Consider the following 144179-nt stretch of genomic DNA (forward strand, 5'->3'; position numbering starts at 1 on the left):
ATGAAAAATGAGGATAACATTTTTTCAAAAATTCAAAAAACGATGGGCTATAACCCATGTTTTTTGAAATTTTGAATTTTCTTCAAATCCTCAAAATTGATGAAAAACGGCGTGCTATAGTATGCCGTACGGTAGGGGCTATAGCCCATGTTCAAAAATGATGAAAAATGAGGATAACATTTTTTTCAAAAAATCAAAAAACGATGGGCTATAACCCATGTTTTTTGAAATTTTGAATTTTCTTCAAATCCTCAAAAATGATGAAAAACGGCGTGCTATAGTATGCCGTACGGTAGGGGCTATAGCCCATGTTCAAAAATGATGAAAAATGAGGATAACATTTTTTTCAAAAATTCAAAAAACGATGGGCTATAACCCATGTTTTTTGAAATTTTGAATTTTCTTCAAATCCTCAAAAATGATGAAAAACGGCGTGCTATAGTATGCCGTACGGTAGGGGCTATAGCCCATGTTCAAAAATGATGAAAAATGAGGATAACATTTTTTCAAAAATTCAAAAAACGATGGGCTATAACCCATGTTTTTTGAAATTTTGAATTTTCTTCAAATCCTCAAAATTGATGCAAAACGGCGTGCTATAGTATGCCGTACGGTAGGGGCTATAGCCCATGTTCAAAAATGATGAAAAATGAGGATAACATTTTTTTCAAAAATTCAAAAAACGATGGGCTATAACCCATGTTTTTTGAAATTTTGAATTTTCTTCAAATCCTCAAAAATGATGAAAAACGGCGTGCTATAGTATGCCGTACGGTAGGGGCTATAGCCCATGTTCAAAAATGATGAAAAATGAGGATAACATTTTTTTCAAAAATTCAAAAAACGATGGGCTATAACCCATGTTTTTTGAAATTTTGAATTTTCTTCAAATCCTCAAAAATGATGAAAAACGGCGTGCTATAGTATGCCGTACGGTAGGGGCTATAGCCCATGTTCAAAAATGATGAAAAATGAGGATAACATTTTTTTCAAAAATTCAAAAAACAATGGGCTATAACCCATGTTTTTTGAAATTTTGAATTTTCTTCAAATCCTCAAAAATGATGAAAAACGGCGTGCTATAGTATGCCGTACGGTAGGGGCTATAGCCCATGTTCAAAAATGATGAAAAATGAGGGTAACATTTTTTTCAAAAAATCAAAAAACGATGGGCTATAACCCATGTTTTTTGAAATTTTGAATTTTCTTCAAATCCTCAAAAATGATGAAAAACGGCGTGCTATAGTATGCCGTACGGTAGGAGCTATAGCCCATGTTCAAAAATGATGAAAAATGAGGATAACATTTTTTTCAAAAATTCAAAAAACGATGGGCTATAACCCATGTTTTTTGAAATTTTGAATTTTCTTCAAATCCTCAAAAATGATGAAAAACGGCGTGCTATAGTATGCCGTACGGTAGGGGCTATAGCCCATGTTCAAAAATGATGAAAAATGAGGATAACATTTTTTTCAAAAATTCAAAAAACGATGGGCTATAACCCATATTTTTTTAAATTTTAAATTTTCTTCAAATCCTCAAAAATGATGAAAAACTGCGTGCTATAGTATGCCGTACGGTAGGGGCTATAGCCCATGTTCAAAAATGATGAAAAATGAGGATAACATTTTTTTCAAAAATTCAAAAAACGATGGGCTATAACCCATGTTTTTTGAAATTTTGAATTTTCTTCAAATCCTCAAAAATGATGAAAAACGGCGTGCTATAGTATGCCGTACGGTAGGGGCTATAGCCCATGTTCAAAAATGATGAAAAATGAGGATAACATTTTTTCAAAAATTCAAAAAACGATGGGCTATAACCCATGTTTTTTGAAATTTTGAATTTTCTTCAAATCCTCAAAATTGATGAAAAACGGCGTGCTATAGTATGCCGTACGGTAGGGGCTATAGCCCATGTTCAAAAATGATGAAAAATGAGGATAACATTTTTTTCAAAAATTCAAAAAACGATGGGCTATAACCCATGTTTTTTGAAATTTTGAATTTTCTTCAAATCCTCAAAAATGATGAAAAACGGCGTGCTATAGTATGCCGTACGGTAGGGGCTATAGCCCATGTTCAAAAATGATGAAAAATGAGGGTAACATTTTTTTCAAAAAATCAAAAAACGATGGGCTATAACCCATGTTTTTTGAAATTTTGAATTTTCTTCAAATCCTCAAAAATGATGAAAAACGGCGTGCTATAGTATGCCGTACGGTAGGAGCTATAGCCCATGTTCAAAAATGATGAAAAATGAGGATAACATTTTTTTCAAAAATTCAAAAAACGATGGGCTATAACCCATGTTTTTTGAAATTTTGAATTTTCTTCAAATCCTCAAAAATGATGAAAAACGGCGTGCTATAGTATGCCGTACGGTAGGGGCTATAGCCCATGTTCAAAAATGATGAAAAATGAGGATAACATTTTTTTCAAAAATTCAAAAAACGATGGGCTATAACCCATGTTTTTTGAAATTTTGAATTTTCTTCAAATCCTCAAAAATGATGAAAAACGGCGTGCTATAGTATGCCGTACGGTAGGGGCTATAGCCCATGTTCAAAAATGATGAAAAATGAGGATAACATTTTTTTCAAAAATTCAAAAAACGATGGGCTATAACCCATGTTTTTTGAAATTTTGAATTTTCTTCAAATACTCAAAAATGATGAAAAACGGCGTGCTATGGTATGCCGTACGGTAGGGGCTATAGCCCATGTTCAAAAATGATGAAAAATGAGGATAACATTTTTTTCAAAAATTCAAAAAACAATGGGCTATAACCCATGTTTTTTGAAATTTTGAATTTTCTTCAAATCCTCAAAAATGATGAAAAACGGCGTGCTATAGTATGCCGTACGGTAGGGGCTATAGCCCATGTTCAAAAATGATGAAAAATGAGGATAACATTTTTTTCAAAAATTCAAAAAACGATGGGCTATAACCCATGTTTTTTGAAATTTTGAATTTTCTTCAAATCCTCAAAAATGATGAAAAACGGCGTGCTATAGTATGCCGTACGGTAGGGGCTATAGCCCATGTTCAAAAATGATGAAAAATTAGGATAATTTTTTTTTCAAAAATTCAAAAAACGATGGGCTATAACCCATGTTTTTTGAAATTTTGAATTTTCTTCAAATCCTCAAAAATGATGAAAAACGGCGTGCTATAGTATGCCGTACGGTAGGGGCTATAGCCCATGTTCAAAAATGATGAAAAATGAGGATAACATTTTTTTCAAAAATTCAAAAAACGATGGGCTATAACCCATGTTTTTTGAAATTTTGAATTTTCTTCAAATCCTCAAAAATGATGAAAAACGGCGTGCTATAGTATGCCGTACGGTAGGGGCTATAGCCCATGTTCAAAAATGATGAAAAATGAGGATAACATTTTTTTCAAAAATTCAAAAAATGATGGGCTATAACCCATGTTTTTTGAAATTTTGAATTTTCTTCAAATCCTCAAAAATGATGAAAAACGGCGTGCTATAGTATGCCGTACGGTAGGGGCTATAGCCCATGTTCAAAAATGATGAAAAATGAGGATAACATTTTTTCAAAAATTCAAAAAACGATGGGCTATAACCCATGTTTTTGAAATTTTGAATTTTCTTCAAATCCTCAAAAATGATGAAAAACGGCGTGCTATAGTATGCCGTACGGTAGGGGCTATAGCCCATGTTCAAAAATGATGAAAAATGAGGATAACATTTTTTTCAAAAATTCAAAAAACGATGGGCTATAACCCATGTTTTTTGAAATTTTGAATTTTCTTCAAATCCTCAAAAATGATGAAAAACGGCGTGCTATAGTATGCCGTACGGTAGGGGCTATAGCCCATGTTCAAAAATGATGAAAAATGAGGATAACATTTTTTTCAAAAAATCAAAAAACGATGGGCTATAACCCATGTTTTTTGAAATTTTGAATTTTCTTCAAATCCTCAAAAATGATGAAAAACGGCGTGCTATAGTATGCCGTACGGTAGGAGCTATAGCCCATGTTCAAAAATGATGAAAAATGAGGATAACATTTTTTTCAAAAAATCAAAAAACGATGGGCTATAACCCATGTTTTTTGAAATTTTGAATTTTCTTCAAATCCTCAAAAATGATGAAAAACGGTGTGCTATAGTATGCCGTACGGTAGGGGCTATAGCCCATGTTCAAAAATGATGAAAAATGAGGATAACATTTTTTCAAAAATTCAAAAAACGATGGGCTATAACCCATGTTTTTTGAAATTTTGAATTTTCTTCAAATCCTCAAAAATGATGAAAAACGGCGTGCTATAGTATGCCGTACGGTAGGGGCTATAGCCCATGTTCAAAAATGATGAAAAATGAGGGTAACATTTTTTTCAAAAAATCAAAAAACGATGGGCTATAACCCATGTTTTTTGAAATTTTGAATTTTCTTCAAATCCTCAAAAATGATGAAAAACGGCGTGCTATAGTATGCCGTACGGTAGGGGCTATAGCCCATGTTCAATAATGATGAAAAATGAGGATAACATTTTTTTCAAAAATTCAAAAAACGATGGGCTATAACCCATGTTTTTTGAAATTTTGAATTTTCTTCAAATCCTCAAAAATGATGAAAAACGGCGTGCTATAGTATGCCGTACGGTAGGGGCTATAGCCCATGTTCAAAAATGATGAAAAATGAGGATAACATTTTTTTCAAAAATTCAAAAAACGATGGGCTATAACCCATGTTTTTTGAAATTTTGAATTTTCTTCAAATCCTCAAAAATGATGAAAAACGGCGTGCTATAGTATGCCGTACGGTAGGGGCTATAGCCCATGTTCAAAAATGATGAAAAATGAGGATAACATTTTTTTCAAAAATTCAAAAAACGATGGGCTATAACCCATGTTTTTTGAAATTTTGAATTTTCTTCAAATCCTCAAAAATGATGAAAAACGGCGTGCTATAGTATGCCGTACGGTAGGGGCTATAGCCCATGTTCAAAAATGATGAAAAATGAGGATAACATTTTTTCAAAAATTCAAAAAACGATGGGCTATAACCCATGTTTTTTGAAATTTTGAATTTTCTTCAAATCCTCAAAATTGATGAAAAACGGCGTGCTATAGTATGCCGTACGGTAGGGGCTATAGCCCATGTTCAAAAATGATGAAAAATGAGGATAACATTTTTTTCAAAAATTCAAAAAACGATGGGCTATAACCCATGTTTTTGAAATTTTGAATTTTCTTCAAATCCTCAAAAATGATGAAAAACGGCGTGCTATAGTATGCCGTACGGTAGGGGCTATAGCCCATGTTCAAAAATGATGAAAAATGAGGATAACATTTTTTTCAAAAATTCAAAAAACGATGGGCTATAACCCATGTTTTTTGAAATTTTGAATTTTCTTCAAATCCTCAAAAATGATGAAAAACGGCGTGCTATAGTATGCCGTACGGTAGGGGCTATAGCCCATGTTCAAAAATGATGAAAAATGAGGATAACATTTTTTTCAAAAAATCAAAAAACGATGGGCTATAACCCATGTTTTTTGAAATTTTGAATTTTCTTCAAATCCTCAAAAATGATGAAAAACGGCGTGCTATAGTATGCCGTACGGTAGGAGCTATAGCCCATGTTCAAAAATGATGAAAAATGAGGATAACATTTTTTTCAAAAATTCAAAAAACGATGGGCTATAACCCATGTTTTTTGAAATTTTGAATTTTCTTCAAATCCTCAAAAATGATGAAAAACGGCGTGCTATAGTATGCCGTACGGTAGGGGCTATAGCCCATGTTCAAAAATGATGAAAAATGAGGATAACATTTTTTTCAAAAATTCAAAAAACGATGGGCTATAACCCATGTTTTTTGAAATTTTGAATTTTCTTCAAATCCTCAAAAATGATGAAAAACGGCGTGCTATAGTATGCCGTACGGTAGGTGCTATAGCCCATGTTCAAAAATGAAAAATGAGGATAACATTTTTTTCAAAAATTCAAAAAACAATGGGCTATAACCCATGTTTTTTGAAATTTTGAATTTTCTTCAAATCCTCAAAAATGATGAAAAACGGCGTGCTATAGTATGCCGTACGGTAGGGGCTATAGCCCATGTTCAAAAATGATGAAAAATGAGGATAACATTTTTTTCAAAAATTCAAAAAACGATGGGCTATAACCCATGTTTTTTGAAATTTTGAATTTTCTTCAAATCCTCAAAAATGATGAAAAACGGCGTGCTATAGTATGCCGTACGGTAGGGGCTATAGCCCATGTTCAAAAATGATGAAAAATGAGGATAACATTTTTTTCAAAAATTCAAAAAACGATGGGCTATAACCCATGTTTTTTGAAATTTTGAATTTTCTTCAAATCCTCAAAAATGATGAAAAACGGCGTGCTATAGTATGCCGTACGGTAGGGGCTATAGCCCATGTTCAAAAATGATGAAAAATGAGGATAACATTTTTTCAAAAATTCAAAAAACGATGGGCTATAACCCATGTTTTTTGAAATTTTGAATTTTCTTCAAATCCTCAAAATTGATGAAAAACGGCGTGCTATAGTATGCCGTACGGTAGGGGCTATAGCCCATGTTCAAAAATGATGAAAAATGAGGATAACATTTTTTTCAAAAATTCAAAAAACGATGGGCTATAACCCATGTTTTTGAAATTTTGAATTTTCTTCAAATCCTCAAAAATGATGAAAAACGGCGTGCTATAGTATGCCGTACGGTAGGGGCTATAGCCCATGTTCAAAAATGATGAAAAATGAGGATAACATTTTTTTCAAAAATTCAAAAAACGATGGGCTATAACCCATGTTTTTTGAAATTTTGAATTTTCTTCAAATCCTCAAAAATGATGAAAAACGGTGTGCTATAGTATGCCGTACGGTAGGGGCTATAGCCCATGTTCAAAAATGATGAAAAATGAGGATAACATTTTTTCAAAAATTCAAAAAACGATGGGCTATAACCCATGTTTTTTGAAATTTTGAATTTTCTTCAAATCCTCAAAAATGATGAAAAACGGCGTGCTATAGTATAACGTACGGTAGGGGCTATAGCCCATGTTCAAAAATGATGAAAAATGAGGATAACATTTTTTTCAAAAATTCAAAAAACAATGGGCTATAACCCATGTTTTTTGAAATTTTGAATTTTCTTCAAATCCTCAAAAATGATGAAAAACGGCGTGCTATAGTATGCCGTACGGTAGGGGCTATAGCCCATGTTCAAAAATGATGAAAAATGAGGGTAACATTTTTTTCAAAAAATCAAAAAACGATGGGCTATAACCCATGTTTTTTGAAATTTTGAATTTTCTTCAAATCCTCAAAAATGATGAAAAACGGCGTGCTATAGTATGCCGTACGGTAGGGGCTATAGCCCATGTTCAAAAATGATGAAAAATGAGGATAACATTTTTTTCAAAAATTCAAAAAACGATGGGCTATAACCCATGTTTTTGAAATTTTGAATTTTCTTCAAATCCTCAAAAATGATGAAAAACGGCGTGCTATAGTATGCCGTACGGTAGGGGCTATAGCCCATGTTCAAAAATGATGAAAAATGAGGATAACATTTTTTTCAAAAATTCAAAAAACGATGGGCTATAACCCATGTTTTTTGAAATTTTGAATTTTCTTCAAATCCTCAAAAATGATGAAAAACGGCGTGCTATAGTATGCCGTACGGTAGGGGCTATAGCCCATGTTCAAAAATGATGAAAAATGAGGATAACATTTTTTTCAAAAAATCAAAAAACGATGGGATATAACCCATGTTTTTTGAAATTTTGAATTTTCTTCAAATCCTCAAAAATGATGAAAAACGGCGTGCTATAGTATAACGTACGGTAGGGGCTATAGCCCATGTTCAAAAATGATGAAAAATGAGGGTAACATTTTTTTCAAAAAATCAAAAAACGATGGGCTATAACCCATGTTTTTTGAAATTTTGAATTTTCTTCAAATCCTCAAAAATGATGAAAAACGGCGTGCTATAGTATGCCGTACGGTAGGGGCTATAGCCCATGTTCAAAAATGATGAAAAATGAGGATAACATTTTTTTCAAAAATTCAAAAAACGATGGGCTATAACCCATGTTTTTGAAATTTTGAATTTTCTTCAAATCCTCAAAAATGATGAAAAACGGCGTGCTATAGTATGCCGTACGGTAGGGGCTATAGCCCATGTTCAAAAATGATGAAAAATGAGGATAACATTTTTTTCAAAAATTCAAAAAACGATGGGCTATAACCCATGTTTTTTGAAATTTTGAATTTTCTTCAAATCCTCAAAAATGATGAAAAACGGCGTGCTATAGTATGCCGTACGGTAGGGGCTATAGCCCATGTTCAAAAATGATGAAAAATGAGGATAACATTTTTTTCAAAAATTCAAAAAACGATGGGCTATAACCCATGTTTTTTGAAATTTTGAATTTTCTTCAAATCCTCAAAAATGATGAAAAACGGCGTGCTATAGTATGCCGTACGGTAGGGGCTATAGCCCATGTTCAAAAATGATGAAAAATGAGGATAACATTTTTTTCAAAAATTCAAAAAACGATGGGCTATAACCCATGTTTTTTGAAATTTTGAATTTTCTTCAAATCCTCAAAAATGATGAAAAACGGTGTGCTATAGTATGCCGTACGGTAGGGGCTATAGCCCATGTTCAAAAATGATGAAAAATGAGGATAACATTTTTTCAAAAATTCAAAAAACGATGGGCTATAACCCATGTTTTTTGAAATTTTGAATTTTCTTCAAATCCTCAAAATTGATGAAAAACGGCGTGCTATAGTATGCCGTACGGTAGGGGCTATAGCCCATGTTCAAAAATGATGAAAAATGAGGATAACATTTTTTTCAAAAATTAAAAAAACGATGGGCTATAACCCATGTTTTTTGAAATTTTGAATTTTCTTCAAATCCTCAAAAATGATGAAAAACGGCGTGCTATAGTATGGCATGAATTGAACAAAGGGCATTGTTCAATTCATCAAAACATTTAGAGACAAACAAATAGACACTTATATGTAGTTAAAGCAACGGAGTTAAGCAACAGAAACAAACAACAATGGATTCTACAGTGTAAAGACACCAATTTAATTATAAATGTCAATAAAGTTGAATATCTAATAATATCAATTTAAAATGTATTATCCAATACAAATTTCCTTACCATTTTTAATGTTTTAGTTTTGTATTGCTATTTTTATTTGCTAATTGTAGATTGACCTACTTTTTGTTTCTGGCATTCCGCTGCTTGTTATTTTTTATTTTATTTTCATGTGAAGTACTTTGAGTTGCATTTTATGTATGACATGTGCTATATAAATAAAGTTTAATATGTGAAGTACTTTAGTTGTCAAGGATGCAGACAGAGTTGAACCCAGGAGCAAAGTCACAACAAACTAGAGTATAATAATAAAGTATTTAATAAAGAATTACGAGATATCTTACACAGGGGAATGCAGGTAGGAATCAGGCATGAATCAGAATGACATCAAAGTCAACACATGAACAGGCAGGACATCTGTGACACAGGTTATGAACTGACAATGAGTGTTTGTACTGAGTCCAGTTTTATAGTGAGCAGGTTGATTGGAGAAGTGTTCACTGCTGGGCTGATTAGGTAGTTGACAGGTGTGTAAATGGAACTGGGTGTGCTGGAATGGGATATGGGAGGCCAGTGTGGAGACTGAGGGAGAGACAGAATGTGACAGAGTTGCATTTTATGTATGAAATGTGCTATATAAATAAAGTTTACACCACTGACTGTCCCTCCATATAAAATAAAGGCGAAAGTCACAAAAGAAAATTGATCAGTTACAATTCCAGACTATGAAGAATCATTTAATAAAGGAATACTTCCAGATTCAGTTAAAGGTCCGCTGACATGCCCCGAAATTAATATGGGTGGTACAGCACATCACGTGGTCTGACTGAAAACAGTTTGAAACAGTTTGAAACGGGGCTACGGCGCTAGCAACAAGTGGCTATAGGTCAGGCTAGCGTTTTTGACGGTACATTTAGCGTCATATTGGCTATAAATGTAATTGAAAAAAATTATTTTTTCGCCAGAAATGCTTAGTTTGAATGCAATTGAGGTTGGCGTGGGGTTTTTTAGGGGAACTGCAGCACAAGCGCAAATTTTGGACTGGAGTCCCATGTTCCCCCGGTCGCCAACACCCCTGTCTGCCCGCTCTGAGACCTCTCAGCCCCGCAGCGCGACAGTCGCGACTACGGACGGTCTGCTGTTGTCTGGCCGCTGTGAGAGCAGCGCGACTACTGTTCTTTTCCCCTCTCAGCCGCAGGCTGACATGTACACCCTCGCTCTCACTCTGTAATACCGTAGTTAGTTACCACAACATTGTTCAAGTGAACTATAGTGTGTTTATGTTTGTATTCATTGTAATAATAAATATCGCTATGCCGAGGCATAGTCTTGCGGACGAGATCATGAGCCTCTACGGGGGACTGGGCATGTGTGTACACACAGCATAGCAACTTATGCTACTATTTTGGTGTCACATTTAGCTTGAATACTGGGTGAAAGTCTCATTCAAAAAATTAATTTTTCGCAACATTGTTCAGGTGAACTGTGTGTTTATGCTTGTTCATTGTAATAATCAATATCGCTATGATTATTTTATTTATCGCCGCGTCGCTCCGCATGACAACATACAGTCTAGCCCGTCTACGCACACACACACACACACACACACACACACACACGCAATGGCACGGAATCTGCCTCGGGCGTCTGTAGCTCTCTTCCCCGCTGTCATGCACTATAGCCGTTTGTGTGTGCGTACACACATGCCCAGTTCAATGCGGGGACCTGACCAGAGACTATACGTCCGTCCGTCCGTGTGTGTGCAGCCTGCATCTGAGACGGGCTAGACTGTATGTTGTCATGCGGAGCGACGCGGCGATAAATAAAATAATCATAGCGATATTGATTATTACAATGAACAAGCATAAACACACAGTTCACCTGAACAATGTTGCGAAAAATTAATTTTTTGAATGAGACTTTCACCCAGTATTCAAGCTAAATGTGACACCAAAATAGTAGCATAAGTTGCTATGCTACCACGGCCACCAAGCCCGGCGAGCCCGCATAGAAGTCGTTGGGGAAAGCTTTCGCCAGTCTGACGTCAGAATCATGATAGCATAGTTTGATAGCAGTTATTAGCTCCCGAGGGGCGTGTCACTTCTCCTTTAAAGATTAGCTACAATAATTGTGATATTAAAAGTTAAATGCTCGTCATATGACATAACAGAGAGGAATGGGCCGGACCCTGCGCGCCAGGCAAAGTCTCCTGGTAATTTTGAAGTGATCTTTTGTTCGTTAGCCTTCAGTTAGTAAAGTTTAAACAACACAGCATCATATTAATCAGATCTTTCTTAGCGCTGTTGAGGTCTTCTTTTGTATGATAGTGTAACAGCCGGGAATCGAACCCTGGTCTCCCACGTGGAAAGCCAACATCTTAACCACTACGACAATTAGAGTTATCCTCGTTTCTCATCATTAAAGACATAAAACATTGTGTCATTAAACACAATTTGCCTGAAAATAGATTACCCAGCTATGACCTTTTTCATGAAAAAAAATGAGTAATGATATGGCTGACTGAGTAAAATAAAACAATCTACCTGAAAATAGATAGCTATAAGTGAAGAGCAATTTCCGCAATTTCCATTTCTGCAATTTCCGCAATTTCCACCATTTCCGCATTTTCCACCATTTCCGCAATTTCCATTTCCGCAATTTCCACAATTTCCATTTCCGCAATTTCCGCAATTTCCGCAATTACAATTTCCGCAATTTCCATTTCCGCAATTTCCGCAATTTCCATTTCCGCAATTTCCACCATTTCCGCAATTTCCATTTCCACCATTTCCGCAATTACAATTTCCGCAATTTCCATTTCCAACTATTAATGGCAGCTGGGTTTCATCATTCAAATAAAATAGAATTCTGTCCGTTTAGCTATAAAATTATTTCAGGGAATAGGGATACACAGTATATGTCTTTCATTTGCATTGCATCTCCCCCCCCCCCCCCCCAAGCTTTTATTTTCGTTCGAGTAATAGTACAACTCTAATAGTATATTACTTATAATAATGTAATTAAATATAACTTCATTCAGATTTATTTATTTTTATTTCATTTTCCAGATTTTTTTTCTTCTTTTTTTTAGATTTTCATTGGTGGGCCAGTCATAATGGTCCCGCGGGCCTGATGTGGCCCGCGAGCCTGAGGTTGAGTATCACTGCCATAGAGAATGCATTGGGCGTTTAAGTTAAATAACTCAGAAACTACAAAACATTTCGAAGTAAAACGTTCCAGCATGTGTCTCCACAGTAAGCTGAATAATAAAAAGTGTGAATGGACTTTCTAGGTGAAAGTGATTTTTTGACGTGCCATTGAGCCCCATATTGAAACCGCAAACCTCCAGATATATTCTTCTCCAAATAACCATTAAACACTACGTTGGGACATTTGTTTTATTCTCATATTCACAACAAACACAGCAATGTACACTTTGTCATATAGTGAATAAAGTATGGCAACTTTACTGAGAAATAATATATCATCAAATGATTGGCTTAGGAATGCGACAAAAAGAAAAGGAAAATCTCCAGGTCTTCATGGGGTGTGTAATTGAAAATAAGTCATCATTTGGGTGAACTTTGTGTGTATGTGTGTGTGTGTGTGTGCGCGTGCGTGCGTGCGTGCATGCTAGCATGTGTTTGCTGTACTGAACCAGTAGCATGTGGACATGTGTTTGCTGTATTGCTGCACCAGAGGCACTCGGGTGCGTGCGTGTGTGCGTGCTAGCATGTGGACATGCGTTTGCGGTACTGCTGCACCAGAGGCACCAGGCAGTCGGGTGAGGCTGCCTGCAGGAGGAAGGGATGCTGGAGCAAAGACACTGCACTGGAGCGTCCCCTGGTGTCCCTCATCAACATGCACGACAGGAAGTCCTTTAGTACCGGAGATATCTGGCCACACAGACAGGCAGGCAGACAAGACAGACAGACAGACAGACAGACAGACAGACAGACAGACAGGCAGGCAGACAGACAGACAGACAGACAGACAGACAGACAGACAGACAGACAGACAGACAGACAGACAGACAGACAGACAGACAGGTGTTAGATTCACTCATTTGATATTCTTGGCTCACAGTCTGAAAGCTCACGACGCGCCGTAGCGAGACATTTTTCGCCATAGTTTTGGTCGAGGAAAAATCTACACTGGACTGTGCATGTCGAGTATACCTTGTTTGGGATCCGTACAGTAAGGGGTGGGCTCATGCCGTATATGGGTTCTGACAGTAGGGGGCGGGGCTCATGCCGGCTCATACCTTATATTTGTTCTGACAGTAGGGGGCGGGGCTCATACCTTATATTTGTTCTGACAGTAGGGGGCGGGGCTCATACCTTATATTTGTTCTGACAGTAGGGGGCGGGGCTCATGCCTTATATGGGTTCTGACAGTAGGGGGCGGGGCTCATACCTTATATTTGTTCTGACAGTAGGGGGCGGGGCTCATACCTTATATGGTTTCCTGACAGTAGGCAAGGAAGCTCTGAGAAGGAAATTAAGTGGTCACGTGACTGGGCTGCGCCATGACACTTTCATGGACACTTTCATGGGAGCCAAACTACCCGGAATTTTGGCAGAATGCACTGGAGTCAATGAGAGCTCAGTGACCAGCTAATGAACAAACATTATTGATGAACAATTGAGACCTTTTGTAAAGTAATCACTTCTGGAAAAGACATTATTGTCTGCTGTGTTGTTATTCGATGTACACTGTGTAATTTTTACAGAGGTATGGTATCTCTATAAAAATAGAGATACCAAAAAGTACAAAGTACATTTCTGAACGTACCAAGTATCGCAAGACTTCCCACCGTTTCCTGTCTGGCAGCCAAATATCACGATACTTCCGGAGCCAGAAACGATATACCTGCTGCTGTTTAGATCCTCAGATAAAATTATATACTGTGTGCACTCTGTGCACATCGAAAAGTATAAGTGATTAGAAAACAACCTGTGATATGTCTTCTGTTATTTCTCCAGAAGTGATTACTTTACAAAAGGTCTCAATTGTTCATGAATAATGTTTGTTATGAGCTGTTCCTGCCGGCTCCATTCACTGCCGTGTATTCATTGCACTTCCGGTGTGAGTTTGGCTCCCATGAAAGTGTCCATGAAAGTGTCATGGCGCAGCCCAGTCACGTGACCACTTCCCTTCCTTCTCAGAGCTTCCTTGACAGTAGGGGCGTGGTCATACCTTATGTGGGTTCCTGACGGTAGGGGCGGGCTCGTCTCTCAGTCTCTTCATGGCCGCCACGGGAGTCTCGCTGAAGTACGGAGGTTCTCCGTCCACCATCTCTACCACCATGATGCCCAGAGACCACACGTCCACCTGCCAAAACATGAACTCATTCAATGCCAGGCAAATGGAAATTTAAATCGCCCAGTGCCAGGGTCTTGTCAGAGTTCCCATGCAGTGGGTCAGGGGACCTGTTTGTGGGTCGCGGACACATTGTTATGGGTTCCTTCATTTTTTTTGTTTCCTACATTTTGTTTTGAATTATAATTTCAAAACATTTTCAAAAAACATTCCCGAAAAAAGCAAAAAGTTTTCCATTCATTCAAATCAAAATCAATGATTTTCTTTTCAGTAATTTCATGGAGAAACACTATCTAAGATCTAAGAAATTAGAAAACAAATAATAAGGAGTGGTGAAAATGGCCGAGCTTGTAGATCGGCTATTTTTTTCACTAGTTTGTGCACCAGTTTTGCCATGTTTGGGCAAACGGCTAATCTCTCTTTTGGCTCTCGGCTTGAAAAGTCTGGGAACCACTGGGTCCTCTAGAGTCCTATAGACAGTCTGTCTGCGTGGTTACCTCGGTTCCGTACGGCGTCTTGGCGATGACCTCGGGAGCCATCCAGTAGGGCGTTCCGACCAGAGACTTCCTCTTGGACACCTCGGCACTGATCTGAGCACAGAAGCCAAAGTCTGACAGCTTGATCTGAGGAGTTAGTTATAGTGAAGGAGCAGGAAGAGTGAAGGAAGATGATTTTTGTTGTTATTATTTGTGCCAAGGTGCACCTTTATATGATCTTCAAATAACTGTTCAGAATCTAACAGCTTGGTATAGAGCGTTGCATAGTCCCGCGCCCGACGACAGGCCTGGAAGAGAATTCCCCATTCATTTTTTCCCCATAGACGTTTCAAAAAGTATGTATTTATTTAAAGACCTTTTTTTGTGTGTGCGTGTGTTGGGCATTACCCTGCCGTCCAGTGTCAGCAGAATGGAGTCACTCTTGATGTCTCTATGGATCACTCCCTGAGAGTGAAGATACGCCAGCGCTTGAAGGACAGCCTCGCACACCGTGGCTATCTGCTCCTCGTCCAACCTAACACACACACACACACGCACGCACACACACACACGTGCGCGCACACACAGTGACAGAAGTACGTATATTTTTATTAAATGTTTAACTCAAAGGACATCATCGCCCATTGTCAACCTTAATTTCAAATAATTGGTCCTCACTAATGCTCATTATAACATGTCTATTCACTGTGTTTCAGAGGGAGGGCTGTGGACAGTACCGAAATCTGCCTACCAGTGACATCACATCGGTGGGCATTGTTCATTGATTCATTCACCCGATTTCTGGAAGAGCGCTTATAGTCCGGAAGCCAGGGGTTTATATGTGACCATACATTAACAACCTATATAAGGCAATTATGCTTTAAGTAGCATGTCCAACTAGGGGATTCTGAATACATGTGATTAAAGAAAAAACAGCAATGACAATTACCATGACAACATAACATAAACAAACTACGTCACCATGACAACATAAACAAACTACACCACGTCACTATGGCAACACAAGCATAAACAAACCACGAATCAGCTCCATATATGGGCATTCCCAAATATGGGCACATACTGATGACATCAGGGAGCTCCATATATGGACAAAAAAGGGACAAGGACTGACAGATACAGCTGATCTCCATATATGGATGGATATAGGAGGGATGCAGGTACAGACAATTTGTTTGGCTCTGATGTCATAATGACACAGTTAGTTTAGTTTATAGGGTGATGGCTGTGTCACAGTGACATCAGCGGGATGACATGGGCCACAGTATAACGGCACACACAACCACTACATTTCTGTGAAGTCACACTAGCACAGCGGCCGGCTGTCTTTAGACATTGAAGAAAGGCAGAACAAAAAACGTCTTACGAAGAAATGGCTACCATGGAGCATACGTTCAAGCTGAGCGACGCTCTGGAGGACTCGAAGATGTTTCTCTCGCACCTCCAGGAGAAGATGGAAGAGATCCAGCCGAGGCTATAGAGCGACTGGACAAGAGGAGCTATCGGCGGAAGACGGTTCATTCCCTTCAGTCCTCCGCGTGGAACTACGAGAAAATGGTCCGCTCCCTGCGTTCCTCTCTGGGGAATTACCGGACGATCGTCGACTCCGTCCGGTCGTCGGTGAGGAGCTATACCGAGGCACGGCGGAGTCCCTGCGGTCCTCCCTGGAGGCGGAGGCCAGGAGGGCGAAGGAGACGATGGAGGGCGACCTCCACGAGACGGGGATCCAGCTGAGCCGAGCCGAGCGGCAGGCGGTCGACGCCCAGAAGCAGCTGAGGGGCCTCCGGGCGCTCCTGAGCGTTCCGTCGTTGTCGGACGACACCGACGACGAGGACCTGAAGGAGAACGCGGTGGCTCTGCTGGAACGTCGCTTCGACTCGCTCCAGGCGGAGCTGGAGCTGCTGAGGGCGGCGCTGGAGCGGACGGAGCTCGGCAGGAAGCAGGCGGAGCGGGAGCTGACCGCTGCGGCCGCAGAACGCACGCAGGACACCGGCAGCCTCGTCGAGCAGAAGAAGAAGAAGAAGAAGCACGAGGACGACCTGCGCCACCTGCAGGCCGAGGTGGAGAAGGCCATGCGGGAGAACCGCAAGGCCCAGGAGCAGGCCGAGCATGCCATCGCTCACAGTGCCACCGTTGTGCTTCGGATCCTTCTAGAACGGTCTTCTTAAACCAGAAAACAGTTTTCTGAAAAAACTATATTTTCTATTTTGTGGTTCTTAAACTATTTCATGTCAAGGACTCCAAAAATTATATGTATTCGGGCCGCCAACACCCATCTGAAAATATGTTGTTACCTCGGAGGACCCCCCCAGAAGCAAAGATAAGAGTTAAACATGTTTGCTGTGAAAAGATATATATTTAAAGATTTGCATACATTTTCACGATTTTTCAAAAACAGCAGATCTACAAGCTCGTAGGGTGGTGCTCGGTGCCGCACTTGTAGATCTGCCGTCTTTCAATAGAATAATGGTTCAAGTGGTTGGAAGCTAAAGCGACACAGATGTGTCCCAGGTCTTAATGGATTAATGAAATTCATACTATGGAACTTTTTCAATGAAACAAATGTTATTTTTGTTATGATCTTTAACTTGTATATTGTCACCTCTGTTTTTGTAAACACAAAAGTATTTAACGATGATGTAAAGCACCAAGATAAATTACATTAACTATATTCATAGTGTAAATGTGTTTTTTGACAAGGGGTTGAAAAACCGATGCCCAGGTGAAGTTTACTTTCAGGTTGCCCGACGGGCAAGTGTGTTTGAGTGTGGGGAAAACTGCCCACCGACATACAGTACCATTTGCCGATATGCTCAGACACATACAGTATGACGTAAATTCTCCATTCATTGTCAATGGTTTTTAATGTTTTTGTTCAGACAGAATCTACACTAATTATAGGAGGGGCTAGCACCACTCAAAAATAAATATTCATGAATGCAATTCTCCATGTGATTTTGGGGGTGAACTATCCCTTTAAGAGAGGACAGGCGGGTGGGCGGACCACGTCGTCACTGCTCATGTCACATGACTCAGCCAGAACCATATAATGAGTTCCTAATGCAGCTACGCCCAAATATGGACGAATGTGAATGTGTCGTCATGGCATCAGCCGCAAACAAATCAGTCTTATATGATTTGTATAGGCTATTATATGGGAACATACCCATATAAGGGCATATACTGATGACACATAAACATAAACAAACTACGTCACCATGACAACATAAACAAACTACGGTCACATCACTATGACAACACAACCATAAACAAACCACGAATCAGCTCCATATATGGGCAAATTGGGCATGCCCAAATATGGGCACATACTGATGACATCAGGGATCTCCATATGGACATTAAAGGGACAAGGACTGAAAGATACAGACTGGAGGTCATGGCTCTAACCTGGTTACTGGTGACTGGAGGTCATGGCTCTAACGTGGTTACTGGTGACTGGAGGTCATGGCTCTATAACCTGGTTACTGGTGACTGGAGGTCATGGCTCTATAACCTGGTTACTGGTGACTGGAGGTCATGGCTCTATAACCTGGTTACTGGTGACTGGAGGTCATGGCTCTATAACCTGGTTACTGGTGACTGGAGGTCATGGCTCTATAACCTGGTTACTGGTGACTGGAGGTCATGGCTCTATAACCTGGTTACTGGTGACTGGAGGTCATGGCTCTATAACCTGGTTACTGGTGACTGGAGGTCATGGCTCTATAACCTGGTTACTGGTGACTGGAGGTCATGGCTCTATAACCTGGTTACTGGTGACTGGAGGTCATGGCTCTATAACCTGGTTACTGGTGACTGGAGGTCATGGCTCTATAACCTGGTTACTGGTGACTGGAGGTCATGGCTCTATAACCTGGTTACTGGTGACTGGATCGGTCATGGCTCTATAACCTGGTTACTGGTGACTGGAGGTCATGGCTCTATAACCTGGTTACTGGTGACTGGAGGTCATGGCTCTATAACCTGGTTACTGGTGACTGGATCGGTCATGGCTCTAACCTGGTTTCGTTGACGATGTTGGTGAGCGCCCCGCCCTGCAGATACTCCATGATTACCCAGAGTTCCTCTCCGACCAGAGCACTGCGGAACATCTGCACCACGTTGACGTGTCTGTAGTCCCGCATGATTACCACCTGGAAGGAACACACAACATTTGTATTAGTGTGTAGGCCTACTTCACACACCCTTTAAGACTAAACCACACCCATCAGAGGTGTGACTTCCATAGGTACCCAGGTACTTTTAAAAACTTTGAGAAACCTCTGGGTGTCAGGCCGGTATAAAGGAACGGGACACCACTGTACCTGCCAACATCAGACCGTCAGATACATGTATCACTCAGCCAAACCGATCGGCTCTACAGAAATACAGTAGGCCCTACTGTACAGTACTGTATGCTGTAGGCTACCACCAGCTGCTGTCACACTCTTCATTTCTAAACCTACAGAAATGTACAGAACGTTTGAATGGATATGTTATGTGTAAATATGTTTTTATTTATTTTGTTGTCTTTCTACTTGCTAGCTAGGCCTTCAGCTATAGGGCTATATATATATATATGTGTGTGTGTGTGTGTGTGTGTGTGTGTGTGTGTGTGTGTGTGTGTGTGTAAATGTATGTGTGTGTGTGTGTGTGTGTGTGTGTGTGTGTGTGTGCATGTGTGTGCCATTTTAATAGGGTGTGTAGTAAATCTGCTTCGCCACCAGAGGGGGTGATTGACTAACCTCCATAGTATGTCCAGAGTGAAAGCTTTAGCAGATAGGGGTGGGACACTTTGATGATGGAGAGGGCCACTATATTTCCACACTTACTCCAGAGGGCCACTATATTTCTACACTCACTCCAGAGGGCCACTATATTTCCACACTCACTCCAGAGGGCCACTATATTTCCACACTCACTCCAGAGGGCCACTATATTTCCACACTCACTCCAGTGGGCCACTATATTTCCACACTCACTCCAGAGGGCCACTATATTTCCACACTCACTCCAGAGGGCCACTATATTTCCACACTCACTCCAGAGGGCCACTATATTTCCACACTCACTCCAGAGGGCCACTATATTTCCACACTCACTCCAGAGGGCCACTATATTTCCACACTCACTCCAGTGGACCACTATATTTCCACACTCACTCCAGTGGGCCACTATATTTCCACACTCACTCCAGTGGGCCACTATATTTCCACACTCACTCCAGAGGGCCACTATATTTCCACACTCACTCCAGAGGGCCACTATATTTCCACACTCACTCCAGAGGGCCACTATATTTCCACACTCACTCCAGTGGGCCACTATATTTCCACACTCACTCCAGAGGGCCACTATATTTACACACTCACTCCAGAGGGCCACTATATTTACACACTCACTCCAGAGGGCCACTATATTTCCACACTCACTCCAGAGGGCCACTATATTTCCACACTCACTCCAGAGGGCCACTATATTTCCACACTCACTCCAGTGGGCCACTATATTTCCACACTCACTCCAGAGGGCCACTATATTTCCACACTCACTCCAGAGGGCCACTATATTTCCACACTCACTCCAGAGGGCCACTATATTTCCACACTCACTCCAGAGGGCCACTATATTTCCCCACTCACTCCAGAGGGCCACTATATTTCCACACTCACTCCAGTGGGCCACTATATTTCCACACTCACTCCAGAGGGCCACTATATTTACACACTCACTCCAGAGGGCCACTATATTTACACACTCACTCCAGAGGGCCACTATATTTCCACACTCACTCCAGAGGGCCACTATATTTCCACACTCACTCCAGAGGGCCACTATATTTCCACACTCACTCCAGTGGGCCACTATATTTCCACACTCACTCCAGTGGGCCACTATATTTACACACTCACTCCAGTGGGCCACTATATTTCCACACTCACTCCAGTGGGCCACTATATTTCCACACTCACTCCAGAGGGCCACTATATTTCCACACTCACTCCAGAGGGCCACTATATTTCCACACTCACTCCAGAGGGCCACTATATTTCCACACTCACTCCAGTGGGCCACTATATTGCACACTCACTCCAGTGGGCCACTATATTTCCACACTCACTCCAGAGGGCCACTATATTTCCACACTCACTCCAGTGGGCCACTACAGTTCCACACTCACTCCAGAGGGCCAGATTGGATATTACTGTCGTAGCAAAAAATAAATCTACAAGCTCAAAATCTTGTAGATCTGCAATTCTTTTTGCTATATTTTGAATTGGAATCCTGAATTATTGTTTGCTATTTTTGAAATGGAATCCTGAAAATTAGCATTTTTATTTAATTTCAAATGCCTTTAATTATAGTTCTGTTAACTTTATGAACTAAATACAAATAGGCTACATTGGACATAAAAGCTACTAATATAGAGAGTTTAAGTAATTAAAGCGGGTCATGTTTGCGTTAACTCAATCAGTGCCAGAATGAGGCTACACTACAGCTGTGCAGGGCTACACTTCCCGGTTGGTCACAAGGACTGTCTAAAGAGGACGGGACGCGAAGACCGTAAGGGTTGCCGCCATGTTGCTCACATGGTGCTCCATGGAAGGAAAGAAACATGCGCAATGGGCTTTATGCAGCCAACACTTCCTCGTTCAGCTTCCTTGGTCTCAACTGCGCATGTTCCTTTCCTTCCATGGAGCACCATGTGAGCAACATGGCGGCGCCCTTGCGGTCTTCGCGTCCCGTCCTCTTTAGACAGTCCGTGGTTGGTCACCAAGGAAGCTCTGAGAAGGAAGAGAAGTGGTTTCCATGACACTTTCATGGGAACCAAACTCACACTGGAAGTGTGATGAATACATGGCAGTGAATGGAGCCGGCTGGACCACCTTATAACAAGCATTATTTATGAACAATTGAGACCTTTGGGTCTCAATTTGAGTACCTTGGTACGTTCAGAAAGGTACTTAGATACCATACCTCTTTAAAAATTACACAGTGTACACATCGAAAAGCAACACAGCAGACAATACTGTGTTACATGTCTTCTGTTATTTCCCAGAAGTGATTACTTTACAAAAGCTCTCAGTCATTCATAAATAATGTTTGTTCATGAGCTGGTCACTGAGCTCTCATTGACTCCAGTGCATTCTGCCAACCGGGTTGTTTGGCTCCCATGAAAGTGTCATGGCGCAGCCCAGTCACGTGACCACTTCTCTTCCTTCTCAAAGCTTCCTTGGTTGGTCTTCATCTTCTTTCGCGCATTTCTCTGGCACTGGCGCCACAATCTCCCCTAGACTCCCCCTTCCCTCGTTAAAGAGCAGCTCCCCTCCCTGTCTATCCTCGTTAAAGAGCAGCTCCCCTCCCTGTCTATCCTCGTTAAAGAGCAGCTCCCCTCCCTGTCTAACCTCGTTAAAGAGCAGCTCCCCTCCCTGTCTAACCTCCTTAAAGAGCAGCTCCCCTCCCTGTCTAACCTCGTTAAAGAGCAGCTCCCCTCCCTGTCTAACCTCCTTAAAGAGCAGCTCCCCTCCCTGTCTAACCTCGTTAAAGAGCAGCTCCCCTCCCTGTCTAACCTCGTTAAAGAGCAGCTCCCCTCCCTGTCTAACCTCGTTAAAGAGCAGCTCCCCCTGTCTGTCTAACCTCCTTAAAGAGCAGCTCCCCTCCCTGTCTAACCTCGTTAAAGAGCAGCTCCCCTCCCTGTCTAACCTCGTTAAAGAGCAGCTCCCCTCCCTGTCTAACCTCGTTAAAGAGCAGCTACCCCTCCCTGTCTAACCTTGTTAAAGAGCAGCTCCCCTCCCTGTCTAACCTCCTTAAAGAGCAGCTCCCCTCCCTGTCTAACCTCGTTAAAGAGCAGCTCCCCTCCCTGTCTAACCTCGTTAAAGAGCAGCTCCCCTCCCTGTCTAACCTCGTTAAAGAGCAGCTCCCCTCCCTGTCTAACCTCCTTAAAGAGCAGCTCCCCTCCCTGTCTATCCTCGTTAAAGAGCAGCCGCCCCTCCCTGTCTAACCTCCTTAAAGAGCAGCTCCCCTCCCTGTCTAACCTCCTTAAAGAGCAGCTCCCCTCCCTGTCTAACCTCGTTAAAGAGCAGCTCCCCTCCCTGTCTAACCTCCTTAAAGAGCAGCTCCCCTCCCTGTCTAACCTCGTTAAAGAGCAGCTCCCCTCCCTGTCTAACCTCCTTAAAGAGCAGCTCCCCTCCCTGTCTATCCTCGTTAAAGAGCAGCCGCCCCTCCCTGTCTAACCTCGTTAAAGAGCAGCTCCCCTCCCTGTCTAACCTCGTTAAAGAGCAGCTCCCCTCCCTGTCTAACCTCGTTAAAGAGCAGCTCCCCTCCCTGTCTTACCTCGTTAAAGAGCAGCTCCCCTCCCTGTCTAACCTCCTTAAAGAGCAGCTCCCCTCCCTGTCTTACCTCGTTAAAGAGCAGCTCCCCTCCCTGTCTAACCTCGTTAAAGAGCAGCTCCCCTCCCTGTCTAACCTCCTTAAAGAGCAGCTCCCCTCCCTGTCTAACCTCGTTAAAGAGCAGCTCCCCTCCCTGTCTAACCTCCTTAAAGAGCAGCTCCCCTCCCTGTCTATCCTCGTTAAAGAGCAGCTCCCCTCCCTGTCTAACCTTGTTAAAGAGCAGCTCCCCTCCCTGTCTAACCTCCTTAAAGAGCAGCTCCCCTCCCTGTCTAACCTCGTTAAAGAGCAGCTCCCCTCCCTGTCTAACCTCGTTAAAGAGCAGCTCCCCTCCCTGTCTAACCTCGTTAAAGAGCAGCTCCCCTCCCTGTCTAACCTCGTTAAAGAGCAGCTCCCCTCCCTGTCTATCCTCGTTAAAGAGCAGCTCCCCTCCCTGTCTAACCTCGTTAAAGAGCAGCTCCCCTCCCTGTCTATCCTCGTTAAAGAGCAGCTCCCCTCCCTGTCCAACCTCGTTAAAGAGCAGCTCCCCTCCCTGTCTAACCTCGTTAAAGAGCAGCTCCCCTCCCTGTCTAACCTCGTTAAAGAGCAGCTCCCCTCCCTGTCTAACCTCGTTAAAGAGCAGCTACCCCTCCCTGTCTAACCTCGTTAAAGAGCAGCTCCCCTCCCTGTCTAACCTCGTTAAAGAGCAGCTCCCCTCCCTGTCTAACCTCGTTAAAGAGCAGCTCCCCTCCCTGTCTAACCTCGTTAAAGAGCAGCTCCCCTCCCTGTCTAACCTCGTTAAAGAGCAGCTCTCCTCCCTGTCTAACCTCGTTAAAGAGCAGCTCCCCTCCCTGTCTAACCTCGTTAAAGAGCAGCTCCCCTCCCTGTCCAACCTCGTTAAAGAGCAGCTCCCCTCCCTGTCTAACCTCGTTAAAGAGCAGCTCCCCTCCCTGTCTAACCTCGTTAAAGAGCAGCTCCCCGCCTCCCTGTCTAACCTCGTTAAAGAGCAGCTCCCCTCCCTGTCTAACCTTGTTAAAGAGCAGCTCCCCTCCCTGTCTAACCTCGTTAAAGAGCAGCTCCCCTCCCTGTCTAACCTCGTTAAAGAGCAGCTCCCCTCCCTGTCTAACCTCGTTAAAGAGCAGCTCCCCTCCCTGTCTAACCTCGTTAAAGAGCAGCTCCCCTCCCTGTCTAACCTTGTTAAAGAGCAGCTCCCCTCCCTGTCTAACCTCGTTAAAGAGCAGCTCCCCTCCCTGTCTAACCTCGTTAAAGAGCAGCTCCCCTCCCTGTCTAACCTTGTTAAAGAGCAGCTCCCCTCCCTGTCTAACCTCCTTAAAGAGCAGCTCCCCTCCCTGTCTAACCTCGTTAAAGAGCAGCTCCCCTCCCTGTCTAACCTCGTTAAAGAGCAGCTCCCCTCCCTGTCCAACCTCGTTTAAGAGCAGCTCCCCTCCCTGTCTAACCTCCTTAAAGAGCAGCTCCCCTCCCTGTCTAACCTCGTTAAAGAGCAGCTCCCCTCCCTGTCTAACCTCGTTAAAGAGCAGCTCCCCTCCCTGTCCAACCTCGTTAAAGAGCAGCTCCCCTCCCTGTCTAACCTCCTTAAAGAGCAGCTCCCCTCCCTGTCTAACCTCGTTAAAGAGCAGCCTCCCTCCCTGTCTAACCTCGTTAAAGAGCAGCCTCCCTCCCTGTCTAACCTCCTTAAAGAGCAGCACCTCCCTGTCTAACCTCCTTAAAGAGCAGCCTCCCTCCCTGTCTAACCTCCTTAAAGAGCAGCTCCCCTCCCTGTCTAACCTCGTTAAAGAGCAGCTCCCCTCCCTGTCTAACCTCGTTATAGAGCAGCTCCCCTCCCTGTCTAACCTCGTTAAAGAGCAGCTCCCGCCGCTGCTGTTTCTTCAGGTCCATCATCTTCACGGCCACCTGGCGGCCGCTCTGCTTCTCCCGGGCGATGCAGACCACCCCCGTGGACCCCTCGCCGATCTTCACAAAGTTCTCCAGGCTCGTCCGGGGGTCCCCTTTGTCCACCACCATCTGCAGCGCCGCCTTGAACTGCTCGTGGGTCACCTTGACGGGGGGGTCCGCCGCGGCGGGGGTCTTCTCCGGGGGAGGCCTGGAGGTCTGCTCTGGAGGTCTGGAGGTGTCGTCCGGAGGTCTGGCCGCGTGGTCTGGAAGTCTGGGGATGTGGTCTGGAGGAGCAGGGTGACATCAGTTAAGGGGTTTGTAACTTTAAGCCTGATCTGCTGTTTTCACAACGTTTCTGGGATTTTTGAACCTCACATCGCTGACTGACTATCCACTCAAACCAAATGTAATTCAAACTAAATATTTTCACAACATAGAAAAACGGAAACAAATCTAGCAAACCCACTTCGAAACTAAACTTTAAATTAAAATCAAAAAGTCTAAATAAAGTTATGGGGGGGAAGAAATGCAAAACATATGATAACCTTGGTCTGGAAGTCTGGAGATCTGGTCTGTAGGTCTGGATGTGTGGTCTGTGGGTCTGGAGAGCGGATCTGTAGGTCTGGATGTGTGGTCTGTGGTTCTGGATGTGTGGTCTGTGGGTCTGGGGATCTGATCTGTAGGTCTGGATGTGTGGTCTGTGGTTCTGGATGTGTGGTCTGTGGGTCTGGGGATCTGATCTGTAGGTCTGGATGTGTGGTCTGTGGGTCTGGATGTGTGGTCTGTGGGTCTGGATGTGTGGTCTGTGGTTCTGGGGGTCTGGTCTGACAGTCTAGAGAGCTGGTCGGAGGTTCTGGGGGTCTGGGTGGATCTGGCCGCCATCGACGCAGAAGAGCAGGTTGAGGATGAGCCGGTGGGGGAAGGGCGCAACGTGGGGGAGGGGCTGGGCGGTTTGTTTTCGTTGGGGGCGGAGCTGTGAGGCTGGGGGGCGGGGCACGTCAGGATGGGAGAGATTCCGCCGGCGAAGGTGGAGGAGGAGGAGCGCGGCGGAGGTCGCCCTACGATGGGACTGCTGGTGCCGTTGGGGAGAGGAAGACCACCGGGCGTCATGGAGGACATCTGAGGGGACAGAGACATTATAAGGACGTCTGACACAGACAGAGACGTTATGGAGACATCTGAGAGACAGAGACAGGGACGTTATGAATAGGGACAATATAATCGGGAGCATATCGGAAACAGCCATAATTGGCCATGAAATGCCATATCGGTATCGGATTGGTCTCAAAATAATACAGATTATTCTGCGATATATATTTTTTTATATATATATTTTTTATCCCACGATTTTGTAACCCATTTTTCACCCCTGTGTCAATCATCTAATGTGATCCTGGGCTCTACACACCCTCCGCCAACCTGGGGAGAGCAACGGACTTGAACTCATGCTTCCTTCATGCCCGAGTGTTGAAGTTGCTCCTTTTACACCTGACAGGGGGGAGTTTCCCTGGTTGGACGTATAGCGCGTGGAAGGAACACGTTATTCCAACCAGTTCCTTTCCCCTCCATCAGGCGGCCCGGCTAATTATTTATTATTCTGCGATATTGATGACACAATAATAATGTGACCGTAATCCTGTAATCCTGGTCTCTAAACTGCCTCCCCCTGGCCAGCCGGGGCGCCTGATGGAGGGGAAAGGAACTGGTTGGACTAACGTGTTCCTTCCACGCGCTACGTCCAACCAGGGAAACTCCCCCCTGTCAGGTGGAAAGGAGCAACTTGGACACTCAGGCATGAAGGAAGTGTGAGTTCAAGTCCGTTGCTCTCCCCTTGTGCCCCATATATGGGGACTAGGTTGGTGGAGGGTGTGTATAGAGCCCAGGATCACATTAGATGATTGACACAGGGGTGAAAAATGGGTTACAAAATCGTGGGATAAAAAAAATATTAAAAAAATAAATAATAATAATAATGTGACCGTCAATGGACAGTCAATTGAATACTTTATTAACAGGCTTTGGGCCAACAAGCCCCTATATAGGGCCTTGGCTTGTTTCCATTGTGGTCCTCTGTATAATATCGGCATCGGTCAGAATCGGTATCGGCAGACATGACCCCGCAAATAACCGGAAGATCGGATATCGGTCATAATTTCATAACGCGCACCCCTTAGTTATGAAGACATCCACAGAGAGATGAAATTGAAGACATGCGAGGGACAGAGACTTGATGGAAGCAGACCATCTGAGGGACAGAGACGTTATGGAAGAACATAACGATCTGCATTATTCCTCACCTTCAGGTCGTACGTGGAGTGCGGCCTCCTGCCGCCGCCGCCGCCGCCACCGCCACCGGTGGCGGCGTTCCGGGACGCAGAGGTCAAGAGATCGGGCAGTTGATTGACAGGTGGCCTGACGGCCCTGGCGGCGTTGAGCCGCTGGGCGTTGGTCTCCAGAGTCTGCAGGTTGTTGTAGTAACAGGAGGCGGGCCGCTGCTGCTGCTGTTGTTGTTGTTGTTGTTGTTGTTGTTGTTGTTGCTGTTGTTGTTGTTGTTGTTGTTGTTGTTGTTGTTGCTGCTGCTGCTGCTGCCGGGACATTCTGTCTGTCACGCTGACGCTACCGCTCATCCCGCCGTGGGCGTGGCCTGTCACGACGACGACATTTTACGTGACGATTAATGGCAGTGGTGGAAAAAGTAGTCTCGTAGTATTTTTGTAGTCCTAGGGGGGGGGGGGGGGGGGGTTCTTAGGGCTCCATTTTTCGTCACCGCTAAAACCCCTTATCCCTAAACTTATTTGCCTATTCTTTTTTTTTATATTTTGAAAAACATTTTTGAATAGTTCAACTATAGCCAATCTACATTGGAACGTTGTGAGCTTGTAAGACTGGCCATTTTAACGATTGTTATGTTTTGCAAAATAGTAAAGAAAAAGGCAAAGACGTTTAGGGATAAGGGGTTTAGCGGTGACGAAAATGGAGCCCTTATAGTCTTCATTTGAACAGCACATTCTGACACAAAGGGCTGTATTTTGCGTGTCTTAAGTACCAGGTCTTATTCCCTAACTTGAGTAAACTAAAGACCTGGAGGCGTGATCAATGCTCTTTGGCCAAATGGCATTGACCACGCCTCCAGGTCTTTAGTTTACTCAAGTTAGGGAATAAGACCTGGTACGTAACAAGACACGCAAAATACAGCCCAAAGGGTCTAGATGGGACGAAACGTCGTTTTAAGGTGACCTTAAAACCGTTTTGTCCCAAGGAGTCCCTATACCGTTGGGCTTTAGTCTTGTCTTTTGAATGCACCATTTAATTTTAGTCTTATTTTTAGTCATCTGAAATTGTTTAGTCTTAGTCTAGTCTTAGTCGACTAAATATCAAACACCTTTGCCTTTTAGTCTTAATTAGTCAACAAAGTTAACACTGCTCAAAAAAACTTTGCGATGCAACACATTGTGAGCTTGTAGAGACGAACCTTGTATACATAACATAATGAACGGAGAAGCAAATTGTGCAAAAAAATAACTGCCGATTATCAAATTGTTGTGATTTAGGTCGATTATGAAATAATGTTGACAGGCCTACTGTGGGTGTGTTGTCCGGTGCTCTGTGGGCCCCTAGGGGCCCCCGGCGACGTCCTCATCTCATAGGTGGAGGTGGCCCTCGTAAGAGCTCTGCTGTCCGGGACCAGGGCGGTCCTCGGGGCCAGTTTAGGGCTCCCACTCTCGCTGCGTACCTGTTAAGAGGTGAAAACTGGTTAATCAGACTAATCAAATGAATTGATGATAAAATAAAGAAAGGAAAAAAAAATGTTTTGATTTTAACGAAAATTATTCATTTTATTTCTGGACGGAACTATATAATATCAGACTAATTAATTTAGTGTATTATACAAAAGATGTATATCTAAAATAAAATCATGCATCAAGTAAAAGTATTGTTTTTAACCAAAAATATCCCTTATCCTACCATTAATATTTTTTCTTTTTATGTTTGTTTGTTTTTGTCATTCAACATTGGGACAAAACAAAAAAACATTTGTGAATATTGTAATATTTAAGAACTTAAATATACAAATAAATAACCGACAATGTCTGGTGCCCATATCTATAAATGTACCAAGTCCGTGTGTATACGTTTGAAATCTACGTAACTCGAGAACTGTTTGCCCCACCGACTTCAAATTGGACCCACGCGCTGCCGGGCCTTGAGTCGGTGGGACACACCGTTGTCCAGAACCGCCACAAAAAAGGCCCCTGCCCAGGCTCTGGACAGGGCCCAAATTAGCCAATTGATCACACCTGATCACCCCTAGATCCCCATATATGGAGCTGGCCTGTTCTGACATCACAATGATGTACTGACACCTGCATATAGACTCCATATTTGAGTATGGCTGACAAAGAACTCCATACGGACAATTAAAGGGACACAGACATAATGCATTTCCAAGTAGACCAGTGCACAACGGGCACCGCTCTAGTTCTAAATAAACCAGGACAGGCCACGGATTTAAATATGCAACACTTCCCGAAATGTCTTACCAAAATAAGCAGAAAACCGATCGGCTATGGGACAAAAAAACTATTCATTTTTGGCCGAATCATTCGTTCATATAGCCGATATATATTTCCCCTATTTTTCGTAGCGATTGTTCTATATTGTTTAACAATAGAACAATCGCTATGAAAAATAGTATCAATAAATAATCGCATTCCCCTACTAGTAATACCTGTCGTACCCTGTCCTGTCAGTAGGTGGCGCCCTCGCTCCTCTCGCGGTGGCAATGAATAATCGCATTACCCTAGTAATACCCGTCGTATCCTGTCCAGCCAGTAGGTGGCGCCCTCGCTCCTCTCGCGGTGGCAATGAATGATCGCATTACCCTAGTAATACCTGTCGTATCCTGTCCTGCCAGTAGGTGCCGCCCTCGCTCCTCTTGCGGTGGCGGCTGTGGTGGTGGTGGTGGTGTTGGTCGCTGAGCTCCATGTACTGGTACTCTGCCCCGCCCCCCTCCACCATGTCGGCCAGGCGGCCCATGGACTGGGCGCGGCGGCGCGCCGACGGGCTGCTCCGCCGCAGGGTGTTGGAGCCGCTGACCGACACGCGCGTCATCTCCGCGATGACGTGCGAGATGTAGTCGCCGTGTCCGATGACGCTGCCCCGCACGATGCTCTGGAAGGGAAAGGAAAGGACGGGACACGATTCAGGGTCAGAGGTTGAGACCCGAGGCCCGGAGTCTATACAAAATGTCTTTCTAAAATCATGACATTTCTGGGGGGGAAAAAAACGTTATGTTTCTATTTCTATATATCAGTGGTTCTCAAACTATTTCATGTCGAAGACATGAATTGTATGTGTAATTGGCCGCCGACCCCCGTCTGAAAATATGTTGTTCTATATAGGGAGCAAATATATGAGTTAAAAATGTTTTGCTGCGAAATAATATATACTCTTAAGATTTGCACACGTTTTCACGATTTTTCAAAAATAGCAGATAAAGCTCGGCTATAGTCAATAGCTATAACGTTTAAAATAATGGTTAAAGTGGTTAAACGCTAAGGTGACACAGATGAGTGTCATCTTTTATTATTCTGAATTCTGAATACCCATAGACTTGTTTAAGGCGTTAAGGTTGAGGCATTCAGACAATTTATGTCGGATCGTGACAAATCATGACAATAATTACAATGTTTTGGCCCGATCAAATAATTAGTAAGAAGAAAAACAAAACAAATAGTGTTGTATCCTGCCTTTACTTTCTTCTTTCAAATTATTTGATCGGCACAACATATTGTGTTGTCATGACTTGTCACGATCCAAGTTGGCTTTGTCCGCGGCGTAACCGTCTTTATATAAATACTTTTTGAAAAGCCTATGAAGAAAATAAATGGAGAATCATTTCCTGGGCCACTCGTCGTTCTGAAAGGGGGCGGGACTGCGACGCTCTATTGACCCATGACGTGACGTCCCGTGGCCTTCCGATTGGTCCCTGACTGACTAACCAGCAGGCTCTTTCTGCCTTGTTCCGCCCCTGGTTCCGCCTTGTTTACGTTGAATTTGCTAGAACATCTTTTTTGGAAAGAAATTTAAACAAACATGATATGCCCGGTCACCATGCTCCACCTGTGATGTTCCTTTTTACTGACACCACGTTTAAAATAAGAATTGAACGCACAGAATACCAATACGAAGCAACTGAAAAAAACATGTTATTTCAATGGTAGTGGATGGATTTTTGTCCAACCACGAAACGGCAACCAATGGGTGCGAAGAGGGGCAGAACCACGGGCGGGACTTGACAAAGGGTGAATTGTGTGAGAAGCCCATGCAGCGTTAGGAGACATGGAAGCAGGTTGGAGTCCATACCATTCCAATGGAAGAGTGAACATGAAGCAGGTTGGAGTCCATACCATTCCAATGGAAGAGTGAACATGAAGCAGGTTGGAGTCCATACCATTCCAATGGAAGAGTGAACATGAAGCAGGTTGGAGTCCATACCATTCCAATGGAAGAGTGAACATGAAGCAGGTTGGAGTCCATACCATTCCAATGGAAGAGTGAACATGAAGCAGGTTGGAGTCCATACCATTCCAATGGAAGAGTGAACATGCCTCTGAGCCAATCGTTGGCCCCATATATATGCATGGCCAAATATTTCAACTAATAATAGCCGTGAGCCACACAATTTTCCCAACATAGAAAACTAATATAGTGAAAAATACAAAACAGATAACCTTTTGTACGCAAATAGGGTATCACAATATGACTCTGTTGATACAGCGAAACAGCCTGCAGCTTCTGCTCTCTCTGTGCGTGCGTGCGTGCGTGTGTGCGTGCGTGCGTGCAAACAAAAACAGGCTCTTCTAGTTGAATGCGGTGGCAGACCTATACATACACACACACACATGACATTCAATGACTTCCTGCAACAACACCACACAGCTTACATTACACATGTCATATTACATTACTTGTCGGGCGGGAAAACCCATATCTCCACATCTCAAAACGTTATGTTCTTTTTCATGAAATGAATGGCCTCCCTTTGACGTGAAAAGCTCTGAAAATATAGCCGAGCCACAAGTGTGCGACGCATTCCGTTATTATGAGCATGTAGCTCGGCTATAGAGGGTATATGCACATGCATAAAGTGAGTGGCAAAGGCAAAGTGAGTTTAATGTTGTCAGTGGTGGAAAGTACCACTGACAACATTACTTTTACTTATACTGTACCTAAGTACAATTTTGAGGAACTTTACTTGAGTATTTCCAATTTCCAATACTTCTTCTTCTTACTTCTACTTCACTACAATCATTTGAAAACTTTAGTTACTAGTTACTTTGGCCACTAGTTACTTTTAACCACTTCATCCCTATACATTTCGGCCATTTTAAAATAGCAGATCTACAAGCTCACAATGCGTCGCAACGTCCACATTTTGAACTTGTGAAATGGCACATTCTGCACAATGAGTACTTTAAGTACATCTTGATGCCGATACTTTTGTACTTTTACTCAAGTACATTTTCAATTCCGTACTTTTACTTACAATTGAGTACTTTTTCCACCACTGGAATGTTGTCTAATGCAATCAGATCTGACTTTTCTGTTTGGATGTACAGTATGGACTGTCAAGGCCAGAAAGTCGGGGTTTTTTTTGCCACTCAATAGGTCCCGCATAACGTCCGGGTATGATGGCGATGTCACACGATACCTAGCCTCGATACCCAGGCTTTCATTTCGTCTGCGCGGAAATTGAAAGCCTGGAGGAACGCATTGGCTGCCTTGGTCTAGAAGTGGGAGTCAACGCTTCCGGGTGGGCGTCGCTCCAAATTATGTGACGTAGCGCTTCACTAGGTGGGAGAGGAGTGGCCAGGGCTGACGGACAGATCGGTGAGATCCAATCAGGGCGTGCGCAAATCTCAGCCGCGACCCACCCCTATAGACCAGAAACTTAACACGTTAGCTCAGGCTACACGATACCCAATACACAATGTTTTAGAACATCAGTGAACATGGTTAATGCCGTGTGTTGAATCGTCAATATTGAACCGATGAAAAGTTCTAACGAGAGCTGGATCCGTTGAGAACACAGGTGTATTTTGTATTTCCATTTAAAAAAAAAATAATATTAAAGGTTAAAGTCCTATACTATTTGTCACATATAACATTGCTGTTATGTGACATTTCTTTCACGCATTTGACCCATCTCTTGGAGCGGTGAGCCGCAGGGCAGAATCATTTGTAGTTGGACCCTTGACCCTTGACGCTGAGTGGCAAACGGAGAGGTCCCGTTTTTACAGTCTTTTGGTATGACCGAGGCCAAGGGGATGCAGTCTCAGGGCGGATCGACCTTCTGAAACACAAGGCCTCATGCACACTGAGCTGGTATACAAACAGGACATGGCAGTAACGAGGTTTCCAGACGACAGAGAGAGACCATGTGTCATATTGCGTTACGCGAGGAGGAGGCATTGTTGTGGGTGTGTTGTACTCGGCACTGTTAAAACTATACAAAAGCAGGTTTCATTCCGGGGCTGTCGTTTTTGTTGTCCAAAATGAGTTAATATAGCACAGGCACACACTTTACTAAGAGCATGTCTGAAATAAGTGTCAGAGCTGAAATCGACATGTTTATATGAAATGAATGCTTAAACATGTAGCTATAGGCGTAAATGTCCACAGAAGTGAACATTTCAAGTCTGTTTTCTCAACTCGCTGTTTTCTTGCAGTCGCTTTACCGCAATGTTGTGACGAAAAGTATAGAGCCGATTTAGTTCCTATACTCTCGTCTAATATGATGTGTGGGTCTTAATAACCGAAAGAATGAAGTCGCGGATACAAGCGGGTGGCTGGCATCTCCCTTAGAGATATAGGGTGAGAACTGTTCAGTCACCCGAGAGAGAGACTCGGAGTAGAGTCGCCGCTCCTTCACTCATAAAACCTCAGAGTCGTTGTGTTTCAGCTGTTTAACCCTCCACACCAAACTTCTTTGCCGAAAATAGCCGATTGTTCCCCCCGCAGAATATGGACGCTGGGTTGCAAGCGTTAGTATTTAAAAAAAAATCACACCCGTGTGAAGTGAGCGGCACTCTTATCATCGTACATCATGACGCAAATTCTCCTTTCATTGTCAATGGGAATTTGTGTATTAAAGACGAAAATATACACAAATAGCTGAATATACAGGAGGGGCTAGCGACCATAAAAAGAGAGAGAGAGAAAAACATTGTTATGCTTTAGCTGTTGAAAAATAGCAAATATACAGGCTCATAGCGCGCCACTCGCACCGAGTGGCGCGCTATGAGCCTGTAGGTCTGCTATTTTTTTTTAATCGTGAAAAAGTGCCACAAATCTTTGAATGTATATTCTTTCACAGCAAACGTTTTTAACTCGAATCTTTGCTTCTGGGGGAGGTCCCTGCAGGAACAACATATTTTCAGATGGGGGTCGGCGGCCAAATATACATATAATTATTGGGGTCCTTGACATGAAATAGTTTGAGAACCAACTGACACAGAAACATTGACAGAAAACTATCAGGATTTAGAAGACATTTTGTAGAATCATGCTCGGGTCTAAATGGGTTACTGTAAGTAAATGCATTGAGTTACTGTACTTTACCCCACTGGAATTAAGGATCAAGGTTTCTCACAGCGTGTGTGTGTGTGTGTGTGTGTGTGCTATTTATCCGGCTTGACAAGTTACTTTTAGACACATATCACATAGCTGCAGGGGGAGGATGTTCTTTTAAAGGACAATTTCACACGCTTTGTTGAACATATCATCGTCTCCATGGTAGACTCACACACACACACACGCGCACACACACACACACACACGCACGCACGCACGCATGCAGACACACACACACACACACACACACACACACACACACACAGTTCGTCGGGTGCACAACGTTGGTGTGGATTTTCCCACGTGGCATTATACTGTCAACATTAAAAACATGCAGTCAGCTACACGCATGCACGCATGCGCACGCATGCACACGCGCACACACACACACACACACACACACACACACACACACACACACACACACACACACACACACACGCACACACACACACACACACACACACACACACACAGTAGCTCTCTAAGATGTGTATACGAGGAATACGACATAGACATATACTGTATTGTCTATGACACTGTTTATTAATATCTGTCTGTCTGTCACTGTCTGTTTTCTTTTAGGTTTTCTGAGCTCAATTTCACCCCAAAAACCTGAACTTTTAACATTCAGTAGATTTTCTGTGGTCTGTGGTATTCTGGCTCAAACAAGTGCTCTGATTTTCCTGCCGTTTGTGATGTCACAGCCTGCAAATCCCATATAAGTCAATGGGATTTGCCAGCAGATGTCACTGTTTTCACTGGTTTGCCGGTTTTCATTGCAGCTCAAAAGGCTTCCAACCCCAAGAGAAAACTCCAGCTCACAGAAAACCCACTGAATGTTCAAAGTTCGGCTTGTGTGGGTGTAATCGAGGTCATAAAACCTCAAAGAAAAGAAAACTAAAAAGAAAACTAAATGAAAATTAATGCCATGAAACCTTTAACCCATTTAGACCTGACGATTCTACAAATGTCTTCTAAATCCTGACAGTTTTCTGAAAAACCCTATGTTTCTATATCAGTCATTCTCAAACATTTTCAAGTCAAGGGACCCCCAGAATGATCTGTATTTGGCCACCGGGCCCCAATCTCAAAAATATGTTGTTCCAGGGAACCTCCCCAGAAAAACAAAGATTTGAGTTAAAAACGTTCGCTCTGAAAGAATATACAGTACATTCAAAGATTTGCGCCTATAAATTTTCACGATTAAGCAGACCTACAAGCTCGTATAGCGTGGCACGCGGCGCCGCGCTATACGAGCTTGTAGATCTGCTGTTTTCCAATAGCTTAAAGTGTAACAAAAATGCTTAAAGACACCAAAAGGCGTTTCCCGTCCAGAATGGGTTTTAAAGGTATATTCAGTGATTTCACTTAATTCAAATATCACTTATTTTTTTTGTTTTGTTGTGATAATCCTCTCTACTATAGAGTGTGCTGACCATATAAGGAGTTCCCCGGGGGGTCAAAAAACCTTAGGTTTCGTTTTTGGCTCTCTATCCTGATTGGATGAAAGGCTTAGGTCCCAGCCAAAAACGAAACCTACGGTTTTTTTTGAGTGAAATCACTGAATATACCTTTAAATCCCCTCATTATGTGTACCTTCTTGGGTCCCAGCTCCACGTCGGTGATCCTGGAGGGGTCCACCACGGGCTTGGGCCTCCGCAGGGTGTCTATGATGCTCTGCCACTGGGAGGGCAGGCCCACGTAGCAGCCGCGCAGCGGGTCGAAGGACGTGTGCACGCGGTGCTCGAAGTCTCGCGGCGTGGAGATGTCCGGCCGCCGCCGCGGCCGCTCCTGCTGCTGCTGCTTCTTCCTGCGGAACATTCCGAGGCCGGCGGGGGGGTGGGAGGGGAAGAAGAAGACGACGGCGCTCTGGCGGCGGAGACGACACGCGGCGTCAGCTATATGGAGGGACGAGAGAGGAACAATATGGTGGAGGAGAAAAGGTCGGATACTCAAATTCTGCATGTGCTTAAAAAGGACAACTTTAGTTTTTTTTCAACCAAGGTTCATGGTTTGTTATTAGAGAAACTAAAAGATTGAGTGTTATTTTATTTTTTTTCATTTGCTGCTTTCTTTCGTTTTAGGGATTTTAGCGGTTTTTGACAGGGGGGGCGGGGGCATTCGAGCATGGGGCTAAATATGTCATTTTTTACGACATTTTATAGCGATTAATATTTTTATTATTTACTATAGTCCTAATAAACCCCTGGAAATTTCATCTGGCCACAAAAGATCACGAGATCTACTGAATGTGTCAAACTGACATATTGTGCCTATGACACAGTGTGGCTTCCCCCCAGTAGGCTATACCTTCACATCCAGTAGATCCTGTGATTTATTTGTGGCCAGGGCTATAGTAAATAATAAAAAAATACATATTTAGCACCATGCTCGAATGCCCCCGCCCCCCTGTACAAAACGGCTAAAATCCCTAAAACGAAAGAAAGCAGCAAATGGAGAAAAAAAACAACACTCATCTTTTACTTTCTCTAATAACAACCTAAAACATGAACCTTGGTTGGAAAAAACTAAAGTTGTCCTTTAAGTAAAAGTGTCAATAGAGCAATATAGAACCACTCTATCAGTTGTCACAAGGAAAAGTCTGTCGATGGCTTTGCGCTGCAGGCAGAGCAGCCAGCAAAACAAATCTTTGAAATAAATAAATAAAATCAGTTCACTCTGAATATATATATATATATATATATATATATATATATATATATATATATATATATATATATTTCTGTCCTCACTTTTTATCCTCAATACGTACTTTGCTCAGCCAATCGAATCATCGCTATATGGGGTGATCGGCCAATCAAATCATCGCTGATATTCACACAAAAACACACAAATCATGGCAAAAAAAAACTATTAGCGGTCCCAATCCTACCTTCAGCACAATGCCCAGGCCTCCAGCACGCCATCGTAGACACACACACACACACACACACACACACACACACACACACACACACACACACACACACAAAAACAAAAAAACTCACTCAAAAACACTCCCGCCCCCCCACACACACACAAAGAAAAAAACCTCACATGCTAGATGCACGACACAAACACACGAACACGGACATACAAACACTCACGCCTGCCCGTGCACACACACACACACACACGTACAGGCATCAGCTCATGTTTCTTTGCCAATACATGTCCACCCGCGCACGCGATAGCACACGCACAGAAACACACTGGCCACAATCACTCCCGCCAACACTAAACAGAAGGTCATCCAGTGGTCGTCCTCCATGTCTGGTGTAACAGCTGCGTAAGGTCCAGTTAGCTAATGAAGGTCTGGTTCAAGTCTATACAGTTGAGGTCTATGTAGTTCAAGTTGAGTTAAAGTCTATTACGGTCTAGTTCAGACTGTGCTCTGTACAGAAGGCTATAAGTGTGGTATACGGCTTAACTCCTCAGTAAATAGTTGTTGTCTCTCCAGCTCCGCCTCCATGATCAAATACAAACAAACCTAACCAGCTCTCTACCTATAACTCTATACTCTCTACACGTGGTTGACACCTCCTCCCCTGAGGCCCCTGGGACAGAGGACATTTTTGAGACACACCCCCCAGGGGCCCTTACGGCCACGCGGGAAGCCGTGCGGGCGTTCGTTTTGGCCTAATGAAACCAAATATACAACTAGAACGGCACTCTGTCGAGTGCCTACTTGCCCGTTGCACACTAGTAGGCCTACTACTACGTAGGCAAGCAGAGTACTGTCGACCGCTAAACGAACTTTCAAATCTCAGCCTCTCTGTAAAACATTGAAATTAAATACTAAAGGCTGTTTGATACACATCTTAATTACGTCACCATATATACCTCCGAGCAGACGCACATTCGCACCAGCACGGCAACAATACTTGCGCGCTCAGCTTGCGCAAGTAATAACTAAACACAAATCTCACTCGAATTGGATTTATACAATACTTTATCATAAGTAAAAGGAAAAAAAACCCCATAGACTTGGATGCCATATGATCTTCAAAAGCCGGGTGCATGCATGTGTTTGGTCCGACAGAACTTATTCCGACACCCTTAAATACCCCAAACCCTAACCTAACCTCACGGGGAATTAAGCCAAGGGTGAGTTATATAAGCGGCCACGAAGGTGTCGGATCGACCAACGTATGCAGCACCTCAAAAGACGCCCACATAGACAGAGGGACTCGGCCCAGCAGTTGTATGAGGATAAGGAAAGGCCTGTCGCTCGAATAAGATTAGTGGAATGGCCCTTTAATTAATGGCCTATAGAGAGGTCCGTTTATAAGGTCCTTCCTGCTGTGTTGATTTCTTTGGTGAAAGAAAAAGTAAAACATCAGAAAGAACCGCAGCAGCCAGTCTGCAAGGACCTTTAGAGTGGGATCCTATGGGGAGACACGGAGCTCCCCATATGTGTACACCGATTTCATCCTATCGTCACTATAGTATAGTGAACAATTAGCAGTCCCAATCCTACTTCCAGCACACCATCGTGGACTCTCTCTCACATACACACGAAAACAAAAAAACTCACATGCTAGATGCACACACACACACACACACGTACAGGCATCAGCTCATGTTTCTTTGCCAATACATGTCCACCCGCGCACGCGATAGCACACGCACAGAAACACACTGGCCACAATCACTCCCGCCAACTCTAAACAGATGGTCATCCAGTGGTCGTCGTCCATGTCTGGTGTAACAGCTGCGTAAGGTCCAGTTATAGCTAATTAAGGTCTGGTTCAAGTCTATATAGTTGAGGTCTATGTATAGTTCAAGTTGAGTTAAAGTCTATTACGGTCTAGTTCAGACTGTGCTCTGTACAGAAGGCTAAGTGTGGTATAAGGCTTAGTAGTTGTTGTCTCTCCAGCTCCGCCTCCATGATCAAATACAAACAAACCTAACCAGCTCTCAAACCTATAACTCTATACTCTCTACACGTGGTTGACACCTCCTCCCCTGAGGCCCCTGGGACAGAGGACGTGTCCCCCTAGATTCAAGAGAAGACGCACCAACGTCACGTCACCAGACTTTTTCCAAGACGCACCAAGTACCCAGTGGTCTATAGGTTTACTGGCGCCCCCCTCCCCCCTATTTTCACACTGTGTCAAGTACCGTGCCGAATTCAAATGGATACTACTTTGCATAACAACAGCTTTAACTGTTTACCTGAGCGCACGTAGCCTATACGGTATAGACATGCATACTTACAGCAGTAGGCTATGGCTCCAGTAGGCCATATTGCTGCTGTGTGGTGTTTGTTCAGCGCAAGAATAATAATGCCTCCTCTTCCATCAAACAACAGATTCGTTCGTGATTCGTCCAAAGCAAACTTTTTGGTTTCGCTATAGTGTGCGGGAAAAATGTTTTGTCCGACTATTTTAAGTCTGCTTTTGTGTCTGTGTGTCTAAAACTCTCATACGCTATTTAACAATAGGCTTAGGCTATGCAGCAGTTCTGTGTGCATGCCGCGATGCACGCACGTGCACGTGTGTGCGTGACGTTCCAACTTCCGTGGTACCAGTAAAAAAAATCACCATGACACCACTGCGTATGTATGTGTAATACAGTACATGTATATGTATGTAAGTTGTAAGTTCAAAGTACTATACTGTGGTCGGCTGGCTTTTTTTTTTTTTTTTACGCGTATGCTCGGATATACTGGCCGTCGATGGTGACGTAATTAAGACGTGTTGCAATGTCGGGTGAATTAAAGGTAATGTCTGTATGTATACCGTGTGTAATCTGTATATACACATAATAGTCTGGATTTTCGGTGGTGTGGTGACCACCGAACTACAACATGACGTCACTGAGCCGCGGTGAAGAGCAAACCACCGCCACCGCTCCAGCCCTTCTCTGTTCTGTTTTTTTACTCACCACCGCCGCTCAACGTTATTTCAGCTCCGGTGGTGAGGTGACCACCGAAGCGGTGGTCACCTCACCACCGAAAATCCAGACTATATGAATAGGCCTTAACCCCCCCCCACGCCCCACGGGGCAGCACACCTAAACCTAACCCCAACCCTCTCCCGACCCTTATAAACGCACCTCGGACCAATTCTCCTTCGAACCAATGATATGTCGAAGCAAGAGGACGCCTCCCGCTATGCTTGCGCAAGTAAATAACTAAACACAAATCTCACTTGAATTGGATTTACAATACTTTTACAATTTCATTAAAAAAAAAGGAAAAGCAACCCATAGACTTGGATGCCATATGATGGAATCTTCAAAAGCCGGGTGCAGGTGTTTGGTCCGACAGGCATAATTAGTCTGACACCCTTATACCCCAAAACCTAACCTAACCCTAACCTAACCACACAGGGAAGCCACGGGTGAGTTTTAAGCGGCCACGCATGTGTTGGACCAACGTATGTATGCAGCCCTCAAAAAACACCCACAAAGACAGAGGGACTCGGCCCGGCAGTTGTATGAGGATAAGGAAAGGCCTGTCCCTCGGATAAGATTAGTAGAATGGCCCCTTAATGGCCCGGAGGTCTGTTTTAAGGTCCTTGCAGATCGACTGCAGTGTTGTTGTTTTTTGGTAAAAGAAAAAGTAAAACATCAGAAAAGAATCGCAGCAGCCAGTCTGCAAGGACCTTTAGAGTGGGATCCTATGGGGAGACACGGAGCCCCCCATATGTGTACAGCGTTTTCCTCAACTTTTCTGTCCTCACTTTGCTCAGCCAATCAAAGCATCGCTTCTGGGGTGATCGGCCAATCAAATTATCACTAATATTCACACAAACAAACAATTAGCAGTCCCAATCCTACCTTCAGCACAATGCCCAGGCCTCCAGCACACCATCGTGGACTCTCACACACACACACACACACACACACACACACACACACACACACACACACACGAAGAAAAAAAGAACTCGCATGCTAGATGCCAAGTTGCACACACACACACACACACACACACACACACACAAAGAAAAAAAAACCTCACATGCTAGATGCACACCAACACGCAAGCACAGACATACAAACACTCACGCGCACGCGATAGCACACGCACAGAAACACCCCGGCCAAAATCACTCCCGCCAACACCAAACAGTTGGTCGTCCAGTGGTCGTCGTCCATGTCTGGTGTAACAGCTGCGTAAGGTCCAGTTAGCTAATGAAGGTCTGGTTCAAGTCTATATAGTTGAGGTCTATGTAGTTCAAGTTGAGTTAAAGTCTATTACGGTCTAGTTCAGACTGTGCTCTGTACAGAAGGCTAAGTGTGGTATACGGCTTAATAGTTGTTGTCTCTCCAGCTCCGCCTCCATGATAAAATACAAACAAACCTAACCAGCTCTCTACCTCTAACTCTATACTCTCTACACGTGGTTGACACCTCCTCCCCTGAGGCCCCTGAGGCCCCTGGGACAGAGGACATTTTGAGACACACCCCCCGGGGCCCTTACGGCCACTCGGGAAGCCGTGCGGGCGTTCGTTTTGGCCGAAACACGCCGCTTTGGCCGAAGTGGCAAAATCACCCTATAATGAAACCAAATATACAACTAGAACGGCACTCTGTCGAGCGACCGACGTATGCAGCCCTCAAAAAACACCCACAAAGACAGAGGGACTCGGCCCAGCAGTTGTACGAGGATAAGGAAAGGCCTGTCCCTCGGATAAGATTAGTAGAATGGCCCCTTAATGACCTGGAGGTCTGTTTTAAGGTCCTTGCAGATCGACTGCAGTGTTGTCGTTTTTGGTAAAAGAAAAAGTAAAACATCAGAAATGAATCGCAGCAGCCAGTCTGCAAGGACCTTTAGAGTGGGATCCTATGGGGAGACACAGAGCCCCCCATAATGTGTACAGCGTTTTCATCCTATATCGTCACTATAGTAATAGTATAATGACGATTTCACGACAATTTCACGATCAATTAAAATCCCTGTGAGTGTTTTTTTATCATGATAAACGATCAAAATCACACCCGCGGGAAGTGAGGGGCGCTCTTATCATCATCTCATTCTGGCCAATCACAATTTGCATCCTCACTTTTTACGCACTTTGCTCAGCCAATCAAAGCATCGCTTCTGGGGTGATCGGCCAATCAAATCATTGCTAATATTCACACAAACACACAAATCTGGGCAAAAACAATTAGCGGTCCCAATCCGACCTTCAGCACAATGCCCAGGCCTCCAGCACGCCATCGTACACACACACACACACACACCCACACACCCCCACACACACACACACACACCCCCACACACACACACACACACAAAGAAAAAAAAAAACTCACATGCTAGATGCACGGCACCAACACGCAAGCACAGACATACAAACACTCCCGCCCGCCCGTGCACGCCCGCCCGCACGCGTGCACACACACACACACACACACACACACACAGGCATTAGCTCATGGTTTTTTGCCCATCCATGTACACCCGCGCATGCGATAGCACACGCACAGAAACACACCGACCACAATCACTCCCGCCAACACCAAACACATGGTCATCCAGATGCCGTCCATGTCTGGTGTAACAGCTGCGTATAAGGTCCAGTTATAGCTAATTAAGGTCTGGTTCAAGTCTATATAGTTGAGGTCTATGTAGTTGAAGTTGAGTTAAAGTCTATTACGGTCTAGTTCAGACTGTGCTCTGTACAGAAGGCTAAGTGTGGTATACGGCATGTGCCTCTCTTGACTCCTCAGTAAAGTTAATTGTTGTCTCTCCAGCTCCGCCTCCATGATCAAATACAAACAAACCTAACCAGCTCTCTACCTATATATAGCATACAGTAAGGGCCCCCCCAGGGCCCTTACTAAATATACAATAACTAAACACAAAAATCTCACTTGAATTGGATTGCAATACTTGCAATACTAAAAAAAACTGGAAAAAAAAACCTCATACTGTAGGTCCTCATTCACAACGAAAACGTACGCCCAGGTGTAAAGGAAATGCGTAATGATATCGTATTTATCCGTCTGATCAAGCTGCGACAATCCCCCCGTGTCATTCAGCGAAGGTGGTGTAATGAGTTAAGTTGTGTTTCAAAGATCCCGACGACATTTGCTGTGCGTCTTTCCCTCGCCATCTCTCTCTCCCTTTCCTGTCAAACTATACTGTAAATCAAGCAATAAAACAGAAAATAATTAATACCGTAATACAGTAGTGAAAATATGCCCGATCTACACGTAGTAGTTGTAGATCTGCTATTTTCACTAATTTGGGTCCCGGGGCAAACATCAACATTTCTCTTTTGAGTCACGAGCTAAAAGGTTTGGGAATCACTGGTCTGGTCGATGTCACACAGATTTTGGGCCAGACTCCAACTCAACAGCTAACCCTAACTTTTAAAGACATGCCCCCCCCCAATGTCCTCTGAACGCCCCCACCCCCCTTAGGAAGTTGTAGCCTACACATAGACATAGAATAGACGCCTCATTCGCCACTGCAATTCATTGGAGCGACCTGTATCGAACAGAGGGCGGAGGCTCATTATGTTCCTTGGCACCAACACGGAAACTTACCCTCACTTGAGAGCATTCGCCCCAGAGCCGGAAGAGGTGTCTATATGACGCCAGGGCCCAGGAAATAATTCCCAATGCATTTTTCCTCATAGACATTTCAAAAAGTATTTATTTAAAGACCTTTTAAGCGTCGTACAAAGCCAACTCGAGTTGTGACAAATCATGACAACAACAAACACAATATTCTGGACCAAACAAATAACTACAAAGAAGTAGAAAAAAAGTGTTGTAACCTGCCGTTTTTTTCCTTCTTTCTAATTATTTGTTCGGCCCAAAAAATGGTGTTTGTTGTCATGAGTTGTCACCACTCGCACTGCGCAACAAGCATGGAATACGGATGTGTATATTACAGGAAACTCTCGTTAAACTTTCCAACAAACTCCGGTAAACTCCCGAATTGTACCATCACACCTGTATATTACCGTATATTACTGTACATGCTCGCTAAACTTGAGGTTTACGGGCAAATCTAGCGCCCATAATTGCCCGTTAACTCACACAGTCTCGAGTTTGCTTAAAAGGTCTTTAAATAAATACTTTTTGAAATTAGGAATTATTTCCTGGGCCTGGCGTCGTCATGAAAGGGGGCGGGACTGCGACGCTCTATAGTGGTACCCTTGTTTAGAAACACTACTCTAGCACAAACACTTTCACTCGCAACACGCACATGATGTACACACTCGCATATACCTATGCACGCAAACACACACACGTACACACTTACACTGACACACACAGAGTCCCTTCCTTCCAGGATGTATGCGTCATATCATATGCCAGCCAGCGTGTTTGTTCTGTTTTACAACAGTGTGTCTGTATATATATTGTGGACCTTTTAGTATCATGACGACAAACACCATTATTTATTATCTTTACATAACTGTAGATGATGAAATGATTGTGTACGTTATAGCTTGTCTTTAGTTAGTGTGTGTGTGTGCGCGTACTGTATATATATATTGAATTTTGAAGTGAATAAAGTCAGATTTAATTACTCAGGTTGGGGAAGTCTAGCATGCTCTTATATAAAATAATATACAGGGAGTATACAGCAGCAGCCGATGATACGTTTACATTTAACCCATTTTGGGTGTTAGTGAAAAATAGCAGATCTACAAGCTACGAGCTTGTATAGGTCTGCTATTTTTGAAAAATGACTGAACGACTGACATAGAAACATATAGCTTTTTCAGAAAACTGTCAGGATGTAGAAGACATTTTTAGAATCTGATCTCAGGTCAAAATGGGTTAAGTAAAAAGTTTTCCACCACTTCACATGTGTACTGTAGTTCTCTCTCACCTGTCAGGTGTTATAGGTCTCTCCACTGTTGACTCTCTCTCTCTCTAATCCGACATTACCATGTACTCATCAGTGTGATCAGGTTCAGGTGCCATAGTGTCTGCCTTTCCGTCTGTCTGTCTCCCTTCCTCTCGGTGCAGGACAGACAAACGTGCATCTCCTCCATACATTTCCAACTCCTACATCCTTCCACTCTGCCACGTTTGATTTACCATAGACTCCAACAGGATTTGTCTCCTCTTTTCCTCTCAATCCCCTTCTTCCCTCCCCTCTCCTGCTCTCCTCTCCTGTTTGTCTTTAAGGAGCGGTGATGTTTGTTTAATGCGTTTTGTTTTAGGCAATTGAGCCATGAACATTACGGCCGAGTATAGCCGATCTGCAAGGTCACGACATGTCACAGCGCAACTCATTGTGTGGTTATAGATCTGCTATTTTCACTACAAAATATTGAAATAGGGCTCAAGTGGTTAATTCATAATGCTGGATAGGACACTGTCCTCCGGACACTTGACCTCAAAGTCAAGGCAAAAGTAGACTGGAAGTAGGCTTTCTATGGCATAGGCAGCTCCCGGCAGGATCCGCCGGGAGAAACTAGACGCAGCTGTGCGACATCACATGAGACTAATTAATTAGAGCGACAGAGAGAGAGAGAGAGAGAGAGAGAGGAGTGTGTGTGTGTACCAAGGGGCCAGTGAGGCGCTCCAACGTTGAAGCACTGGGCCCTAGTGGTAAGAGGAAGGACTGCAGGCGGACCCTGCATTCCAGACATTCCAGGTGACTAAAATGTGACTAAAACTAAATGAAGTTTCAGTCCAAAGACTATGACTATAACAAAAAAAATTAAATTTGCTGCCAAAAACAACACTACATGACACATCCCGCACAACACCACACCATGCAGCGCCTCCAACCAAGCAGTCTCAAACTCCCCTGCCAACGCCTACAACAAGGCAGCACAAGAGAGAGAATATCCCACCTCTGAGGAGTGGACAGATCTCCAGAGATGCATGGTTGGGTTGGCATGTCATGAGAGCACCACTGATAGAGCAACAACATATTTTTTTCCCCCCAGAAACATTAGTTAGAATTTAGAAGACATTTTGTAGAATCGACCTCAGGTCGGTTGAGTATAGACCTAGTAGGCTACAGTGTGACGTAAGCCTACCCAAACTTGTTAGCTCAAGACCCAAACAAACCAAGGCCGGCCGGGACCCAAACTAGTGAAAATAGCTGATCTATACAAGCTTTGTTTCATTTCATTTTTTAGTCAAAAACTAAATGTAGGAAACCAACAATAAAGGGAAACAGTGTACCCGCGACCCACACAAGGCTCCCGAGCCACTGCTTGGGAAACAGTGGGCTACACAGTACTCGAGTCCACACACACTCCTCAGGCGAAAGGAGAGCAGAGCTCCGAGCATCACACCCAAAGACCTGATTAGAGGAGAACGGACCATCAGCATCAATTAAGACTGATTAGGTCCAATTAGCTGCATGGGAACGACGCGATGTCACCAAGTGGAGCTATACAGTAGTTAGTATAGGATCAGAGAGAGAGAGAGAGAGTGCGAGGGGGGGGGGGGAGGGGGGCAGAGAGAAAGACACAGACAGACAGACAGACAGACAGAATGAATCTAGGAACCAATTAGTAAAATAAATAATAAAAGAAAGTGCCGAGTCTGTCTTGACAGATTATTGTACCAAGGGAGTGCAGGACACTGAAAAACATTTCCGCCGTTCGTTCCAAAAGTGTATCCTAAACTGACCTTTCCTATGTGTTGTTACGTACGACCCTTGGTGTCACGTACGGCCTCACTGCAGCCTCACCACCTGGACTGAAGACAGAACACGCACCAACACAATAATAACCCCCCTACTACTAATATCACCTCTCACTACCATTAACCAAAAGTATAATAACTCTGATAATAATAAATATGGCCAGGGGCCATCACAGTGTATTATGTGTAACTATACGTCTGACAGCACATCATGCACTATATTCTTATGGCTCTGTCGCAATTCCCTGTTTTAATTAATTGAACACGCATTGTTTTTGTTTCATCGCACGGTTTGGTTGAACGCTCGATTGTGATTGGCCAATCGCTGGATTTGAGGGGCGCTTATAGCCTATAGTTGAGAAACAGTGAACTGAATGACCTGGTGACCTATGATGATGCGATGGCCGTCCATGTCGTCATTTACTGACAACTTTTTGAAACTCAACAGAAAAAGGGAGTTACAGTCTCAAGAGGGGGAATTTAAGTCATTATTATTATTAGGAAATGATTAGTAGTCAATGGACCATTGGTTGAGAAACAATAGGATATAGCAGCCTACACATGGGATGCAAAGCCGTGGTTACATCTTAGCCCATATCCCCAACCCAACACAAAAGTGGTTCACAGGTTGATTCTATAGTCAGGGTGGCGGTCCCCGGGTTGGTTCTATAGTCAGGGTGGTGGTCCCTCGTTCACAATCAGTTGAAAACCCCCGGACCCCCAAATGTGCCGACCTCGTCACATTATACACTTTCATCACCGTAATAATAAGCAATGGAATCCTTTGGAGATCAATCAAATGGATGAAGACCCCTCTGCTTTGTTATAGCGTCAGGGTCTATAATCTCCCTGTCGGGGCTTATTTTTGAGTGGTGCAACCAGCAATGTCCGTGTTGGTTAACCTATGTGTGTGACTATGAGCAGCAGTAGGGGCAAAAGTGGCGCTGTTGTGCCAGAAACAGAGAGAGAGAGAGAGAGAGATAGTGCTGCACTGTTGCCTGCTAATTACAGAGAGAGAGAGAGAGAGAGAGAGAGAGAGAGAGAGAGAGAGAGAGAGAGAGTACGGGGGGAGGGTGGCAGGGGGAGAGGGGAGTTTGCACCACTCAGTTCACACAAGTGAGAGAGAGAGAGAGAGAGAGAGAGAGAGAGAGAGAGAGAGAGAGAGAGAGAGAGAGAGAGAGAGAGAGAGAGAGAAAGAGAGAGAGAGAGAGATAGAAGTTGTAGAAGTAGAAACAGCAGCATGTGGGTTGTGGTGACAGGTTGACACCCAATGGAGCACAGCCACCATAGAGGCTGTCAATCATGATGTGTATTCCTGCATACATTGTTATTATATATATATATATATAGTATTTTCCAAGTGCAAAACAAAAACGCATAAATAAATTGAGTTGTATTTTGTTTGCATTAATTTACCCTTTAGGTCATTTCTTTTTAGCCGACCTACAAGCTCACGTGTTGCGCTAAACAGCTCTGTTGGCACACCTCTCTTATTCTAGTTATTTGTGCGCACATTGGCGCATCCTGTTATTATTAATTTGGTTTGTTTTAATCAGTTTTAAAATAAAAAATTAATCAAGGATTATAGGATTATAGCATCAACACCTGCCAAAATGAGTTTTTGTCGAGTAAATCAACTGCCGATTTAGTTGACTAAAATATTATATTTAGTCAACTAAAGCTGGACTGAAACAGATAGTGTTCAACACTGCTGTGTAGTCCAGTGAAAATAAAAAAATACAAATACATAGAGATACAGTACATGTACAGTATGTATGTTTGTAGATGTGCAATTGTGTGTGTGTGTGTGTGTGTGTGTGTGTGTGTGTGTGTGTGTGTGTGTGTGTGTGTGTGTGTGTGTGTGTGTGTGTGTGTGCGCGCGTGAAAGAGAGAGAAAGAGAGACAGAGACAGAGAGAGAATCAGGTGACTAACATACCTGGAATCAATCAGTAGCAGTTCTACATGACCAGACAGCTACCTGACACGCTGCTTGCACTCTACTGTTACTAATATTACTGCTACTAATACTACACATTACTACTAATATTAAATTAATAGTACTACTAGGGATGGTATAGGCTCCTAAAGAAAAAGTGTGATTCTTTACCTTCCCTCAAAACCCCTCTAAAAAGTGTATTGTAACTGGCCCCTGTAAAAAGTTTAAAAAAAAATCAGACCAGTCTGAAGCGAGTGGTGCAACAGCACCCCCTATTGGTACTCTAAACATCGGGACATAGTCACATAGGTTAGGACAAACGCTGTATGGCTTATCACCGGGTCGGGCCTCCTCACTGGTAGGTGAGTCAGTACAATAGACAGCAGTGACAACACAGGAATGTGTGTGGGGAGGCATCAATTGACATAACGACTAAATTGGAGGAGAAGAAAAAGGAGTTAAAGGAGCATTCAGTGATTTGGGTGATTTGGGAAACCCCCCCCCCCGGTCCGCCTTGGTAACAAGATGTGCACATGCACACGCACACGCACATGCACACGCTCTACAGTGGGGGGGGGGGGGGGACAAAAATGCTGATTGGATGAAGGCTGGGCTATACCTTTTTTTTTATCCCCAGGGGTTAACTGGGGACAGGGAGGAACTCCTTATATGGTCAGCACTCAGCACACTGTATAGTATAGTATTCCAGTCTACCGTTGTGCAACAGTATGTCCTCCCGGTGGGGGCTCCTCACTGGTAAGGTGAGTCAGTAGGATACAACAGTATGTCCTCCCGGTGGGGGCTCCTCACTGGTAAGGTGAGCCAGTAGGATACAACAGTATGTCCTCCCGGTGGGGGCTCCTCACTGGTAAGGTGAGTCAGTAGGATACAACAGTATGTCCTCCCGGTGGGGGCTCCTCACTGGTAAGGTGAGCCAGTAGGATACAACAGTATGTCCTCCCGGTGGGAGCTCCTCACTGGTAAGGTGAGTCAGTAGGATACAACAGTATGTCCAGTAGTGTGGCTGGCAGCGGCGTCACTCAGAGATTGTGTCTTTGCAGTTGCTCCTTCTGGAAAACCAATGCTAAATCAAATTAGTCAAAGCATAGGCCGACTGTATATCCAGCTTTTGCTGCTTATTTCAGAGACATTTTAACATATTATTAATTTAACATACATGTTTGATGTTTGTCAGGATTTAGAAGACATTTGCAGAATCTGATCTCAGTCTTAAATGGGACTTTTATAAAAAGCAGGGCTTAAAGCAACAAAAAGAAATCCCAAGACTGGAAATGATTTTCTTTGCAAATCTGCATCCGAAATCCTCAGGACTGAAATCTGTCCCCAGGACTGAGAACTTTTAAGCCCTGTAAAAGTCTATAAAAACTGGTCAAACATTGGCCAGAATGTCAAACAATACAAGAAAGAGGCATGCGTGGAGAAAATAGCCTCGCGTTGGAGCCATTGTGTAGATCCGCTATTTTCACAATATTATTAATCAGTGGAACCACGTCAAACCAAATGTAATGCCTCAATACTCCTACAATTCCAAGTGCTTGTCAGGGTGAGGGAGTGTCCCCTGTCAGGGTGAGGGAGTCCCCTGTCAGGGAGAGGGAGTCCCCTGTCAGGGTGAGGGAGTCCCCCGTCAGGGTGAGGGACTCCCCTGTCAGGGTGAGGGAGTCCCCTGTTGGGGAGAGGGAGTCCCCTGTCAGGGTGAGGGAGTCCCCTGTCAAGGCCTATTCATAGTCTGGATTTTCGGTGATGAGGTGACCACCGCTCCGGTGGTGAGCTGACCACCGGAGCTGAAATAACGTTGAGCGGTGGCGAGTAAAAACAGAGAGAAGGGCTGGAGCGGTGGTGGTGGTGGTTTGCTCTTCACCGCGGCTCGTGACGTCATGTTGTAGTTCGGTGGTCACCCCACCACCGAAAATCCAGACTATGTATGAGCCTTCAGGGTGAGGGGTCCCCTGTCAGGGTGAGGGAGTCCCCTGTTCAAATAGGATTATTTTGGGTGGGTCCCCAGTTCAAATAGGATTATTTTGGGGGGTCCCCAGTTCAAATAGGATTATTTTGGGGGGTCCCCAGTTCAAATAGGATTATTTTTGGGGGGGTCCCCAGTTCAAATAGGATTATTTTGGGGGGGTCCCCAGTTCAAATAGGATTATTTTGGGGGGGGTCCCCAGTTCAAATAGGATTATTTTGGGGGGGTCCCCAGTTCAAATAGGATTATTTTGGGCGGTCCGCAGTTCAAATAGGATTATTTGGGGGGGTCCCCAGTTCAAATAGGATTCTTTTGGGCGGTCCGCAGTTCAAATAGGATTCTTTTGGGCGGTCCGCAGTTCAAATAGGATTCTTTTGGGGGGTCCCAAGTTCAAATGTGATTCTTTGGGGCCTGAAAAGGTTGAGAACCATTGATGTAATCACAAGCCAGGGCAAGTTTATTTGCACAGTGCATTTCAACAACATGGCAATTCAGGACTGAAATCATGAGCCAATAGTAAGTACTGTACAAAATTAAATGCATGTGTGTATGTATCACGCACACACACATAAACAGGTTGTTGTGGTGTCCCACTTATCGGCTGTATGTTTTGTGTAAAAAAAAGTGCCTGTGTGAATCCTCCATAGAAATCCCATGTATCAGTTTACACACACACACACACACACACACACACACACACACACACACATGCGCGAGCACACGCACACGCGCTCGCGCACGCACGCACGCACACGCCAGCACTATTTAGTTTCAACCCAATTCAGCCTGTCGAAACGTCTCAAATCTTAACTTATATTCTTATGCTTTTGTGCATTTCAAACACTTTAACCCAGATATACTGGGTCGACCGGAGTCCCCCCCCCCCAGGGCTCGGTGCAAAGCTCCTTCCCGCTTTCGCTCAACAATACATATCTTAGCCAAAAAAACTGTCCGAACGTCAATGTATACGACGAGCTCGCAACGAGTTGTAAGCTTGTACGTCGGCTGTCTTCGCTGAAGGTTTGTCCTAGAATAGGGACACGAGGGGTCGAGTGGCTAAAGGGTCAGAGGTCAGGGCTATATTATAGACAGACAGCGCCGTGTCTCTGCATAGCACACAGATGTTAAAGCTGCACCACGTAACTTTGTTTGTAGTGGTTATACCACGATATTCTGTCCAATCTCTTATGGTATTATAGAGTAACTATATGTCGATATCAATGTGAATGCATACAACTGGGCTGGTTGTAGAACTGGTCTTCCCCGCTCTTCAGTTGAGGCATCAGATCCTGTGGTGTGTATATACTGTCAAATAATGTTACATTTCTCCCCTGAGCAAGCAACTAGGCTACTATCAGATCGGTGGTACAAAAGACAAAAGGCGACACTAAAAGGTGGTTGCACGCTGGGCGCGTTTTTCTGAAGAAAAAAAAAAACGATGTAGAAACGCCGCTAGAAATCTGAAAAAAGGTTTAAAATCTGGGGTTCCGGAAAACAGGAAAGTTACAGAGGGTATAACTCTTTAAGTTGTGATCACTGAAACACTGAAGTACACCGAATACGGCGGCGAAATGTCCGTGCAGGAGAAAACACGTACAGCACGCCGTCAACTATTTCAGACGGCATTGCTATGCGGTTTGACAATTCATTACACGGAGCTGACAGGAAAGCATTCCCCAACTCACCTGGTGTTAATGAGTGTCCAGACCAGGTGAACCCGGGAGAACCACTGGTGTTACCGGGTAGGTTAGCAGCACTGGGTCGTCGTCTCTCTCTCCCTCCTCGCTCTGTCGTGCCACACACGCCGCATGTCTCTCTCTCTCTCTCTCTCTTTTCCGTTTCTTTCTTACTTTATTTCCTTCAGCTTCTCTTTCTGTTCTTGTGACGTTGGAAGTGTTTCTCTTCCCTCTCTCTCTCTCTCTCTCCTCCCCCGCTCAGCGCATGTCTCACCTTGTCCCACTGAGACAAGCCTCTCTTCTCAATCGCTCTCTGTCTGACCCCCCCCCCCCACACACACACACACACACACACTCCAATCCCTCTCGCGCTCTCTCTATCTCTCTCTCCCCCTCCCTCTATCTCTCAGTTTCAATCTCGCTTTCCCTCTCTCCCTGTCTCTTTCCCCCTCTCTCTCTCTCTATCTTGGGCTCTCTCTCTCTCTCTCTCTCCAACTCTGACAATCTCTCTCGCTCTCTGACACCGCGTCTCTCCCTGTGTCTGTTCCTCTCTCTCTCTGTCTGTGTGTGCGCAGACAGGCTCATGCATGTCTCGTTGGCCGTGTCTTCGGGGCGTAGCTTCACACTGAGTCATCTTCAGGACACAAAAGCTATATAGACTGGGAAGATAACACAGATTATAAATCATCCCGTTTCATTTCAAGGGCCCCCGGAACCATGGGCGGACCCCCTCCCATTCATAATGCTCTTATTGGAGTCACAGACCAGTAAGGTTAATTTGGTTCCATTTGTACACTCTGTGGGTCCATTTCAGAGTTACGGACCGGTAAGGGTCCATTTGGTTTAATTTGTACGCTCTCTGAGCTACAGACCGTACGGGTCTACTTGTACACTCTCAGAATTACATACCTGTAAGGGTCCATTTGGTTTCATTTGGTACACTCAAGAATAGCCTACAGACCTGTAAGAGTCCATGTGTACGCTCTCAGTCACAGCCCTGTATATAGGCTTGGTTCCATTTGTTCACTCTGAGTTACAGACCGTATAAGGGTCCATTTGGTTCCACTTGTATACTCAAAGAGTTACAGTACCGTAAGGGTCCATTTGGTTAGAGTTACAGACCACCCTGGAACCCCCTCAAAGAATACTTTATATATTTGAAACTTTTAGATATTATTCAACATGGAAAGGATTATGAAAAACAAAAATGCGATTAGGCCTATCTAAAAAAATAAATGCGATTAGACAATTATGTACCAATTGTGAAAGGCCCAATAATTGAGATCACGATTATTCACCAAGTTTAGTGACTTACATAACTTGTGTTTGCACAAGCACATCAGTGATATCACATTGATGCTGTACATGTACATTCCTGCTAATGTAGGTTTCAAATAAAACCGGTCCCCTGTAATGAATATAGTTAACACTACATCAAATCAACAGAGCAATGCTTTTACTTTGTACACATTTGCTGCTAATAAACACATATCTGCAGACTTAAAGCCGTTTGTATTCACTTCAGTGCATCTCTCATCAGCAAAATATTAAGTCTTCCACACTACATTCATTGTACCTGAATGATGGACGACGGACGTGAAGAAAACTGCTTTCACCTCCCAAGTTGACATCCGATACTTTGGCGTATACGACCCTGGGCGTCCCCGGACCACACTTTGAGAACCAATGGCCCCTTCGTTGCTCTATTATTAGGAATGAAAACAAAGGAGCACCACCAAAACAGGGCTGAAGGCCCGACATCCGGTCTCCACACTAGTTGGCCTACAGAGTGTCATTTTAGCCATGTCCACTCATCTTCTCTCTCCACACAATTCCTGCTTTTAAAGTTCCAGGAGCAACCTGAATAAACAATGTGGAAATGCGTCACGATTTTATGTCACATACAGTTTTTATTTGCGTTAAAAGAGAACAGTGAATAAAATTAACACTATAGCAATGACTAATAGGAGCATAGTTTAAAAAAAAATGTTGCATGCTGAGACTGTTTTCTATATTTCTATCCCAGTAGAAGCTATCAGGTCCAGTATCTCTGACAGGACGGTGACCGATGACTTCTGTCCTTCAGGGTTCAGAAGCTTTCGAAACATCTCGTCCCACATCTCGCTCCTAAAAGATTGAAAAGAAAAACAGTGTTAATTTAGCCAGCAATTGTATTTATTTTAGCCTAGTTTTAGATGACCAAATATCACAAGAACTACTACTACTACTACAATAGTTTCCATGAACTCAAGGCTCCATGGGGTGGTTACACAAAATCATGGTTGCATCCCTAATGGAGCGAAAGAAAATAAACTAATAAAAAGCCTTTTTTCTTCTAATTATTAGTTGGGGCCAACATTTTTTGTTCATCGTCACGATTTGTCAGGGGCCGAGTTGGCTTTGTCCGAGGCTTACCTAGTGAAATGAAAAATACGTTTTTCACACTTTTAGACCATGAGGGCATACCAAACAATGGATGCCAAAACAATTTACATTTGTGTATTTTCATATCAAGTCGAAAGCCTTAATGAAAACGTGACGAGTCTCGCATGAATACAAAATTAATCTTGATTTCATTCACCTGTTTATATAACCATTGCTGCGTCGTCCTCCAAACACAGCTGCTTCTGATTACAGAACTACTGCGTTTTTAATCCCATTCAAGATGACACCCAGACAGTGTATCACTCGTTTTAAACTTAATCACCATGCTAAAATATGCATCTGAAAACATTATAGGTTAGACAAAAGCCACGAGCTTTGCTACTTTCTGAAACGTCTATGGAGAAATGAATGGGAAATGATCTTCTCTTCGTCGTTCTGAAAGGGCCCACCGGACTGCGACACTCTATGGTGTCTAGCTTAGGGGCTGTTCTGGGACCAGTGGTCGGTACCTGTGGTCGTATGGTGTCTAGCTTTGGGGCTGTTCTGGGACCAGTGGTCGGTACCTGTGGTCGTATGGTGTCTAGCTTTGGGGCTGTTCTGGGACCAGTGGTCGGTACCTGGGGTCGTATGGTGTCTAGCTTTGGGGCTGTTCTGGGACCAGTGGTCGGTACCTGGGGTCGTATGGTGTCTAGCTTTGGGGCTGTTCTGGGACCAGTGGTCGGTACCTGGGGTCGTATGGTTCTAGCTTTGGGGGCTGTTCTGGGACCAGTGGTCGGTACCTGGGGTCGTATGGATCCAGTCCGTCCACGGTCCATCCACGCTGGTCCTGGATCAGATCCATCTGGTGCTTTCTGGTCAGCATGGTGTTGACAGTCTCAGCCACTATGACCAGATCCACCTGAAAACACACACACACACACACACACACACACACACACACACTTAAGGCATTTGCATGGTCTCTAGAGTCTAGACTCTGTTGAGGGGCCTCCTATGGACCGATTCCGTAACGGGTCTCATGGTCGCAGCCTACGTATTTCCTGTAGGCGGAGACGACACATCTGCGGTTTCCCCGCACCAAGCTTCTACTACAGAGAATGGATAGAGTGACTGATGTTAGTCTGCCTCAAACGTTACTCTTTTACCTGCTTTTTAACATTACAAAGATGCCCAGAACATCGAGATGAACCTGTGTAGTTTACGGCTGCTTCCAACAGTAGTGGCAACATAAAAAATAAAATAAAAACGGAAGGTCAAATTATCTACCGCAGTGGCTGAGACCAGAGCCATTGAGTAATGGTTGAGACAAAGCAGTGAAAGGTCCTGAAAGATACATAACGTCAGTCTTACCCAATCTTTCTGTTTTAGGAACACAAGGCTGCTGTACTTTATACCTCATACTAAGCATTAAAGTATGAGGTATAAAATACAGCATCCTTGTGTTCCTAAAACAGAAAGATTGGGTATTGGGTAAGACTGACGTTGTGTATCTTTCAGGACCTTCCACTGCTTTGTCTCAACCATTACTCAATGGCTCTGGTCTCAGCCACCGCGGTAGATATTTTGACATTCAGTTATTTTTTTGCCACTACTGTTGGAGCAGCCATATAAATATATGTAGACACCTTTACAAAACACATTGGTGAAGATACTTCTTGGAAAGAAATGTATTCCCAGATTTGACATTATTCTGATAATATTCCCTGACTACTAGTGGTGATGTGCGGGCTGCACCAACCTGCCCCGCGAAAAAATAATATATAATCAACGACCCGCCCGCCCCGCGAAAACTAAAAGTAGCTTAACAACCGGCTTTTCAACACCCAGCAAGTTCAGTCCAGAGAGAGAGAGAGAGAGAGAGAGAGAGAGAGAGAGAGAGAGAGGGGTGACGTCGTCACTCTTTCCTGTGTGAGTCGTAACAAATTATTTGAATTAACAGTATAACACATACAGTACAGTAATGTGACATGACATACGATCTGTCTCGGATCGTTTTGGGGTTGTGCATAATGTGTGCGCATGCAGCAACGTAGCTCTCCGCCCGAAATGAAATGTCATGAGCTTCATTTTAGTTTTGATTTGACTTCAACTTTGTTGTGCGGCGGCGGCGGTGCCGCACACCCAAAATAGCCGCTCTACAAGCTGCTGTGAGCTTGTAGATCTGCTATAATTCTGTGCATGCATGCACTGTGCAGGGCTGCACAGCGCCGTGCCCAATTAAGAGATATTTGGTGCAGATGTGCTCATTGCGGCTGATGGTGGTCAGTGGTTCGAGCCTCAGAACGGAGAGGGCACTTTTCGCCCAACGGTCAAAAATAAGGCAGGGAAAACTGCCTCCCCCTGGCCAGCCGGGGCGCCTGATGGAGGGGAAAGGAACTGGTTGGAATAACGTGTTCCTTCCACGCGCTATACGTCCAACCAGGGAAACTCCCCGCTGTCAGGTGTAAAGGAGCAACTTGGACACTCAGGCATGAAGGAAGCATGAGTTCAAGTCCGTTGCTCTCCCCTTTGTCCCCCATATATGGGGACTAGGTTGGTGGAGGGTGTGTAGAGCCCAGGATTACATTAGATAATTGACACAGGGGTGAAAAATGGGTTACAAAATCGTGGGATAAAAAATATATAAAAAAAAAAAAAAAAAAGGCAGGGGCTAAAGTGCCCTTTCATAAGCAAAACATTGATGAACAGCAGAACAAGCTGACCCTTTCACCAGGAGGAGTAGACGGTACTATAGACACAGGAGAGCAGGTACGGGAATGCTTTTTTTTCCACCCTAAAACTTTTGGGATGTCGCGCTGAAAATCTTGACCCGTCCGCCCGCCCGCCCGCCTGCCAGGCGGGACCTATACTGACTACATATATGGAGATCGAAAGGTGGCAGCGGGGGGGGCAGTGTCTTGAATGTTACAGGGTTTGATGAGGGCCCAGGTAGGGCGGGGTCTTTACATGTTCAGGTTTTCAGGTTTCAGTAAGAGAACTTATACAATTTAGGCATTTAGCAGACGCTCTTGATCCAGCACGACTTACATTAAGCAAAAACAAAAGCATGGCATACATCACATATATAAAAAAGTAGTTATCATCAATCATGTATAAACTAAGAACGTAACAGTGGAGTACAGTGTTTCCTGCAGGAAAAAGCTTTGGCATGGTGCTGGGCGTGTGGGGGGGGGGGCTTATGGCGCGCGGCCAAAGGCCGCGCGTCGAAAATTTTGATTAATTAATTAATAGGATTGATAAATTAAGATTAATTCGTATTATTGCTCTTGTATTGCTATTGGAGACACTGGGGGGACACTGGGGGACACTGGGCAGGCACTGAGGAGGCACTGGGGAGGCACTGGGGAGGCACTGGGGGACACTGGGCAGGCACTGGGAAGGCACGGGGAGACACTGGTCAGGCACTGGGAGACACTGGGGAGGCACTGGGGAGACACTCAGGGGCACACTGGGGAGGCACTCAGGGGAACACTGGGGAGACACTGAGGGGACACTGGGGAGGCACTGAGGAGGCACTGAGGGGACACTGGGGAGGCACTGAGGGGACACTGGGGAGGCACTTAGGGGCACACTGGGGAGGCACTCAGGGGGACACTGGGGAGGCACTGGGGAGACACTGGGGAGGCACCCAGGGGGACACTGGGGAGGCACTCGGGGGGGGGGGGGGGGGGACACTGGGGAGGCACTGGGCAGACACTGGGGAGGCACTGGGGAGATATTGGGGAGGCACTGGGGAGACCCTGGGGAGGCACTCAGGGGGACACTGGGGAGGCACTGGGAAGGCACTGAGGGGACACTGGGGAGGCACTCAGGGGGACACTGGGGAGGCACTCGGGGGGACACTGGGGAGGTACTGGACATTTCATATCACACACACACCATGATTCACTAGCCCCCTTAAAAAAAAAAAAAAAAAAAAAAAAACGTTTTTTTTTTTTTTCTTTGTTATATGATAGCTTGGCATGGCGCAAATAATTCCAGGCATGGCGCAGCGCCATGCCAAGAACATTGTGCAGGAAACCCTGGAGTATCTATGTCAACTATACATACTATACTATATTATATATTATACAATATACATGTGTACTATAAAGTGCTTTGACTGCATAAAATGCAATTCTAGTGCTGTCTACGTAACAAGCTATAAGTCTGTCTAAAATACTATCCAAGTCTACATAAAGTGCTATCTAATGGGCTAGGCTATAGGGCAAGTGCTACGGGCCATGGTGGAGTCTGAAGAGGTGGGTTTTCAGACTACGGCGGAAAGATTGGGAGTGAGGCTGCAGTTCTGACTGTGATGGGAAGTGCATTATTGGAGCCAGAAGGGAGAAGAGTTTGGGACGTGTGGACTTCCAGACTAATAACTCCATAATAATAGCTCCACTAATAACTTTGGGGTGCGGGGCTCGTCTAGAGTTTGAATCACACGGGTACCATGTTGTGTTATGTGCGCATGCATGCATACCTGGTAAGGTGAGTCGGACGGTCGTATCAGACCCTGGGTGATGTAGGGCAGTGCGTACCGCACTTGCCGTGCCGATGTCACTTCCGGCTGGCTCAGGAGGTCCAACGAGGAGGCCAGGTCAACAGGAAGTAAGCAGTCCACGGCCTGTGTCGCGCTGCAGTGCACACAGTGTCACATTCATCATCACATGCAGTAGCTTCAGTATTTTTAGACGGGGAAAAACTATGACGAAAAATGGCCGTTGACTACCTTTGTTCCACTTCCAGAAAACTAAGCATATGATGACTAAAACCAAAACGATTAAAAGGCCAGCCCCTACCTAAATAACATCCTGTACATTTGAGATCACAAAACATAAACTAACTAAAAACTATAGAAATGATTACTCAGTATATAACAATGTAGAAACTAAAACCACACACACACACACACACACACACACACACACACACACACACTTTTTGAACAAAAGATATTTGCATTAGCAGAATATATAGAGAAAGCTTGGGACATAAGGACAAAGAAAACTTATATGTGATGTATTATTTATTATATTATTTTATTTTATGATAATGTATATTTCTGTTTTTGTTTTGATCAATTGTGTAACTTCTGTGTGGGAAGTGAACGTGAAATTGTTTATTTATGTTGTTGGTGTCTTATAATCCCGTAAGGGATGGGTCTTAATTGACAAGACACGAAAATAAAAATTCATTCATTCATTCATTCATTCACACACACGGTGTTTTATTACCTGTCGACACAGAAGTGCATGTGCGAGAGTGGCCGTCCTTGCAGCAGATGGGAGGCGTGCAGACTTCTGGTCAGTTTGAGCACACAGGCCACCCGCTGAGGAACACAGTGCTGCTCGTCCTCCTGGGACATGCTCTCCTGCACAGGGGGGGCAAAGGTTACAGTTCAGAGGTCACACTAAGCTTGTAGATCTTCCGCATGTTTTGGAAAGAAAGAAAAAAAAACGCCGTCAAGTGGAACTCACGTGCTCCAGTGTGTGTCGCGGGGGGAGCTTGTACACGGTGACACAGCCGTCCCGGAAGAGGAAACAGCCGACGTCGGGGAGGGCCGGGGCCTGGGGGTCGCCGGACTGTCTGTCTCTCAGGCGGCTGACCATGTAGAAATCCCACGGCACGCCGCAACTGTCTACCTGCAAGACGGACGGAGACAGACAGACAGACAGACAGGTGGTTAGGAGGTTCCTGCGGAGCCAAAGGCTGCACTGCTGAAGAACATGTGGTCGTTTGGGGACCAAAAGGGTCAGGTCGGGACAAAACGTTTTTTTCAACCACACCATGCAACCAAGGTAATGTGGTTTACCTTAAAAACCACTGGGCTCACTTCCTTCCTGGAATACAATTCCCATAATGCTTTGGTGCACTGCTCGTCCTTGTGGATAGTGGGGAGGGCTGTCTTACCGAGACAACATGGTAGTCCAGGAAGTGAGTGAGCCCAGAGCCCCGATCATGGCGTCATGGACACTTTGAAATACTAAAATATCTAAAAAAGGCATATTACACACATAAAACCACCAGGAAAAGTGTTTCTTGTTTCCCATACATCATTAAAATAAGTTTGCAAAAGGGGTGAAGTGTCCCTTTAAAGTGTCCCTGTGTTTTGAAACCCGTTATATGCACGTTCTATTGTTTTGACTCTTTTAATATATCTTTTTTCTAATAAAGTTGTCCTTTTTCTTGTCGTCGTCATCCCCCCCCCCGGCCCCAACACATGTAAAGCGTCTTTGAGTGTCATGAAAAGCGCTATATAAGTCCCAGATATTATTATTATTAAAAATCACAAAGTCTCATGGTAGCTTTATACCTTTAAAAGCACATGGTCTCATGGTAGCTTTATACCTTTAAAAGCAGCAAGGTCTCATGGTAGCTTTATACCTTTAAAAGCAACAAGGTCTCATGGTAGCTTTATACCTTTAAACACACAAGGTCTCATGGTAGCTTTATACCTTTAAAAGCAGCAAGGTCTCATGGTAGCTTTATACCTTTAAAAGCAACACGGTCTCATGGTAGCTTTATACCTTTAAACACACAAGGTCTCATGGTAGCTTTATACCTTTAAAAGCAACAAGGTCTCATGGTAGCTTTATACCTTTAAAAGCAACAAGGTCTCATGGTAGCTTTATACCTTTAAACGCACAAGGTCTCGTCATTCTCATGGTAGCTTTATACCTTTAAAAGCACAAGGTCTCATGGTAGCTTTATACCTTTAAACACACAAGGTCTCATGGTAGCTTTATACCTTTAAACGCACAAGGTCTCGTCATTCTCATGGTAGCTTTATACCTTTAAAAGCACAAGGTCTCATGGTAGCTTTATACCTTTAAAAGCAACAAGGTCTCATGGTAGCTTTATACCTTTAAAAGCAACAAGGTCTCATGGTAGCTTTATACCTTTAAAAGCAACAAGGTCTCATGGTAGCTTTATACCTTTAAAAGCAACAAGGTCTCATGGTAGTTCTTACCTTTAGGAGTAAATTGCCAGACACGCCCCGGTTGTCGGTGCATGCTAGGTAGACGGCGGCGCTGCCAGAATCCCACAGCTTCACAGAGACGTAGAAGCTGTGCTGGAGCTCTCCTTGAGAGAAACAGAACACCACACATTTAGAATTAACACTACCAGCACTAGTATTGACACTCTGCTATTTCCTAGTTGTAGAAGCTACTTACAAATAGTAGCTATAGCTACTACTGTACGCTAGCAACAGCAAGAGCATCGAAAGACTACTTTGTTTCACAAACAATTAAGACCATTTAAAAGGGTATGTGAAATGAGGACGTTTCAGTGATAATATCGTTCCTGCTCGTTCTACACATGCACTGCCAACGAGGCGACGAGATCACAGATTGAGGCTTTGTTTGCTTTTATGGAAGATGCTTCTGAACTAGTTTTGACCACCTCAAATGCTCTAAACTTAAAATAGCTGGAAATTGGCCGATATTCACTACGGTCGGCGATTTAGCTTATCTGGAGAAACCGATCCTTTTACACCATTCAAGTGGTATAAATGTCAATCAGATATAGTAGATTATAGCATAGTATAATATAATGTATACATCTTTGTGACAGGGCTAAACATTCCCCCCCTTTTTTGGGAGAATTGACGTGGGTTTTGACAATGATCATTTTGGAAAATATTCAAATGTGCCTCTTACGCACAAGATTGGTATCGGCCAATCACGAGAAAAAAAATCTTGCGATCCCCAACAAAAAAAAAACCCTGATGGGAGCATCCCTAATTTTGCTTCATACAACAGAGAACCTCACCTTTTACATTACAAACGATTTATTAATATTAAAAAGGGAAAACAAAGTGTTAAAAGGGTTTTAAAGGTTCTAAAAGTTTAAAGTTTGTGTGATGACATTAGTGTGATCCCACTATAATATTAACCCATCTAGACCTGGGAACGATTCGACAGATGTCTTCTGAAAAACCCATGTTTCTGTCAGTCGCTCTAAAAGTATTTAATCTCAAGTACCCCCAAAAATATATGTAACTGGCCTGCTGATCCCCCTATATATATATATATATATATATATATATATATATATATATATATATTATATATATATATTCGAAGATTTGCACCACATTTTCACGATTTTTCAAAAGATAGCAGACCTACAAGCTCATAGCGCGGCAGAGCTATGAGCTGGTAGATCTGCTATTTTTCAATAGCTAAAGTGCTTTAAAACACCAAATAGGGGTCCCCGCCCCCAAAATGGGTTAATAACACATGGGATAGTTGTAATAGTAACAGTAATAATACTACATTACCTAGGGACAGTTGACCATTTTGTATTTTAGGCATGATGGCAGCGTTCTCAGAATGGAAGTGTGGGGAGGAAGTGATGTCACTTTGGTCCAGTATGCGCTTCCTCGCGTCCACACTGCAGGGGTCAACAGCTGGAGAGAGAGAGAGAGAGAGAGAGAGAGAGAGAGACACACACGTTTGTATTACTATACTTGTGTGCATGGACCTCGAACAGTAGAGGCCTCCTTCGGCTCTGGGGGATCTATATTCTTCTTAATTAGTAAGAAGAAAAACAAAACAAAGTGTTGTATCCTGCCTTTATTTTCTTCTTTCAAATTATTTGATCGGCAAGAAAATATTGCGTTTGTTGTCATGACGCGGCGTATAACCGTCTTTATATAAATACTTTTCGAAAAGCCTATGGAGAAAATTTATGGAGAATCATTTCCTGGGCCACTCGTCGTTCTGAAAGGGGGCGGGACTGCGACGCTCCATTAGGGGCAACGTAAACATTTGTTTTCTCATGCCAAAAAAAAAGCTCGTTACTTGCGCAAGCAGAGCGCGCACGTACTGTAATCGGCCGCGTATGTCGGTGGGGTCCGTCGGCCAATCAGGGATCGGCTGAAGACGTAACTAAGATACGTTTGGTGAGGTATGCAATGTATGCATGTCGGGGGTAAAAACGGTGGTCCCTTATTGGCCGTTGATGGTTCAAGGTTGAACTGCAGTTGTTGCACCTCCACAGAGTGCATTTCTAGTAACTTTGAATTCAATCGATAAGTCCCCGGAAAAGGACAAGCTGTGGTTGGACAGTAGTCACTCGACGTTCGCCTTCCCTGTCATAAATGCCGCTCCGATGAAACGCAGCGGCCAATGAGGTGTCCACGCTGGGATCCGCAAGGTTATGGTTAGGTTAGGGTTTGAGGTAGGTTGTCGTCTGTCGGACCAATGACTAGTCTGAACTAAGTACTGCACCCATTTTGTGAGGACGTCAACATTTTAGGAACAAAATGTCACCCGTGAGAAGTGAGGGGCGCTCTTATAATCATATATCATCTCATTCTGGCCAATGACAATTTGCGTCCTCACCTTAGAGTCTCTAATATAAGCTGAACACTAAGCGGGCATTCAAAAACACTCAAAGCTGGCCATTCATTGTCAATGGCCTTCAATGTTTGTGTCACAATGTTTGTGTTTACTGCACAAACCCTCAAAGCTTGACATAGCGCCCCTCAAAGATGAGAAAAAAGCGACTCAAACGGCCGTGCCAAACCAATCCATTGTTATGCAACGTTGAAAATCCCATAATGGCGTCCAGGGAGGGAGACGCCCTCCAGCCGAGCTAGCTCTAAAGTGCGCGTGAAGCCAAGAGGAGCCAAGAGCGCCATCTAGTGTCAAACCGTGGAAAACAGCCATGACGTACAATTTGTCAAGTGGCACTCTGGACATCAAAGCGTTGTGTACGTCATTGGCTCCCAATTAGTCAATTTCTCTTTGTAATGCATTATTTGTTATGCCGTTTGTTTAGTTTTTTTTCTTTTCTTGTTTTTCCTTTTGTTTTTGAGAGGCGCTAGCCCCTCCTATATGGGGCGCTATCCCCTCCTATGATAGGCCCTAGCCCCTCCTATGAGGGGCCCTAGCCCCTCCTATGAGAGGCCCTAGACCCTCATAGGAGGGGCTAGAGGCGCTAGCCCCTCCTATGAGAGGCCCTAGCCCCTCCTATGAGAGGCCCTAGACCCTCCTATGAGGGGCCCTAGCCCCTCCTATGAGGGGCCCTAGCCCCTCCTATGCCCAGTGTGTGTTTGTGTGTACCCCATATGATTTGAGTGGCTGAGCACGGAATGAGTGTAAAAAAGAAAAGTGAAGACCGAAAAGTGCAAACGTCAACCATGATTGTCTGGAATGTGATGATGTATGTATGATGATGAGAGCACCCCTCACTTCACACGAGTGTGATTTGTTTTAACATGTACAGACAGTAGAGCACTTTGGTGGACCTTTGGTCATTGTAATGTGCTTTATATATAAATAACGTTTGAGTTTGAGAACCCCGTTGCAGATTCCTGTATCCGTGTCATGCCCACATAGGAAGTTCTGAGTCAACCGGATCTCCCTGTACTATAGGTCTGTATCAGTCGGGTTCTCCGACGCCGGACGCGAACGGTTCTCGAAATATGTGAACTACGGACTGACGCAGACGAGCAATAACCTCACCTCATCTCTCAAGACCCCCTTTCCCAGTCGGATGGACAACCTTGAGTGTCCGTGTGAACACAGACATTGAAGACAAAGGTGAGGACGCAAATTGTGATTGGCCCGGAAAGAGATGACGTGCGATGATAAGAGCACCCCTCACTTCACACGTGTGTGATTTTTGTATTTGTTTTAATTTGAAAAGAAAACGACTCGGGGCGTCACAATTTTACACAGAGGCGAAGACAATTCCATACTCTCCTCTCATACTTATGCCAGCAAACACCCTCACCGGTGCCTAGGTGTGGCAGAAACCGTAGGCAACATATGCGCCCGGCCGTGCCTACGGTTAGCTTCCGCCGACATCGTCATCCTCAGAGGACGAAGAGGAGGAAGATGAGTAGATCTCAGTAGAGGATGAGGTGGTGGAGGAGGAAAAGGAGGCGGAGGAGTCAGATTCCTCGGTTGCGTCCATTTCCCAAAGTACCACTTTGACCCGAGGACTCGGAACAAACTCGTCCGACTCCGCGTCCGACTCCGTTCCCCGGAGCCTCTTCGCCCGGAACGTCTCGCACAGGTTCTTCAGAGCCATGTTGCAGGGCGGAGGCTTGCTCTTGTTCGTCGCCTTGCAAACCGGACACTGCTTCTGTGCCGCGCGCCGCCACCACTCCTGCAGACAGGCTTTGCAGAAGCTGTGGCCACACGAGAGCAGCACGGGATGCCGGAATACGTCGTGGCACACGGAACAGGAGAAGTCCTCTTCTGAAAAGGACACCTGGGAAGCCATGGTGGGTCTCCCCCGCGAGGTCGAGCTATACAGTAACAAACAAACCCCAGCTGCTCGAGACTGGGAATCGGTCGGTCAAGTTTAAAGGTTTAAAAGATCTCCCTCCTCTAGAATGTTCCCTGGTGTTTTACTCTCTCCAAGTCCTGGTTGTTAGAACCGCTCTGGGTTAGATATGGAGACGGAGTCGGTGTTGGGCTCTGTAGCGGTGAAAGGAGTGTGCCGTGGTCCTGTTCTGGTTTCTCTACAAATAGAGCCGTGTAAAATGACGTCACGACGACCTCACCACGAGTGGAACAGAGCTGTTAAAGGACCACAATGGCACGACTTCTTCCTACTCAGTCTGTGTCTCATATAGGAGGGCTGTGGGCAGTTCAGAAACCGTCCTTTTTTTTTAATAGTTCCATAGTTGGAACGTAGTGGGGCGTTTCTATAGGAAACCGGACCAATGTTGAAAGCTTCTGTATATAGGCATGAACCATTATATAGACGGAGTATACGTTGGGGTACGTACATATACGGACTTGGGATATGACGACACCTAGCGTCGACGTACATATGCGGTTAAAAAGAGTTAACACCACCAATCTTGCATGGGGGTCTATGGCAGAAATAATATAAAAAAATCTTAACGGTATTTAGTCAACTAAATCTGACGACTAAAATATGACTGAAACGGAACAGAACTGGAATTGTTTCCGATACCTGGAGCGGAAATGTGTCCCGATAGGAAACTGGCGAGTACACCAGTCTATTGCACCAATCTAATACCAGGGGTTGACTTGTAAATAGAACATTCCGGCTGGTGGAGTTCACGTTCCAGTTTCCCAACCGGGCAAATTGCACGTTTGATTGAGGACGCCACTGTTTTTACGTTTGCTATAAACACAACACGAGATATCCGTCTAAACACCTGAACGTGGCCAGAGCGCTCCGTCTCACACACGCACACACACAAAATGCAGTGGCTCTTGTGAGCTCCGGAGAATATACAAGTTCAAAAAGCTTCATTCAAGCGTTCTCTCTCTCTCAGTAGAAAGAAAACGTTGCGACTATGATAACTCCATGACAGGCGCGCGTGATGAGCACTGTCGCATCCCACCCGCAAGATAGACTTTTGTCGCATGTGCTGCGTTTCCCCATTAGTCTGGAAGGAGACCTTGTGCGACGCGGCACAAATTATCAGGCTGTGCGCTTGTCTGCAGCTCTCTGGTGGAGCCGTTGCCCCCGCAACACGACTACAGATAAGCGGTCGAAGATGGACGGATGGATTAACACTGGCATGCGTGCATTGGCCTTCAGTGGGTTTACCAGTAGAGTGGGTGTGGCATTCAGTATGTTTACCAGTAGAGTGGGCGTGGCCTTTAGTATGTTTACCAGTAGAGTGGGCGTGGCCTTTAGTGTGTTTACCAGTAGAGTGGGCGTGGTCTTTAGTGTGACAGTTTACCGGCAGAGAGGGCGTGGTCAGTGCCCTCCTCCATTTTTGTGGCGGCAGGCGCGATGGTCGAAGACGACAGCGAGGAGGCGGGGCCAGAGGAGGAGGCGGAGCTGCTCCAGCCCTCCCGCGACGTCTCGTAGATGGGGCTCAGCTGGGGCTCAGTGGCGCCACCGGGGGCGGAGCCAGCCTGAGGAGGAGGCGGAGTCCTCTTGTCGCAGGGAGGTTGGCTCGCCGTCAGCCCTCCCTGGGGAGCTATACGCACAAAGCCAAAAACACGTTATATATTACATGCATATTCCAACTTTTTTAATTTGAATCCGGAAAAGTTTTCTGTGGAGACTACGGATGTAAATTAGCATCATTGCATCGGCGCATTTACATTGCATTGTTAAATGGCGGACACCTTTAGAGTTTGAAAGCCGTTTTCAGCCGGAAAAACCGAGGAGCAGGAAGTGAATATTTGCTGTGCAAACGGTTCCCGCGAATGTTATTTAATTCACCCAAAACGCACATTTTGTAAACCCGTGGATCACATCGTTTTCGCGATCTTGCGGCGCAAATCAAGCTTGTTTTGAGACATAAAAAGAAGGATCCGAGATGTTACGATTCTAAATACTGCGTTCCCATAGACAGCATACTGCGTTCCCATAGAAAGCATAAGCCAGTTTTGTTTTTTGTTTGTTTTTTCTTGTCTTTTTCTTTTGTGTTAAGTCATGTGAATTTTGTATGCTTTATTGAAAAATCATTGAAAAAATAATTTTCAATCGCATCCGAATGCGAGCGCATAAGAGAACACAGTCGTGAACCTTAATCTATTTACCGGTATATATTAAAAAAGGCGAAGTCGGCGCAGAGGGCGTCTGGACCTTAAGAGTATATATGAATAGAGAGGGCACCCGAGTTCTCCTTCCATCCACTTGCATTAAGTTGCTCAAAAGCGCATGAGGCGATTTCACCCCCTCCTTCCGGGTAGGAACAGAGAGCATTCTGGGATGGATTGGCCCCATAAACACATGAACGCGCTGCCGTTGAACGTGCACGAACACACACGCACGAACGCGAACGAGCGTGCTGCCGTCGTGAACGTGCACAATGACAGTCAACGGACCAGCGCGTTCATGTGTTTGGGGCCAGGCTGCAATACCTTCATTCGGCCACTATGTCCATTTCGCCTCAGGGTGCCTTCTCTATTCATATATACTCTATAGAGCACCGAAGTCTGACGTCACTTTCAGTAGAGGGCGTCAGTCCCCAGGTTCATGTATTTGTTTAGTTGCATTGAAATCCCCATTGAGGCGACTTTAGATCGCCCTCATATAACAACTGTGTTTGAAAAATAAACATGTCACCCCGGCCGCTTCACTCATATGGATATGAAGAATCAACTGACTGAGAGAAAACGCTAATGTTACTGCTGCTGAATTAGTTAGATTTTCGCTAGAAGCAGACTGTATCCTACATGAGTGACTGACTGTTGCAAACGATACAGAGACACCTCCCTAACAATAACGCCGAGACAGCTGGTTTATTTTTGGACCACAACGCTTATAGTAGACGATATTAAGATCACCCCATGTTATTCTCCATAGAGAAATTACTTCCGCGAACCAGGGGAATCGTCGGGATGAGCGAGTTACGTCAGGACTTCGGTGCTCTATGGTCTGGACCAAGAGGCGTCAAAAGGCGATAAAATTGGCAGAAAATGAGTAAACCTGTTTGTGTGTGTGGCGTGCGGGCCGGCCTCTGGCCCGCAGCCCTGCTGCACGGAGTCGACGCCATCTTGGCGGCCGCGGCGAAGTCGCAGGTGTCGTCAGGAACGGAGAACATGGTCTTGTTCTGGTAGCTGTTCACCGTCATCTCCTCGCTCAGAGACTCTGTCCTCTCTGGAAAACCCTGGAGGGAGGAGAGAGAGAGAGAGAGAGAGATCAGATGTGTATTGATCACTGGCGAGTTGATTATTGTGTGTGTGGATGAGTGGACAATCTACAATGAGTAGAGCAGGGGTGCCCAAAAGGTAGATCGTGTTCTAGCTAGGCGGGAAATAGAGGTGATAGTTCAGTTGGTGATAGAAGCATGACATTTGGTACAGATGACCTTTATATGACCATAAGTGATAATCAACCTCGGGCCACGCAAAATTCCTCCATTTTCCAAGATGGCCGCCAGAAATTGCATAAATGTACATCTGCTCATGGTTAATCCACAGTTGGCGATACAAGCAACTGGAATTCTGCATGGCCCGAGGTTGATTATCGATTAGGGACATATTAAGGACATCTGTGCCAAAATTCATGCTTGTATCGCCAACTGTGGATTAACCATGAGCAGATGTACATTTATGCATTTTCTGGCGGCCATCTTGGAAAATGGAGGAATTTTGCGTGGCCCGAGGTTGATTATCACTTATGGTCATATAAAGGTCATCTGTACCACATTTCATGCTTCTATCACCAACTGAACTATCACCTCTATTTCCCGCCATATGTCCAATTGCAAACTGGCGGCCATCTTGGAAAATGGAGGAATTTTGCGTGGCCCGAGGTTGATTATCACTTATGGTCATATAAAGGTCATCTGTACCAAATTTCATGCTTGTATCGCCAACTGAACTATCACCTCTATTCCCGCCTAGCTGTCCAATTGCAAACTGGCGGCCATCTTGGAAAATGGAGGAATTTTGCGTGGCCCGAGGTTGATTATCACTTATGGTCATATAAAGGTCATCTGTACCAAATTTCATGCTTGTATCGCCAACTGTGGATTAACCATGAGCAGATGTACATTTATGCAATTTCTGGCGGCCATCTTGGAAAATGGAAGAATTTTGCGTGGCCCGAGGTTGATTATCGATTATGGTCATATAAAGGTCATCTGTACCAAATTTCATGCTTGCATCACCAACTGAACTATCATCCCCATTCCCGCCTAGCTAATAGTCCAAAACGTACTATTTACAGTTGCAGCCATTTTTAAAACTGGCGGGCCACCTTGAAAATTTTTGAATTCTGCGTGGACGGGGGTGATTATCGATTAGGGACATATGAAGGACATCTGTGCCAAATTTCATGCTTCTATCACCAACTGAACTATCGTGCATTGAAAACAGCTATTTCCCGCCTAGCTATTCTACCAGTAGATCACAAAGGCTGTGTGTGCAGGTAGACCACATGATATGCCCTATAATCTATCACTTGCACTGACATCAAAATGCAATACATTGTTTTCAAGAGTGTTGCACACAAACATCGGTAGCGTTACAAGAAAACGTACCAATTCCATTTCCTCCCTCTTCCCGTTCGTGTGTCTTATTATGTAACTTTAAAAACTATTTCCAGCAAAGGGATTATAATTATTTTGGTCAGTAGATCTTGTTTTTATTTTTATTTATTTTTATCCCATGATTTTGTAACCCATTTTTCACCCCTGTGTCAATCATCTAATGTGATCCTGGGCTCTACACACCCTCCACCAACCTAGTCCCCCATATATGAGGGACATGGGGAGAGCAACGGACTTGAACTCATGCTTCCTTCATGCCTGAGTGTCCAAGTTGCTCCTTTACACCCGACAGGGGGGGGTTTCCCTGGTTGGACGTAGCGCGTGGAAGGAACACGTTATTCCAACTACTCAAGTCTTATGTGAACACCCGGGACAGTATAAGTTACTTGATTCAGTATTTACTTATTACTTATATTTACTTACCGGTATATACATTTTAGCTGACCCGCCCCTCCCCATACAAACCCATTGTAACCTTTTTAACCATTAATCAAAAACACCTGTCCTTTTCTCTTGTGACCGATATTGCCCTTCTAATACGTGAGGGTGGCCGTGGTTTTTCATTGACCGTTTTCAGTTATTTTTTAAATATTATTTAGTCTCTTCGGTCCCTGCAGCTTCTCCCTCCTCCTCATTATTTTCCAAAAACAATATTTAAAAATAAATGAAAACAGTCAAATAAAAAACAAGGCCCCCCCTCACGTATTAGGACGACAATATCAAGCACCAGAAAAAAGGACACGTGTTTATCATCATCTATCATGGTTAAAATGGAGTTTGACGTCACAATGGGTTTGTATAGGGAGGGGGGAGGGTGGCAGGTCAGCTAAAATGAATATCAAATCAAGTAACTTAAAAACTGTCCGGGGTGTTCACATAAGACTGAGTAGACGATAAAACGTTTTAGTGAAATATGCCTTTAACCCATTTGGGGCGTGAACCCCTTTTTTGGTGTAAACATTATGTCATGCTTTAGCTATTGAAAAATAGCAGATCTACAAGCTCATAGCGCGCCACCTGGTGGTGGGTGGAGTCTACTACGTACCCAAAAAAAGACCAGACAAGCGAGTGGGGGAAAACCTTGCATCTCCAAAAACTGTCACTGTTCAGGAATTGGACTGGTGAAATCAGATCTACAAGCTCACAAGCGGGGCGCATTTACAAGAGCTTGTAGATCTGCCGTTCTCACTACTGTTGCATGACGATAGTAGGGCATTTCATTTACAAAATATGGATACACTAGATTTCTGCCCGATACTGACAATATCACATTTCGAGGCCGGGGAACTTCAACTCAGTGTGTGTGTGTGTGTGTGTGTGTGTGTGTGTGTGTGTGTGTGTGTGTGTGTGTGTGTGTGTGTGTGTGCGCTATAAAAACACCAGATGATGTTGTTGAGGACAGTGGAGAAGTGACCATTTTGCTTTAGCTATTGAAAAATAGCAGATCTACAAGCTCATAGCGCGCCACCTGGTGGCGGGTGGAGTCTACTACTACGTACCTGTGGGAGGTGCTGCGGGGTGGGAGCGGCTGCGCCCGCCTGCTGGGACCTCCTGAGCATCGCTTGCATCTCCTGCTCCACCTGAGCTTGTCTCTCTGAGGAGGGAACACACACACACACACACACACACACACACACACACACACACACACACACACACACACACACACACACACACACACACACACACACACACACACACACACACACACACACACACACACACACACACACACACACACACACACACACACACACACCTATTATATACTATATTTCAGAATGCTTTATTGACATGATAAAATATGTTAGACAATAAACGCAGTTTATAGTTAAGTTTATAGTTAAGGGACGCAATAAAAACAACGACCTCTGCATCCACGGGATGCACATTGCACTATACTGTACTCGGTAAAAAATAATGCGTTATAAAAAATATATTCTCTTCTTCTGTTTTCTACATGAATATAACCACATTATAACCATATAAAATGGGATTTAAATGCTGCAATTTGTAACTTAACGACGCTGAAGTGGGACTCCTCAAAATCTCCCTGGGAGTCATCTAAAAGACCATCCCCGCCTAGCTTCTAAACTCAGCCAGAAATAAATCTGGCAGGGAATTGTGTTAACCCATTCTGGGCCGGGAAGTGGGAACCCCTTTTGCGGTTTTAAGCATCAGGTTACACTTTAGCTATTGAAAAATAGCAGACCTACAAGCTCATAGCGAGTGCCGCGCTATACGAGCTCGTAGGTCTGCTATTTTTGAAAAATCGAAGAACGACTGACATTTTTTTTTAATCTGATCTCAGGTCAGAATGGGTTAATAATCAGACCAGTGTGTGTCCAGTGGAAACCTCGTTGTGAATCTGATCTCAGGTCAGAATGGGCTAGTTAGTATACCTGCCACTTGGCGATTCTTTCCGTCAAAGTAGCGCCGGGCTCTCAGCTCCTCGAAGCTGAGCTCCCCCGCCGCGTCCTTCAGCTGCCCCCTGCAGTACATGGACCGCTCGTTGTCTCCGCCCCTTTCCTCAAGCCCCGCCTCCTCGAGCGCCACCTCCTCCGAGGAACTGCGGCGGACAAGGTGCATTACGTTGCAGTTTAGTTTAGTTTATTAGTTTTGGGGGTTTTTTTTTCCATACAAAACATTCTTAGTTCATTTTTATTTTTTTTCTTACAAAAAAAAAAAAAGTATAGACTGAAGCCTAGGCTTATTACGTCTACCCTTTTGTCCGTTAACTTAAAATAACAAAAATATATATGTGTACCCCTTTTACAGGTCCTCAAACAAAACAGCTCATGTGTCCCATTTCGACTGAACAATGCAACATTCAAGTTTTTTTTTCCTTTCTAAAAAACAAGCAAAAAAAAAAAACAGACAAGCCAGTGGGGGAAAACCTTGCATCTCCAAAAACAGTCACTGTTCAGGAATTGGACTGGCAAAATAGTGAAGTCAGATCTACAAGCTCACAAGCGGGGCGCATTTACAAGGCGTTGTGAGCTTGTAGATCTGCCGTTCTCACTACTGTTTGCATGACGATAGTAGGGCATTCATTTACAAAATATGGATACACTAGATTTCTGCCCCGATAGCGACAATATCACATTTCGAGGCCGGGGAACTTCAACTCAACTTCAAAGTGTGTGTGTGTGTGTGTGTGTGTGTGTGTGTGTGTGTGCGCTATAAAAACACCAGATGATGTTGTTGAGGACAGTAGAGAAGTGACCATTTTGGAAGTGGCAGCATAGTAGATTTGACCACAGTCTGGAAGATTACCTTTGTTTGTGTTCGAGATAAATACAAATAAAGATGATAAATGCATGGAAGCAAAAATGAAATCTCACGACTGAAAAAAAAAAAACGGTGTATGGCCAAGATCTAAATGTGCGATATGTGAAACGGTGTGAAAGGAGCCCCAAACGCTGTCGCTCAAGACAATTAACACAATGTAAAATGACGTTTTAGTGATATGTTTAAATTGTTCCCGATGTTCTACGTAACAGCCAACCAGGTGAAGAAATCACACATGTGAGGCTTTTAACTAGGGATGTCCCGGCCGATGCACTTTATTCGTTCCCGGTTCGATCCCGGTACCACAATAGTCCTTGGGCCAAGTGCCCAGATATGACATGTCGGTACCGGTGAGGCGGCAAAGTTTAGTTGTGATTTTTTTATTCCTATACATCCCTAGATTAGGTTTTGATATGATAGACCTTGCTGATTGGCAGCTTTTTAGTGGTTATCACCTCAAACGTAACCCCCCTTTTTGGTATATGGCTCTGGCGAAATTGTGTAAAGGCATACATTAATTCACTAAAATTACAAAAATCGACTTGGTAGTCTAAAATGTGTCATGTAGTATCTTGACACATAGGGGTAAGTAGCAGAATAGTATTTTGGGGCATGCTACCATTGTATTGTTAAATATGACCTGCATCATCCACAGAAACACAAAGAAATATACTGTCCGCTTAACAAATAACAACAAAGATGGTTATTTTCCAGCACATTACGGTGAATATCACTGCCTCACTTGTATATAGAAAACTTCCCATATTCCTAAACTTATTCCTTCCTAAGCATATTCCTAAACTATTCCCAATTTCTGTCTTAGCCGATACCGAATACCGATACCGGTGTTGTGATCTCGTGTTGTGTTTATAGCCATCTAGCAATTATATCTCGTGTCGCGTTTATTGCAGACTTCTCACTCAAATGTGCACTTGGGGAGTTTGGGCAACTGGAAAGCAAACTCCACGTGCCCCAACATTTGATTTACCTGCCATATAGTGTCAACTCCTCACCCCCTGTGTCGGTGGTTAGACCGGCATATTCGCCGATACCGATATGACCCGATAATGACAGATGAGGGCCAATACCGATACAGTATCGGGGACATCTCTATAGCTTTAACCTTTAGCTTTTTACGAAATATCTGAGACCATTACGATTTTAGATGCTTTTGAACATATTTTGCTTAAAGTTTGACAACTTTGAAATAATATTACCAAAAATAGCTTGTACTAGATGGGGTCTATTTTCTCTGCAAAATGCATCCATAGAAAGACATGCATGCAGGCTTCTACGGGACTCAAATGACTGAAATCAGTTGTGGCGACTGAGACCTTCAATCCATGTAAATGTGTGTGCGTGCGTGCATTACCCAGCAGGTTGTGTGTATGTAGACTCCGGCCTCATGTCTTCATACACTGAAAAAGGAACCGACAGCCGTTCCTCCATCTCACTGCTCCCCCCGCTGGACACCTGCAGAACAACAACAACGGCACGACTCATTTGAACACGACCTGGTATGCATCCGTCCGTGTCACCTCAGCGTTTTACCACTTTTAACCGTGACTTTTAAACATTACAGCTATTGAAAAATGGCAGATATACAAGCTCATACGAGTGCCGCACTATGAGCTTGTAGATCTGCTGTTTTTTGGAAAAATGTGTGCAAAACTTTGAATATTATTACATATTCTTTCACGACAAACGATTTTAACTCATGTCTTTGCTTCGCCCCTGGATCAGAACAGAGTATTTTGAAATGGGGGGGGGGGAAACATACGTTTCAGAAAACTGAATCTGGTCTTAGGTCTGTGTTTTTTTTGAGTATATATTTTTTTATCCCACGATTTTGTAACCCATTTTTCACCCCTGTGTCCATCATCTAATGTGATCCTGGGCTCTATACACACCCTCCACCAACCTAGTCCCCCATATATGGGGGACTAGGGACTACAATGGGAGAGCAACGGACTTGAACTGATGCTTCCTTCATGCCCAAGTTGCTCCTTTACACCTGACAGGGGGGAGTTCCTTTCCCCTCCTTAGGTCTGTGTTTTAAACCACAATTCAGATGGGGGGAGGCGACCAGACCACATACAGATCAATGGAAGGTTGCTTGACATGACATTTTGAGAATCACTGGCTCTATACGTACCTGTGGACAGTGCCTGGATGGACTGGATGGAACGTGCAGAGTATTAGCAGTCTGCAAAAAAAAACACAAGAGGAAAGGACGTTTAAAGTAAACTGCCATGGGGAGGCTCATCCTTTTAAAATCCTCTTTTTTTTTTCCCTCCCCTCCCCAGATTGTGACCGACTGACTGACTGATCAGTCGATCAACTTTATTGTGAGGTGAGAAAGAAGTGTATGCACGCTTTCATGTTTGCAGTATCAAGGAGCAAAAAGAAAATAATTGGAAGCAAAGAATGGAGAAATTAAAAAAAAGAAAGACGTGCAAAAAAACTTGGAAATGGCAGCATTACAGTCTATATCCCGTCATTTAAGGACATCCTAAATCATATTATTAAGGACACATTGGGCTGTATTTTGCGTGTCTTAAGTACCAGGTCTTATTCCCTAACTTGAGTAAACTAAAGACCTGGAGGCGTGATCAATGCCATTTGGCTATTCTGAGTGGCCAAAGAGCATTGACCACGCCTCCAGGTCTTTAGTTTACTCAAGTTAGGGAATAAGACCTGGTACTTAAGACACACAAAATACAGCCCATTAAGTGCAAAACTTTAACAGGGAGGTCGACGGACTGATGGACTGATGGGGGGGGGGGGGGTGTGCGCGCGTTACGACGCCATCAACGCCCGCCAAAATACATTTTAGTCGACAAAATCGTCTGTATTCAAAAGACTAAGACTAAAACTAAACCAACAGCACCTGTTCTGGGGCTGTAGCTCGTCGCCTTGCCGAGTCCCCGTCGCACGTCGTGAAGGTTCTGCCGGGGCTTACACTCCTGGAACCTGATGACACACACACACACAACTGCTGTTGACCCCAGGGAACAACGAGAAATTCTCTATCCGTGGTGAAATACCCCCCAAAGAAAATGACCACTGCCTTTTTTTAAACACCGCAAGTTCAAACATGGCTCCATCTTCTAATCTAAACCGTTGGTGGTGCAGAAGTCCTGAGGTGCTCAGAATACTCATGTTTGAATTAAGCGATATTACACGATGTGGGTGTGGGTTAACGCGATTGTTGCCACGACAGGGATGCGGTCAGGAACGAGACCGAGTCGAGTTCCGCAAGCATCACTGAAGTGGCAATAATCACGTTAAACCACACCCTCGAGTGTAATATTGCAATTCTACAACAGTTACCCTTAAAACTAAGAAAATCGCTGAAAGATTATTATTTATTTATTTTTTAATGACAGATGTAGTCACTACGACCACAAATGTCAGCCCCTGCCCCTCTAACACTCCCTGCACGTCCCTGGTCCTACCTGTGGGTGTGTGTGTGTGGGGTCCTACATGTAGGTGTGTGTGCGTGGGGGGGGTCCTTCATGTAGGTGTGTGTGTGCGTGGGGGGTTTCTACATGTAGGTGTGTGTGCGTGGTGGGGAGGGGGGTCCTACCTGTAGGTGTGTGTGCGTGGGGGGGGTCCTACATGTAGGTGTGTGCGTGGTGGGGGGGGTCCTACCTGTGGGTGTGTGCGAGGCAGACGTGTTCAGATCTCTCCTCACCCGACGGCGAGTCACACTGCTGCCACTGAGAGGAGGCGTGTCTGGTGCTGCCAAGACATCCAGGGCTGGACCCGAGCCGGGCTGACTCTGCAGAACCCTGACGCGTCATAGGCAAGGTTATTAATGAACCCATTCTGCCTACGCCCCCAGCCAGTGTAAAATACCCGGTAACCTGAGACTTCTCGTGGCTTATTGCTTAATTTTAACATGGCAATGTGGTTTGGCAATCTAAATGTAAAAGGAAGAAGCAAGCTGCAGCGAATAGTAAACCTAGCCTCAAAAATAATTGGGAAGAGACAGCAACAATTAGGCTGCATCTACAAGGAGGTACTTCGTAAAAAAAGCTATCAAGATAGCAAACGACCTCCTCTCATCCACTCTGCAGGGAGTTCGAACTACTTCCCTCTGGTAGACGTAGACGGTACAAAGTACCAAGAGCTAACCGTAACATTTAAAAATAATCTTTCATACCAAATGCCATTAAGGCACTAAATGATACCATGTCTCGCTAGATTTGTTTGTTTTCCAATGTATCTGCCACTTAAATAATTGTGTTAAGTGTTGTTGTTGCTGTTGTTGTAACCGTTTGGTTTTTTTACTGTTGAGACCGAAGACGAATTTCCACACGTGGACAATAAATGAAACTAACTAACTAACATAAATAAATAAAGCCAAAAATGTAATGGATACACGAGGTTTCTTTTCTTTATATATATATATATACCTCTGGTAGTGGAGGAGTTGCTCTGCAGGCTGAGCGTCGGCGCTCAGGCCCTGCTGGGTGACGCTCAGCGCCATCTGGTGGTCACCCTGGGAGCGGCGGTACGCGGCCCAGGACAGGTAGAAGTCGGCGCGGGTGAGGCCGATGCCCTCCATCTGCATGTAGCTGAACATGTCCCCCGGCAAGGAGCTCTGCTGGGCCTGCATGAGGACGACGACGACGACGACAAAGGGGAAAATAAGCGGTTTTGTTATTGGTTTTTTTGGAAGGGACAGACAGTAGGCTGACACGAAACGGGGAGAGAGATGGGGGGGGGGGGGGGGGGGAAGACATGCAGTAAAAGGCCGCGTCGGGCTCGGGAGTCAAACCCGCGGCCACACTGCGACTGGATTACCAGTCGGGTGCCCAGACGGTTACGCCACCCCACCGCCTGGGCTTTTGTTTTGTTAATCTAATTAGATTTAGACCGCCCCGAGACTAGATTCTACAAATGTCTTCTAAATCATGACAGTTTTTCTGAAAAAGCTATGTTTCTATAGGTCAGTCACTGAGTGCACCGAGTGCCGCGCTACGAGCTTGTAGATCTGCTATTTTTCAATAGCTAAAGTACAACATAATGCTTTAAACAGGGATTTTTCAGAAACAAAAAGGTGCCAAGAGTGCCAAGCAGTTGAGGCAGATTTCCCCCCCAAAACCGGGAGGTGAAATCTTCCATTGCTATACCTCGCGCTAATACAGGAAGTCTTATCTCTATTCTAAACCAGATGAACGGTGGAGTCAGAAATTAGGACGGAACACCGCCGTTCTGATCAAGACCATGGACAGCGCCGTAGATTAATTATTTAATTAAAACATAATGTTGTATTACTTACGTAATCATTGAGAGCAGTTATACATATACAATATAGAGTATGTAGTTGTAAGTTGATTAGCGGTATACTGTGGTTACTTTGCGCCAAAAACCGTGCCAGCCAACCCGCCACTTGATGCGTATGCAAATAAAACAGCAGATTTGTGCCTGGTTTGCTGGGACCAGATTACATAAATGACCATATTTCTTGCGTCATCATTGAGAGCTAGTCATTACATATACACACACCATGTACTCTGGTCCCAGCAAATCAGGCACAATTTGCTATTTTATTTGACTGATTATGTATATAGTATACGTATGACTAGCTCTAAATGATGACGTAAGACATATGGTCATTTATGTAATCTGGTCCCAGCAAACCAGGCACAAATTTGCTCTTTTATTTGCATACGCATCAAGTGGCGGGTTGGCTGGCACGGTGCACACAGACCGGGCGAAATTATTACTTGCGCGCTCTGCTTGCGCAAGTAATAAGGACGATTGTTGGCCCGTAAACCAAGGACTATTGATTAAAAGAGGACGTGAAGCGAAGACCGTACGGTCACGGTGGACTCCATGTTGCTCCCTGGAAGGAAACCCAATGGGGCTATATGCAGCCAACACTTCCGCGTTCAGCTTCCTTGGGTCTCAACTGCGCATGTTCCTTTCCTTCCAGGGAGCAACATGGAGTCCACTGTACGGTCTTCGCTTCCTAACCTTATTTAATTAACCTTGCCGTAAAACAGGAAGCGAATGGCAGGAAGTGCGCAGCAAAACAGCTCCGGGACGGCCGAGCAAGACGTTGCCTAGCAACGGACACTGTCAAAAAAATTATTGGGTGCCGTGACCCCACCCCCCTAAGAAAATGTGACTCTTTTGGTTACAGACACAGTCATGGCGGCAAGACTAGCTGTTCAGAAGAGGAAAATAACTTTTATCCAAAATGAGTTAATAGCACAGGCAGACTCTTCACATACGAGAGCATGTCTGAAATAAATGCTTAAACATGTAGCTAGGTGTTGTAATGTTAGAGTCCACAGAAGTGAGCCTTTCAACTAAGCCTGTTTTCTCAACTCTTTTCTGCAAGACATTACCGGTACTCTATAAGCCGTATCTCCAAAACTGGTGGGTCAAACTGAACAACCAATATGTCAATTTGAAGCTATGATTCCCTGCTTTCATGACATGGAAAAAAAACGAAAATGTAAAAGTTCTCAATGACTTGGCCTCGGTCAGAAGCGGTCACAAATCACGGCACTCCATGTGTGTGTGTGTGTGTGTGTGTGTGTGTGGTTCCATGTGTGTGGTTTACCAGCTGAATCCAGATGCTGACGTATCGCGGGTCGTTATTATACTTGTGCTGGTTGGCGAACTCGATGACGGCTCTCTCCAGCAGCTCGTTGACTTTACTGCCCTTCCCCCCTTCCGGGAACACCTGCCACGCCCATTTGATGTACCTGAATGGGAAGACGCAAGTCGGTTAGTGGCCTTCTGCGACTGCACGCCTTGTAGTAGGGCTGTCAGAAGATTTTTTGTCGTCAAATCGCAATTATTAGAGATAATCACGTTCTCATGTTGATACAAATAAGCAGATATACAAGCAACGTGTCACTTCATGACTTACATCCCCTAGAATTTGCATGCAATTAATGTGTAATCGGATATAGAGCGTCGCAGTCCCTCCCCCTTTCAGAACAACGAGTGGCCCAGGAAATGAATCCCAATGCATTTTTTCCCATAGGCATTTCAAAACGTATTTATTTAAAGACCTTTTAAGCGTCGTGCGAAGCCAACTCTTGTCGTGACAAATCATGACAACACACACAATTCTCCGGGCCAAACAAAGAATTAGAAAGTAGAAAGAAACGGCAGGTTACAACACTTTTTTTTGTGGTTTTTCTTCTTTGTAATTTATTTAAAATATTGTGTGTGTTTTGAAATGCCCTGGGCCACTCCTCGTTCTGAAAGGGGGAGGGACTGCGACGCTCTATAGGCCCAAAAATGTCACTATGGTGTATCCCTAGTCATTGATGAATTGTGTATCTGTGGATAATATTAGTCTCACAGCATTTTATACAGACTCATAGCATGTTACGTAGACAGCACTAGAATTGCATTTTATGTAGTCACAGCACTTTATAGTATATACTGTATGCATAGTATAGTATGTATATAGTTTATATGTATAGTTTCATTATATAGATATTCCACTGTTACGTTCTTAGCTTAGGCATGTTTCATGATACTACTACTTTCTACGTATGTGATGTATTGCCATGCTTGCTTAAACGTAAAATCGCTCTGGATTAAGAGCGTCTGCTAAAAGGCCTAAATTGTAAATCGTACCTCTCCCAGACATCCAGCAGAGCGTCTCCAGTCTGCGTACCAAGTTTCGCTTCAAATGACCTGAAGGAAATAAGGAATGACATTCAATCCCTTTTCTTTTAACCAAGTGAAATTGACCCAGTGCTGCCCAGTAAACCCATTCTACCGTGTGTGTAGAACACTACTTAGAATGTTTAACGATAGCCTTTTCATAGATATCGTGTGCGTGTGTGTGTGTGTGTGTGTGTGTGTGTATGTGTGTGTCATGATACAGTGGATGGACATTTATGATTTGCAGTTCTACTGTCTATACCTTAATTCATGCACGCCCTGTGATGCACAAGCGCCCTCTAGGGGGTGCGTGACATGAAAAGGCTAATGATAGTGCTCATATAAGTATTTCGGTCTCAATGGTATTTTTCTTTTAGTTTTTGTTACCTTGTAGGTGGTACTATATCAAACGGTCAACATAACAAATTATCAAACATTACATGTTGGCAGATCTACAAGATCACATTGTGAGCTTGTAGATCTTGTGATCTGCTATTGAAAAAGAGAAATCATCAGTGGAACCGAGTCAAACTAAACAGGGATGCCAACGATTAATTGATTTTACGATTAATCGTCGGGGTCTCCGAAATCGATTTCATAACCATTTCATAATCGATGTACCTTCATCAGAGTGGAGAATATAAGTATAAATCAAGTTGAGCAAAGCCACTCTTCTCTGCCCCTCTCTCTAACAGACACAGTTAACGATCGCTTGGTAAGTGCCTGCCAGACAGACAAATGTATGAACATTTCTCAACATGGAAAATGATCATGTTGATTATGCAAAAATAATATCAAATAATTGTAATTAGGTGAATGACTGTTAAGTTAACAATTAATACAGGCCTACATAGCGGTTACCATATATATGGGTGGAAGATAGTCATTCTAATGAAGTTATTGGTACTTGAAACAAATGTTTTCGTACAAATGCTGGTAGAAGTTTAAACTTCTACCAGGCCAGCAGGGCTCCAAATGGACCCTTCTGGGTCTATAACTCTGAGAGCGGGTCACGGGTACCATCATTTGTAATATATTGGTGGTCCATGCATGGTCTTTCTAACGTGTACCAAACTGGGGGGTTGAAAAATCACTGATGTGTAATACATACTGGCGCTGCTGCTGGATGTCAGCTGATGTGTCAGATCCAGATGGTTTAGATGTGGCCATGGCTGAAGGTCACTGGTACGCGGGTTTCTGAACAGTCCACAGAACTCCTCGGGTTTCTGAACGGTACACAGACAGCACTCCTCTGAGTCAAAAGTGAATGGGCTGTGTGCACACACACACACGCACGCACAGCATTTTGGAAAGAACTTAATTGGGCTGCCCCCTTCCTTCACAGGTGTTTCAGATGATGCTAATGAAGGTTCTGTTCCATTCTGGTCAAACGGAGTCAAGCCGGTGCTGCCATTGTGCACGGTTTGGCTCACTAGTGGAAACACTGCTACACCAGTGGGTCTCAAAGTGACCTTCAGTGGGTTCCAAATGGCCCCCCAGTTATGGGGGTCCTTGAAATTTAAACATTTGAGAACCACTGTACACTAAATGGAACAGAGCCTTAATTAGAATCATCAGTAACACCTGTGAAGGAAGTAGGAAAGGAGCCTTGAAGTAGGAAGAGTTATTCTGTGTGCATAGAGAACCATCGACAGGTTATATTCGGATAGCAAGTTACATTGCAATAGAGCAGCGGTCGTCCTCCATATAGAAAATCTACAAGCTCAAAACTCCTCGTTGTGAGGTAAAGTCTACCAAGTATGGAGGGTTTAAGTGGTTAGATTAGATGTCTTAAGCCCCAACCACACCAAAGGGCTGAGAGACGGTTTTAGTGTTGTCCCAGCTGTGTGATATGTGTCTTGTTGAATGTGATTGTCAGACAGTCAGAGGCATTTGGGGGTAAGAGTTGGGAACTGACAATTCAATAACATAATTCACGGGTGCTGAATTTAGTTTTTAACCTTATAATTTGCATAACAAAATGGCTACAGATTTGGAACCATTTCAAAGAATGTGATAACAAACTAACAAAGCAAGCAAAACTGACAAATAAAGTGAACATAACACAATGTGTGTGTGCAAGGTATTTGTAATGTAATTAGTGGTAAGCTAAGCTTACTCCTAAATACGCATTAGAGCTATACCAGAGCTATGATTTCAGTAATTCACTGAATGTCATTTCAACATCTTTCGAAGAATAGCCGATCTACAAGCTCACCATGCCTTTGCAAAGGCATTATGGACCAGAGCTACAAGCTCACCCCGTTGTGAGAGCTTGTAGATCGGCTATTTCCGAAAAGAAAAACACACCGAATATGAACATTTTCGTGGCCAAGCCCAAAACACACAAACCCCAGGCGAATGAACATGTCATTGTTAAACAAAACCACGGATTTGATGAATAACTATGTCAATATGTTGCTATCCTTACCGTTCGTTCGGACGAGGGTAAAAATATGTGTTATAAGACGTTTTTTAACATTAAAAGTTCTGTGTAAAAAAAACACTTTCAAAACAAACCGCTGCCTGCTTCAAACAAACGTTTGAACTGACGACGACGTAACGTGGGCTAGCGTAATGACGTCACGACGGGGATCCCTTTCTTCTTCTTCTTCTTCGTGGGTTCTTTTGGCGGTTGGCATCCAAATAGTTGCATTACCGCCCCCTTCTGTTACTCTCAGTTTTCTTATAATCTAACCAAACCCGTTTCTTTAATAAATCAGATTTTCGATTGATAGAAATATGTATTAACAGTTTGCAGAATTACAGTACATTTCAAGCACAACTCAATACAAGTACTGTTAAAGTTAACTGTGAGTGGACGACCCAATAAAGCATTACACATGTTTAAAAGAGGGTCCAAGCTTGTTCAATTCATCAAAACATTTAGAGACGGCTACAAATAGACACTTCTATATCGCCAAAGAACAGGAGGTAAAAGGGGGGGGGTCACCGTGCCTCTCCTATATCCTCTGCTGCACCAATTAACTTATTAAAGGTGACTTCTTCAACTCCCACCACACTCTCTCTTTCTCTCTGATACTGTCTACAGGCGGGAATGTTTGCCAAAAATAGCAGTTCTAGAAGCCACATTTTTTTGCTGTTAATTTATGTTTTTATTATGCTCTTGATTGGCTAATATACTTAATATTGTATGCAAAGCTATTTGAATCGCTTTGTTGTTAAAATATGCTATACAAATAAACTTGCCTCGCCTTGTTTTTCTGCCATCCTCTAGTAAAATGAGGCCTCCGTAGGCCTACGAAATTCAAATGAATGACTGACGCGGTGCTCCATGATGCAGAAACCACCATCATTCACCAACATCATGGCTTTTCAATGCAAAACTAACATCAACACGATTGAACTGAAGCAAGCTATACTTCATATTGTTGCAATAAATGTTAAGGAGGTAGAACTAGAACTCACTCACCAAGTCATGGCAAAAATGTCTTTATTAGAAGAATACAGACATCTCACACAATAGCTGCGGCCATATCCTGGATGGAGGGTGGCTCTTCTAACATAAACATCCAAAGAATAATATTCATAGAATGATTTCCATATCCTGCTATAGCAGCATGCAAAATACATTTGACACTGATTTATTCAGTGGTTTGCGAGATTACCAGAGACAGACACAAACATTCGCAATCTTTTTTTTTGCTTCAGTGCCCACGTTCCCTCATTTATGAAGGAATTAATCCAGGTAGCCTACTTCATTCGGTTCTTGCCCACACCAAATCAAACATATTGGCCTGGCTCAAGCAGGCATCGGTGGATGACTTAATTAACCATTGGTTCTCAAAGTGGGGTCCGGGGACCCCCAGGTGTCCTTAAGGGGGTTCCACCAAGGGGTTCCCAGCAAAAGTAGTTAAAATAGCATCACAATCATTTTAATGTTTGCTATTCAAATATAGCAGCTCGAGCTTGTACATGGCAAAAATGTTTGGAAAATATGGAATCGTTTTTGAATTATTTTAACACAAATCTTCTCTTCTGGGGGTTACGGGCACGCACACACATTTTCAGATGGGGGTTTGCGGCCAAATATATCAATTTGGGGGTCCTTGGCACAAATTTGATAAGTACTGACTTAAACAATGCATGTTTGTTTGTGTTGTGCCGTATTGCAGTGGTAGCACACAAGGGTCAGAGACCACCTCGGCTCATTGCCGGGTCGGGAATCAAACCTGAGACCTTCTGCTTCCCAGAAGGCCTCTCTTCCCACTCAGCTGATGATAAGTATTGTCTTGTCCTACTCTCTGTATACGTGTCAGACAATAAACAGCAACGCTTACAAGATGTATCCTTATACATACATATTTAGTTTTATTTCCACTGATGATACATGTTCCATCACAATCAATTTAGCCTCTGCATTTTTTTGAAGTGGTTCATTGAACAGGTCAAATTATTTACAAAGTGCATACCGGTATATGAATCTGCCATGCACACACAATGAAATTGTAAGTGCTTAAATACAGTTTTGTAATTAAACCACACATCAGACCCAACCATTGTGATCAAACTCCGGATTAAAATACATCACAGATGATCTGAGGGTTGAATATTCACTAATATTATTTCAGGTTCATTTCAGCTTTTGTATATCTTTTACATTAATTAGAAACGTATGCATTTACCTTGAGAAACACACTTTTTCATGAATGAAAACAAAACGATGCATGGTAATGTTTAAAATATAGTTTTCTCACGAGTAATTCATTACTAAATGTATTACAACACAGCAAATAGCTGAATAATAATAATAATAATAATAAACACAAATTATTTGCAATTCAGAAACTGCTATAGGGTTTTAAAACAATATTAAAAATAGCAAACAAAAACATCGGCAACATCCTTCATGGCGCAGAGCTTGGTCATGGGTGTATTATTACACGTCTGATAAGAGATCTTTGTTGCTTTCAGAGCCCCTTAATTGAAACATGGCAGTTTCCCAGCTTTGTGGATGTAGAGCAAAGGATGAACAAACCCCGACACCCTGGCTAATGTATATGTGATTAACATAGCAACGGGGCTGCTGGACGGTTCACTAATTGCACGTGGACTCATTTCAAACATATAGCTAGGAATATAGCTTATAATGGTTGCTACCATTACTACCAAGCTGATGAGAATGATCCTAAAAGCCCTTCTCTTCATGTCTTTGCCACTGTCCCTCTGTCCTTCTCCCGGTCCGGGCTGTTTCAGAGCTCTGAGGACCGAGAGGCAGCAGAAAGACAGCACAGAAATGCACACAATGCAAAAGCCCAGAAAGACGTAACACATCACCCTTTCTGACCATAACAAGAACAAGCTGAGTGCAATCACCGTCAGCCAGACAACGCAGCAACAGGCCACCCTGTACCGGAGAGCTTTGCACCTGAGAAACACCACAGGGTGAACCACCGCCATGTAACGCTCCACACAGATGCAACACTGGAACGGTGGGACAGAGAACCAGAAAAACACAACAAGAGTAAAGTTTGAAACCATTTTCAGAGTAGAGTCGTCTGTGAACAAGTATGCAACATATAAGATAGTGTCCAGGGTAGAGATGATCACAGACGCAGTCAGGTTGAGATAAAAGAACTCTGAGGCTATCGTCCCACCAGCTCCACTCAGTATCAGCCACAGAACGTAGATGTTGCTGGGGAGAACCAGGATGAGGCTGTTGGCCAGATTGGCGATGGTGAAGGCTAGGTGTGTGACGGAGATGGAGGGGTCGGTGCCATTTTCCAGGGTGTCGTTCATCTTAAGGCTAACTGTGTGTGTCCTGCATGAGCTGGTTCAGAAGAGAAAGACATAATGGAAGGATTTGAGTGCAGTTGCATGCATAATGACATACAACTAAACATTTTAAATGACTTTTCTCTCAGTGTTCTTCTGGAAAACAACAACTATGTGAACAATGAACACATGGTTAAAGTGAACTCACGTTGTATATGTCAGCAGAGTGTCTCGGGTCTCCGAGTTGGGTGTTGTGGTGAAGTGAAGTCTCTTCTTCAGACAGTCACCGTCTTCCCGACATCATCCTTCAAATGATGTACTCTCCACGTTACCTCCTCTAAATATATTCCCTTCCCTGCTTCTCCTTCCGCTTGTTGTACAGCTGCACATATAGTATTATTGTAATAGTTTTTCCATGGACGTGGCGATAATTTGTGTATGTACCCAATACCCATCCCATGTACACACCCACTTGCCACTGACTGAGAATACTAATACATATACATCACACCGTTCACTCAATGTCACACAGACTAACCTGCACTACAAACCTGTGTGTATAGTCGACCACTGATGTGGTCCCAGGACATCATTGTTTCTTTAAACCGGGAAAGCATCATGTGTCATTTCAGATTTCAGCTAATAATATCAACATACGTTTTTCAGAAAACTCGTTGGATTTAGAACATTGGTTCTCAAAAAAAATAGCAGACCTATACAAGCTCACAGCGCACCATTCATGCCACACTATGAAGGTTGTACATCTGATATTTTTGAACATGTGTTAAACATGTGTTTTTTTAAGTGTAAAGGCCCTGAAAGATAACATATCATTTCAATGTTATACGATGAGATTACTCTTGACTGGCAAAGCTGCAGGCCTGATGGGTTTTGTGCAGTACGTGTTCTATAATGCTTATAAAGTCAGTTTACATTATTGAGCTCACCTATTCCTCTAGCCCTGAAACATGACTGCCATGATGATGATATATCATGACAGTCATGACGTAACTGCACCCTGTTTTTTGCGATCGCTACATTTACAAGAAATCCGTATATATAAACATTCGGATTACAAATATAAAGTACTCACTTTTCTATCCCACGGGTGTTAGTTAGTTGCTGCTCCCGGAATTAGCACTGCTGCATTCCTCGTTCTTTAATAAAAAGCATTTTTATCCGAGCACCCCGGCTACTTTTTTCAAACGGGGTTCGTTTGGGAAATCCACAGTTGCACACCGGGAGCGCCTATTAGTCTGTATTGGCAGGGCGGTCAGCGTACGTATATCAAACACACCGAGTGCCACCCTCCTCCCGACCGATAGGGGCGCGTAGTTGAAAGCCAATGGCAAAATAACAGCTCGGATAAAAATGCTTTTTATTAAACAACGCGGGATGCAGCAATTCTAATCGCTGGAGCAGCAACTAACTAACACCCATGGGACAAATTGTGAGTACTTTATATTTGAATTCCGAATTTTTATATATATACATTTTGATTGTAAATGTAGCAAGCGCAAAAAACAGGGTGCAGTTACAGTACGTCATGACTCTCGTACGAATACGAGAGTCATGAATCATGGCTACTATTCCTCTGAGTTCAATTTAATGAAGCATAAAGTATAGCAGAGTATGTTAATACCTGTAACCGGGTGTGGTTGTATACATTTTGTCTCCCTGCTGTATGTAGATTGTGTCAAAAGGTCACACAGCAGGTGGATAGCAGGGCATATCTCACCTATAGACACATTCACCCACTGAGAAAGCAGGCTTTGTTACAGTAGCTCAAGGGTAAACAAATGGGACCAGTCTGAAGCGAGTGGCCTCTAAAACATCGGGACATAGTCACATAGGTTAGGACATAGGTTGGGACATGGGGACAAAGCTGTTCCTTGGAGTGGTTGCCACCACTCAAAAAACAACAGGAAACCGGGGTAGAAGAGCAGAGTTACATAATATACTGAGGCTGCGTAGTCTTCTAGATGGCTTAATGAGTTTGTATCTTGAGAGGCTCCATACACACGTTTGATTGACTCAATCACCACCACCCTATAACATGCAGGGAATTGAGGATTAGTGTCAGTAACGGCGAGGCATAATACGGGTCACTGGCTCGCTATAAACAATTTGTCATGTTGACTGTCACTGTAGTGTAGTGTATTTGCATGTGGGACGAGGCATGGAAATGAGCTTCTAGTTGACTGAAATATGCATTAATATGCACTGCACCAGGAATAAATAAATAAAACTAGCTTAAATGGTTGAGTCATATGCACACAGTGCTATTAGCAGCTGTGTTTTCACAAAACCAATAAATACCCTTCTTCTGAACTGCTATTGAAGGAAGGGCCTTTGGGTGTTTAACTTAAGTAAAAGTATCAATACTGCAATATAGAAATTACAAGTAAAAGTCAATTCAAAATGTACTTGAGTAAAAGCACAAAAGTATTCGCATCAAAATGTACTTTACGTACCAAAAGTAAAAGTACTCATTATGCAGAATGAATCATTTCCAAATGTGTAATTAAAAATCTTTTGAAAATAGCCGATCTACAACTAGCTCACAATGTGCGGCGATGCGACGCATTGTGAGCTTGTAGATCAGCAATTTTCAAATGGTCAAAATGTATATATATAGGGCTGAAGTGGGTAATGATTGTAATAATAATAATCTAATTCTACCAAGTAACTATAGTAACTAAAGTTTTCAAATAAATGTAGTGGAGTAATGTAGTAGCAATATTTAGTCAAATTAAAAGTATTGGAAATTGGAATTACTCAAGTGAAGGAGAAATACCTAAAAATTGTACTTAAGCACAGTATACCTAGTTATAGTACTTACCTTCCACCACTGGAAGTATCGTGTCTCCGTTCTCGCTGTGGTCGGAGTCGCCCGGATCAGGGTCCCCGCGTTGGACCGGGTCGCCCAGATCAGGGTCCCCACCGCGTTGCAGCTCGGCGCGGCACAGGTGCGCCACGACGCCCGCGCCGAGACAGTCGCCCAGCACGTTGACGGCGGTGCGCACGCGGTCCACGAACCAGTCCACCGCCAGGATGAGCGTCACGCCCTCCAGCGGCAGGCCCACGGACGCCAGCACCATCGCCATGGTGACCAGCCCGCCCTGGGGGATGCCCGCCGCCCCCACGCTGGCGAGCGTGGCCGTGAGGCTGACGACGAGCGTCTGGCCCACGCCCAGGTCCACGCCGTAGGCCTGCGCCACGAAGAGGGCCGCCACCGCCTCGTAGAGGGCGTCGCCATCCATGTTGACCGTGGCGCCCACGGGCAGGACGAAGCGCGCCACGCGAGCGTCCACGCCGTTGTTCTCCTCCACGCAGCGCAGCGTGACCGGCAGCGTGGCCGCGCTGGAGGAGGTGCCCAGCGCCGTGAGCAGCGCCTGGAGCAGCCCGCCCATGAAGCCGCCGTACGGGTTCCGCCCCGTCGCCAGCCGGAACAGCAGCGGCAGCACCAGCAGGCCGTGGACGAGCAGGCCCGCCGTGACGGTCAGCGTGTACATGGCCACCTGGCCGCCCAGCCGGGCGAGGTCGCTCATCTCCGCCACCTCGCCCGCGACCAGGAACAGGAGGCCCGCGGGCGAGTACCAGACGACGCCGGCCACGAGGCTCATGACGGCCGCGTTGAGGCCGGCGAAGAAGTCCCGGAGCGCGTCTCCTCCTCCGCGCTCCTCCCCCCCCGCGTTGCGTCCGACGGCCAGTCCGAGGCACAGGGAGAACGTCGCCAGGCCCAGGACGTTCACACCGGGGGAGGAGACCGCCACAGGGACTAGCTCCGCCTCCTCCGCGCTCACGTTGACCGTCCGGTACGCGGTGCTGTGCGACCTGAAGCACGCCTCCACCAGGTTAGAGGGGACCATGTTCCTGAGGAGGTCCAACACGGCGTCGGCGGCCCGTATCGGCTCTACGGTCCCACCGCCGGAAACCGCGGGGCCGTCGCCGCCGCCGAACTTCCCCGGCCTGATGACCACGACCATGGCGATGCCCAGGAGGACGGCGAGGAGGGTGGTGACGGCGTAATAGGCCGCCGCGCGCCTCGCCATCCCGCCCGACGACACCTTGCCGTCCAGAGAGGCGACGCCCGTCACCAGACTGGAGACCACCAGGGGTATCGTCACCATCCGCAGCATCCTCATCAGCAGCTCTCCGGGAAAGGAGAGGTACCGGATCTGCCGCTGGCTGAGGTTCAGCGGGCGCAGGGCGGAGCCCAGGAGCGCGCCCGCGACGATGGCGGCGACGGTGAGCAGAGCGAAGAGGTTCCCCGCCAGGAAGTCCCTGGCGTTCCGCCCGGTGATGACGACGGAGCGGATCCTCGCCTTCATACTGCTTTATAGCTATACCTAATATTAGCTTCTATAAATATCTATTTTGTAGGCCTAGATACCGTTTGTGGTAAAAGCGCTCAAAACTTTCTTCTTTTCCTGCCTTGATCTCTTCTCAATTTTCCTAGTTATCTTGGAAAAATGTAATTACACAAATGGAAATGTGCAAAAAAACGAATCGACACATTTTAACTTGTGAAACTGATTTTGACAAAAGCCGATTTCCGATTCGAGAGAAAAATAGGGTAATTGATTGTTGGTCGACTGGTTCAATCGGAACGCAACAACAACGTGACGTTCGCTCTTATGATCGGGGTTTGGCGACTACGGCGAGGGTAGCCGAGTTCCTTCAGGAGGCCGTCTCTGAGCATGCTTCAGCGGAGTCGGAAGTCAATCTGATGATCTAACTGAGGGAAAACCCTGCTTTTATGCTGTTTTGGGGAGTTTACGAGTCAGTCATGACCAAATATGGACGTGGAAGTTCTTTTTTTTGAGGGGAGCTATAGCGCCTCCGATGCATGGCTTTTCAAAACTACGTCATATAGGACAGACAGACACGTCTATGGACTTTTAATGTTTGTTTTTAGAGCCCAATTGTAAATTATCCGTCTCCCCAGCCAAGTCTAGAGACTTTAATGTTTGTTTAGGGTAAATTATGATGTCATTCGTGCCAGCCAAGTCTATGGACTTGTGGTTTCTCTGTGAATATCGTGTGTCCGAGTGAGACACACAAAGCGTACATTTTTAGGAAGGAAGGGAGACAGCGATGCGTCTTTGGCCACTGACCGACCGTGCCGTTCTCCATGCTCGCCGCAATCGCTCTGTCGCGTCGATGACTAAAACTAAGACTAAATATACTGACAATTTCGTCAACAAATAAAAACTAGACTAAAATGTTAGGAAGGGACTAGTGGACAAGAGATCCAGTTTTATGCTGGGTTGCCTGCGACGCGTTGCAAGATTGTAGATCTGCTATTTTCAGTGTGCAACCAAAGTGCAAAATATGTCATTACGACGACATCAAGGCCTGTCAAAACACATTTTAGTCGACTAAATCAACTGTAGATTTAGTCGACGAAAATCGCATGACATTTAGTCGACTAAAACTAGACTAAACGCTAGAACATTCCAGGTGACTAAAACTAAGTGGAAACTATTCAAGAGTATAAATAAAATGTATTCAAAATGATTATAAATGTAATATCCAATCATTTATTGCAAACAAAAAAATGAAGAATTTGAAAGTGCGCTCAGAAATAACAATGTGGAAGTAAAGGTTGCCATCGGGAGACCAATAGTTCCAAACTTCTGTAAAGTATAGTTCCAAACGTTGAATCCTCAAAGACCCCTTTTCCACCGGTTGGCTCCCAATGGGAACCGGTTCAGTTCTTTTCCACCGGTTGGTTCCCAATGGGAACCGGTTCAGTTCTTTTCCACCGGTTGGCTCCCAATGGGAACCGGTTCAGTTATTTTCCACCGGTTGGCTCCCAATGGGAACCGGTTCAGTTATTTTCCACCGGTTGGCTCCCAATGGGAACCGGTTCAGTTCTTTTCCACCGGTTGGCTCCCAATGGGAACCGGTTCAGTTCTTTTCCACCGGTTGGCTCCCAGTGGGAACCGGTTCAGTTCTTTTCCACCGGTTGGCTCCCAGTGGGAACCGGTTCAGTTCTTTTCCACCGGTTGGCTCCCAGTGGGAACCGGTTCAGTTCTTTTCCACCGGTTGGTTCCCAATGGGAACCGGTTCAGTTCTTTTCCACCGGTTGGTTCCCAATGGGAACCGGTTCAGTTCTTTTCCACCGGTTGGTTCCCAATGGGAACCGGTTCAGTTCTTTTCCACCGGGTTGGCTCCCAATGGGAACCGGTTCAGTTCTTTTCCACCGGTTGGCTCCCAATGGGAACCGGTTCAGTTCTTTTTTGGTTTTTAGTCCATGAGCCAGAGCTCCGACATTTGTGGACGAACTATACCCAATATTAAATTGTTTATAGGATCAATACAAGTAAATTAATACACGATAACCCTTCCACAGTAGTAGCTTTTTCATATTTTCGATTATTTAGCATATTTTCCTACATAATGCCTCATTTGCATATTTAAAAATGTAAAATTTGTAATACAATAAATCATTGTCTTCGTGTAAGTACTCAATTGTGGAAGTTTAATGGTGATAACATTCTAATATAGGTATGGTTTTGCTCCACTCAATTCATAATTAACCGCGTTTAAATTTTGGAGCATGGACTAAAAACCAAAAAAGAACTGAACCGGTTCCCATTGGGAACCAACCGGTGGAAAAGGGGCCAAAGAATGCCATAACGGTCTCTTTCAACGGGTCAACGGGTGCACGCACGCATGCACGCACACACACACACACACAAAGATAAATTATAGTTAAATGTGAAACCCTGAAGACAAATCGAGAGCGATTCTGATTTAATATTAAGACACGCAGCGAAAAAGAAAATAAACAAAAAATAAATGTTCTTGGGGAAACTAACAGCCTCGTAATAAAACGTGTAAAACAAAAGGACGAAAAGAAAATAATACATTAGAACGAGCATAATACTCTATAATAAATCTAAAGGTAAAAATACATAAAATTAAATCAAATTAAAATATTTCATGACAAGAAAAACAAAACAAAAAAGTACATCAACTAACCCAAATAATTTCCTCAAGTAGCGAGTTCCCTCTCGTTACGCAACATTTAATAAAGACGAGACAAACTATTAACATTTAATAAAGACAAAGAGTAATAGAATAATAATAATAATAGAGATATTTACAGACGGGGAAGGGAAACGCGTGAGGTTGAGCGCTCTACGCACAGCAGCCATATTGGAAAGGAACCGGAGCCTCTTCCTCGTTTACCAACGATACTAAATGAAGGCCTTGTTCTATTCTGGACAAACGGCCAGGGTGCCAATATTGTTCATGTTGGTCTCAAAGCGAGAGAGCCAAAAGTGAGATAGCCTCATGGTGGCTACTTGAGGGGGTTCCACCTTCCAAATGCCCCCCATTTACTGTACAAGTGTGTAGCTCTTGAGAGTGTACAAACGGAACCAAATGGGTGGTTCCACTGGGGGGGTCCTTGGAATTATAAAGGGAAAAGAAAGTGTGAAAACCATTACACTAAAATGGAAGAGAGCACTTAATTAGCATGATAACTGGCATGACCTGGTGAAGGAAGTATAAGGAAGAGGCACCAATTTCTCTCCAACACGGCCGCTGCTATACTGTCTGTACAGAGAGACTATATTCCACGACGACAATTAAGTCCAACATCGTCCTAACAGAGGAGGCTATATGCCCATGTATACCTCCTCCGCCGCTACGGGGTCCGTGACCAATCGGCACACAGACCTCAGAAAGAATGCAGCCCAATCGCCTATACCGTGACTGCATTTGACACAGAACCACATCACCAATCACACGCCACACCCCTGACAGTACGGAATCAATAGCACCTGTAAGCCCACCCCCCCCCCCCCCCCCCCCCGATTCATACTTGGTTGTGCCACCGGTGCATTGACCACGCCACAACCACCACGTCAACACCGCAGCACATATTGGTCCTCGCTTTCTCTGTTTTATAACCATTAGGGACAGGGTCACACATGGACTTTCTACGTGTCAGAAGCGCCCGTTTCCCCCCCCCCCCCAACGCACACGGGCAAAAATCCATAGACGACACTCTTCCGGCGTATACCAGTGTAAAATTTCCGCCCTCGCGTCGACACACATGGCTCCAACGAACTGCAGCAGCCCAATGAGGCTAAATCTTTTTATTTTAACCCATTTGGACCTGGGAACGATTCTGCCAAATGTCTTCTAAGGAAAGACCGTTTTCTTGAAAAAGCTATGTTTTTCCATGTCAGTCGTTTCTCAAACACTTTCACGTCACTTTTTCCACGATTCTTCAAAAACGGCAGACCTACAAGCTCGAGCTATGAGCTTGTAGATCTGCTATTTTTCATACGCACGACATAATGCTTTAAAGGGGTTCCCGGGCCCAAAATGGGTTAATATCTACGGTGAAATAATCACTCCTCGACTATCATCTGCCAGACAGAGTTATAGTAGCCCAACAACCCCCTTTGCATCCAGCAGCCAAACCCAGTAGTCACTTTTTGAGTGGCGCCACACGCCGGAAGCCACCTTCTAACAGAAATAGCGGTGTGGTGAAAACTGCCTTTCTGACAGGAATCCGATTCATGCATTTCTGATACAGAAATACAGCGTGATAAAAATAGCGATAAGTACAGTACAGTATGTCGGATGTTACTACTACCCCCCCCCCCTGTCCCTATAACCAGGGAAGCCACAGGTGTCTAAAGACTTGACTTTAAATCGGCCCCAAAAAAATAAGTTGATAAATAAATGGTGGCGCGAGTGGGATTCAATACCAGGAGGTGATTTTTTGGTTGTGGAGTAGTGAGGCTCTCCTGGCTTTCTATAAAACACACACACACACACACACACACACACACACACACACGGGGGGCATATACGATATGCATCAGGATGCATGGGCTTTATGCTGGCGTGTATCGACGCTTACACATCTATACGCAACGCTGCCTGGCACGCAAACCGACTATGAAATCACCGCCACAGACGCCAGCAGAGAGAAGACCATGCGGTTTAGTTCCTGAGGAATGGAAATACTCCCAGATTGGCCACGCGCAAACACGCACGCACACGCACGCACACACACACACACACGCACACACACACACACACACACACACACACACACGCACACGCACACGCACACGCACACACACACACACACACTCTCACGCCACATCAAAGGACGTGCTCACCGAGACCGTTTCAAGGAAGTCAGGATCAATCACCACTACATACAAGAAAAAAATCCATTACTCTCGAGACACAGCTGTACATTTTCCAAGTCGTCACACCCCCCCCCCCCCCCCCCCACACACCCCCCCCCCAGCTACAAACGATTGATTGTTTCTGGGACCGAAATGGACCCGTAAAGTTCTGCAAACTCAGGAGTGTGTACACAAACAAAGTCCATTTTGCACTCTCTGAGTTATGGCGAGTCCGTCCCGTGGCCGTAGTAATGCATATAAAACCGCGTGTGTCCTTGAAATAAAAAATAACAATATAAAATAATAATTGAGATATGGCCACGACCTGGACAAATAACGGCAGAGAGAGGAGAGAGAGTGTGTGTGTGGGGGGGGCAGAGACAAGGTCTGAAGACAATGTCTTCGCATCTTAGAGTAGGTTCTAAAGTAGGTCTTTGGGGTGTCACTCAAAAAAGAAAAACAAAACAAAAGGAGAAAGGCCATGTCCTTTCCGTCAGTATGAAAATATACCGCCGCGCAGACTGACACCGACTGCAAAAGGGGGGGGGCACTTCATTCACAGCGGGCGGACCGTCGCTGTTGGCGGTCAACCTGACCACCGTCCGGGGGAACATCAAAGCCGTGTGGTTTTTTTTTTCATTTTTCATGGAACTGCAGGACGTTCTTCTTCGTCTACGACTGGCTGTAGGAGTTGTTCTGGTTCCCGTTGGAGCTCTGGTCGTTCTCACTGGAAAAGGGGACGAGAGCAAAGACACGACGACACAGGAGGAGACCGGTCGGGGGTTAGAGCCGTCGCCGTTACGCAATTAACCCATTTGCGGGGCGGGAACCCCTTTTTGGTGTTAGCATTATGCTATGCTTTAGCTATCGAAAAATAGCAGATCTACAAGCTCGTAGCGCGCCACTCGTCTGCTATTTTTGAAAAATGGAAGAACGACCGACATACTGTAGAAACATAGCTTTTTCAGAAAACTGTCATGGATGAAGAAGATATTTTTAGAATCTGATCTCAGGTCAGAATGGGTTAATGAAGTTGACGGGTCAATCTTTGGGGCAGCAGCGGCTCAGGGGTAAAGTGTCCGGTAGAGTGGCTGGAATTGAACCGCGAGATTCCCACTCTCCCAGTTTCTATGATCTCAAGTGTCCTTGAGCCAGACGCTAGGGCACTTCTAGTCATTTTTACTAGTTGAAAAAAAAAAAATAATAATAATAATACAAATAATTTTCTTATCAACTAGTCAACTAATTGCTTAATGCCCAACCAGACGCTGAAGCCCTAATTGCTCAACCCTCAGCCATGGAACCAGGAAATCACGTGACGAGTTTCTTTGCCAACACCCAGCTGAAAGGCACTTTAATCATCAATCGTAGAGGACATAACCTTTATGTGACTACTTAAAAGCTAAGAAAGAAAAAAAAACGACAAACAACTGGGTATACTTGGCGAATTAAATAATGATTTAGTCAGGGCCACTGAATGAGTTTTAATTAACCCATTGGCGCCTGGTGCAACGTATACGTTGTTCTACCCTTGATGCCGGCGCTCTCTCTGTGTCTCATCAGCTATTGCTATACATGTAGCAACATAACTATTTAAAAAAAAATCATCCGAATTTGAAGGTTTTCAGAAACCTTAGGTCAGGCCCTAGAAGGCGTTCCCAGATTCGGCCTCAGGCATCAATGGGTTAAACGTGTGTACCTGTTAGGAGGGGGCTTGGGTTTGGGCATCTTGTTGAGCACGCCGGCCATCTCCTTCCTGTCGTCAAAGTTCTTCCACTGGTCGTACAGCTTCAGGATCACACGGATGATCTCCAGGATCTATAGTGAACACAACACAACTCACAGTCCAGGCAGTCCAACCCATTCTGACCTGAGATCAGATTCTAAAAAAATGTCTTCTACATCCTGACAGTTTTCCATTCTGACCTGAGATCAGATTATAAAAAAAATTCTTCTATGTCAGTCGCTCTTCGATTTTTCAAAAAAATAGCAGACCTACAAGCTCGTAGCACACCACTCGGTGGCACGCTATGAGCTTGTAGATCTGCTATTTTTCAATAGCTAAAGCACGACAATGTGGCGGGTGTCTCTTTCAGAGAGAGCGTTTTAACTCAAACCTTTGCTTCTGGGTGGTCACCGGAACAACGTATTTTCAGATGGGGTTCTGCGGCCAAATACATATATTTTTTGGGGGTCCTCGACATGATAATGTTTAGAGAACGACTGGCATAGAAACAAGACAACTTCCTTTCCCCCCCCCTCAATAAAAACCTTCTCGTATAGCCTGTAGCTTTTATTGAGATAAAACCGGTTCGAGGGGGAAAAGGAAGTCGCCGCCAGCCTGTTGTTCCTGCCCGTCGACTACACAAAACAACACTACAACGTGACGTAACGAGATCATCCGCTCCCCGACAGGATCGTATACGCCTAAATGAAATGGTGCCCCCCAGGCTAGGACATGGGTAATGGCAGCAGGAACGCCCCACTAGGAAGACGTATACTTTCTTTCAGACACGAGAGAGCCCACGAGTGAAGAAAAGGAAGCTCGGTTCTTCCATTAAAATGGCGGAATCGTCGGGGGAAGTATCGGGTATTAGCCCATTCTGACCTGGCACCCATTTTGGTGTTAGCATCATGTTATGCTTTAGCTATTGAAAAATAGCAGATCTACAAGCTCATATCGCGCCACCGAGTGGCGCGATACGAGCTTGTAGGTCTGCTATTTTTGAAAAATTCGAAGAACGACTGACATTTTTAGAATCTGATCTCAGGTCAGAATGGGTTCATCAGACCAGTGTGTGTCCAGTGGAAACCTCGTGTGAATCTGATCTCAGGTCAGAATGGGTTAGTAGATCTCCTGACAGCGGCGCGTGACGTAAACGAAAAAGGCTTACCTTGTCCATGTCGACGGAGAGCTCCGAGAACCACTGCCTGGCGTCCTTCTGCTGCACCACGCAGGCTACGTGGAGACACGCTGCGGCACAAGAGAAGACACTGGCGTTATAGCATTACGCTAGGCTTTAGCTATCGAAGAATAGCCAGACCTACAAGCTCGTAGCGCGCCACTCGTCTGCTTTTTTTTTTTTTTTTTTTTTTTTAACTGTCGGGATGTAGAAGACATTTTTTTATTTTTTTTAGAGAATCTGATCTCGGGGTCAAAACGGGGTTTCATTTTTTATCTTTAATTTTCTTCTTAACACATTTAGTACCGGAACTGCATCAAAATAAAGGCGCTGCTTGCGCCAGAGTAATCGCCAGAGTAGTGATCGCTTCTATTTTGAAAGCCATGAACCGGAAATACTTTCTTAAAAAAGTTGACTGACAAAGTGCCATCACAATCTCCGATCATCTTAATATATTTATATACGCTTCAAAAAGAGTTCATATTTTGCGGGAGAGACGGATGAGGAGCAGAAACGCAGCGCCAGCATATCGATCCATTCATCACCACGGAGAGCGCCCTGGATGAGGAGATACGAGTATTACGAGTCATTCTTTCCGCCGCGCTAACATGGGAGTCAATGACAAGCTAATAGTTTCACAGAGTGTTAGCATACGGCAAGCGAAAAGCGAAATGCCAAAAAAAAAATATATATTATTCTGAATATTATAATCTCGCCCCGCGTCGTTTGGACGTCGCTAGGACGTCCACAGACGTCTAAGGCACCTCTCGGTTCCAATCCTTATGACGTTTCAGGACGTATTATGTACAAAATGTGTTAACCTATGGTGGTAATCTTATCGTGAATATTGAGAATTTTCCAGTCCAATCCGTGACCGAAAGTGTGTTTTTTCCTGCTGTAAAAAAAGCATACAGTATATATATATGGGGGCCTACTGTACTGTGTGGCCTGGATATCGTTGGAGTGGAAGTGCACGTCGGGGGACAGATAGATCTTACCCAGAGCGATCATGAAGGGTGGATAGAGCAGACACAGGTCCGTCCGGTAGGTGTCGTTCACTATCCGCCTGTTGGAGGAGGAGACACACAGCCATCAGCGTGGGTATAGATGACTTTTCATTTTAGTATTTAACCCGTTTAAAACCTCACCTTTCTATAATCGGCGGTTCTCACTATTTCATGTCAAGGATCCCAAAAAATCATTATGCAGTTGTTCCAGGGACCCCCCCCACCCCCACCCCCAGAAGCAAAGATTTGAGTTAAAAATGTTCGCTCTGAAACAATACATATTCAGAGATTTACGCCACGTTTTCACGATTTAAAAGAAATAGCAGACCTACAAGCTCGTAAGCGCGCGAGCTTGTCGATCAGCTGTTTTTCCAACAGCTAAAGCACAACACAATGCCTAAAAGACCAAAAGGGGTTCCCGGCCCGCCCCCAAAAATGGGTTAAGATGACACTAAAAAACTGTGAAGTGAAGTGAAAATCCTAAAACATCCATAATTATACAACAGGCGCAGTGCAACAATGTGTCCAGCAGAGGGCAATGTGACTCCACACATAAACTTTGTTCTCACACACACACACTTTGTACACCCTTAACCATTGATACTGTTCTCAAACTTTTCGGGGCGCAAACAAAATAATCATAATGAACTGGCAACCCCCCCTTTTCATTGAAATGAATAGCTTGGGGGGCGGGGCTGTAGCTCGGTTCCACCCACTATCCTTTTATACCTCTTTGCAACCCCCCCCCCCCCCCCCCCCCCACCCTGACAAACACTGGGTATTGTGGGCATTACTTGATTTAGTTTGACTCGGTTCCACAGACAAATTACACATTAGTTCACAACGCCCCGCACAGGGACAAATTGTTTCCCCCCCCCTCCCAATAAATTGTTGTTTTCGCTGGTACTTCTATTTACAGATTGATAATAAACACTTGCTTTGGCCAGGGGAGGGCGGTGTCGGAACAGTGTCTTGACTGTCTTCAGAGTCATCACAATTTACAATTTACAATTTAGGCATTTAGCAGACGCTCTTAATCCAGAGCGACTTACATTAAGCAAGAACCAAAAGCATGGGGAATACATCACATAAAAACATTTATCATGAAACATGCGTAAGCTAAGAAAGTAACAGGGGAATATCTATAATGAAACTATACATATAAGCTATACATCTATACTACTATGATATACATTATGTACTATGACGTGCTATGACTACATACAATGCACTTATGCTGTTTACATAACATGCTATAAGTCTGTATCAAATGCTATCTAAGTCTACAGAATTGCTATCTAAGGGGGTGGGGTAAGTGCTATGGGCCATGATGGAGTCTGAAAAGGTGGGTTTTCAAACTACGGCGGAAGATTGGGAGTGATGCTGCAGTTCTGACTGCAATGGGAAGTGCATTCCACAGTTTTGGAGCCAGAAGGGAGAAGAGTTTGGGACGTGCACAGGCAGCTGCAGGCTGCTGGTTACTGCTGTACTGCTGACACTTTTAGAGGAATAATTATTGGCTCCTTAAAAAGAGCCGTCGTTCGTCCCTGGCCGCGGACCTCGGCTATTCTCCTCTTCCTTACCTTATATTTGCCAATTTTGCTAATTTGGTATGGGGAAAAAAAGAAGCCCTTAAGGGTCATTAAGTTGTAACTTTAGAAAATGTTTACCGTTGTGTGAGAAAACGATGTCGCACATTAAGCCAATCGTCTGCGGACAACCCCAAAATAGTTTGGCGACGGCCAGTTTGGGAACCGCTGCTCCATTTCATACAAAGAGGCCATTGCCTGGCCCTGCATCGATAATTGCCAAATACATTTTTGATTAAATTTGATTGGGGGGGGGGGGGGGGGGGGGTTCCAGACCCCCAGGAACGGTAGAGAAATGGCAGTTAATAATGACCGTGTGGCGGTCCCTCTACTGCACTGTACTGGCACACCCGAAAGCATCGTATATACAGTTCATACGTGCGTGTGTGTGTTAGGTTGCGCACAGGTGGTGAAAAACAACCATGCTGTTTTCGTGCTCATACCCAGACACCCACCCAGCCACCCACACACACACACACATACACACCAAGGTTATAATAGTTAAATAAAACTATATATATAATCCTTTTCAATTCATTAGATTAATTTCCTCATTTCTCCAACATGTTTTACGGCAGGTTTTCAGCACCGTACGGCAGCATGTAGCCACGCCAACCCTAACCCACAAATAAACCAAAGTACGACAAGTAGTACAAGTAAAACTAAGCATTTTCACCAAAATAAAAAACGAAATAAAAACTAGCAAACCCTGCTCTACAAACTAACTAAAACTAACTGAATTAGAAAAAAAATATGTCAAAACTAACTAAAACTAAACTATAATGGGAAAAAAACAAAACTATTATAACCTTGCCACACACACACACACATATCTCCGTAAGGGAGTGGGTGCACCGCTCAAAAAAAGAGCGAGAGATGAGCATGCGTACCAGATCTCAGGTCAAAATGCGTTAAAGAACCACCATTCTCTCTGTGCGTTAGAATCTGATCTCAGGTCAGAACGTACCAGGCGAGGGGCAGCAGCATGTCCTCCTGGCCCATGTCCTGGACGTACTGCAGCAGAGGTCTGTAGGGGTGGTAGACGATGAGGCAGCAGTCCTGCAGGGGAATGACACAGACCTGAGATCAGATTCTAAAAAAAAATCTTATACGTCCAGACAGTTTTCCATTCCTGACCCGAGATCAGATTCTAAAAATGTCTTCTTCTTCTGCGTCCCTACGAGCGTGTAGGTCTGCTATTTTCGGACTCAGACCGTGTTCACTCACCATCAACTCTAGCAGGTAGAACTCACACTCCAATATCTGTTGTCAGGAAGAGAGAGCAGAGCAGTTAAGATCATACCATCATACAGTATATACACGTTACACTTCTGTCTGTTTTATTTATAACTCATTTAAACAGTGATTATACATTAACCCATTCTGACCTGAGATCAGATTCATACGAGGTTTCCACTAGGACACACACTGGTCTGATTAACCCATTCTGACCTGAGATCAGATTAAAAAAATGTCAGCCGTTCTTCGATTTTTCAAAAAATAGCAGACCTACAAGCTCGTAGCGCGCCACGAGTGGCGCGCTATGAGCTTGTAGATCTGCTATTTTTCAATAGCTAAAGCATAACATGATGCTGACACCAAAACGGGTTCCCGGTCAGAATGGGTTAAAGCCATCCATCCAATTTCCTTCACTCTTAAAAAAAAAAAAACGTTGAAAATAGCCGTGTTTTCCGGGACCAGGCGCAAATCAGCGTGCAGATCTAAACCAATAAAAAAAAAAAAAGTTTTGTGGGTGGGTGACACGGGCGCAAATAAAGAACTCGGTCAAACCAATGTAGGAACGTCGCAGCGTGTCATGCATGTCAGGACAGTGGGATTGAAACGCATGTCCACGTATGACAGGATGAGGTGGCTATAAAAAGAGAGTACTCTCAAATTATTTTCCCCAGGAATAAAACAAATGAACTTTTCCCAAATGGTCTCTGGGGGACCGATGACTTCACTTGGGGAGCATATTATCAAAAAAAAGAAAAAAATAATATATATAAAGTGTTTGAGGCAGAGTCATCATCACCACACCACCCTTCCCTCTCTATAATTGGGCACAATTGGGCTGTATAGCGTCACATCATTCTGCTAATTTATCCTCGGTGGTGTGAGCCCGTCCCTCCCCCGTTCCACAGTCCAGTGAGTCCCACTATTAATAATCATTTACACAGATCTGGACAGGACAGCCCCCCCTCCGGGGAAGTCGCGGCAACTCGATAAATACGTCGCCCGGTCGGCGAGAAGCAATTAACGTGACGAGGAATGTGCGGGGCGACGACAATGAGCGCACGCATGTACGTGCGCACGCGCGCGTGCGTGCGCTGCGCGCGGCGGCGGCATCAGCCACTATCAAAGCCAGTCGGAGCAGTATACGAATCATGCACAAAGTGCATTATAGAGATCACACAAATGGTCTATTTATTTTTAAAAAAATGTGATATCGTGATACACTATGGCCCCTTTTCCACCGGTTGGTTCCCAATGGGAACCGGTTCAGTTCCTTTTGGTTTTTAAGTCCATGAGCCAGAGCTCCAAAATTGAAACGTTAATTATGAATTAAACGAATTGAAGACAATGATTTATTACGTATTTATTTACTTGTATCGATCCTGTAAACAATTTTATATAGGGTATAGTTTGCCCACCAATTTTGGAGCTCTGGGCTCATCATGGACTAAAAACCAAAAAGAACTGAACCGGTTCCCATTGGGAAGCACCAACCGGTGGAAAAGCGAAATAAAAATGAAATGAAAATCTCTCCCAGAGCGGCGGGGGGAGTTTCGACGCACGAGTGTGAACGTTGGCTGTGGAATGTGACAAACGTGGGCTGACTAGCGACACAAGGACACCGGGCCCACGCACACACGCACGCGGGGCGGCCCTGTTGTTTGTTGTGACATGCAGAAGTGTGCCAGTGGTGGCACGGCCGTGCGAGGACACACATCTACGCAGAGGAAGCAGCCAAACAAACAGAGCCAGAGTGTTTATTGCTCACACGGAGAGAGAGAGAGAGAGAGAGAGAGAGAGAGTTTGGAAGACGGAACAATAGAATAATGGAGCCAGATTGAAATTGATTCTCAAAATTGCTTATAATTTCAAGGACCCACAGTTGTATTTCCGCATCAGGCGAAGGACCCCCATTCAACCCATTTTGGGGCGCGAACCTCTTTTAGCTTTATGTTATGATTTAGCTATTGAAAAATAGCAGATCTACAAGGCTCATGGTGCGGCACCGAGTGCCGCGCTACGAGCTTGTAGTTCTGCTATTTTAGAAAAGTCGTGGAAATGTGGCGCAAATCTTTTAATATATATTCTTTCGGCGTGTTTTTAACTCAAATCTTTGCTTCTGGGGGGGGGGGGTCCCTGGAACAACATATTTTCAGATGGGGGTCGGCGGCCAATTACATATATTTTTGGGCGTCCTTGACATGGAATATTGAGAACCACTGATACAGAAACATGAGGTTTTTCGGAAAACTGTCTCGGGTCAAAATGGTTAGCCCATGTTGGACGGGAACCCCTTTTGGTGTTTTTAAGCATTATGTTATGCTACAGCTATTGAAAAATAGCAGATCTACAAGCTCATAGTGCATCACAGAGTGGCACGCTACGAGCTTGTAGGTCTGCTATTTTTGAAAAGTCGTGAAAATGTGCCTCAAATCTTTGAATATATATTATTACAGAGTGAACATTTTAGCTTCTGGGAGCTCCCTGGAACAACATATTGGGGGGCGGAGGCATATTACATATAATTTCCGGGGTCCTTGACATGAAATATTGAGCACCACTGATACAGAAAACTGTCATGATTTTGAAGCCTAAATGGGCTAAATAAGCAAATAGTTTCCCTGAGCTTCTGGTGGGTGTGGTGGTGTGGTTATGGAATATGCAGCACAGCACTGGATTAGCTTTTTTTCTTTTTTAATATACTTACATGATTCATTCGGTACGGGAACTCCTTTGGGAAGGCGTACGAAAACCTGGTTTTCACTGCGTGTTAAGAACAAAAGAGAAAAGAAACATTGGATCATGCGCGCTCTGTTGAATCCCAATCACATGGATGCGATTCAGGAGCAGTGAGCTGTACTCATGTAGTCACGTCACGTCCGAGTTAGGGGTTTGTACCGGGTCCGATCAAGTGGTCAGAGAAATATGGGCCGATCGCGTCATTTTCAAATGTCCGGGGGAATCGGATCGGGAGCTACGAAATAAATCTTGATCGGGACATTCCGTAGTATCAATATTATAATCCATATCGTGATATTGGACTGGATATTGCCCGTGTGGTTTTGGATATTGTAGCCTACTAATTGTGACATTGTGGCATAAGTGTTCTATGAAAAAAAAATATGATTATCGGATTGGGGAAAATCTGCATCGCAGATCACATGATCGGACCGGGTGCAATAAAACATGATCGTCGTTACGTACATACAGATGTCGCCGCTGAGATCAGCCTAGTGTTGGACACAACTCCAAATTCCTGCAAGAAAAATAAAAGGTTTACACACACAGTCACACACACACACACACACACACACACACACACACACACACACACACACACACACACAATATTATCAAACATCGGCCAAATTGTCAAGCATTACCTAAGAAAGAGAAAAATAATAACCGTTGCAATCTATGGAACCAAGTCCAACAAAATGTAATGCCTCAACTCCTATAATTCCAAGTGCTTGCCTTGTCAGGGTCTGGAGGACGAGGTGTCCGATTTATATTGAACCCATTCTGACCCGAGATCAGATTCTAAAAAGGTTCTTCTACATCCTGACCGTTTTCTGAAAAAGCCGTGTTTCTATGTCAGTCGTTCTTCGATTTTTTTCAAAAACAGCAGACCTACAAGCTCGTAGCGCGCCACTCGGTGGCGCGCTATGAGCTTGTAGATCTGCTATTTTTCAATAGCTAAATCATAGCATAATGCTAACACCAAGAGGGGCCCAATGTGTAATCGAGTCGCCTCACCTCAACTTTGGAGGCCAGGAATACGCAGGTTGGAGCCATGAGAACAGGGTCTATACTCTTCAGTGAGTACCTGGAGGGGAAAAAGAGAAAAAAAACAACACCTGACATCAATGAAGACAAATCAGTTCAGCGTTAAAGGACCACTTCACCACTTTTCAACCCATCTTCATATAATAGGTCCTCACTAATAACCATGAAAAGAAATGGTGCCATTTTTTTCTACTCGGGTCTGTGTCTCCATAGGAGGGCTGTGGGCAGTTCAGAAACCGTCTTCCAGTGACATCATCGATGGGGGACACAAGCTAATAGAAACGGCAGGCTTTCTAGTCCTGAAAAGTTGCAATGCGAAAATGGAAGCCATCGTTCTCACGATAATGAAAATCTAAATATTTGTTTAAAAAAAAACATCTGCCTAATGATGATGTCACTGGAAGACGGTTTCTAAACTGCCCAAAGCCGTCCTATGAGACAGACTGAGTAGGAAAAAAATCGTGGCATTTTTTCATGATTATTAGCGAGGACCTATTATATGAAGATAGGTTGAAAAGTGGTCCTTTAACTCATTCACTATCAAGGCAGTAGCTCGCACGGCTCCAACTACTCTCAAACTCTGAGTATTTTTACCGTTGGGCGAGTGACTTTACAGAAACAACCAGCACTCACTGAACTCTCGTTTTAACTAAGCATCATTTAGCTATTGACAAAAAGCAGATCTACAAGCTCGTAGCGCGCCACCGAGTGGCGCGCTACGAGCTTGTAGGTCCGCTTTTTTTTCCTTCTTTTTAATCGAAGAACGACTGACATAATGGGTTAACCCATTCTGACCCGAGATCAAATTCTAAAAAGGTCTTCTACATGCCGACAGTTTTCTGAAAAAGCTATGTTTCTATGTCAGTCGAAAGATAGCAGACCTACAAGCTCGTAGACCTATAGAGCTTGTAGATCTGCTATTTTGAACGCAGCATAAGGGCGCAGTCACACGGGACTCTTTTTTTTATCCTGCCGTTTTTGTGACCCATCTTTTTTGGCCAATTGGCCCAAAGTTCAGCACAACAAACATGGCCATACCGTACCTGGCATAGAAGCGTTTGAAGTAGACGGTTGCCGTGGCGATGACCTGCTGCCGCAGCTTCAGGTGTTCGCCCAGGGCCTGGATGACTGTAACGGTAATAATAATATTATGAAGGACTGAAAACTTTATTTCAGACACAATATGGAAAAAACATGACAGTAAATACAAAACAACAACACAGAGATATAGCCTATGTATCGGGCTATTTTCCACTCCAGGCAGTCCTTGTCAATTAAAAAGAAACGTATAAACATTTGCCTCCAGTGTTTCCAGAAACATGAGGAGTAGACTGCGTCACTCTGTGTGGTCCCTGTTGAGGCTATAATTAATACATTCTTTGATTCCCTCAGTCTACTCATGAATCCAAACCAGGGGGGGCAGTCAGACAGAGTTTTTGTGAAGCCACTAAGGAAATGAAAGTTCATATAATGGCCTGTTGTGGCGCTATCATTGGGCTCAAAAAAACCCATAGCCCCATAGAAGTCCATGTATTTTGGCCCAACTTCACCTAGACTGTATTACCGTAATAAACATAGTCATGAATACTTTTCGCTTCCAGTCACTAGTTTAAAGTCTCATTTCTAATGTCATAATATTCTTTTTGGAAAATGATGGCCGCATTTATAAAAAAAAATACCATAAAGTCGCGCATGTTCTGAGGGGCGTGGCTACCGTTACAGTTCATGAACGGGATCCCCCACCCACTCGAGTCAAAATAAAAACCAACGAAGAAGAAGGGGGGAAGTCCCGCCTCGTTGTCTGGGCCAGCCAATGGTCAAACTGGGCTCAAACGGATCTTGAAAGATGGCGACTTACAGTGCAAGGGATTTCAGGCTTCATTTTACGTTCATGTTAGACCCGGGGAACGCTTTGTCCATATTTTTTACAGTCTATGATCCAAACATAAAACTCCTCAGTGCAGCATGAAAGGTATGGGTACATTACTGGTCACAAACATTTCATTTTAAGGATTTTTCAAAAATAGCAGACCTACAAGTTCATAGCACGCCACTCGGTGGCGCGCTATGAGCGGATAGATCTGCTATTTTTCAATAGCTAAATTATAACATAATGTTTAAAACACCAAAAGGGGTTCCGGCTTTCCCGCCCAAAATGGGTTAATTCCTCATACAAAGATGCCACTGCCTGGCCCTGTATCTCAAACGGTCAAATAAATATTTGATTAAGGAATTAAATCTTTTTATGTTAAGACATTGAGGGATGTTAAGATTCTCAGATAAATCAACTCACCGGTTAAATCGATCGATAAGGTTAGCAGCAATGATTAACACCATTCTGGACGGGAACCCCTTTTGGTGTTTTAAGTTAACTAAGCATTATGCTATACTTGAGCTAGTGAAAAATAGCAGATCTACAAGCTCATAGCGCGCCACCGAGTGGCGCGCTACAAGCTTGTAGGTCTGCTATTTTTGAAAAATCGTAAAAATGCGGCAACAAATCTTGGAATATATATTCTTTCAGAGCGAACTTTAAAAAAAAAAGAAAAATTACGCCAGGCCTAAATGGGTTACATTCCCATCCCCATACTGTACGTATAACAGTGTAAAATAATATGATGTTGGTACCGTTGGCGAAGAAGATCTGGATCTTCCAGTACTCCTCCTCCGACAGGAATTTGAGGTCCTTCTGTCGTTCTTTCATCAGGTCCTGCTTGTCCAGAACCCACTGCAGACTGCAAGAGACATGACACATTCATGCTTTTACTTTGGAATTTCAGGCCATAATGTCCGCTAGATCTCGTCCTCACCGCCGCACGTCTCAATATTTGCCATTGACAATCAACGGAGAAAGTATGTCAATTAACCCATTCTGACCTGAGATCAGATTCATACGAGGTTTCCACTGGACACACACTGGTCTGATTAACCCATTCTGACCTGAGATCAGATTGTAAAAATGTCAGTTGTTCTTCGATTTTTCAAAAATAGCAGACCTACAAGCTCGTAGCGCGCCACCGAGTGGCGCGCTACGAGCTTGTAGATCTGCTATTTTTCAATAGCTAAAGCATAACATGATGCCAACACCAAAATGGGTTCCCGTTCAGAATGGGTTAAGTTCCGCTAAATGTGACATGAAACGAAACATCAAAACATTAAACGCCATTGACATTGGAGGGAAAGTCCACGTCATATGCAGGCGAGCCAAAACAGGTGGGAGCGCTTGGCCAATAAGGGCGCGCTCAAGCACTTGGCCAGAAAATAGCAAAGCTCTAGCGATTGGCCAGTATGAGATAATGACGTACGATGACAGGAGCGCCCCTCACTTCAACACAGGTGTTATTTTTATGAAACACTTTTCAGATAGAAAAGGGGATAATTCCAGCTTGCCTTGCAGCTGCAATGTTGGTGTTGGCGAGTACATACAATCAGATCAGACTTTTCCGTTTGGATGAATGGGCCGTCAATGGCTGGTGGTGCAACTCTAGAATAAACTCATTATAAAAAAAATATAAAAAATCTCATATTGCAAATTGTGGCTAGGTTTCAATATGACTAAATTAAATGAATTAAAGCTAGAATGCAAAATATGTATTATGTACAACCCACTGCTGCAGCATTCAAACCAGAGTAGGTGTTCTACCCCAGTGGTGCTCACAAGGGTCCATTTCCTTCCATTTGTACACTCTCTCTCTCAGTCTAGTTACAGCCAACAGTTACAGTCACATATTTGATGGCTGGAACCCCCTCAAGTACCCCTGGCAGTTCCCACTTTGAGAACCAATGTCCTACGCAACACCAGGGTCTAAATGTCAGGGTTTTTTGATTGATTGAAATATTTATTAACCGTTTGCACTGCAGAATTACAGTACATTTCAAGCACAAACTCAATACAAAGACTGTTAACTGTGACCCAAATAAGCATTACACTTGTTTACAACAGGGTCCACTTTGTTCAATTCATCAAGACATTTATAGAGACGTACAAATAGACGCTTCTATATAGTTAAAGAACAGAACAGGAATTCATCATAAAGGAAGAAAAAGGGAAAAGAAACATATACAGTGAGGGGAAAGGGGGGGGGGGCGGTGGGGGGGGGGATTCAGCACCACCTCCAACCACTGCATTACCATGATAACAGAATACAGATCGGATACAATACTAATGTATTGTTTGATCTGTGTCACTTTATAGCTTATAACCAAAAAATACTGTGCAAATGTGTGCAAATCTTTGAACATATATTCAGTCAGAGCGAACGTTTTTAAATCAAATATTTGCTTCTGGGGGGTTCCTGGAACAACACATTTTCAGATGGGGGTCAGCGGCCAGTTCAATATATTTTTTGGGGTCCTTGACATGAAATAGTTTGAGAACCACTGATATAGAAACATAGGTGTTTCAGAAAACTGTCTCTGACTGTCTCTTTGCAGAATCTGGTCTCAGGTCTCAATGGGTTAACATAGCCCAAAAGTTGAACTCTCAAATTTGGGGCTAGGGTTAACACTGAATATTTTAAGGGCAGCAAAACCTTTGGATTATTTAAGTATCTACTCAGACAAAAACAAAGAAACTGGATGAGAATGTTGATCTACTTGTAATCAACGGAAGTGCAGTCAAGATTCAATATGAATACTTTATGTCACTGACTTAATATGGGGTCCAGGGACCCCAAACAATCCTCGAAGGGGTTCCAGGGGGTCCCCAGAAAAGTTGAATCATTTAAGTTTCAGCTATTAAAAAATAGCTGATCTCACAACACAAGCCTATCGCATCGCGCGACGGGTTGTAGGCTGGTAGATCAGCTATTTTCGAGAAAAAAATGAAGACAATCCTCTCTCTCTTGTGGGGGGTCCCTGGCTGGAATCTAATCTTTTCAACTGGGGGTCCACTGCCAAATACACATCATTGGGCGATTCTTTATGTTGGAGTTCCAATTAAAAGATTACATTTGATGACTTTTATGTCCCATAATGATACGGAGCGGAGCGGCGGTAGGCCTCAAAATAGAGCCTCAAAACAGAAGATCTTTATGAAATAAAGTCCTGATCCGTCCGTGTTCAGGTCTGTACTCACTAGTGGGAGCTCTGCCAGAAGTTCCCTGCCATGTCGTGTTGGTTGAGGTAGAAGAGGACGAGGAATAACGAAGATAATTCACTGATAAAGAAGAGGATTTCCAAGAGAAAAGTAAAATAATCACTAGCGAGTGCGACGCGCTAAACGTACCGGGCAGAACAGCGAAAGCGGCATAATGGTTCCACTTCCTCCCGAAACGTCCGTTCCGCTACTTCGACTACTATAGTACTGAAATAAACTGATAGGCCTGCCTGCCGCCTATACATATCAGTTTATTTCAGTTTATTTATATTTATAGTGCAAAAGCACCACCTGTGCACTTCACAACAATACACAGCAAAAATCAGAAAATACAATAACACAATAACAAGCATAATACGATGTGTCAATAGTAGGCTACACATGGATGACATAAGTACCATAATGTTAGGACACAGTTAAAAATGCGTTCAGAAAATCTATTAAAATAGCATAGGCTATAGGGTTTTGAAACCACGAGGAAACCACGGTGGGTTTTAAGTCTAGATTTAAAAATGTCTAGTGAGTTGGCATCTCTTACTGTTTGTGGGAGAGCATTCCAGAGACGATGTGTGAATGCTCTGCCCCCCAACCGTTATTTTATTGTGGTGTGTGACTGTGAGTTTTCCAGTATCTTCATATCTTGGGATCGTAGAGGTCGTGGGAGGATGTATGCTTTTATTAGGCAGTCCATTTAGGGCTTTAAAGGTCAGGAGGAGCACCTTGAAATGGGCTCTGGCCTGTATGGGTACTAACCAGTGTACATCTATGAGTGTGGGTTTTATATGATCGAATTTCCCTTTCCTTGTTAGTAGGCTTACTCTGGCTGCAGCATTTTGGACAAGTCTAAGGCCTTTTGTTGTTTTATATGCATATAGGCTACCACGTAGGCTATACCACCTCCACTTACTTTCTGTACATTATTATTATTATTAATAATAATAATAATAATTATTATTATTATTATTATTATTATATAACGAAACAACATAGGGAATACCGGTATAAACTAGAATCCATCCATCGCTTTCAAATATTTGAATGGTTCCACTTCCTCCCAAAAGTATTAGCTGTGCCTTGAGGGGCATGCAGGCCAAATGTGCCATTGATGTAGATTCATATTTATATAATCTAACATTGCATATTGATGTTTTAAATTCAGCGAACGGAAGCTGGATGGGGAGGCAGCATTTTTACAATTTGTTACACATTTATACAGTTTTTGTATTGAGTTGTGCTTGAAATGTAATTCTGCAAACTGTTAATACATAGGCCTATTCATGTCCATACCTATATGGAGGGTCACATGGCTCCATATTCATACTGATTTATAGTGGTTTGGTGGGTCTGAGGCAGCTGGGTATGAAGTCACAAAATGTGAAACAAATTAAGATTATAGCTCTGATCACTGCCTATATGTCACGCCTGCAAGCTTGGCCAATCAAATGCCAAATTTGTAAAAAAAAAATCATGACATCTGTTGGCTTAATGTCTAATGTCTACCCACCTGCCAATTTTAAGAAAGATACGATAAGACAGGGGTCTAATTAACAGACACCGTTGGCATGAGACAACCAAATCCTTCAAAATGAATTGTCAAATGAACAGAACATAATTTAGTATAGCTCTCAGCAGAACGTATACTGTATGTCGATGTGAGCCCACAGACAGGGCGTCAAGGCCTTCCGGAAGAAGTATACGGGCTGGGGGCCCCCGTGGCCCGGGACCTGCTACCAGGCCGATTGGGACGACTATGTCCCCAAACTGTATACAAGAAACTGGCTGGGAAGTAAAAAAAAAACAAAAAAAAAGTCAAAACTAACAATGAAAGAGTTTTGCTTCGTGTCAAGGACCCCCAAAGTTATGCATCTGTGTGTGACCCTCATTTTGAAAGATTTTGTGCCAGGGAGGGACCCCAATAGGAGATTTGTCAAAATGTTTTGAAAATAGCTGATACACAAGCTTACAATGTGAGGCACCCTGGTGGACAAAGACAGGGCGGGAAAAAAAACATGTATCGCTCCCTTCTGGCCTGGCGGAGATAACTAGGGTGGCGCGCCACCGGCTCACGAGCTGCATGGAGTCATCTTGGAATCGGAAAGGTTTCCCGTTCAATCCTTCGGCCTGCAAGACACAAACTGAACCTCTGTTCTTCATGGTATAGGTTGTTCCCCATGCATAGGTTGTTCCCCATGGGTATAGGTTGTTCCCCATGGGTATAGGTTGTTCCATACACACTGAACCTCTGTTCTTCATGGTATAGGTTGTTCCCCATGGGTATAGGTTGTTCCATACACACTGAACCTCTGTTCTTCATGGTATAGGTTGTTCCCCATGGGTATAGGTTGTTCCCCATGGGTATAGGTTGTTCCCCATGGGTATAGGTTGTTCCCCATGGGTATAGGTTGTTCCCCATGGGTATAGGTTGTTCCCCATGGGTATAGGTTGTTCCTCATGGGTATAGGTTGTTCCACACACACTGATTTGAACCTCTGTTCCCCATGGATATACAGTAGGTTGTTCCACAAACTTCTGTGGTTCAGACTCTATAGTGCTCTTCGCAGCTTCCTCGTGTCCTGCAGGCGGCTGTGCCACAACAACTGACACAACCCTGGTATAGGCCACCCAGCCTGGCGGAGATAGATAGATCTTTATTTGTCATTGCAATGTGTACAACGAAATTAAAAGTGCCAAACAATCAGTGCATCATATCACAAGACAACATGCAAGCTAAAACAAAACACACATGACTTCTTGTTATTGCACAACCCCTGCAGCACTAATGCACAAACATGTCATTTCAGCTGTTATCACACAACACACCCTTATTGCACTTAAGATAGAAGAGAAAACTAAAATGTGTCACAGCAACAGATCATTTTTTAGCAGCATTGAGTGCAACTATACCGCTGTGGGATAGAAGCTGTTACTGAATCTGTTGGTCTTTGACTTGATCACTCTGTGCCGTCTGCCTGATGGCAACAGTTCAAACAGTGAGTGAGCAGGGGGTGGGAAGTGTCTTTCATAATGTTCAGAGTTTTTTTTATGACAGCGGTCTCTGTGTAGTTCTTCCAGTGTGGGGAGAAGGCAGCCAACGATCTTCTGTGCTGCATGTATTTATGAGCCCCTGGAGCTTTTTCCTCTGTGCCACTGTACAGCCATGGTATACCACACACACCCCTGAGTACCCTCAGGAAGTAGAGTCTCTGCTGGGCCTTCTTCAGCAGCTCAGAGGTTGTTCGTGCTCCAGGTCAAGCCCTCCTCCATGTGGACTCCCAGAAAACGGCAAGAGGACACCCTCTCCACACACAGTCCGTCCCCATTGATGAACAGTGGTGGAATGACTGTTTCACAGTCATTCTGCACCAGGCTGCGGCGCATGGTAAAGTGCCCCTCCCGCACCACAGCGGAAAGGTTGGGGGTTCGATTCCACCACTGTGCATCCGGCTTTGTCGAGCGCCAAATCTGAATTTCATGTATTTATTTGGCCAGTTGAATACACAGTTGGCCCATGTTTCGGGGGGGGGGTATAAAGTGGCAGGGTGACATTTGTCAGTGCTCCACCGGCTGGCGTAGGTGCCTAGTGTCAGCAAGGGAGTGTTGGGGGGGGGGGGGGGGGGGGGAGTAGGACGGAGGCCATACGTCCTCCCGGTGAGGGCTCCTCGTCGGCAAGTAGCCTATACTGTAAGGTGAGTTAATATAAGATACAACTGCAGTGACAACACACAAAAACCATCCTCCAGCAGGCTGTGGCCCGGCGGTGCTATATTTGGTGCAACAGAGTATAAATCAGGCACCATGCAGGCAAACAGTGCATATATACGACAAAGCTCTCTTTCATTCTTTTTTTTATTTTATGATAAAAATTGCCTATATACCAAGGCAACGAGGTATATAGGCCTAATGGAGGCTTAGAAAACTATTAATACTATTGTAGGCCTATGTCTTTTTAAATCAAATTGACTATTTTGTATACGCCTATAGTCAAATTTGATTTAGTAACTAAATAATGCTTATATTGACACTAATTGCCAAAAGTCACTTCTGTGTCTCTGTATAATTATTAGTTTCCATGTCAATGAGAATATAAAAAGTAGCCTATATGGGGCATAGGCCTACAGTATATTAAAAAACTAAATAGAAAGGGGGAAAAAGGCCTTTTGAGTCAGGAAACATGTCCAGGCCTGTTAAGGGGGGGGGGATAATTAAATAATGACCACGAGTCATCCATGTGTTTTTAATAAGTAGGGCCTATCTCTTCTCTTCACGGAGCATTGACAGATATTTGCCTGGACCATCATCATGCCGTGCACGGTGGTGGGATGGGGATAGGTTCAACATTCCTGGCCGCCCTGTTTCTGTTTCTGTTGGTCACCGCTGGCGTCTTCATCCCGGAGGAGGGAATTGGCTCCTCATCATCATCACCACAGGCCTATTTAAACGCCGCTGGCCGGCCACTGGGGGATGTGAACGATATCTGTCCCCTGCTGCAGCACTATAGCTCCATCCAGCCCCACACCTGTCTGTCACAGCCCGGAGCCAACATACCAACAACATGAGCCGCAGTCCAGAAAGAATGTCCTCCTACCGCCGTCATTTCGAGGGCATGGCGGCGGCGGCCGTGGCGGCGCCTGCCGTCTACCAGGTGCGGGTGTCGAGCCCCTCCCCCACCCGCCGGGGGGGCGACGCCGCCGCTCGCCACCGCTCGGCCAGCTACTCCCGCAGCGGAGGGTCCCTGGGCCGCAGGGCTGGGGGCCGCATGACTAGGTAGGTGCTGTTGGAGATTAGTATTCTGACCTGAGATCAGGTTCTAAAAATGTCTTCTTCTACACCCTGACGGTTTTCTGAAAAAGCTGTGTTTCTTGTAAAGAATTTCGATTTTTTTTTACCGAACTATTTTGTTTTGTTTGATATTAGAGTGTCATTCAATGTAGTTAATGTAGGCATATATAGCCTATAGCCTATTGTTTTGCAGTAATCATGACCTAAATCAGCAAAGAAACTGTAGTAACTACTAACTAAAGCTGTCAAATAATTGTAGTGAAGTAAGTACAATATCCGCCAATGAGATTGTAACAAAAATGTTATAGGCTACTTAAGTATTATACAGTATACCATTCGTCAGGTGGAAATCTATTATGTCCAAAACTGTTAGGCCTATACTTTTCATGATTCAAACTGAAAAATGGCAAAAGTAGCAGATCTACAGGCTCTACTCATTGCAAGCTTGTGCATCATGCTATTATATATATATATATTTTTTTTACATTTTTGAAAAATGTGTTTGGAATTATGTTGGTTTAGGGTGTCTACTATGAGCTCTACAAGCTCATAGCGCGGCACCAAGTGCTTGTAGCTTATTGTAGAACTGCTATTTTTGAAAAGTCGTGAAAATATGGCGAGCATCTTTAACAAAAGTATTGGTCCCCATGGAACTACATATTTTGAGATGGGGGGGGGGGGTCCGTGGCCCAGTAGAGATAATTCTGGGGGTTCCTTGACATTAAAACGGTTGAGTATACCACTGACAAATGAAAAATGTTAGGATTTATAGAAGCCTTTTTTTGTTGTTGAGTCGACCTCAGACCAAAATGGGTTAATAATGGCCTCCCATGGGTTACATTCCATTCCCTGTCCTGCACCACCAGCAGCTCCAGCATGGGGGCGCTGTGTTTCGGTATGTCCATGGGCCTCGGGCCCCATCTGGACCTGGACGCGGCGGCCGCAGAGAACCAGGAGTTCATCAGCACGCGTACCGGGGAGAGGCAGGAGATGGTCGTCCTCAACGACCGCCTGGCCGTCTACATAGAGAAGGCAAGACGCACACACCGCACGCACGCACGCGCGCACACGCACGCACGCACGCACACGCACACACACACACACACACACACACACACACACACGCACACACAAATATCTAAAGGTATATTCAGTGATTTCACTCAAAAAAACGTAGGTTTCGTTTTTGGCTGGGACCTACAGTAAGCCTTTCATCCAATCAGGATAGAGAGCCAAAAACGAAACCTACGGTTTTTTGACCCCCAGGGGTTAACTGGGGACAGGGAGGAACTCTTTATATGGTCAGCACACTCTATAGTAGAGAGGATTATCACAACAAAACAAAGAAAATAAGTGATATTTGAATTAAGTGAAATCACTGAATATACCTTTAAAGCTGTAATCTGGAACATATTCCAACCGATGGAATGTTCAAATAAAATAAACATAACATAATGTGGATGGAGGTGGTCTCCCCTTATAGACGAATTCACAGAGGGCTTGCCTGGGTGCGACCATTAAGTGCAGCAGCACTGATTAGCTACACCTGGCCTATACGGAGCACCGGCTCCATGGATTACACACCTCAGTAATGGCCTCGCCCCATGGGGCACGTCCCCTCTGTGAATGCGTCTATACTCGGACATTACCCTGCAATTAACGTTTTAGCTCAAGACCCAAAAGAGACATTTGATGTCTCTCCGCCGTGGCCCCAAACTATACAGTGAAAAGCTCAGCATTTTTGAAAATCTTTAGAAAGAATACAAAAAAGGAAATGGGAGTTACTTACTCGCAAGTCGTCGCAGCCCATAAAAGCGGGCCTGCGACACATTGCTTAGTACAGGTACTGTAGTATTAGCCTATACAGTCACAAGTTATGCTAAAAGATAACAAACACAAAAAGACCCACGGGTGTTTCCATTGTTTGGGGGGGGGGGGGGGGGGGGGCACTGCTCTAATAAGGCCCAAACTGCACCAACGATGCGCCATGCAACTCCTTGCAACCAAACGGTTGCGAGTAGTTGCATGAAACCATTATCCCCAATGGCAATTGCACTATAAGCCTACAAGGCTTAGAGTGAAAGATCTTCGGTGTCCTCACTTTCCCCGAGTGGGAGAAACATTGTGATATACAGCTGCGATTACCTCCTGTTCCCTTTTTCTTCGGCATGTCGATGCCGTCGTCGACGATGGCCGTCCTGCCAGCCGTTTCCTTTCAGTCGTGCGTTCCTCACACACGTGTTTGTTCCTCTCTGACGGGCGCTGCAGGTGCGCAGCCTGGAGAGCGCCAACAAGCTGCTGGAGGTCGAGATCGAGGCCATGAGGAACCGCTACGTCAAGCCCTCAGGCCTCCGGCAGATGTACGAGGCCCAGCTCAAAGACCTGCTGAGGACCGCTGAGCAGACCAGAGCCCAGAAGGTGAGTCCACCAGGACCGCTGAGCAGGCCACTGCCCAGAAGGTGAGTCCACCAGGACCGCTGAGCAGGCCACTGCCCAGAAGGTGAGTCCATCAGGACCACTGAGCAGACCAGAGCCCAGAAGGTGAGTCCATCAGGACAACTGAGCAGACCAGAGCCCAGAAGGTGAGTCCACCAGGACCACTGAGCAGACCAGAGCCCAGAAGGTGAGTCCACCAGGACAACTGAGCAGACCAGAGCCCAGAAGGTGAGTCCACCAGGACCGCTGAGCAGACCAGAGCCCAGAAGGTGAGTCCACCAGGACCACTGAGCAGGCCACTGCCCAGAAGGTGAGTCCACCAGGACCGCTGAGCAGACCAGAGCCCAGAAGGTGAGTCCACCAGGACAGCTGAGCAGACCACAGCCCAGAAGGTGAGTCCACCAGGACCACATCCACGTGTGTGTAGAACCTGGCTCTGACAACTTGAATCCACGTGTGTGTAGAATATGGCTCTGACAACTTGAATCCACGTGTGTGTAGAATATGGCTCTGACAACTTGAATCCACGTGTGTGTGTGTAGGACCTGGCTCTGGCTGCTAAGGAGGCCATGGGAGGCCAGGTGGAGGTGCTGAAGATGAAGTATGAAGAGGCCGTGGAGGCCAGGAAGAAAGCCGAGCTGGAGATCGAGGCCTTCCGCCCGGTGAGTACAGCAGTATAGCCATGAGCTCGTAGTTATTTACACTATTCATCGTATAACGAGGTATAGGCTTTAGGGATAAAAGCTGCTGCTATAGTGATTATGTTCTTGTTACAACATAAAGGTGTTTGACATTAAAGTAACGGCTAGGGATCTCTAACCCTGTCTCTCCAGCCTGGTAGTGAACAGAACATACAGCAGATTTTCACTTCCAATTTCATTTGTTCTCACTTTATACTTCCTGGTTGGATGGAAGTGGTATCCCAACCTGAAAATGTAGGGCCTATTTTTTTCTGTGAGCTAAAGAGCTGGGAGAGACAGAGAGAGACCCTGTTACTGAGCAAAACACGCACAATATAATGATTACAATCAGAATATTGATTGATTGATTGATTAATTGAGAGTTTCAAACTGACCAGTAAAGGTATGTTTTCACGCTGTGCACCGTGTTAAACCATTTGTGTCTTTCAGGACGTGGATAAAGTGACGTCAGATCGTATCGGACTGGAGAAGCAGATGGAAAACCTCAACGTTCAGCTGGCCTTCCTGCAAAGAATTCACAAGGAGGTACTGAATGTGTGTGTGCATCTAGTGTATGCGCGCGCGCGTCAATCTCTTCCGCTACTGTGAGTCAACAGCTGGTCACTAACATCATTCATTGTTCCCATACGTACTTTAACGAGCGACTAATTAAGGCCATGGCAGACCATACTGCATCGATGGGTAAAGTAAAGTAAACATCCGATCATGGCAATAACTGTCACGGTGAGCCAAGCGGGCAGGACAGAGAGGCCGAAGAGCTCAAATGCAAACAGTGTATTTAAACAGAGACTGGAACAGAACACTTACTATGACAATTTAAACAAAGATCTCACAAGGAACGGAAAAGACAGGAGAGTATGAGTATACATACACACAGGGATAACAGGGCACAGGTGAACAAGACTAACAATCAACACAGGGATTGGCTGGGAGACTAACAGGACACAGGTGGAGAAAACTAATAATCACAGGGAGGTGAGACAAGACGGGCAAAGACAACTAGGCAGAGCAGGAAACACTATAGTATAGGGCATCACTACATAATAAAAGTACACAAGAACAGAAAACATTAACCAAAACTAGGAACAAGGACCACTAGGTACACCACGGATTGTGACAAATATAGCGATCAGCCGAGTGTGAAGGACGTACAGACAGCCGACTGCAAATGGTTAATGTGATGTGCCATGACCAAACCCGTAGTTCCAGTAGGCCTATAGAGTCTGTAGTGACTGCGCAATGTCTACGACAGGCACACATGCTCATTGAACTTCATAATAATCAGCATTTGCACGAGGCAAATGGTTCTTAACCTCTTTTGGAATTCCAGGGACCCCCGGGGTTTGATATGCGTCAGGCCACAGATGATTATGTCTTTCTATGATGATGATTTCTTATGATTATATCTTTTCTTTTCTTTCTTTTCTTGTTTTTTAGTGTCTGAGTTACAGACCCACAGGGATCCAACTGGTTCCTAGAACTGTTGAGCAGGCCCCCCCCCGTGTTCAGAAACAGTTGCATATGAGAGCTATATAGCCAGTCAGGGCACTAATCATGAAAAAAAAAACCAACACCACGGTTGGTGGGAAGGAATGTTTGACATGCAGAACGTTATACCGTATACATATATACGCCATGTTCCCCTGGGACAGGAAATCGAGGAGCTGATGAAGCAGGCCTACTCGGTGACGGCGGGGGCCGAGATGAGCTTCGGCCTTCCAGACCTGTCGTCAGCCGTCAGAGACATCCAGGCCACCTATGACAGCATCGCTGCCAGGAACCTACAGGTGTGTGTACGGCCGGCGGTATATATATATATATATATATACTAGAATTTTGCGCCCGCTTCGCGACACTCTATCCCAGAGTTACTTCGCCACGCACTCCGCGGCAGAAGTGCTGTGTTTGCATGAATGAAACTGTATGTAATCGCGCCTGTGTGTGTGTGTGTGTGTGTGTGTGTGGGACACGTGTGTGTGTGTGGGGCAGCAGCAGACCACAAAGAGCTCCGAGGTCCGAATGTCATGTCTCCATGTTTGTCCTCCTATGCCTCAGGAAATGGACGCGTGGTACAAGACAAAGTTCCAGGACATGAGCTCTGCGTCCACCCAACACGTCCAGAGCGTCCGAAGTGTGAGGTCGGAGATCGCAAATTATAAGAAAGACGTGAGTGTGGCTCTCCCCTCTCCTCGACTGTTAATACCGCCGAGTGGTCGAGCATCATTTAATGGATGCAATGTTATTCCAACCAATCTGTGTGGTCGAATAAGTTACTGTGCAGTCGTTGGAGGTGGTCTCCCTATACTCTTCCATTGAGATATTCAGTGTCGTGTGTCTGTGTCTGTGTGTGTGTGTGTGTGCGCGCGTGCGCGTGTGCATAGATGCTCAACAAGGAACGTGAGCTGGAGGCGGCGAAGACGAAGAACGAGATGCTGGAGGCTCAGATCCGCGACACGCTGGAGAGACACAAGAAGGAGGAGGACGACCTGAAGGTAAAAAGTCTGTAAGCCATGACAACAAACTGGACAAATAATTAGAAACAAGTGTTGTTTATTGTCATGGGTGGTCAGTTGTCACCATCCGAGTTGCCTTTGTCCGAGGCTTACGGGTCTTTAAATAAATCCTTTCTGAGAGTGTACAGATGCGGAACCACATCCATAATGGTATTGTACTGTGTTGTATTAGATATAATAAGTGTTGTATTGTCACAGGAGCGTATAGGCACCGTCCATGACGTGTTGTATTGTCACAGGAGCGTATAGGCACCATCCATGACGTGTTGTATTGTCACAGGAGCGTATAGACACCATCCAAGTGGACCTGAAGGTCATCAAGGGGAAGATCGCTCTGTTGCTGAAGGAATACCAGGAGCTGCTGAACATCAAGATGTCCCTGGAGATCGAGATCACCACCTACAGGTGAGGACGACGCACGCACGCACACGCACGCACGCACGCACGCACGCACGCACGCACGCACGCACGCACGCACACACACACACACACACACACACACACACACACACACACACACACACACACACACGCACTCACACACGCACTCACACACACACAGCGGTCACCCAGCTAAGTTCAGATATTCACAGCACATTTCCAGGTACTCAAAGTCGCTTTCAATCAGTGTTGTTTTCGTCGACTAAAACTAAGACGAAAAATGTTCGTCGACTACCTTTTTTTACTGACTAAAACTAAATAAAAACGAATCTATGTTGACTAAAACTAAGACTAAATATACTGACAATTTCGTCAACAAATAAAAACTGGACTAAAATGTTAGGAAGGGACTAGTGGACAAGAGATCCAGTTTTATGCTGGGTTGCATGCTGAAAATAGCAGATATACAGATTGTATATCATGCTATTTTCAGCATGCAACCAAAGTGTAAAATATGTCATTACAACGACATCCTGTCAAAACTGTCAAAACACATTTTAGTCGACTAAATCAACTGTAGATTTAGTCGACTAAAATCGTATGACACTTAGTCGACTAAAACTAGACTAAACACTAGAACATTCCCGGCGGCTAAAATTTGACTGAAACTAAGTGAAAGCTATTCTAGCTATTCAGCTAAAACTAAAAAAAACAAAATGTGCTGCCCAAAAAACAACACAGCTGCTTTCAATTATACAAATTGTAACTATAGAACTCAAGCTCAAGCGTGTTTTCCTATACAGGATGCTGATCGACAGCGAGGACAGCCGCCTCAGCGCCATGGTGCGCGTCATGTCTCTGACGCAGGGACCTCCTCCCGGATCTGCCGCGGCCGCCCCTCCTCCTCCTCCTCCTCCTCCTGCTCCCCAGGCCGAGGCAGAGGAGGCCGTCCCGCTGGCGCCGGGCACGGCGGTGGCATCGGCCCAGACCGACCCGGCTCCTCCTCCACAGGACTAAGAAGGACAGCTGGTGAGCGACGGAGACCAACCAACGGTCACAACCCGTCCACCCTCCCCCAGATTCAACTACATCTGGCCATGCATCACTGTAACGCCAGTGGTTCCTTTTAGCCTAGTCATCATGCCAACGACCCCCAATTTGATTCGCATTTGGCCGCGGACTCTACATCGCAAAGTCACGATGCCTTTCTTTTATAGCTTGATTCCGACGGCATGGGGTTATATACGTAGTTATATGCGTAATTATTCCCGTTTCGTTTGGCTGTCATTTAGTGGCTGCATTTGACCCTCTCCCTCCCAGCCTCTCACCTCTCCGTTATTATAGCCCTCTTAATCCTCCTGTGTGTCGGAAGCATTATATTTGAAAGCCATTTAATAATAATAATAATAATAAACTGCAAGCAAACATGACGTCCGTGTGGTCTTCATTTGAGTGAAAGTATAAAGTGGGTGATTTGGTTGCTTGATTGGTACTGAAAACAACCACATCTGCAAGCTCACACCGATTCGCAGTGCGACGCATTGTGATCTTGAAGATTGGTTATTTTTGGTGCATGACAACACACACACACACACACACAGCTCTCTCATGAATGTGTCTTTGAAAATGACACATTATGATATGATATAATGATGTGATATGATATGATATAGTACTTTATTGTCTGTTTGCACTGAAATGTGTCTTGCGACGCAGCGGCCTAACATTTGACATAACACAAAACAGAGAAGAAAATACAAGTCCATACATAGAATGAATCTGTATGTCGTTGTCGCTGCATGTCCGGCACAAACCTTTGAGTGTCCATACTTCAATTTATTTTTTAAGGGATCAAGGCCGCATTAAGCGCCTATGGTCCCTAATTACTTGCGCAAGCAGAGCGCGCAAGTACTAGTTTCGCCCCAGGACGATATTCGATGCGTATGCACCATCCCAGCATATTCGGTGCGTATGCGCCGTCCCAGCATATGACGCCGCAGGGTATAACTGGTATAACTAACTGGTACAATGCCAGAGTGTCATTGGTTTTCGATGGTGACGTAATGACGATATGTTTTAGTGTCGGGAGGATTAAAGGTAACGCTCCCGTGTATACATGTATGTAATCTGGCACCACTGCCGTATCAGGCACAAGTAGTCATCACGTCATTTGCTGGGACGGTGCATACGCATCAAAAGTGGCGCAAAGTAACCACAGTATACCGCTAATCAACTTACAACTTACATATATACACAGAGGCATTTAGTATTAATATCACTATAGTCCAAGATTAAGTAAATTTAAAGCAATTGCCAATTTAAAATAAATTATTAAATAATTATACTGTATGATACCTTTTTTTTCCCATCGGATATCGATGATTTATTTTTCTTTGAGAAACTAAAAAGGGATCCAGAATAATTCTAAATCGATAAAACTGTATTTATTTTAATACATGTAGATAGAAACTTGTACCATACTTCATAATACTACTTTTCTACATGCATAAAGTAGGTAGGTAGCAAATAGCTAAACCTAATAATTCAACATTTCAAACGTTCCTTCACAGAGAAGCTGAGATTTGACAGTTTGTAGCGGTCGACAGTACTTGCGCGCTCTGCTTGCGCACTAAGTAGGCCATTTATGGCCTACTAGTGTGCAACAAGCAAGTATGCACTCGACAGAGTGCAGTTCTAATTGTATGTACTGTATGTTTTTAAGGGGAAGGCCTGTAGGCCCTATGGTTCCTTATTGTATGTATGTTTTTAAGGGGAAGGCCTGTAGGCCCTATGGTTCCTTATTGTATGTATGTTTTTAAGGGGAAGGCCTGTAGGCCCTATGGTTCCTTATTGTATTTCTCTGTATTTTAAGGGGTCAAGCCTGAAGGGCCCACAACTATTGGCCAAAGCGTGGTGCTATTATAGCACTCAATTGAACATGCAAACAGGCCAGAGTAATATGGTAAGAGAGTGGTGATATTAGCGTTGACTCCCATAGTAGCAATGGAATGCGGAAGTGCTCGTTCTATCTCAATGGGATAGTTCCAGCCATAGGAGCAATGTTTGGAACTATAGCCCATAGACGTCCGCTTGGCTGTACAATTTACAATTTAGGCATGAGCGATTTACATTAAGCAAGAACAAAAAAGCATGGGAATACATCACATATATGTATATATATAATATATAAAAAGCATTTATCATGAAACATGCGTAAGCTAAGAACGTAACAGAATATCTATATAATGAAACTATACTATAAACTATACATATACTATACTATGCTATACATATGTGTGCTATGACTACACATACAATGCAATTATAGTGCTGTCAAATGCTATCTAAGTCTACAAAAGTGCTATCTAAGGGGGTATAGGGTAAGTGCCATGATGGAGTCTGAAAAGGTGGGTTTTGAAGACTACGGCGGAAGATTGGGAGTGATGCTGCAGTTCTGACTGCAACGGGAAGTGCATTCCACAGTTTCGGAGCCAGAAGGGAGAAGAGTTTGGGACGCGTGGAGGCGTTTGTTCCCGGCGTTTTTAGTGAGGGTACTTCCAGCTTCCCGACTTCCCAGTAACTGACAACATTGATGTGTCGTCATACTGTACAAAACCTCCATGGTCGTGTTGCTATACTCTACTGTAGCTGGAACAGGCCTGGCTCCTGAACCGTTTGACCGTCAGCAATAAAACGCTGACGCACATGTGGATCTCCTCAAGCCGAACAACTTTCATGTGCTGACTTTTGACCTCTGACCTTTAAGATTACCCACCATTTTGAATGTACTCTTGTGATCTTTGATCAAACTATTCACATTCTTATTTTTACACGCAAACTTTGGACCAATATCTATTATCTAATGAAAATGTTAAAATGTTAAGGTTTTATGAGCGAATGGAAATTGCAATTCTCCCGTTTTTTGTTTTTTAATCGACCACTTAGCTGGTGCACTAAATGACCTGGAGGTGACGCATGATGACACATCAACGTTGTCAGTTACTGGGAAGTCGGACATCGATAACTTCTACAGAAAAGGGAATTAGAATTTCAGAGGAAAGAGCAGGCCTGGTTGACTGCATGGTTGAGTCACCGCCATTAGGAAACGTGCCCATATAATCATGCAATCGCACACGTCTGCTGTATGACTTTATGGAAGGTTAACCCATTTAGGCCTGGCCTCAAAAAACAAAAAGAATCCTACAGTTTTCTGAAATAAATATTTTCACGATTAAAAAAAAATAGCAGACCTAAAATGGGTTAAGAGAACATAGCAGATGTCAGTTAAATAATGACTGTTAAGGGCTTGATTTAGTTCACCTCAAATAAACAAAGTAAAATAAGCCCTTCAAGCCCAGTCAAGCTTCCCCCCCCCCCCCCCCCCCCCCCACCATGCCCATATCCCCCCACCCAACACAACAATGGTCCCCAGATTGATTCTTTACCCCAAACCCTGCAACCAGAAACCTAACCGCACGCGGAAGCCACATAATGTTACCGGCCACGTATGTTAACCGGCAACGCATGTTGGAGCAACGTGCGAGTCTTAACCCGGCAACGCATGTCGGACTATATTGGTATGTCGGACTAAGGGCCGATTTATACTCCTATTTTACCGCTGTCTCGGCGCTGTGGAGCCGGCTCGTCAGAAACTTTCAGTGGCACCTGTTAGGTATTTTCTGTGATTTTGTGGGTGATGGTCTTGAGCCCTTTGATTTTTAGTTCTTATATGCCCTATGACTGACATTTGATGTCACGCTGTCCCACTGACTTTAAAATAGTATGAGTTCTGGCCCTGCCAGTGTCTTGATATAAATTGTTTTGTTTCACATGTTTTACAGGCTTGTATTATACTACGTCTCGTTTAATATCTTGTTCAGTCTCGCGGTGTCTTCTCAGTCATTGAGTTAGGATACTGTAGGCGCTGTTTTAATTCAACATGCAGCTGCTGTGTTATCAGTCTAGTTTGACCTCGGCATAGTAACTCAGTGCATGGAAAGAAGTTATCTACAGGTTGCCTGGCAACGCCCGCCTCTGTGCTTTGCCGGTCTATGGCCATAGAATGAACACAAGCGTGGTTCCTCTTATCATCAGTAATGTCTTGTCATCCATAATATGTTTTCTGTCCATTTGTAAACAAATGTGTTTTTTGACCTTGTTGTTCAACACATTTTCCGGTGTATTGATTACGGTATGCTATATTAACCATGTTCAATTTGGACATGGTCAGAGATCCTTGTGGAAACGCTGTCCGGATTACATGCCTTATTCTCTCCCGGTACAATGGTAAATATATCTGATTGAACCTCCTTCTAGCTCTGCTTGTCTGAAGTGTCTTCCTTGTGTCGGTCAATTCATTCTAAGGCATTTTGGTTAACTCTGTTATACTCTGACTTTTACTCGTTATACTTCAAAAGGTTTTTATAACCATTTCTGTAAGGTTACAAGCCTTCTGCTTCTATTCCGGTAAAGAGTATTTCATTGTAATTAGATTACTTCCAAAAGTATTTATACAGTTCCGGTGTTCCGGAGCTCTAGCTCTCTGCTATCGAAGCTTTTCCGTATTTATCATAGTCTTTATTTTAATACAGTCCTTTAACCCATTCTGACCTGAGATCAGATTCATACAAGGTTTTCCACTGGACACACACTGGTCTGATTAACCCATTCTGACTTGAGATCAGATTCTAAAAATGTCAGTCGTTCTTCGAATTTTTCAAAAATAGCAGACCTACAAGCTCGTATCGCGCCACTCGGTGGCGCGATATGAGCTTGTAGATCTGCTATTTTTCAATAGGTAAAGCATAACATGATGCTAACACCAAAATGGGTGCCCGGTCAGAATGGGTTAAAGTATAATGGTAGAATTATTCCTATCAGCACCGAAGAGCCGACTTTAGGACGGTGCCCCCCCCCCCCCCCCCCCGAACCTCAAATGACGTCACATTGTAGGCTCTACAGAGCCGAACCGACTTTCATTCGGCTCAAAAATAGGAGTATGAATCGGCCCTAACATAATATGCGTCTCCCGTAATTGAGACTATATAGCTCTCTTAAGTCAATTGTAATCCTTATAGACTCAACACAAAGAGATTCCCAAGGGTGATAAATGAAGCGATTACCAACTGTAATGGAAGAAGAACTACTGCATCTGAACAATCAGAACAAAGACAAGAGGGCTGTGCAATAGGGTGAGAATAGGCGAGGAAATTACATAATGAAATGATGTAATGAAAGAGCACACAGACTCAGAGGCCATCCAGAGGGCTTCCAGAGGGCCCAACGACATCTATGTACACACATAGTAACAGTCTTACAACACCCATGACCGTATATCTCTCCTGTTACAACAATACTGATTACATGATAAACATACAATATTATACTGTACACTGAGTACAGTATAGGAGCTGCGTGTGAGTCATGCTCAGGCTGAGCTTGTGAGTTTGTAGATTGGATATTTTCAAAAAATGTTTGAGTGACACTTTTGTACGACGAAGTACAAGTGTCTTTCCATTGTAGGAAAGCAGTCTAATCTGCTAAATACACAATTTAACATGGTTGGTGTTTATTCTGAATACTGGACAGTTGTGGGATTGTGTAACTTTAGACTTTTTAGACTAAACTGTGATCACGTCTAGCTTCTGTTTTTTGTTAGTACAGCACAGTAGCCTACGCCCTACAGTACATTGCAAAATAAAACCACACAGGAGAAGTGGTGCTGTGTGTGTGTGTGTGTGTGTGTGTGTGTGTGTGTGTGTGTGTGTGTGTGTGGTTTATTTTCATTGGTACAGAGTGATCTGTTCTATGTGATATGAAAGTGCCGTCTACATTTAGGGTAGTGAGGATACAGTTGTTGTGAAGAGGTCCAAATACTGCAGGCATAATTGAAGTCATGAAGGTAGAAATGGCCGTAGCGAGGCATTCTGACAACATTGAGGTCCATGATTATGAGAATGAAACCACCGTCGCTGCAAGAACAACTAATGTAGAAATGTCTGAAGGAGGACATTATGAGAGGTTTGATCTGCAAAAGAAAGACGACGCAGTCCATGAAGATCTACGGACCAAGCCCAGGAAGGACAAAGGCCTACCGAAGAAGATACGGCAGTCTGGTGAGATTATACTGAGACAAAACATACTGCTGTTAATCTGCTGGTACTGTATCTGTTTATTTAATCCCACCACCTTTTCCCTACGAGTTCTGTTCTCCCCTGGAGGTATATATAAAGGAAAGTAAAATATGGAAAAAAAAAAAAAAGATCTTCCAAAAGGAACATATTTAAAAATATGTTTAAAAAGTGGCTGATGGGCAAGTTATAATATATCTATTTATTGTCTTTTGTTTATTGATCTATGATGGCCGGTTGTAAATGTCATTAGTATTGTAATGTTAGTACACATGTTCTTCTTATGCTGTAACTATTTATTTATTTATTTGGATCACAACGGAAATAAGTGCAATCCTGATAATTCTGTACTGCTCTTCTATGAATTGTATCATGACTATATCAAATCAAATCAAAAACTCGTACATTTAAAGAAAACAATTAAAACAACTTTTAAGAAGTAGTGAACATAGCAGATCTACAAGCTCACAACACGTTACGATGCAAGCTTGTAGATTGACCACTTTCACTTGTTTGGGTCCTATCATCACGTTTTTGTCTTGAGTCTCGAGCTAAACAGTTTGGGAACTTCTTTCAATGTGCTGAGCAGGGATAGCAGAGTCTGAACGGCAAGATACAATATTATTCACTCAGTCATAAACCACCAAAGTTGAAAAAGCGGCACTCCAAAATAAATAAATGATGCAAGAATGGCTCAGTTCTCTATTGAGAACGCTTACGTGTTTCGGCAAAAGCCTTCCTTGTGAACAACAAGGGTGAACAAGAAAAGTATCCACACATTTTTTGGGCGTAGTGATATGCACACAAAAAACATACTTCCGTATTATAGAGGGGTAAAAAATGAACGAAAGTTGCACTAATATATTAGAAATAGGTCAACAATACAAATTACGTTCGTTTTGTGGATTAATTTACTTTTACTGCGTGGCCCCCTGTGCCCCTCTCGCAAAATGACCGGAACTACTTAACATTTCACCAAAACCAGAGCAGAACTCCCACCACGGGACTCAGGCAATCAATTAATACAGTTGCAACCACTATATTAATGGAAAGTATTTCATACAGCTTAAGTTAAAAAAATCTGAACTATCCCTTTAATCCATTTTTACATTTTAAATGTTTTCAATCTATTTGTGAGTTGTCCTACTGAACCGCAACATTTCAAAGCACTTCTGGTTGGATTTAGCTAACAGGACTCTTATCTTGTTTTTGTCAAACAGGGAGATCAAGGCCTTTCAGAGTTGTTGCTGGGTGTCTGGGGATACTGTGTTTTATACTCCTGGCTGTGAACATAGTCCAGGCTGTGCACTGTGAGTATTACATAAACTACCACATCTCTCACTCAGGGATTTCTAGCTGTGAAAACTATGAAGACCACCACAGTATTAACTGTTGTATTGATTGATTGATTGATGTGACTTCTCTTTTTAACCTAATTCTCACTGTTTCCCTTTCTCTTATCTATTGTGTGTATTACTGTGCATCTGTAAAGTAGGATAAAGGAAGCGGTGTTAAGAAGTGATGCACATAAAAAAGAATAACTTCAACCAGATGTTTGACCTCATCATGAACAGAAGAACTGTTTATTGACACTATTCTTTGTCCTTTGTAGTCAATAAGAACCTGACCCTGGAGCGTACCCAACTGGAGTCTGCCTACATGAACCTGACCCTGGAGCGTACCCAACTGGAGTCTGCCTACATGAACCTGACCCTGGAGCGTACCCAACTGGAGTCTGCCTACATGAACCTGACCCTGGAGCGTACCCAACTGGAGTCTGCCTACATGAAGCTGACCCTGGAGCGTACCCAACTGGAGTCTGCCTACATGAACCTGACCCTGGAGCGTACCCAACTGGAGTCTGCCTACATGAACCTGACCCTGGAGCGTACCCAACTGGAGTCTGCCTACATGAACCTGACCCTGGAGCATACCCAACTGGAGTCTGCCTACAAGAACCTAGCAGGTGAGAGAAGTTACAAGCCTTTTTGAATAAATATGAAATTGTATTCCTATTGATATTGTAATCATTAGCAGGGTAAGTCCATCACTGCTGATGTATGACAATTATCATAGAAACATAATGTAAAACAAATAATATATAGAATAGCAGTTTTGAAACAATTTTGCAATAGCAGATATACAAGCTCATAGCTTGTATATCTTGTACATGGGGGAGGCACAAAATATGCACAACATATTTTCAGATGGAGGTCTGTGGCCAAATCATTTTGGGCGTTGTTGACATGAACAAGTTTTAGTAGTAGTGATTTAGAAGGCATTTGTAGAATCAGCCTCAGGTCTTAATAATGGGTTAAAGGAGCACTTTACCCATCTCCATACAGTATAATATATTGGTCGTCACTAATGCTCATTATAACATGGCATCATTACTGTCTACTCACTCTGTGTCTCATTGGTGGGCTGTGGACAGTTCAGAAACCTGCCCACCAATGACATCATCAATGGGGATGCTGAAATAGAAGCCATTGTTTTAGCTTCAACAGAGGGAAGAGCAATGGAAGCACAGACGATGTGTGAGGATGAAATGGCATAGAGAGTTGTGGGAATAAGATCTGTATAATGTCACATGTGCAAGGAGTGTAAGAGTTAGGCCTAGATTATGGTTTATGACACGGGTTCCCAAAGTGGGGTCCGGGGACCCCTGGTGGTACTTGAGGGAGTTCCAGGGGGTACCTACAGTGTAGCTCAATTAGAGATAGTTAGGAACCAAATGGACCCTTATGGGTCTGTAACTCAGAGAGTGTACAAATGGAACCAACCCGTCAGGGTCCATTTGGTTCCATTTGTACACTCTCAGAGTTACATTAACAGTGGTTTTACTATATGAATTGTGGGTACCAGAGATAGAAATGCCATTAAATCGGGGGTCCGTAGCATAATGCGTGTGAAACTGGGGGTCCATGAAATGTTTCAGAATCATTGCTAAAGCCGTCAAGGTCACTGGCATATGTTTTCAAATGGGGATCCGTGGCCTAATAAATGTTGATTTGGGGGTCCGTGGCCTAATAAATGTTGATTTGGGGGTCTGTGGCCTAATAAATGTTGATTTGGGGGTCTGTGGCCTAATAGATGTTGATTTGGTGGGTCTGTGGCCTAATAAATGTTGATTTGGGGGTCCGTGGCCTAATAAATGTTGATTTGGGGGTCGTGGCCTAATAAATGTTGATTTGGGGGTCTGTGGCCTAAAATGTTGATTTGGGGGTCTGTGGCCTAATAAATGTTGATTTGGGGGTCCGTGGCCTAATAAATGTTGATTTGGGGGTCCGTGGCCTAATAAATGTTGATTTGGGGGTCCGTGGCCTAATAAATGTTGATTTGGTGGGTCTGTGGCCTAATAAATGTTGATTTGGGGGTCCTTGACAAAAAGAGTTTGGGAACCACTGGTTTATGACATACTTATATACTTTTCTTAAGTCAAAGTAGCAATACCATCTAATATAACAATGCTTAAGTTGATCACGTGCCAAAAGCGGTGGACACAAGGACGTCGACAGAAACTGGTCGACATGTGCTGTTGCCACAACACGCTCAGAAAAAAGGACTTTAACCACGCTACTTACACACACTGCAACTCGCTTACAATTCGCAAACCTGGCAACACTGCTCCGTGTTCTCATAGGCCCTCCAGGCCCGCCCCCACACTACTTTTCAGTCTCACAATCGGCCATCTTGCTTTTTAGGGCTCTCGCAGGATAAGGAAGGAAGGGGAGAAATTATAGGCTCACTATTTTGCTTATCCCTTCTAAATCCCTGTATTTACAAAATAAAACACTCAGCGAATCCCTTAGTTAAATCAACATTGTTCATTGTCACTACTTGGATTGTGCCGAAATATTTACATTACACGTATAGCTTTTGCTATTTTCGCCTGCCAGCCAAATGCCGACTACACACGCCTGCGCGCACACACACACACACACACACACAGGAATGGCTATACGGCGGCGAGACAGCAGTGCAGCACGTTATAATTTTCAGTTTCATTAAATAACTGTCTTTCTCAGCGCGCGCACGTGCGCACACAACATTATTCAAGTGAAATGCGTAACGCCAATATTGGGCTCATATAGGCTACCAATACACGACGACATAACTGACAGGAGTGACGGTGCTGTGCTGTGAGTAAACTGACAACGCTTTCTGACATAGAGAGAGAGAGAGAGAGAGAGAAAGACAGAAAGACGTGTTAGAGTAACGCGCGCGAGCGAGAGAGAGAGAACGTCAGAGAGAGAGAGAGAGGGGGGGGGGTCCCGTTAGCAAAAAGCCAACAGCATACCGGTACGTTCGTTCTATGATCCATAAAACGACAGATCTGCCGTTTAAGGAACCAACGTTCGTTGCATGAAGGGCAGATCTGCGGGCGCGCAATGCTGTGTGTGTTTTCGTCTTTTTTTGCCATAGCAACGTACAGTGTGCGCAGACCTAACGTGAGCTTCTGGGACAGAAACTTGCGTTTTCATGACAGCAGCAGCTGCTGCAGCCTCTGATAGCTACTGTGCTAAAGATGCTAAAGCAACACAAAAACACATCCACATGACCAGGGTTGCCACATATCGTGGATTTGAGAGTGAAACAAGCAACCAGGTCTATAAAAATGTTAATAGGCCAGTTCAAAGTAGGTAAATCAGAAATGGTCCGGAAATTAGTCTTAAAATAATCAATTATAGTGTTGACTGTCAAACTTTGTTGTCTAATGTTGTTTCAGAGCAGTGGAACTCAAACATTTCCATGTCAAGGACTACCAATAGATAAACAAGTCCAAAGTAGCTTATAATGATCAGACTTGGCAACACTGTCTCTAGGTTGAACGTTCTACTTTACAAGCTCACACATATGAAATATGTTTTTTGGAATCTTCAAACTGAGACATATTTTATGATAATACTGTTAGCACAGTCATCATACTCCAAGAGCATACAAATGGAACCAAATGGACCCTGATTTTCCCAGAGAGCAAATGGTATCAAATGGGGGTCTGTGGCCTAATGCATTTCAAACTGGGGGTTCTTGGTATTATATTCTCTGCATATCTTATCAACTTGGGGTGAATATTTCACCACAATACTTTACTGAATATTTCACAAGAATATAACACAAGAGTCAAATTGTAATCACAATATAGGCTACAGATGTAAATATTTATGACACAGTAAAATGTCGAAAATTAGTGCTATCCCCCCCCCCCCCCACACACACACACACACACACACGACAGGCAAGGCTGTTGTTTGCATCGTTAGCAGGCAGCAGCTACCTTGGCACTGCTCTCTGTGACTGTAGTTGTTTCACCATGTTTGCGTTTTTATGAGAAATAAAAAACACTTTCTGTTATTATAATAATTTATAACCCATCCGTTACTACATGTGCAGGGCACACTACTGAGTTTAAAAACACAGCTGAAACATGAAGTGGAGTCTGTCACCTCCCGCAATTTCCTTCTTCCCATATTGCGCTGCAATGTAACTAGGATTCGCCGGCCGAAGGCCGGCGAAATTCTAGTAATTATTACAATCCAGTATGTCTAGGGGTGGAAAAGGGTTCAGAATCCACCAGTAAATCTCCTGTTTGATGTTTCTAGAGTCGTGTCCCAGTGGATGGAAGAAGTTTGAACGCAGCTGTTACTACAGAACTACTGGAACGAAATCATGGCAGGAAGCTAGAGAGTACTGTCTGAATCAAGGAGCTGATCTGGTGGTCATCAACAGTGGAGAAGAACAGGTTAGTGTGTGTGCGTGTGTATGTGCGTGCCGTGCGACGGTTGTGTATGTGTCTGTGTGCCCGTGTGCGCGCTTCGTGCATGTGTGTGCCCTTGTGAGTGTGTTTATGTGTGTGTGCGTGCGCACGTGTGCTCGCATGTAGGCTACTGTATGTGTGTGTGTGTGTGTGTGTGTGTACGCAGTGTGTCTGCTGTGTGCGTAAAAGGGCCTGCTTGCACATTTGTGTGTGTGTGTGTGTGTGTGTGTGCGTGCGTGTGTACACGTGCATGTACGTGCGTCCTTGCGTGTGTCCGTGTGTGTGTGTGTGTGTGTGTGTGTGTGTGTGTGTGTATACGCGCATCCGTGCTTGTGTGTGTGTGTGTCCAGGTGTCTATCATAGTTACAGTATAGGCCTACATGTGATCTAATTCTATGATGAAGAAGTGAATGTATTGGATAAAATGAATGATGATTCAATCATGTACACATAATCAGGAATTCATCAGAGGATTGAGGACTAGGGGTTATGGATCATGGATTGGTCTGAACAGGACAGATCGGGAGGCCATTTGGACGTGGGTGGATGGAACACCACTGACAACACCGTGAGTCATTTGACATGTTTTTATATTGTAATTCTATCAAAGTCACTGTATGTGAGTGACTGAGTATGGATGTGGTTCAATACAGTGTTGTTTATTGTGCAGGTACTGGTACTGTATGTGAGTGACTGAGTGGATGTGGTTCAATACAGTGTTGTTTATTGTGCAGGTACTGGAAAAGTGGAGATCCTGATAACCATGCAGAAAGGAACTGTGCACTCTACTATCACGGGACTCTCTATCAAGGGACTGGATGGTCTAATGAGCGATGTTCAAATGGATGGCTCTCTATCTGTGAGAAGTGATGTTTGTTTTCACTTCATTGATGAAACTACAGCTCAGTGTTCTGCTACAGATAAGATATTATTGTCACTGTATGAAAAATTCCGTTTAGTGCAACCATAACATAGAGCAGTATCAACAGAGATAGAACAAGAAGGACAAAAGGAAAAACTGCTAGTAATTAGTAGTGAAAGTGATAAAATAAAAACTCAAACTCTTTATTGTACAGAAGTACAAACTGTTGTAGCCACTTTAACCCATTAAAACAGGGAAACCATGTGTAATTTTAGATTTAAGCGTTATTCAAAAATATCAGATCTACAAGCTCACAGCGTTCACTATCTGTTTTTTACTGAAAGTGTGAGAACTATAGTGATTTAGAAGAAATCAGGTCTTAATGGGTTAATACAAACCACCAACGATGATGCTTCAGCACGTTATTCATTTTGCTTTCACAACTTGAACCCTAGTGACCCTAGTCTGGGGGCGAACAACAAGCTCACAATGCGTTACTACACAATACATTGTGAGCTTGTAGATCTGCTATATTTACAGTGAGATCACGAGGGAAATACTAGAGCAGAGGTTCTCAAAGTGGGGTCTGGGGACCCCTAGGGGTCATTGAGGGGGTTCCAGAGGGGCCAGAGAAAATGTAATATACCATATTTAGTATTTGGTATATTGTAGAAACATCTATACAATTATAATCATTATAGTTTTTCATATAAATCTCCTCTTATGGGGTCCCTATACAGGGCTCTGCAGCGTACAGAACCAAACCCATCTTTTTAAAGGTCATCAGAAGTGTTAACCCATTCAGGGCGAGAACCCCTTTTGGTGTTTTAAGCATTATGTTATACTTTAGATTGTAGGTCTGCTATTTTTGAAAAAGCGTGAAAATGTGGCGCAAATCTTTGAATATATATTCTTTCAGAGCGTTTTTAACTCAAATATTTGCTTCTGGGAGGTCCCTGGAACAACATATTTTCAGATGGGGGTCGGTGGCCAAATACATATATTTTTGGGGGTCCTTGACATGAAAATGTTTGAGAACGACTGACATACCTGTAGAAACATATAGGGTTTTTCAAGAAAACTATCGGGATTTAGAAGACATTTGTAGAATGGAACTTAGGTCTAAATGGGTTAATATTGTAACGGCGAGGTTACCCCAGGGCGGGGTGGTAAAAGGATAGCCCCTCGGCCTCGTACCTGGGGGAGCGGAGAGAAATCACCTGAGCCAAACCACACAGAGAACTGTAGACAGACGCGCAGGCAGGATACTGTAGATATCCATGTGCAATTTAATGGAAATTAGTGTAGTAGCTTTATAGTAGCAGTAGATTTATCACACATTGTTATTTTCACCTACAGTATATACATGATAAGTGAATAGGTCAAAATGTATTGAATATCACCATGACACTTCCCCAGTTGATTACTTACACGAAGACAATGATTTATTGTATTTTTTTTTTATATTGTACACCAGGGTTCAACCCTGGTGTAAAAGGTTCAACTCTGGTGTAAAAGGTTCAACTCTGATGTAAAAGGTTCAAACCTGGTGTAAAAGGTTCAACTCTGATGTAAAAGGTTCAACTCTGGTGTAAAAGGTTCAACCATGGTGTAAAAGGTTCAACCATGGTGTAAAAGGTTCAACTCTGGTGTAAAAGGTTCAACTCTGGTGTAAAAGGTTCAACCCTGGTGTAAAAGGTTCAACCCTGGTGTAAAAGGGGCCTGTGTGTAATGTTGTCACAGCTGTAGTGTAAATGTAAATGTGACTGTTGAAGATTATTGTTAATTCATAATTCACAGTAACCCGGCTTTTTATTAACTACGCAGTTCAAAATAAAACTTTGCTTGAATGTATTTGTCTGTAGTTTTAGTGTTTTAGTTCACCCTTTGTCAGCCTTCTGATTGGTCCCTGACTAACTAACCAGCAGGCTCTTCTGCCCTGGTTCCGCCTAGTTTAGGTTGAATTTGCTAAAACATAATCTTTGGAAAAAACAAAAAAACAAACACGATATGCCCAGTCACCATGCTGCAGCTGTGATGTTCCTTTTTACTGACACCAAGTTTAAAATAAGAATTGAATGCACAGAATATCAATACGAAGCAACTGAAAATTCAGTTGGTAGTTCCCAATGGACGTATAGTGTGCAGGCGCGTCCGGAATCACGCTCAACGTAAACAGGAAGTAAACAAGGAAGGGGGAAAACCGGGAAATGGCGTTGGGCCACTTTCGGGAGACGAGCTCAGGGCCAGCTGTCTCGCTTGTTTGTTAAAAAATGGGTTACCTACATAACCTATAATGTTATCTCTTTTTCTATATTTATTGAAAAGTAACAGTTTTAGACACAATGAGGTTTCCACCAGACAGCTTTCTTTTTCCCCTTGAAACATCTTTATGGTATATAAATCAGAGCAGCGTTTGGGTTCGAGGAAGAGGAATGAGAACATTGTCTTTGTGTAAACGTTGCATAATAATTACATACTGTACAAGTACAACAATAAACGCCCCTAAATGGACTAAACTAAAGTATTCCAGTTAGTACCAGTATATTGGTACAATACGTTGGCAACATCATCCAAAAATGATCCATTCAAGATAACGAGGGAATCTACATGGAATTAGGCAATTCACATATTAATAGCTTAGTTATAGGTTCCATAATTAGTCTCACATAGCCAGACAACTATTACACAATGATGAGCACTGAGAATGCTATATAGAGTCTGGAACTACACCACCCAGAATGCTATATAGACTCTGGAACTACAACACCCAAAGGCAGAGGAAGGAAGCTGTCATCTGTTCACCAACATAGATTTACCATAGAAGTACCTTTGAATCCTATTTTTTGAATTCCCATGTCTGCTAAGCTTCGACTCATTTGATTTACAGTAAGACACATTTACGTTACTGTAAAGGCACGCGAGAGTTCCACAATAACCATGATTATCCTTTGTTACAGTAACAGTGCAGAGTTGTTTCAATAAAGTATGAAACTATGAAAGCAAAGCATGACTTGTCTTAATAAACCCCCTTCCCATTGGTAGTGCAGTGGCTCCCAACCTTTCTTTCATTCTTACATCTGACATGCATGCACTGACATGCTAACCACTTTAAGCCCTTTCCTCCTACGACGAATAGGTCAAATATGACCTATTAGTGCGTTTCACTGTGGTGTTACATGAAGGAGTTAGCTATGATTTTGCGCAACAACATTTTTGGACCACGGGTATCTCTACTCACTGGGCCTTTACTGGGCGCCTTATGTCTAATGGTTATCATTAGTCATTATTTATTATTTTCAAAAACATTAAAACAGGGAACAAATCTGCTCACCATCGTGTCACTTTGGGCCACGGCTGCAAAGCTTGTACATCTGCCATTATTTTGTGAACTACTGATTTAGAAAAGTACCTAATATGAGTATATAGGCATAAGTAGGGATGGGTACCAAAACTCGGTTCCATGCAGGAAACGATAACAACATGCTGGGTACCGGCGGGTACCCATAAAATAATGCAATTTTGGTTCTGCCTATCGGTTCCTAGACGCAGAGTCACGCACTATTTATTTATTTAAGGACCCGCTATGCGCTTGTGTGGGTTAAGATAGCATTGTGTGGGTTAAGATAGCATTGTGTGGGTTAAGATAGCATTGTGTGGGTTAAGATAGCATTGTGTGGGCAACATTTTTAGGGAAAGCATATCAAAACACCACCGGGCACACCTCCAGCCGCAAATAAAGGAATCGGCATGTATAGTGGGTATAGTAGTTATAGATAATGGAAGCTGCTAAATGCGTAATTCACGGGTGGTGGTAAGGCTGCTAAGGCAGGGTATAAGACAGACTGTATTATCACCAAATGTTGAATAAAGGAGAGGATGTTACTCTATTCATTACATGATTGATTGAAATTGACTGAGGCTTAAAAAGAATAAAGCTTTTTGTTAAATAAACATTTGGCATCTTATTTAAGTATGTCACGTGGGCAACCCGTGCCCTATATACAAAGACACTTGAAACTGCTTTCTATAACATGCAAGGACTAATGTTTTAAACTTGTGTATGGAAAACTGTGTGTTTACTGATTGTTTGCTAATTGTCTCTCCTGCACTGCTGGTGGCATTGCCCTTGATTTAGGAAGGGGCCAAGTGCTATGCAGGGGAGGGGGGGGGGTTCGGTTACTACTTATGCTTTGAGTATTTGTCATTGAGTGTTCATGCTTATTTATATTTGTTTGAACACATCTTTAGTATGTTTAGGTTACTTTTATACAAGGGATTATTTATGGCAGTATTTATTTAGTATTTAGTATTTATTGAGAAGAAAGGTTGCTAATTGCTCTGTGTCCTGTGGTATGATCCACCCCTATTTAAGGGAGGCTGCAGGGACAAGTGGGTTAGTTGGTTGTGGGCTTTAACACGGGTAACAGTCCTATGTGATCTTGTTCAATTGTGTTTGCCTAAGTATTTGTTCTGTTGGTCTATTGTTGGCCAGTATTTAGTTTGTGTATGTGAATTGCACTGAAGAAAACTGTCTGGAGGTTGGGGGAGGAGTTTGGGGAAAATAAAAGCCCTTAACGAACATTTCTGACTGTTCTTGGAGCCTTGGCCGTTCGGGCAACTTCACAAAGTAATTTTATAGCATTTTAGAAGCGTAATAGGGAAGCGTTAGGAACGGGTCAGGGTGGTGGTCCCTGGTTCATAGTCAGATGAAAACCCGTGCCATACCCCAAACCGTCTCCCGTAATTGAGACTATAGAGCTCTCTTAAGTCAATTGTAATCGTTAGACTCGCACAAGACCATGACTTACAAGAGATTGGGTGATAAATAAAGCGATTACCAACTAAAATGGAAGAAGAACTAGTGAATCTCAACAATCAGACAAAGATAAGAGGGCTGTGCAAGGGTTAGAATAGGCGAGGAAGTGATGTAATGAAAGAGCACACAGACTCAGAGAGCGAGGCCATGGCTTCCGACATCTACATTAACACTATACAACCATGGCAGTATCATACGCGTGTGTGCGTGTCATATGGACACATAGACAGACAAAAAACTAAACGACACAACACAACATACAAGAATACATACAACAACTGCAAACTGCACAGAGTACTTAAGTGGAACATTGGTTACTTAATAGCCGTGTTAATGATATATTAATTATAGTGATGATTAGTCATGAACAGGTATAGTCTCAAGGTGAGAGGAGAGCGCAGTTTTAAACAGACTAAAATAAGTTATTGACCGAATATGAACAGTCAGTGGGAGCTAATGATTTTTCGGCCAACTGAATTGGTTACCCTTGTTGGAACTGTAAAATAAATCTGTGCACAATGTCTCAGTTGGTGTTGAGAGTCGTAGGGGTCCATATACTGTTTTACATACTATAACAATCAGTGCTGCTGTCATCTTACGCCCAGGACGACCCTCCTGGGGGTCTCGACCAAAAATGTTTGAGAACAACTGCTCTAGTTGGCTGTGACTGAACACACACACACACACACACACGCACACGCACACACACACACACACACACACACACACACACACACACACACACACACACACACACACACACACACACACACACACACACACAATCATCATTTCACTTTCCCTTCACTTTGTATTCGTTCTACATGTTGGATAGCTGTGTGAGGGTTGTGTGAGAGATCACGAAGCTACAGGAAAATCGTGGTCACCTCTAGCTTCCGTTCTCACTGTGGTTGAAGAAAGAAGAAAGGTTTGTGTGTGTGTGTGTGTGTGTGTGTGTGTGTGTGTGTGTGTGTGACTGACTGTGGCTCATTTTCATTGGTACAGTCATCTGTTAAATGTGATATGAAAGTGCCATAGAACATTTAGGGTAGTGAGGATACAGGTGTTGTGAAGAGGTCCAAATACTGCAGGCATAATTGAAGTCATAAAGGTAGAAATGGCTGTAGCGAGGCATTCTGACAACATTGAGGTCCAAGATTATGAGAATGAAACCATCGTCACTGCAAGGACAACTAATGTAGAAATGTCTGAAGGAGGACATTATGAGAGTCTTGATCTGCAAAAGAAAGACGACGCAGTCCATGAAGATCTACGGACCAAGCCCAGGAAGGACAAAGGCCTACCGAAGAAGATACGGCAGTCTGGTGAGATTACTGAGACAAAACATACTGCTGGTAATCTGCTGGTACTGTATCTGTTTATTTAATCCCACCACCTTTTCCCTACGAGTTCTGCTCTCCCCTGGAGGTATATATAAAGGAAAGTAAAATATGGAAAAAAAACAAAAGATCTTCCAAAAGGAACATATTTAAAAATATGTTGAAAAAGTGGCTGATGGGCAAGTTATAATATCTATTTATTGTCTTTTGTTTATTGATCTATGATGGCCGGTTGTAAATGTCATTAGTATTGTAATGTTAGTACACATGTTCTTCTTATGCTGTAACTATTTATTTATTTATTTGGATCACAACGGAAATAAGTGCAATCCTGATAATTCTGTACTGCTCTTCTATGAATTGTATCATGACTATATCAAATAAATCTAATCAAATCAAAAACTCATACATTAAAAGAAAACAATTAAAACAACTTTTAAGAAGTAGTGAACATAGCAGATCTACAAGCTCACAACACGTTACGATGCAAGCTTGTAGATTGACCACTTTCACTTGTTTGGGTCCTATCATCACGTTTCTGTCTTGAGTCTCGAGCTAAACAGTTTGGGAACTTCTTTCAATGTGCTGAGCAGGGATAGCAGAGTCTGAACGGCAAGATACAATATTATTCACTCAGTCATAAACCACCAAAGTTGA

General features: G+C 44.0%; 5 protein-coding genes across 5 annotated transcripts; 1 reads left to right on the forward strand and 4 right to left on the reverse strand.

Annotated features, from left to right (window-relative positions):
• Window positions 1-12435: 12435 nt before the first annotated feature.
• Window positions 12436-53258, reverse strand: LOC308334542 (serine/threonine-protein kinase PAK 6-like). The gene is made up of 12 exons (XM_080791340.1): window positions 53025-53258; window positions 36430-36731; window positions 30088-30366; window positions 28777-28927; window positions 27492-27838; window positions 25740-26313; window positions 25153-25478; window positions 18956-19089; window positions 15323-15449; window positions 14936-15061; window positions 14316-14450; window positions 12436-13012 (listed from the first exon to the last, which is right to left on the reverse strand). The coding sequence occupies exons 2-12, from the start codon at window positions 36652-36654 to the stop codon at window positions 12845-12847; spliced, it is 2592 nt and encodes an 863-aa protein (XP_080647466.1). The 5' UTR covers window positions 36655-36731; window positions 53025-53258; the 3' UTR covers window positions 12436-12844.
• A 1752-nt stretch (window positions 53259-55010) lies between these two features.
• LOC308333831 (mitotic checkpoint serine/threonine-protein kinase BUB1 beta-like) lies at window positions 55011-84819 on the reverse strand. The gene is made up of 20 exons (XM_080790333.1): window positions 84710-84819; window positions 83390-83504; window positions 82249-82308; window positions 81215-81359; window positions 79053-79249; window positions 78286-78425; window positions 77522-77604; window positions 76787-76837; window positions 76004-76104; window positions 73743-73909; window positions 72840-72934; window positions 69774-69954; window positions 68071-68313; window positions 63670-63798; window positions 62356-62468; window positions 60863-61027; window positions 60620-60756; window positions 59866-60019; window positions 56180-56298; window positions 55011-55142 (listed from the first exon to the last, which is right to left on the reverse strand). Exons 2-20 carry the CDS (start codon window positions 83446-83448, stop codon window positions 55025-55027), a joined length of 2457 nt encoding a protein of 818 aa, XP_080646459.1. The 5' UTR covers window positions 83449-83504; window positions 84710-84819; the 3' UTR covers window positions 55011-55024.
• Window positions 84820-89799: 4980 nt separating this feature from the next.
• On the reverse strand, window positions 89800-92348 carry LOC308334544 (excitatory amino acid transporter 1-like; the record flags this gene model as incomplete). The annotated part of the gene is made up of 2 exons (XM_080791342.1): window positions 89800-89840; window positions 90857-92348. 2 exons carry the CDS (start codon window positions 92346-92348, stop codon window positions 89800-89802), a joined length of 1533 nt encoding a protein of 510 aa, XP_080647468.1.
• Window positions 92349-97381: 5033 nt separating this feature from the next.
• ccnc (cyclin C) lies at window positions 97382-112916 on the reverse strand. Its single transcript, XM_080790338.1, has 12 exons — window positions 112783-112916; window positions 110334-110440; window positions 108749-108833; window positions 107676-107745; window positions 107124-107175; window positions 106627-106682; window positions 103911-103946; window positions 103651-103742; window positions 101086-101153; window positions 100079-100158; window positions 98884-99002; window positions 97382-97911 (listed from the first exon to the last, which is right to left on the reverse strand). The coding sequence occupies exons 1-12, from the start codon at window positions 112812-112814 to the stop codon at window positions 97857-97859; spliced, it is 852 nt and encodes a 283-aa protein (XP_080646464.1). The 5' UTR covers window positions 112815-112916; the 3' UTR covers window positions 97382-97856.
• A 4402-nt stretch (window positions 112917-117318) lies between these two features.
• On the forward strand, window positions 117319-124630 carry ngs (notochord granular surface; the record flags this gene model as incomplete). The annotated part of the gene is made up of 10 exons (XM_080791343.1): window positions 117319-117567; window positions 118449-118614; window positions 119851-120000; window positions 120561-120680; window positions 121149-121244; window positions 122372-122506; window positions 122775-122885; window positions 123101-123211; window positions 123513-123637; window positions 124417-124630. Exons 1-10 carry the CDS (start codon window positions 117356-117358, stop codon window positions 124628-124630), a joined length of 1440 nt encoding a protein of 479 aa, XP_080647469.1. The 5' UTR covers window positions 117319-117355.
• Between the last annotated feature and the right edge of the window lie 19549 nt (window positions 124631-144179).

The sequence above is a fragment of the Protomyctophum bolini genome (genome assembly GCF_963924005.1).
Source record: "Protomyctophum bolini genome assembly, chromosome: 19".
NCBI classification, from domain to species: Eukaryota; Metazoa; Chordata; class Actinopteri; order Myctophiformes; family Myctophidae; genus Protomyctophum; species Protomyctophum bolini.

Excerpts from the sequence above, each read along its gene's own strand:
- LOC308334542 (XM_080791340.1), bottom strand. The coding sequence starts at position 36,654 with ATGTTCCGCAGGAAGAAGCAGCAGCAGCAGGAGCGGCCGCGGCGGCGG. Across the intron at positions 15,062-15,322 it reads TGCTGACACTGGACGGCAGG|ATCAAGCTGTCAGACTTTGG; the intron begins GTAATGCCCAAC and ends CTAACTCCTCAG. Across the intron at positions 14,451-14,935 it reads AGACGCCGTACGGAACCGAG|GTGGACGTGTGGTCTCTGGG; the intron begins GTAACCACGCAG and ends ATGTTTTGGCAG.
- ccnc (XM_080790338.1), bottom strand. The coding sequence starts at position 112,814 with ATGGCAGGGAACTTCTGGCAGAGCTCCCACTA. Across the intron at positions 103,743-103,910 it reads TCTACCTGCTAGAGTTGATG|GACTGCTGCCTCATCGTCTA; the intron begins GTGAGTGAACAC and ends ATTCCCCTGCAG. Across the intron at positions 101,154-103,650 it reads ATGCTGCTGCCCCTCGCCTG|GCGGATAGTGAACGACACCT; the intron begins GTACGTTCTGAC and ends CTCCTCCAACAG.
- LOC308333831 (XM_080790333.1), bottom strand. The coding sequence starts at position 83,448 with ATGGCCACATCTAAACCATCTGGATCTGACACATCAGCTGACATCCAG. Across the intron at positions 82,309-83,389 it reads GACATCCAGCAGCAGCGCCA|GTCATTTGAAGCGAAACTTG; the intron begins GTATGTATTACA and ends TATTTCCTTCAG. Across the intron at positions 63,799-68,070 it reads TGACCACGCCCTCTCTGCCG|CTGTTGACCCCTGCAGTGTG; the intron begins GTAAACTGTCAC and ends CTCTCTCTCCAG.